Raw genomic sequence first — 121,896 nt, forward strand, 5'->3', positions numbered from 1 at the left:
AGTGCTAGCAACTGTGCCACCCTCAACATGGGAATCTTCTGGATTTTGGGCCTTTCATTCGCATTTGCACAAAATATTAAAAATAAAACATGACTCGGGTTTCACGCAATTCCTGCATGGTCACCATATGAAGAAGGACTATTTCTAACCTTCACATTTTAAACAGTACTGTATAAAGAACAAGGGAGCAGAACGGCACAACCCTGATGTGACAGCACGATGGGGGTTGATCCAGATTTTGGGACACTGGATAAGGAGTCCAGACCTGTATGCTGAGCCACTCGCCATCCAGCCAACTGAGCTAGCCAGTATCCTAACCAAGATTTCATATAAAGTTAAATCAGCTGTATGTTATTTAATTCTCTCTCTCTAGTAATGAAACCCCACCAATTTGGGTTTTTCTAATATAGCTTTAGTAATCCCTCACTATTCTGAGTGATTTATACATATGTACACAATGATTCCATTGCTCCTCAACCCCATACAGACTCTTAATAACCAAGCAGTGTTTGGCCTTCTTATTCTTCCAACTAAAAGGCACCATCGCACTGCTGCCAATATTACAACTCATTTGCCAATTAAATGCCACTGCTTCAAATGTATTCATATCTGCATGCATTTATTTTTACGTTTTTCCTTCTAACTGTTCCGCCCACACACCCCGCCCTCCAAATTTGGTGTCACCCACAAGTTTTGGTGTCATCCGGGTTTCCCGGCCACACACACCCCAAAACTGGAAAATTCCGCTCAAGGTCAAAGGGCCTTTCCATGGTCCATCCCCCACTGCCCTAGATTTCCCTTGGCGCGTGGGACGGGAAAATTCCACCCTGTGTTTTTGACTGCTGATTCTCAAATTGTTAATGTAAAGTGGTGTTAGCGGTGGGGTTAAGCTGACAGGCCTATAGTTCCCAGGACATATTCTATCTCCCTTTTTAAATTAATTACATTAGCTATCCAGCAGTTCTTTGGCACCATTTCCTTCGCTAATGAATTTATATAGTCATACGGCCTCTCCTATCTCTTCCTTAACTCCTTTTAGTAGCTGTGAATGTAATCTATCAGAAATAGCTGATCAATTATCTCCCTCCTTTCTACCTCCAATGTCTTCATATCTCTTTTTGATCTCTTCCTCTAATGTCATGCCTACCATGTTACTCTCCTTGGTAAATATCAAGACAGTTATCATACAATATTTCTGCCATTTCACTGTTCCCACCTGCTGGTTTGTCTTGTGTATTTGTATTAACCCTATCCCTGCCTGACTGTTCTTTTGTAATATCTGTGTCAATGGAATACTTTGCAATTTCTTTTTATATTCCCTCAATAACCTTGTGCTTCAAGTGTGATTCAAATTGCTTTGACCTCTTTCCAAACATTCCCCTTTATTATCTACGTGCTTACTTTCTGCCTTTTTCTATAATCTTAGCTTTGCCACGTCCCACGGTGTTTTATTATTGACCAGTTTGCGTATCTTAGCAGACTATTTTTTCCCCTGAACATTTTTAGTCACCATTTTAAATGTTTACCACTGCTATTCTATCCTTGCCAGTGTGTTTTTCCAGTTTAATATCCCTACTTCCAGTCTCATAGAATCCATACATAGCAGAAGGAGGCCATTCGGCCCATCGAGTCTGCATTAACCACAATCCCATCCAGACCCTATTCACCACAACCCCATGCATTTACCCTAGCTAGTCACCCTGACACAAAGGGGCAATTTTAGCAATATCAGTACACCTAACCTGCATATCTTTGGACTGTGGGAGGAAATTGGAGCACCCAGAGGAAACCCACGCAGACACGGGGAGAGCATGCAAACTCCACACAGACAGTGACCCAAGCCGGGAATCGAACCTGGGTCCCTGGTGCTGTGAGGCAGCAGTGCTAACCACTGCGCCATCATCTCATTCCCTCAAACTTAGTTCTTTTGTTCCAATCTATTATTTTGAACCTTATCTAACTTGTATCTTTCTCGATCAGTATTTTAAACTTTATGATTATGCCTAGATGTTACCCTATGCTCTCTGCTCTGATCTAATCACTGCCAATAATTGGATCAAATAGTGATTCCTTGCTTGTTGGGCTTTCCCATACAGGAGAGGGGAACCATTAACAATTACAAATATCATCATCCAATGAAGTATCTTGCAATTGCGATCATTACTATAACACAGGAAACACAGCAGTCCGTGTGTGTGTGTACCGCAATGTCCCACAATTGGTAAGGTGACAATGAACAATTAATCTCTTTTTTAAGACCATAAAACCATAAGCAAAATTAGGCCACTCGGCCCATTGAGTCTGCTCTGCCATTCAATGGCTGATATTTTTCTCATCCCCATTCTCCTGCCTTTTCCCCATAACCCTAATTACAATAATCATAATTAGTGATGTTCATTGAGGGATAAATATTGGCCAGTACTGTGGGATATTTTCTGTGGGTTATTTGGGTGGCACAGTGGCATACTGGTTGGCACTGCTGCCTCACAGCGCCAGGGACCTGGGTTCGATTCCCGGCTTGGGTCACTGTCTGTGTGGAGTTTGCACGTTCTCCCCGTGTCTGCGTGGGTTTCCTCCGGGTGCACCAGTTTCCTCCCACAGTCTGAAAGATGTGCTGGTTAGGTTCATTGACCTGAACAGGCGCCAGAGTGTGGCGACTAGGGGAATTTCACAGTAACTTCATTGCAGTGTTAATGTCAGCCTTACTTGTGACCAATAAATAAACTTTACTTTAACTTTTCTGTAGCCATGGAGGACAGACAAAGCTTTGCATTAAACATCTCAATTGGAAGATGGTCCTTCCAATAGCGTAGTGTTCCTTCAGTACTGCACTGCGGTGTCAACCTGGATTTTGAGCTCAAATTCCCGGAGAGGAATTTGAACCCACAGCCTTCTCACTCAGAGGCAGAAATGCTACAAACGGAGCAGTCCAATTGTGTTCCGATACTGCAGAATGACTCATTCAAACACCACAAGGCTTGAAACGGAGGGTATCAAAACTATGACATTCCGTAGCTAAAAGCAGGAGGTGCCCAAAGGCCTCTCGGACAATCCAGTTCAAAAGTTTACCGTGAAGCAGATAGGCAAAGTGGCGGTTTGTGGAGCATGAGTTCTCACTGGTTAGCAACATAGGGACAAAAAATCTGAGGTGACCCATCAAGCTCACATCTTCCAAAAATCCACATGTAGGTCAAGCAACCTGTGGGAGTGAGAGATAGTGCAACAAATATTGTTAATATCTACACTTACAATGTGCGGCTTAAGTTAATGTCTGATTAAACACTTGGAGACAGTGAAGCATCAACTTCATTGCAGATAAAAGCAAAATACTGCCGATGCTGGAACCTGAAACTAAAACAGAAAATACTGGAAAATCTCAGCAGGTCTGACAGCATCTGTGGAGAGAGAATAGAGGCAATGTTTCGAGTTTGGATGCCTCTTCATCAGAGCTGTCTGGCAAAGGGACATCCAGACTCAAAACATTGGCTCTATTCTCTCTGCACAGATGCTGTTAGACCTGCTGAGATTTTCCAACATTTTCCGTTTTAATTTCAGTGCGGATCTGGGCAATAAATCACTTATCCGGATTAATATACAGTGTAGACTGATATAAATCATCCACAATTTATTCAGTACAAGGACAAGAAAATCTTGGATTTGTACAGTTTCCTTCAGGATCCCAGAACATCCTAAAGTCAACGAAGTACTTCTTCTTGAAGTTGAAATATAGTTTGAAAGATATGGAAGTACAGCAGACAAAGATGCACAAACAGCCGAGGTAAATGACCAAATAATCCATTTGAGTTGCATTGTTGAGGGTTTCGCGCAACCATTCATTCATGAGTATCGCCAAAATAATTTCTACTCCAGTGTAAATATCTGCACACCTGAATGTGTCTGTGTGCCTGTGCGTCCACGCATTTGCTTACACATTTGTGGATTAATGTGTTTCGCTGTGTGTTTGCATCTACGTCTGAGTCTATTTTTGTGCATGTGTACCTATATATTAACCAGGGTAAAAAGGTCAGCAATTTCCCAGGCATTGTAAATTAACATTGTACTATTCTTCACATTTACCACACACCCTTGCCAATTTCTAGTGATTTGACGTTGTGAATAATTTTGATGTATAACATGCAGAAGTGTAAATGTAGGAATCCCCTTCTGACCTCCCCTTTGGTAAACACTTGTGTGTAAAACTGGCCAGTGTATTGCAACACAAAATACCAAGGAAGGTATCGAGTTAAACCACTTGAGTAGCAATCTTCAACAATATTAAACATTGTTCACCGATGTTAAACGTGTTCGAGGGCAAATTTACTGTTTTGTAACAATATACCAAAATCAGAAAGTTTAAGTTTATTCGTGTCACAAGTAGGCTCACATTAACACTGCAATGAAGTCACTGTGAAAATATCCTAGGTGTCATTTACAGAGAAAACTAAAAACATGTTGTGCGTGTGAACCCAATCCAATATTCCAGAAGGATGCACATCAATTTTCCAGATTGTGACAACAAAAGAAATTAAGTCATCATGAACTTCCAGCTTCCAATTATGCTAATCTATGAACTGATTTTTTTTTTGTGCTAATTGCATTTGTGGCATGGATTTTCAACAATTTCATGATTTTCTTAATTCATCATCTAGAAATCGGTTTTAGTTAATTCTTTTTAACATTATACAGTGGATCAAGTCTCTAATATATTCCTGAGGCACCAAAGAATCCTGTACAAGGGCTGGGTTGTTCTGATTTTGGCTTGGATTTTTTGCTTGGCAAAGTCACTCAGAGGGAGAAGGGAGTCAGAGAAAAGTGACAAGATTCGGGGGTGAGGGGGAACAAAGTGCTGTAAAATAATCGAACAAGAATTTCCACAATTATAGTCACTTGCTACATTCTCCATAATCGGAACATTACAGAGGATTACAACTCCCAAACACAGGGAATAAAGAGGAAGATGATATGGGACACTAATCACTGCTGATGACAAGGACGACTAGGAGAGAGAAGAACTGGGCCCATACCCTGCTGCCAGCAGTGTGTGTTATCGGCACGATATCCTCACCGAGTCCATCCGGTAAAGAGAATGACCTCCACTAGCATGTCAGAGTAAAGCCCACCATGATCTCATGCCTTGCGCACACAACTATTCAACCAGTTCTCTCTGGGAGAGGACAACTGCAAACATAGAACAGGTGCTCTCCCTGGAAACACACAAAATAGGCAGAAATGTATCTGTCCAATGTCGTTTTGTCTCTTCATCAATCATTACAACGTTGTAGAATTGGTGTTATCATTTTTGCATAAAATCCTTTTTCACTTCTGACCCTAATCCTTCGCTTCTATGCCATGCTACTTCATTGTGCCTGGGTCTACACTGACGCAGCTCTGAAGGACTAAGATGGCAATGGGCTCAGTAAAGTGAATGTCTTTGATTAATCCATCCCATCTCTTTTTGACTGTATATGTGGGCGGCACGGTGGCACAGTGGTTAGCACTGCTGCCTCAGAGCTCCAGGCACCCAGGTTCAATTCCCAGCCTGGGTCACTGTGTGGAGTTTGCACGTTCTCCCTGTGACTGCGTGGGTTTCCTCCCACTGTCCAAAGGTGTGTAGGCTAGGTGGATTGGCCACGATAAATTGCCCATAGTGTCTTGGGATGTGTAGGTTAGAGGGATTAGCAGGGTAAATGTGTGGGGTTGTGGGGATAGGGCCTGAGGTGGGATTGTTGTCGGTGCAGACTCGATGGGCCGAATGGCCTCCTTCTGCATTGTAGGGTTTCTATGTTTTCTATGGTGCCTCCCAGCATTTCCTATTTTTATTTCAGGATTTCATTACTTCCATTTCTTAAAAAATGCAACACCAGCTAAATGGTATGGAAGGAGGATGCTGTATGGATCGGACAGGACAGGAATGCATGGAAACTAAGGGTCGCTAGTTAACGCAAGAATATAAATACAAGCAGGGTAGGTCATGTAGCCTCTCCAGCCTCTGCACCATTCAATTAGATTGGGGTGAATCACATTAGCTCCACTTACCAGCTTTAGTCCGATATCCTTTGATTCTCTTAGAGCCCAAAAATCCATCAATCTCAACCTCAAGTTAAGCATCCGAGTCCTCGAGGGTAGATAATTCCAATGATTCACAACCCTGGGTGAAGCAATTCATCCATTGTCAGCCCTATACGGCCAGTGCCTTACCCTGAGACTGTAACCCAATTCACGGAGCACTAACACATGCACTGGGGAAAGTGGAAGCTGTACCATCGGGACTGTCTTCACCTGAACAGGACCAGTGTTCTGGTGAATCATATAACCAGAGCATCAGAAAGGGTTTTAAACTAAATAGCAGGGCAGGGGGGAATCACGCAAGGGGAGATATGGGTAAGTAAAAAGAAAGGGCAAGGCAATAGAGCAGGGTGGTGATATGAGTAATGATAGCTGGAGAGTGACTGGAAGAAACAGAGCATTTAAACTTAAGAGTACATGAGCAGAAAAGGCCACGGTTTACAGTAATGGTTAAAAAAAAGAATTAGAGGCTCTGTATCTGAAAGCGTACAGCACCCATAACAAAACAGATGAACTGATGACACAAATTGTAATCAATAGGTATGACCTGATAGCCATTTCGGAGATGTGGTTGCAAGGTGACCAAATCTGGGGCCTAAATATTCAAGGATATTTGATATTTTGGAAGGAGTGGAAAGGGAAATTATTGCAGATGATCCAATGGCTATGATTAGATAGATAAGAATGGAACCAGGTGAGAGCCCCCCAGTGCCAGTGGAGAGGCATTGGGGGAGGATAACATAGTCAATTCTGTCAAAGGCTGCAGATGAGTCAAGAAGGGTGAGGAGTTTACCTTTGTCACACCCACATAGGATGTCATTTCAGACTTGGAGGGAAACCCAACTGGAGAATTCAAACTTGGTACTCTGAGAAAGACGGCACAAATTTAGGTGGTTGCTGCACATTTATAGACTTTGGAGAGGAAAGGGAGAATGTGGATGGCTTGATAGTTCACAAAGATGGGGGTGGTCAAGGGTTGGTTATTTGAGAAGAGGTGATGATGACAGATTTAAAAGAAAGGGCTACATAACCGGAGAAGATAGAACCTTTAATGATATCAGCTATTAACACCATTCAATCAATGGTCCTGCCCGCCATTTCCTGATCTCTTCTTCCATTTCCACCGAGTCCAACTTAGACCAAAGAACAGGCCTGTATACTGGATAGTACTGAAAAAGGGTAGGAGGAAGTTAATGGGTGAAATGCATTGTCAAATGTTACTCTTTAAACAATGAGAATTGAACTGAGATGCGAGTGAGTGATTACTCGCAGATTACGTACATGGGATATAAAGCATAGAAGATACCATTCCACCCAACCAACCCGTACCAATGTTGATGCTCCAATTGAGCCCACTCTGAGCTTTTCTGATTGTTGCAATCCCCATGTGGACCTTGAAAAAGATATTTACATTTTAGTGACCAGCTGAAAAGCTCACTCAATAAGATTTCAAGTTTTAAGACCTTTGCTCTAACAAACAAAGTAACTCCAACATTGACTAAACAATATTTTGAAGGCAACTTGCAAAAATAAATTCCCTGTTTGGCCTTTAACACAATTTAGAAAATCCTACCCCTCCCATTATTCTGGACGCCGTTCCTTAAGTGCACACTTCATTCCCCAGGAACTAGTCCAAAGTTACTTTCAGGTCCCAATGGCATATTTCCTTTACCAGCCAGGTAACCTCTAACCCTTGAACTGACGTTCACTGTGAGTGTTAGACTGGAGATTCCTCCTTCTAACCCAAGCAAGTCTGCCAGCCTTGTTTAAATGCTCACAACTCTGTCTCTTCAATCTGAGTGCAAGCTTTCATCCAAGTTTTGCTTGGTGGCCAATGGATTTATTTTTCTGCTTCAGGTGTAGGATAGGTATCCTCCATCTCCTACTCTCTGTCTCTTAGACAGCTGTAGACTGACCTGTGTATGAGTGTTTCAGGGATACCTTAAAATACCACAACCCAATATTACCATGTCATTCTGTGGAGTTTTCCTTTCCCAAAACTCATCACTATGGTAACGCAAACCACATAGGGACCGCATATCCAGGTAAAAATGCTAATTACCCATCTTCCAGACCCCCCACTTCAACTCCATGCTATTTTGGAATTAAACATATGGTTTAAAATATGTTAGTTTATAAGAAAGTATGTTGTGAAGGGGACATAAGGAAGTTGCAGACGGATATAGACAGGTTGAGTGAGTGGGCAAAAATCTGACAGATGGAGTATAATGCAGGAAAGTAAGAAGCTGTTCACTTTGGCAGGAAGAATAAGAAAGCAGAGTATTACTTAAACGGAGAACAACTGCAGAATTCCGAGGTGCAGAAGGATCTCAGTGTTCTTGTGCATTAGTCAAAACTCATTAGTATCCAGGTACAGCAAGTAATAAAGAAGGCTAATGGAATGCTGTTCTTTATGACAGGAGAAAAAAGTTTATTTATTTGTCACAATTAAGGCTTACATTAACACTGCAATGAAGTTACTGTAAAATTCCCCTAGTTGCCACACTCCGGCGCCTGTTCGGGTCAATGTACCCTAACCAGCACATCTTTCAGACTGTGGGAGGAAACCAGAGCATCTGGAGGAAACCCATGCGGACACGGAGAGAACGTGCAAACTCCACACAGTGACCCAATCCGGGAATCAAATCCGGGTCCCTGGCGCTGTGAGGCAGCAGTGCTAATCACTGTGCCACCGTACTGCCCCTCGGAGGAATTGAACATAAAAGTAAGGATGTTAAGCTTCAGTTATATAGGGCATTGATGAGAACACTTCTCGAATGCTGTGTGCAGTTTTAGTCTCCTTATATAAAAAAGAATGTAAATGCTTTGGAGGTGGTTTATCGCAGGATTACTAGGTTGATACCTGGAATAAGTGGGTTGGTTGTCTTATGTGCAACGGTAAGACAGATTGTACTTGTTTCCACTGGGTTCATATAAGAGTGAGGGGTGACTGAGCTGAAGTATAAAAGATCCGGAATGGTATTGACAAGGTGAATGTGAAAAGGATGTTTCCTCTTGTGGGTGAGTCCAGGACGAGGGGGCATGGTTTTAAAATGATGTGTCACCCTTTTCAGATAGTGGTGAGGGTTGTGCAACTTTTGAACGTTCTGCCTCAGCAGACGGTGGCAGGGTCGTTGAATGCTTTTAAGATGGAGGCAGACAGTTTCTTGTTAAGTATAGGAATCAAAGGTTATCAGGGGTAAATGGGAATGGAGAACTTGAAACACAAACTGATCAGCAGACCATCTGGAGGGGCTGACTGGCCTACTTCTGCTCCTATTTTATATGGTCATATAAAGCCTTGATGTGGAGATGCCGGCGTTGGACTGGGGTAAACACAGTAAGAAGTCTCACAACACCAGGTTAAAGTCCAACAGGTTTATTTGGTAGCAAAAGCCACACAAGCTTTCAGAGCGCTGCCCCTTCATCAGGTGAATAGGAGTTCTGTTCACAAACAGGGCATATAAAGACACAAACTCAATTTACAAAATAATGGTTGGAATGCGAGTCTTTACAGGTAATCAAGGCTTAAAGGTACAGACAATGTGAGTGGAGAGCGCGTTTAGCACAGGTTAAAGAGATGTGTATTGTCTCCAGACAAGACAGTTGGTGAGATTTTGCAAGCCCAGGCAAGTCGTGGGGGTTACAGATAGTGTGACATCAACCCAAGATCCCGGTTGACACCACACAACCCTGCCACAGCAACCTCTGCAAGACGTGCCGAATCATTGACACGGATGCCATCATCTCACGTGAGAACACCATCCACCAGGTACACGGTACATACTCTTGCAACTCGGCCAACGCTGTCTACCTGATACACTGCAGGAAAGGATGTCCCGAGGCATGGTACATTGGGGAGACCATACAGACGCTATGACAACGGATGAATGAACACCGCTCGACAATCACCAGGCAGGAGTGTTCTCTTCCTGTTGGGGAACACTTCAGCGGTCACAGGCATTCGGCCCCTGATCTTCAGGTAAGCGTTCTCCAAGGCGGCCTTCACAACACGCGACAACGCAGAGTCGCTGAGCAGAGACTGATAGCCAAGTTCCGCACACATGAGGACGGCCTCAACCAGGATCTTGGGTTCATGTCACACTATCTGTAACCCCCACGACTTGCCTGGGCTTGCAAAATCTCACTAACTGTCCTGTCTGGAGACAATACACATCTCTTTAACCTGTGCTTAACGCTCTCTCCACTCACATTGTCTGCACCTTTAAGACTTGATTGCCTGTAAAGACTCGCATTCCAACCGTTATTTTGTAAATTGAGTTTGTGCCTTTATATGCCCTGTTTGTGAACAGAATTCCCACTCACCTGATGAAGGGGCAGCGCTTCGAAAGCTAGTGGCTTGTGCTACCAAATAAACCTGTTGGACTTTAACCTGGTGTTGTGAGATTTCTTACTGTGTTTACCCCAGTCCAACGCCAGCATCTCCACATCATTCTTAACACCTCCATGTAAAACTTGGAGATTAACACTCAGCCCAGGATCAGCACATCTCTTCTTACTATTGTCTACAGGTGTGAACATCTTGCACCTTCTTCTGAGCACTCCCCCCACCCTCTCCTGTCCTTGTTCCCATAGCAACCGATCCACTTAGACTTGTTGTCGAGCTGAATTCAGAACAAGGCACAGACCTCCTTCGCTGCACCATTTTACATTAAGAGATAGTCTCAAAATATAGCAATCTTATTAGTTTTGTATTTGTAACATTATCGAAATCAACCTTTGTAACGCCTAATCCCTTCGCTCTCAGACGCTTGTCCACGTTTCCTTCAAAGGCATCTAGTTCATAGAATCATCATAGAATCCCTACAGTGCAGAGAGAGGCCATTTGGGCCCATTGAGACTATACCGACAACAATCCCATCCAGACCCTATCCCCAAAACCCCACGTATTTACCCTGCTAACTTCCCTGACACGAAGGGCAATTTAGCATGGCCAATGAGCCTAACCCGCGAATCTTTGGAGTGTGGGAGGAAACCCACACAGACACAGGGAGAATGTGCAAACTCTGCACAGACAGTGACCCAAGGTTGGAATTGAACCCGGGTCCCTGGCGCTGTGAGGCAGCAGTGTTAACCACTGTGCCATTGTAGAAATCATAGAATCCCTACAGTGCAGAAGGAGGCCATTCGGCCCATCGAGTCTGCACCGACCACAATCCCACCCAGGCCCTACCCCCACATATTTACCCGCTAATCCCTCTAACCTACGCATCTCAGGACTCTAAGGGGCAATTTTTAACCTGGCCAATCAACCTAACCCGCACATCTTTGGACTGTGGGAGGAAACCGGAGCACCCGGAGGAAACCCATGCAGACACGAGGAGAATGTGCAAACTCCACACAGACAGTGACCCAAGCCGGGAATCAAACCCAGGTCCCTGGAGCTGTGAAGCAGCAGTGCTAACTACTGTGCTACCGTGCCGCCCCAGAGTTGTGCCCAGCATCCATTTCAACAACTCTCTGTGGTAGCAGAATCTACATTCTTACCCCTTTTCTTGTAAAATGCAAGTTTAATACACAACCTAAAACAATGTTTTCCAGTTGCGCTGGTCCCCACTGAATTTCTCAAGCTAAACAATGGCTAAAATACCCAATGTTGGGCCAGAGTCTGTCTTTACAATGGGCCATAAAGAGGTAATGGTTTCTCTCAGTAGCTATGTGAGGCTACATTAGAAATTGATTTGATTTATTGTCACATGTATTAACATAGTGAAAAGTATTGTTTCTTGTGCACTATACAGGCAGAGCATACCGTTCATAGAGAAGGAAAGGTTGCTGAAGAAGATTGGGTCACACGGAGTTGGGGGTAGGGTGTTAGCACGGATTGGGGATTGGCTATCCGACAGGAAGCAGAGAGTTGGAATAAATGGGTGCTTTTCTGGTTGGCAGATGGTAACTAGTGGCGTGCCGCAGGGATCGGTACTGGGGCCTCAACTATTTACCATTTATATAGACGATCTGGAGGAGGGGACTGAGTGTAGGGTAACAAAGTTTGCAGACGACACAAAGATAAGTGGAAAAGTGAATCGTGTGGAGGGCGTAGAAGGTCTGCAGAGAGATTTGGACAGGCTGAGTGAGTGGGCGAGGATCTGGCAGATGGAGTATAACGTCGACAAATGCGAGGTTATTCACTTTGGAGGAAATAATAGCAAATTGGATTATTATCTAAATGGAAAAAAATTACACCATGCTACTGTGCAAAGGGACATGGGGATCCTTGTGCATGAGACGCAAAAACCCAGTCTGCAGGTGCAACAGGTGATCAAGAAGGCAAATGGGATGTTGGCCTATATCGCAAGGGGGATAGAATATAAAAGCAGAGATGTCTTGCTGCATCTGTACAGGGCATTGGTGAGGCCGCAGCTGGAATACTGTGTGCAGTATTGGTCCTCTTATTTGCGGAAGGATATATTGGTCTTGGAGGGAGTGCAGAGAAGGTTCACCAGGTTGATACCAGAAATGAGGGGTGTTGATTATGAGGAGAGACTGAGCAGATTGGGTTTGTACTCGTTGGAATTTAGAAGGCTGAAGGGGGAACTTATAGAGACCTATAAGATAATGAAGGGGCTGGATAGGGTAGAGGTGGAGAGATTCTTTCCACTTAGAAAGGAAGCTAGAACTAGAGGGCACAGCCTCAAAATAAAGGGGGGTCAGTTTAGGACAGAGTTGAGGAGGAACTTCTTCTCTCAGAGGGTGGTGAATCTCTGGAATTCTCTGCCCACTGAAGTGGTGGAGGCTACCTCGTTGAATATGTTTAAATCACGGATAGATGGATTCCTGATCGGCAAGGGAATTAGGGGTTATGGGGATCAGGCGGGTAAGTGGAACTGATCCACTTCAGATCAGCCATGATCTTATTGAATGGCGGGGCAGGCTCGAGGGGCTAGATGGCCTACTCCTGCTCCTATTTCTTATGTTCTTATGAAAGGAGAGAGTGCAGAATGAAGTGTTACAGTCATAGCTAGGGTGTAGAGAAAGATCAACTTAATGCAAGGTAAGTCCATGACAGCAGCAGGGAAGAAGCTGTTCTTGAGTCGGTTGGTACGTGACCCCGGACTTTTGTATCTAATTCCCGAAGGAAGAAGGCGGAAGAGAGAATGTCCGGGGTGCGTGGGGTCCTTCATTATGCTGGCTGCTTTGCCGAGGCAACAGCAAGTGTAGACAGAGTCAATGGACAGGAGGCTGGTTTGCGTGGTGGATTGGGCTACATTCACAACCTTTTGTAGTTTCTTGTGGTCTTGGGCGGAGCAGGAGCCATACCAAGCTGTGATACAACCAGAAAGAATGCTTTCTATGGTGCATCTGTAAAAGTTGGTGAGAGTCGTAGCTGACATGCCAAATTTCCTTAGTCTTCTGTGAAAGTAGAGGCGTTGGTGGGGCTTTCTTAACTATAGTGTCAGCATGGGGGGGCCAGGACAGGTTGTTGGTGATCTGGACACCTAAAAACATGAAGCTCTCGACCATTTCTACTTCGTCCCCATTGATGGAGACAGGGGCATGTTCTCCTTTACGCATCCTCAAGTCGATGACAATCTCCTTCATTATGTTGACATTGAGGGAGAGATTATTGTTGCCGCACCAGTTCACCAGATTCTCTATCTCATTCCTGTACTCTGTCTCGTCATTGTTTGAGATCCGACCCACTACGGTGGTGTCGTCAGCAAACTTGAAAATCGAATTGGAGGGGAATTTGGCCACACAGTCATAGGTGTATAAGGAGTATAGTCGGGAGCTGAGAACACAGTCTTGAGAGGCACCGGTGTTGAGGATGATCGTGGAGGTGTTGTTGCCTATCCTTACTGATTGCGATCTGTGAGTTAGGAAGTTCAGGATCCAGTCGGAGATGGAGGTGCCAAGGCCAGGCCACGGAGTTTGGAGATGAGTTTCGTGGGAATAATGGTGTTGAAGGCTGAGCTGTAGTCAATAAATAGGAGTCTGACATCGGTGTCCTTGTTATCTAGGTGTTCCAGGGTTGAGTGCAGGGCCAGGGAAATGGCATCTGCTGTGGACCTGTTGCGGCGGTAGGCAAACTGTAGTGGATCCAGGTAGTCCGGGAGGCTGGAATTGATTCATGCCATGACTAACCTTTCAAAGCACTTCATAATGATAGATGTCAGAGCCACCGGCCGATAGTCATTAAGGTGTGATGCTTGGCTTTTCTTAGGTACCGGGATGATGGTCATCTTCTTGAAGCAGATAGGGGCCTCAGCTTGTTGTAAAGAGAGGTTGAGGATGTCTGTGAATACCCCCGCCAGCTGATCCGCGCAGGATCTAAGTGCTTGTTTGAGTACCCCAGCTGGGCCAGGTCGCTTTCTGTGGTTTGAGAAAGCTGCTCTGACATCTGCAGTGGTGACCTCAGATACAGGTTCATCCAGGGCTTCCAGGGTGGATGGCATGCTCTTGCTGACCTCTTGCTCAAAGCAGGCGTAGAATGCATTGAGCTCCTCAGGGAGGGGTGCGTTGGAGCCGGCGATTTTACATGCCTTCATCTTGTAGCCCATTATGTCTTGCAGACCTCGCCATAGTCGGCGGGGGGGTCGGTGTGGCCAGCCTGGGACTCTAGCTTGGTCCGGTACTATCTTTTGGCATCTTTGATGGATCTCCTTACTGTCAGTTACTGTAATGATGTACTCATTCAGGCTGGTCGCAGAGTTTTTAAATACTGACCAGTCCACTGACTCCAATCAGTCTCATAGGAGATCATCCGATTCCTCAGGCCAACATTGCACGACTTTCTTTGATGGATTCTCTTGCTTCAGTTTTTGCTTGTAAGCCGGGAGTAGGAGCACAGCCTTGTGGTCTGATTTACCAAAGTGTGGGCGGGCGATAGAGTGGTAGGCATGTTTGATATTTGTGTAGCAGTGGTCTAGGATGTTTGGGCCTCTGGTGGAACAGGAGATATGTTGGTGGTATCTTGGTAGGACATCCTTGAGCTTGGCCTGATTGGAGTCCCCAGCCACGATGAACAAGGCCTCGGGATGTTTTGTCTCAAGGCTATTCGTAGTGGTGTATATTTCGTCCAGTGCGATCTTCTCGTCCACATGGGGTGGTATGTAAACTGCCATCAGGATAACGGAGATGAACTCCCGCATGAATTGCATTCATGAAGAGGTAGTTATATTCTTGTCTTAACTTCACTAAATACAGCAAAGAGGGGAAGTCTACACAACAATATTTATATCCCTATGCAATGTGACAAGAGGAACTTTGAACGCTCAGTCACAGTATTCTATCACAGAATGATAGGGAGTGGGATAGCTTGAGCTTGGTTTCGGACAAAGCTCGGCACAACATCGAGGGCCGAAGGGCCTGTACTGTTCTATATTCTATGTTCTATTCTGGCTGTACATATTTTTGGCAACCCACCAGGTTTGCTGAGAAAAATTATTTGACTGGGTAGCAATAAAATACTGAATGTTTGCAACTGACAATAAACCACTTCCTTTATTGCATTCGAACTCAAGTCTTCAAAGGCAAACTAATTTTGACCACAGATGTTGCTCTTCCCACCATGGACTCGGCCTACTGAACTACGCACCTCCTGGAATATTCTACCCCGCCATCTGCAGGGCACTCACAAAGGTTTGGAAATGGTAATTGCAACTGTGGTAATGTGGCATATGCCAGAAATAAATCAATCCCCTTAATGGCACTGTGTCAACACCAAAAGATAGTTAAATACTATAAAAATTAACACATGACAATTTTTAGAACAGCAGCGAAGAATTACGATGCATCTAATCTTGTAACAAATTGGAGATTAACTCACAACAGCTGCACAAGACCTGTAAAACATTGGTGAGAATGCTTTAGGGTTTCTGCACAATCCAACAAGAAGAATGATAAATTAACATTAATCCTCTTCAGGGAGCAGATATATAACTATATGTTATTTTTCATCTTTACTCTGCACAACAGCACCACCACGTTTCAACAACAGATATTTGGAGTGCCTGGTTACTTGCTTAATTTTCAGTAGGCTGAATAAATTAGTAATGGGCAGCACGGTGGCAGAGGGACATAGATAGGATGCAAGACTGGGTGGAGAAGTGGCAGATGGACTTCAACCCAGATAAATGCGTAGTGGTCCATTTTGGCAGGTCAAATGGGATGAAGGAGTACAATATAAAGGGAAAGACTCTTAGTACTGTGGAGGATCAGAAGGACCTTGGGGTCCGGGTCCATAGGACTCTAAAATCGGCCCCGCAGGTGGAGGAGGTGGTTAAGAAGGTGTATGGTGTGCTGGCCTTTATCAATCGAGGGATTGAGTTTCGGAGTCCGGGGATAATGATACAGCTATATAAGACCCTCGTCAGACCCCACTTGGAGTACTGTGCTCAGTTCTGGTCGCCTCATTACAGGAAGGATGTGGAAAAGAATGAAAGGGTGCAGAGGAGATTTACAAGGATGTTGCCTGGATTGAGTGGCATGCCTTATGAGGATAGGCTGAGGGAGCTCGGTCTTTTCTCCTTGGAGAGACGAAGAATGAGAGGAGACCTAATAGAGGTATATATGAGGCATAGATCGGGTGGACTCTCAGAGGCTTTTTCCTAGGGTGGAAATGGCTGCTACGAGAGGACACAGGTTTAAGGTGCTGGGGGGTAGGTACAGGGGAAATGTTAGGGGGAAGTTTTTCCACACAGAGAGTGGTGGGCGAGTGGAATCGGTTGCTGTCAGTGGTGGTGGAGGCAAACTCAATCGGGTCTTTTAAGAAACTCCTGGATGAGTACATGGGACTTAATAGGATGGAGGGTTATAGGTAGGCCTAAAAGGTAGGGATATGTTCGGCACAACTTGTGGGGCCGAAGGGCCTGTTTTGTGCTGTAGTTTTTCTATGTTTCTATGTTCTATAATACATCTAAGATAACAGAGACCTGATACAAGAATTGTGATTACCGACCAAATAAGCCTTTAATCTTAGTTGGATTGTTAGCAAGGGATGCTTACTCCAATGGAAATTGAAATTAGTTCATCAACAAACTCTTGCCTCTTTTGTGTGTGTAATGGTTGCCACTTACAGAACTGGCAGAGATCTGGAGGAGCGTGGCCTGTTTTTTTTTTAGAATAATGTGGTCACATAGCAGAATTTAGAGCCCTGCTTTCCCCCACTTAGTGTTGCTGCATAGACTGTCATAAATACAAGTGCTATGGTAAAAAGCATAGGCAGATTGATCTTCTGGAGGGCGGAACGGTGGCACAGTGGTTAGCACCGCAGCCTCATAGCGCCAGGGACCCGGTTTGATTCCCGGCTTGGGTCACTGTCTGGGGAGTCTGCACTTCTCCCCGTGTCTGCATGCGTTTCCTCCGGGTGCTCCCACAGTCCGAAAGACGTGTTGGTTAGGGTGCATTGGCCATGCTAAATTCTCCCTCAGTGTACCCGAATAGGCGCTAGAGTGTGGCGACTAGGGAATTTTCACAGTAACTTCATTGCAGCGTTAATGTTAAGCCTACTCGTGACACTAATAAATACACTTAAACTTCCCTGTTCAATATTGTTTTCAAAAATAGTTTCAATGCCAAAATATAGCTCAAGAAAATTAATAAGTCTTAAAAATGTCATGTTAAGGTTTTGCTAAAAGTTAATTATGAAGACTTATGAACATACAGCAGTACAAAATAGGCCATTCAGCCCCTTGAGTCTGCTCAAGAAGGCTAATGGAATATAGAAGGCTAATGGAATGCTATCCTTTATTATGAGACGGCACAGTAGCACAGTGGTTAGCACTGCTGCTTCACAGCACCAGGGACCCAGGTTCGATTCCTGGCTTGGGTCACTGTCTGTGTGGAGTTTACACGTTCTCCCCGTGTCTGCGTGGGTTTCCTCCAGGTACTCCGGTTTCCTCCCACAGTCTGAAAGACGTGCTGGTTAGGTGCATTGACCCGAACAGGCGCCAGACTGTGGCGACCAAAGGAATTTCACAGTAACTTCATTGCAGTGTTAATTTAAGCCTTATTTGCGACTAATAAATAAATTTGACTTGAGAGGAACTGAACATAAAAGATATACTTCAAGCAAACAGGGCTTGGTGAGACCACATCTCAAATACTGTGTGCGGTTTTGATCTCCTTATTTAAGGAAGGGTGGAAATGCATTGGAGGCAGTTCAGAGGGAGTACTGGATTGATATCAGGAATGAAAGGATTGTCTTATGAGGAAAAGCTGGACAGACTGGGCTTGTTTCCACTGGAGTTAAAAATGAGTGGTGACTTGATTGAAGTATGTAAGGTCCTGAATGATCTTGACAAGGTGGATGTGGAAAGAATATTTCCTCTCTCTTGTGAGAGTCTAAAACTAGGGGTCACCCTTATCCAGCAGAGATTAGGAGAATTCTTTTTCTCTCAGAGGGTCATACGACTTTTGAACTCTGACTTTGAAGGCGGCAAAGGCGGGGTGATTGAATATTTTTAAGGCAGAGGTGGATAGCTTCTGTTAGCCAAGGGAATCAAAGATTATTGAGGGTGGATGGGGCTGTAGAACTCGAAATACAGCGATGATCTTATTGAATGGCGGAGCAGGCTCAAGAGGCTCAACGACCTACTTCGCTGCTTACTCGTACGTTCATACGAAGAACCAGCAGCAACATGAATGCATAAAAAATTTTCAGATTACTTAATAAGGCTTACAACTCAGGATTGAGATGGAACATAAACCTCCAGTCACTCTCCTGAACTCCAAGGATATTGCAAAGATGTTACCAAGATACAGCATTTCCAGCTGAGATTCGTGCACTGTGACTGTACAACAGAGTATCTCCACATCACAACAGAGTATGTGCCAGGGAAAAGTCAGGCAACTGCGGAAATACCATCGGTGACAGTGCTACAAAACAAGACTTGACATTCACATCTAAGGTAGAAGCATGTTCTTCATCAATAACAAGTAGCCTGCCAGCTTCTGCAAACAAATTCAGAGAGATTAGAGAAGCCTAGTTGAAGGGCACAGAATGTGGTCAGGTCAGAACGTGTTGCCAAGATGGTTGACCTGCATATGTCCCAGATAGTCAGATCATATGACAATACCACGAACAAAAAAAAATCTGATGATTGTTGATGACCTTGTAATTTTCAATGACAGGATAATAATCCTGAGAGCATTGTGAGAATACATTCTCCAAAAGCTCCAATGTTGTCATTTGGGCATTACGAAACACAGAGCACAAGTACAACAAACAGGCAGGAACTTATTTTAATGTGCTATACTTGTGCTACCAACAACCAGAAACCGACAGAACCATTACAACCACTAACATTTCCACCCAGATCTTGACAAAGATTACGAATGGATCTGTTTGACTTCAGAGGAAAAATATACTTCATAGTCATTGACTATTACTCTTGCTGGTTGGAAATCAGTCGGCTTTAAGCCACAGCCACAAAATCTGCGACAAAAACTGTGAAACACATTTACTCTACACACGGTGTTCTGGACAAGGTAGTCTCGATCAACAGTCCACTGTCTATGAATGAACAAAAATTCGCAGTAAATGTGGATTTCACCACATGCCCAGTTCCCCACCCCATCCACAGGCTAATGGAGAAGCGGAGAGAGGTGTAAAAACTCCCAAAATGTTGCTGGAAAAAGTACAATGACCTAGAGTTAGCCTTACTCAATTACGGGACAACGCCATTAAGTAATGGAATTTCACCAGCAGAACGATCGATGGGGAGAAAGTTAAAGATCCAAATTCCTTCACTGTAACAAACTCAGACACAAAATCAACTGTGACTTTGATGTTCTAGATGTCCAAGTCCAGTGCCATTATTCTTTTGATTTGATTTATTGTCACATGTATTAACATAGTGAAAAATATTGTTTCTTGTGCGCTATACAAAGCGCACCGTTCATAGAGAAGGAAAGGAGAGAATGTAGTGTTACAGTCATAACTAGGATATAGCAAATCTGTAAGAAATTGCATTAAAGCATTGTTTGAGAGTTTAAAAGAGTTAGAATGAAGTTTTAGAAGCATAGAACAAGAGTAAAAGATAGAATTCGAAGGTATGCTGGGCACAGCTTGCAAGAAGTCCCCTCGCTCCAGCGCCATCTTGGAAAAAGATTGTACTTATTCACCATCAATTATTTAGTCAAACTCCTCTTGTACCCCCACAGAGTTTGACCTCAATTTTATATTTTAAATTTCTGGTTCGTGACCAAGTAAGATGCCATAAGCAAACAAAGAGAAACTGTCCAGCTGGTATAACTGCCAAGCATTGAGACACTGTTCACATTAGTACCTGGGCAAAAGATATGGATAAGAGACCTTCAAATGGAAGGTATAGTCAGAGAGCAAACTCATGATCATATCTCATACAAATACCACTTGGGGTTCTCCATAGAAGAAAGGCTCAGATACTCCTGGAACCTGCAAGGAGACAATCCTTACCATGCTGGAGAGGACAAGATGAACTCTGCAGCAAACACGTCAAGAAGTGATACTTGAGTATGGGAATCGAGTGTCGACCAGCACCCTCAGCCAAGAATACTCAAGATGAGATCAAGGAGAGTAATAAAGACATCAACAGTTTTAACTCCCACGTTAAGACAGGGGTGGGAATGCAAGTACCTGTAGTTTCTCAAAATTTAATAGTTGTGAGATAGAGGGGGTGGGGGAAGGTGTCGAGTAAAGGGTGAATAGTTATGTTAATTAGACAATGATTTTAATGATGTAAGCATGGCATCGTGGTCAGGTGACCAAGAGAATTCAAGGGAGTCAGACACACACCGAATTTTGCTCCCATTCTGCGGGTTTCCCGACAGCGAGGCATGCATTCACCAGGAAACCCCAGTTGACAACGGCAGGCCCATAAGATTCCACTGCCACTGAACAACACGCTGCCTCCCGCCACCGCAAAGCACGCCATGGGGAGGGAGAAAAATCCAGCTCACAGAACAGTCAGTGTCCAGAGAATAACATACTTACTGTGAGATCTCAGATGTTAAGTAGCTGCAATTAAATAGCTTCCAGAAAAATCTAATATTGATGATCTCCAAGACACTCACTGAGTAACTGTAACCTCGACCAGCCAGAAGACAACACAAGTAAAAGGCAACATGGAAAAACAGAAATCTGAAATAAAAACTTGAGGTCAGACTCTCAGTGGGGGTACATAGGAGTTTGACTAAATAACTGATGGTGAATAAGCACAATAACGGCAGTGGATTTGGACATCTAGAACATCAAAGTCACAGCTAAATCTCTTCCTTCTAAAATAGGCTGGAGTTGAAATTCTCTACATGTCTGTCACACTTAAAAAGGAAAACTGTCTATTGTCATTTGCACTATTGAAGACAGCGATCCCTCAAAAGAGATCGTGAGGAGACTTGGTATGACAGCTATTAGCAGGTGTTGCATGTCAAGTACTTGAGGAATATATTTCCTGCAAGCTAGCAAAAAAGAAAACTGTGAGACCACTGAAAGATTCCAAAGATAGTCAGGATATGATACCAGGGACAGCAAATAAACTCAAGCTTCTTCTCTCTTTGTACAAAGACGGTCAGTTTCCCCAACACACAACCTGAATCTTTGGGAGTATCAAAGTTCAGCTAAGGCAGTCAAAGTGTATTTCGCCCACAAAGTTTAAGGTAACAAGGCACCAAACTGGATGGCCTTCATATAAGGCTTCTTAAAGTGGTGCCCATTGAAATTTGTCATTGGGAATCTTTGGAAATTGGAATAGTATCCAAGCTTGGGGTAAAAGCTTTCGTGACAATAAGCTTTAAAATGGAGCACGAGGTTGACCCATGAAATTATAAGTTTAATATCGGAGGTGGGTAAGTTATTAGAAGGTATCTGAAAGGACAGACAATGAAACACTGGCCATGATGTTGTAAAGAGAAGTCATTATGGATTTGCAGAAGCAATATCTTTCCTAACAAATTTACTAGAGTATTAAGGTTGTTTTATAAAAGTGAATAGTCGAGAAACTATGGAAACGTGGAATAAGAGGCAAGGTTCTAAGGCAGTAACTTGAGGTCATCCAAAATTCTGCTGCCTGTTTTATAAATCCAATTCTTCTATTACCACAGATCTCACTGCCCGACATTGGCTCTTGGTCAAACATTTTGATTTTAAAATTCTTACCTTTATTTTCAAATCTCTCCCTCCCTAACTCTGTAACCTCCTCCAAAGCCAGAAGCTTCCGAGATATCTGCACTCTCTAGATCTGGCCCCCTGTGAAGTACAGTAAGAAGTTTAACAACATCAGGTTAAAGTCCAACAGGTTTATTTGGTAGCAAAAGCCACACAAGCTTTCGGAGCTCCAAGCCCTTATCTCAGAAGGGGCTTGGAGCTCCGAAAGCTTGTGTGGCTTTTGCTACCAAATAAACCTGTTGGACTTTAACCTGGTGTTGTTAAACTTCTTACTGTGTTTACCCCAGTCCAACGCCGGCATCTGCACACCCCTGTGAAGTCCCAGTCATAATTGCTGCACCATCAGTGGATGTGCCTTCAGTTGCCTAGGCCCCAAGTTCTGGAATTTCCTTCCTACACCTTCTTTTCCTCCTTTAAGACACTTCGTCAAACCTCTGCCATTCAGTGGGCAGCAAGTCCACATTCTAGTGCATTTCTGGGAAACTTTCCCAAAAGCAGGAATGAATCAGGAAGCTATCCCAACACAGCACCCCACTATTCCACCACCCTATCTCCAAGCCCACCAACCTGGGACCAGGAAAATTCTGCCCTGTATGTCACTCGGCGAAGGATGGATATTTATGGAAACAACCTAAACAATGGGAAAGGAAATAACAAATAAATGCAATAATAATAATGGCCACTATAATAATTTGCAGTTGCCGAATCATAGCCAAGATTACAGATGTGGGTCAAATTATCAACTTTGCATCTAACCACATCAGTTGTCTTGTCAGATGATTAACATTGGATAACGAAAATAATATACTAGACTCTGGGGACTTGTAGTGTAAAGGGTTAATGTTAAATTTGTCAATAATCTACATTAGTGAGACACCATCAGGATTTTACTGCACCGCCCGCCATAGCAATCAGAGCGGCCGAGGGGCAGCCAATGGTAAAGTCCACTGACCTCGGGTGGTACTTTACAGTTTTGTAAAATTTAACACCTTACATGTCAACAGAGCATGCTGAGGGACAATTCTAGGTGAAGCCTCTTGCTAAGCCTTGTACTGTCTAATAAAAGTTAAAGTTTACCAACAGCCGTCTCTAGTGATGCTACCAAGACCCTCAACAATGATAACAGAATTAATAGGCATTATAGAATTGGAAAATACTCATTAATGAGCAGCATTGTTTGCTGTAGTGTTGCAATATGCACAAGTGTTGGCAATATATTCCCAACTTGACGTCAGTGTTAAAGTTGCAGCTGCTGGTGTAATTGAGGAAATTGCCCCGAGTCAACACCAACACCTATTGCCCATTAAAAATACATTCAATGAAGATTAGATAATGCACAAGCATTTTAGTGCTAGATTTTGTTGGCTGTCAGTAAACAGGGATCCAATGACATACAATTTGCGTTGCTGTTGCACTTTTCATATCAAAATATGTGTAGCACGATAACGTTATTGACCCATTAAATGTTTCAAAACAGAAGTTGCTTGTAACCGAGATAGAGACAGATCTATAAATGAAACAAGGTCCAAAGTTCAAACCAAAAGTGTTGACATGGGAGACTAATCAGATTTTGATATTATCAGATGTGGAAGATATGGAGAAAGTTTAACCAGAATAGTTATAATCACCGATAAGTACTGTTGCTATTTTGACCCTCCCAAGGTGACTAAACTGAAAGCATGAAGGTAGTATTGACACAGTCAACCAACGAGATAAGAGTGAAGTGCAGCTATACATTGTCCCTTAAAACTTTATTAGAGGTTCATTTAAACTGCATGATCATTTTGTGCATTCATCAAGCCTTATTCAATATTAGCTTGTGTTTTTAGTATCAGTAATGATTGTTTGAAAGATTGGTAGCATTCAGATTAACGCAGGATTTATTTATACTGAAAAGGAAGGGGTAGGGAAAATAAAAGCATTCAAAAACAGCAAGCAGGAGGCTAGAAATAGAAACTGCAACCATGAAAATAAAAAAGCAAAAATAACAATTAGAAAAAATAGGAAGCTAAAATTGTTAAGTCAGCACCAAGAAAAAAAGAATGAGATAAAGTCACACGGTGTTGACTTGAACAAAGAATCCAAGGAAAAGGGGTCATTTTTTAAAAATACAAATAATTTGGAGGCAAAAGTAATTAGGCCTCAGGAAGATATAGGTTTCATGTAACTAACAGAAAGTTTGCTCGATACTAGAAAGGAGTGGGAAAGCGATAGATATTGGGTTATGAGAAGTGTCAATATCGACCAAGGAAAAAATACATGGAATGAGAATTTCCCCAAAGTTACTTCCATTGAACAAGACTAACCAAGCCAATCCAGTCACCTGTGTTCATAATCAAAGATGAAAAATGTAATGCTCCATACCTATTCAATAACTCCTTTTTAAAATGAGGTGTAAAGAGAAATTGACAGGACTGTCATTTGATTAAGGAGGCAGCAAAGCTGCAGAGAAAACCTATACCATTGAAATAAAACTTCAAGATGCTGTTGATAAAGAGCTTAGAAACTAAAAGTTAAAAAGAGGGTGTCCATGGCGATAATAAAATCAAGCAATGTTGTTACAGGAGAGATGAGAAGTGAATCTCACAATATTAAAAAAAGAACATTAAATGTTCTACAAACGCATCAGTAAAAGAGAGAATTAAGTAGGAGGTGGGGGCCCCAAGATGGGAAATTGGGATGAATAGAGGATAAGTGGAAATTTAACAAGCTGCTTCAGTGAATATAGAAGAGGAAACTGTGGAGGAAATAAATCCTGAATTGGTTAAAATTGAGGTATTATGATAAACAGGAAATTACAAAAAGAATTAATGAATAGGTGGCCGGTTCCTCATTGCATAGATAGATCCACTGATCCGGAGGGAAAATTGGAAACAAAGTGGAGGTCCTCCAAATTATATTCCAGGATTCTATTGGGTGTGATGCGTGGCAAAGGACTTAAGAGTGGCCAATATAGAAGATTTTCAAAAGTGGAGGCTGTATTTACCCAAGCAAAAATCACAGATCAGTTACTTTGGCTGTGGTAAGGACATTTTTGGAAGCTTTAATAATGAAATTATTAAATGCTTAGATAAAGAGGACATAATTAGGAGCCATCAACACAAATTTCAGAAAGGAAGAGCACATTTAACAAACCCAATTAAGTTCATAGAATCATAGAAACCCTACAGTGCAGGAGGCCATCAAGCCTGCACCGACAATAATCCCACCCAGGCCCTATCCCGGTTAGTCCCCTTGATACCAAGGGGCAATTTAGCATGGCCAATCCACCTAATCCGCATATCTTTGAAGTGTGGGAGGAAACCAGAGCACCCTGAGGAAACCTACGCAGACACACAGAACATGCTAACTCCACACAGTGACCTGAGGCCAGAATTGAACCCGGGTCCCTGGCACTCAGAGGCACCAATGCTAATCACTGTGCAACCATGTCGCCGGTGAGTTCTTCAGAGGTATCAAATATGGTGGATGGTATAAACGCAGTGGATGTATTGTACACTTTCAGAATACCTTTAAGAAGTTACCGATTATTGCAGGAGATTAAGGGCAATAGAATTAAGGAAAAGATTATCTTAAAGATTTACTAGAATGCTCCCGGGACTTGATGGTTTCAGTTATAAGGAGAGACTGAATAGACTGGGACTTTTTCTCTGGAGCATAGAAGATTGAGGGGTGATCTTATAGAGGTCTATAAAATAATGAGGGGCACAGACAAGGTCAATATCTTTTCCCAAAGGTAGGGGAGTCTAAAACTAGAGGGCATAGGTTTAAGGCGAGGGGGGAGAGATACAAAAGGGTCCAGAGGGGCAATTTTTTCACACAGAGGGTGGTGAGTGCCTGGAACAAGCTGCCAGAGGTAGTAGTAGAGGCGGGTACAATTTTGTCTTTTAAAAAGCATTTAGACAGTTACATGGGTATAGAGGGATATGGGCCAAATGCGGGCAATTAGGACTAGCTTCAGGGTTTTAAAAAAAGGGCGGCATGGACAAGTTGGGCCAAAGGGCCTGTTTCCATGCTATAAAGCTCTATGACCTCCATTAAAACCTGTTACATTGATTGAAGAAGAGTACAGGGGTCGAGGTCAGTTTCTCAGAATGACTGAAAACAGCGTCCCACGGGCTTCTGTTCTGAAATCACTACTTTTCATTCTAGACTTCAATTACTTGGAATGTGGAGCCAGACACAGTGATGTCCAAGTTTGCATGCAATATTAATATAGAAGGCATAGCGAGTAATTCTGAAACCAAAGGAAGTTACAAGGGGATATTGATAAGAATTGATAGATGGAATTTCGTGTCAGTAAATGTAAAATAGTAGATTCTGGTAAAAATAAAAGTTATGATCACATTTTGAATGTGGGGTGACATGCAAGATTTGAGGGCTCAGTAAACAGAAGGAATTAAAAGTACCATTTCAATTGAATAAGGCCATAAAATTGGAAGATATAGAAAATTAAAGTCAAGATGTATTGTTGAATCGACTTGAAACCTTAAAAACACCACACTTGGAGTAATTTGTGCACTATTAGGCTCTACAATTAAAGGAAGGATGTTAAACTAAGACAGGAGATGCAGCCTGGCATGTAGAACACAAAGCAAAGACAGACTGGAAAAAAAAAACTGATGCTGCTTTGAATCAGAACAAAGGAGATTACGGGTGATTTGTTATAGGCATTTAAAATTAAGAAACAATAATATGGTAGAAATAAATATGAGATCTGACAGAGGTCTAGGGTGTACATAAAAGATTAAATGAAAAATATTTTGGATGGAACTTTTTTTTAAAAAGAGAATTCTGAGGCTGAGGAATGCATGAGAGTAAAGTTACAACCCTATTTGTTAATCAAATGTTAGAAGACTGAATCTCTCATGCCACAGAGAGACAGATTGCCAATGAAAAGTATCCCCGGCCAGAGGCCATACCGGGAGAGCAAACCCAAGAAAAGTTACCTCACTTGTAGTGCATTGACGTTTAAATTCTGTGGCTTTGATCTGTTTAACCCAAGTATGAATTGTGTTTGCCTTATGTTCCTTTTATCATAGACTTAAACAAATGAGGGAACAATTGCCAAATCTTACACTGGGGCCTAAAGATGGTTGTAAAGGGTTGATTCTCAAATAACAGAAAATCTTGCCACAGAAAATTTTTTAAAATATTTTTATGAGATATGGGTATCACTGCTGAGGAATGCATATGTTGTCCATCCATAATTGCTCTTGAACTGAATGACTTGCTAGGCCATTTTAGAGTTACATGTAGGCTAGAACAGAGAAGGATGGCAGATTTCCTTCCTTGAATGGTATTAGTGAGCCAGATGGGTTTTTACAATTGATGGCAGGTTGTCATGGACTAGCTTTCAATTCCAAATTTAATTAATTGTATTTAAATTCCACCAGCTGCCATTGTGAGATTTGAACCCACATTCCCAGCATGTTAACCTAGGCCCCTGGATTACTTGCCCAGTGACATTACCCCTTTGTCACTATCCCCCGCCCCCCCTCGTATACAAGTGCCTGTAATAACATATCCGGAATATATTCTATGTATGGGTTTGTTGAGCTTAGCAGACTAAGCTGATATCCGCATTTGATGATAGGGTAATGATATTCAATATGTTGGAGCAGTGTCCTGGGTCTTAGATTCGACTCAGGATGGTTCTGTATTGTTTCAGCATAGGAAGTAAATGGTACATCCGACTGCCCATGTATTTTGCATTTCTTACCACATTTACACGCCATTTACCTCATTTATTTGTCTTTCCCCCTCTTCAGTTCCGTTTGCCTGTTCTCCATCACTCCTCTCACCCACTACTTCCTTCACTCCTTCCCTTCTAATTTTTGCTGGCCCTACTCTCCTTTCTCCGCTACTCATTCCCAGAATTGATTTCCTCCTTTCCAACGCCTCGTTCCTCCTCTTCATCCCCTCTATTGTTCCTCTTATTAGAGTCCACACCATCTTAAATCTCCACATAAACTTCATATAGAACAGAAGTGATAGGCCATACATTATTTATTCCATGCTTTATCTTCTTGAAGGCTTGATGCAGCTTATTATACAGAAAAGAACAAGACAGAGTTGGCTGATGTTGTTTTAATACTAATGCAACTTCCCAAGTTGGTGTAGGATCCATGTTTGTGTCTCGTGTGTGACAACCTCAGCCAAGCTGCTGGGTTAAATGTTCAGTGCTTAAAAGATGAGCAATCTATATCACTTGGCTCACTTTCGAGTTCCTCGTCCAGAACAGCATTAGCACCTTGGGAATAGATCCCATCCATGGTTTTGCAGCTAGGTTGGATCTACATTGAGAAAACAAAGTAAATGGTCATTAAAATTCTTTAAGAAACAGAAAACCTGAAACCAAACAAGCAATCCTGGCAGATTTGCATGCCAAGAAAATAAAGGCAAGAGTGATCATAATATCGGTGTAAGAGACCTTTAAAAAGTGCATTTATCTCTTTTGAGCTACTTCACACAAGACAAGGCTATTTTCTAGGATATTTGTAAGGATCCAAAGTGAAATGAAGTTTCAGCAGTCTAAAACCAGAAGCTCACAGCAAAGAAAACACTCCAAAGTTTGTACCCCGTTAGAACCAATACATGACATTGAAGTGGCATGTGGTTACTTACAAAAGACATAATTGAGATGGATGGGATGAGGGGGAGGGGGGGTGGGCTGCATGATACTGTCACATTTCAGGATTTAACTACTTTCTCATAGAAAGAAGCTAAATAGTTATTTAAAATATATTTAAGCAGAAGCTTGCTTTAAGGGGATTAGTTTCATAGGTTAGACCTATGCCAGAATGCAATTTCAAAGCTGGAAGTTGCTTTTCTCTCCAGAAACACACAAATGGCTGATTAGTTTGCCTGAGTATTCTACTGGAAAAAAACTTTGGGTCCAGTTGGCTGGTCAGCAGGAAGATTTGATGAACATGCTTCTTACAGAGAAGCTTTTCAAAACAGAATATGGACCTGGGAAACAGTGACAGAGCTAAATGCTGCAAGATTATTATCGACAAGAAAAGAGGCTGCAGGGGAAAAGGGTTTAGGACAGAAAACTGAAGAGTCAGTCTGCAAGTCATATGATTCAGCCAAGTGCCAGATAATTTATTCTTACACGAGTCTGTGCGTTCACTGTGTGGGGAATAAAACCACTTAACGATTCATAACAAAACTGGTGTCATGCAAAATATGCAGCTCAATTTCATTGATATTTGGGAAATACACAAGCAGAAATGAAAGATTCACGACAGATCAAAAAGCAGAAACAAGATTGAAACATTCAGACTACTTACTGGAGCAGCTGACAACACCGAACACAAACAAACATCAACAGCAAAACCACATTTTTAAGGACATTATCTAGGAGCCTTTGTCATTGACTGACTAGGCAGATTCCTGGGCTGAACAGGTTGTCATATGAAGGAAAGTTTAGCAGGTTGAACCTCTACTCATTAGAGTTAAGAAGAATGAGAAGTGACATTATTTAGGAGCCTTTGACATTTGTGCTGCACCACATCATGGAATATTTGACTATCAAAATTTAATTATTTTAGTCTCCAACATTAATAGAAGATTTAACCAAGAAAAGCCCCCAAACTCGATTAAAATGTTCCAGAAACAAATAAAATTCATTTCCACCCAAAACAATTTGTATTTATCAAGTCCCTTTCGCATCCTATGGTATTACACAGTAATAGACATAAATCAATACTGAGTTGCAGAGGTTGGGAAAGCTGACAAACATTTGGAAGAGACAGGTTTTACAGTAGAGAAGGTGAACAAGTGTAGAGAGGAAATTCCAGAGCTGCCAATGATTGGGCAAAGAGACTCCAAGATGCACAAGGGGCTAGAGATAGATGAAGAGTGTTCTTTGGGATTGTAGAATGGGAATGGAAACTGTTGGATGGGGTTGGAGGCAAGGATGTGCGGTCATGGAGAGATCTCCACCTGAAGATGAGAATATCACACTTGAGGGATTGGAGGATTGGGAGCGAATAAAGTTCAACAAGCACAGAAACAATGCGTGAGTGAAATCTGAAGGATAGGATACAGCAGGTATTCTCGCTGAGCTGAAGTATGAAGTACAGAGGAGGGGGAGGGCGGGGGCATTGGAATATTTGAGTTTAAAGGTGACAAAGGCATCAATCTAGTAATAAATTGAGTATTTTAACAAGTTAGCAAAATTGGAGGTTTAATAAATTAATGTAACATTTTTGTAATTGTAGGTAACATCTAATTCAAAAACAGATGCTAGAAATGCAAGGAGCATTGAGTATAAAAGTGAAAGTCTTGCTACAAATCTACAGGGGCATCAGTTAGATCATACCTAGAATACTGCTTAGTTTTGGTCACCTCTTTTAAGGAAGCATTTACTTGTACTGGCAGCAAGGTGACTGACTAGGCAGATTCCTGGGATGAACAGGTTGTCATATGAAGAAAGGTTTATCAGGTTGGACTTCTACTCATTAGAGTTAAGAAGAATGAGAAGTAACCTGTTTGAAACATATATGATCTCGAGGAGGCTTGACAGTGTAGATGCCGAGAGGATGCTTCTCCTCATGGGGAAATCTAGAACAAAGTGGCATCATTTAAAAATAAGGTGTCTCCCATTTAACATGGAGCAGGAATTTTGACTCCCAGATGGTCTTGCAACTCTCTTAGAAAGTGGAACCTGGGTCATTGAATATATTCAACGCCGAGTCAAATTTTGATGAAAAGCATTATTGGTGGAGGTGGTGGGTGGACAGGAAAGTGAAGTTAAGACCACAATCACATCATCTTACCAAATGACGGAATAGGCCCAAGGTCCAATGGCCTACTCTTGTTCTTATGATCTTATGTATATGGACCATATAGTATACTTAAAACTTTTGGATAATATTAAAAACCTCAAAAGTTAAATCAATTTGTGGAAATTATGAAAACAAATTGGATATTGCAACTGGTAAGAGAGAGACCTTAAATTGCTAGGACCAGGATTCAAATTCAACCAACCGTGATGGGATGGAAGTCTATTTTCTCTCGCAACTATGGGGACTTTACATTCAGCAAATTTAACATGGAGCTTCAAGAATGCAAATCCACATTACTAAATCGGCAATATTACTCAAAGACCTCAATTGTGCAATTATATTGCACTTGGGATTTCACCTTTTTGATGCAGCAGAGTTGAGGAAACTTTATTCTGCACACATCCAATGCTAGAAATATTTGACACTGACACAAAGTGTTCCTGGGCCAAATATCCTTTCCCTTTTGATTTGGAAGCAGAGTTCAAACAAACAGCCCAAAAAGGCATCTTTGTCAGAGTTTCTTGTGTAGCTTTTCCATTTAATATTTACAATTCGAGGACAGGTTTTCTTTGTGCTCTCATGACAATGTTATTGGTACAAAAGATTGCATGAGAATGATCTTTAGAGCTGTTTCCATCAATGCAGTTAGACGCAAAAAAACTTTGCACTGCATCTTTATGAAAATTAAGTTCTGTCTCGGAAAATGACCATTTCAAGTAACTGATTCACTTCAGAAATTTAAAGTCATAACCCATTACCAAGAACCATTCATTAAATAATTACACAAAAACATTGTCTTTAATGCTTTTCAGACAACAAAAGAATCGAAAAATAGCATTAGATTGGTTACAGCACACTATGTCACTTGGTCATTTTGTTTATGCCGGTTTTCTACAAGTGCATCACAGCTCATCCAGTCCCTCACCCTTTCCCATAGCCCTGCAAATTTTCTCTACTGCTCATCCAAATCCCTTCTGAAAGCCGCAATTGAATCTAGCTCTACCACATTTGGACAGTGCATTCCCAATCAGCACCACTTGTTGCATTGAAGTTTTTCCTCTTGTCATATTGCTTCTTTGCCAATCATTTTGAATTTGAGTGAGTGTTCTGCTGAGAAAGTACGGACATTCTAGATCTTGATGCACATTACAATGAAGTTCAATAAACTCAACCTCATGAAAAACAAACATCTACACTACCCATGTACCACTGAAATTTACTTACTACATTGTGTGATTTCTCGAAAACTCACCAGCAGCTATGGAAATTTTTCGAATGACAACAGGTTCCTCTTAAAAAAGGGAGTAACTTGCTTCTGTTGGTTTACATAGGGTGGCCCAGCCCCAGAACAACCAAATTGTACATAAACACCCATTAAATATACATCAGATGTATTAAGTTCTCTTATTCAGGTTCCTTCTTCTTGCCAAGGGTTGTACCAGTTGCTTCCACTGTAAATAACAGTATTTGGTATTAACTAAAAATAACAATAAATGGAAAGTAGTTTCATTGGAAGCTAGTGATGTAGACTTCAGAAGCTTCACTTCGCAGTCCTGCACATCCTGGGCTGGAGACAGAAATATAAATTGCCAACCCCATCTGCAAAAATGATCCAGTCTTGCAATCACTATACGTATTTTAAATCTTGCTGCAGATTATTCACTCTTAAAATGTTTCCATTCCATATCAGGAAGTTTTTTTTTCTACCTCCATACAAAGTCAAAAATTGTGTAAACCTTCACAACATCAGAATGTCCCAAGTGCTTTGTAGTTGACATACTTTTGGAAGCATGGTCACTGTTGGGAATGTAGAAAAGACAACAACCAATTTACACACAGCAAGATTCCACAGCAGCAACGTGGTAATGACCAGGTCGTTTGTTTCTGTGATATCATGCTAGTTATAAACATTGGCCATGGCACCAAGGGAAACACCTCTGCTCTTCAAAGAAATGCTATGGAATCTTTCAAGTCGACCTGAGAAGACAGATGAGGCCTCAGCTTCAAGCCTCATCCAAGAAATGACACCTACAACAAGTGCAGCACTCCCTCAGTATTGCACTCATTTGTGTTCAAGTCTCTGAAGTGGAACCTGAAGCACACGGTTATGTGAAAATGTCAGCCTAGGGTTGTATTTACATCAATATTGTGTAATGGTATTTGGCATTACCCATTCCAATAGAACCTTCTGTCCCCAAAAGCATTCCACATCTATCAATATGGTCTTCTATTTTGCCCCAATGTCCTGAAGACAGTAGCCCATTCTGGATCATAATTCTGCAACAGTCAGCAGTCCTTTGGAAGCTCTTTTTTTTTGTACTTTTCCAATTCAATCAAATCAAATCCAATTCAGAGTCTCAACAAGTTGAGACATTTCCGATCCAGGCTGACAAGACAGGGCATGCAACCCTCTACCCTGCCTTGGGCCTGATCTACATGAGCCAAGCTGATTGGAGCAGGCAGATGTCTCCGCCCCCCCCCCCCCCCCCCCCACCACCACCCAGGCTTGATCTCATTTGCATCTTAGCCAAAAGGCCAAGATACCGCTTTTAAAAATTGCTTCATATGAAGCATATGAAGCTTAAATGCAACCCAATGGCCACTACCAAGTGCAGCATCACCAGACCACACCTGATCTCAGCCAAAAGGCCGAGAAGCTGATAAGAACAGATACTACACTTGATCTTAACCAAAAAGCCGAGAAGCGATTCCACATCACCATTCCTTACATGTGAACCGATTTGAAAGGGAACAGATGCTATCTGTTTTCCTTTCCTAGCCCTGCTGAAACAAACCCTTACTGCTGAGGCTGACATTAGCTAATCACACGTAGATCCTTACGTCGACTGTTTCACCCAGTATAAATGGATGGCGCATTTGCCCAGTGAGTTATCAAACCATACCGTTATAATATATTTAATGCTCAATCACTGCAAGTAACACCAACATCACAAATGTTAATTCTTAAAACGAAATGTCGTCATGGAACCAATGCCTTGGCTAGTGAACATCGTGACGTTCAGTACTTTGGAAAGGGGGGGGGAGGGGGGAAGAGAGAGAGAGAACTACAATAAACCTCTTCTTCCACCAGCAGAATGGATCCTCACTTCGGAGTACTTTCCTTAGTTCGGGTTTTCCATATTACAGCAAGGATATCGAAGCACTGAACAAACTGGGATTCTCTTCTCTACAAAAGAGAAGGCTAAGAGGCAGAGATGTTGTAAATTATGAAGTTCGATGGGCTAAGTATAGGGATGTATGCATTTGTGTATATATGGTTGTCAACAATGAATCTGCTAAGAAATTCAGGGGAAACATCTTTACTCAAAGTGTATCTGGAATGTGGAACTTGCCACCATCTGACATAGTCAGAGGTTCTCAACTTTGTTGCTTCTGAACCCTTGCTACAAGAGCTTCTTTTTTGAAGAGTCGTTCCTGCCTCATGGTAAAAAGCAGTGACTACTTTTCATACATCAAAATCCCACAACAGAAAATTAGATGGATTATATATAGGACATGCTCCTCGTCTGAGGGATGCCCCAGGACTTGAACCCAGCACTACAAGTTCGCAGTGGCAGTGTGCACAGGATTCCATGGACAAGCTACAGCCAGCCAAATGAAGAGCAAATGGTGAATGAAGTCAAAGATGCACCAACTGTTCTTTCTCAGCCCCATTTACCCATAAATCGGCATCAAGCTCCACTGGCCTGGTGCTATGCTTACCCAATTTAAACACAGCAGCAGGTTGGATTGCTGAGAGAAGAACCTGCGGCCAAATGTCATGGACCTGGAGGAGGAGGTGGTGAGGGTTCTCCTCTCCTTCGTCAGGAGTGACAAGTGACCCCACATCAGCACACCAAATTAAAAACTTTTTTTAAAAAAGAGGTGGATAAAGATATCAATTTTGAGACGTCATTTTCAGTAATAAACATAACACCACTGACAGTAGTGATCAGTCTTGCGCTTTTTGACGCTTCTGTTCAAATATTAGGATTTTTCAAATGATTATGTTCTTGGAAGACGCTCATTTGGGATACATGTTGCATACTACACATGGGCACACACAAAGAAAGCTTTTTGCAAAAAGAATACAGTGGCAATTAAAGCACGCCTTTGTCAAATCAGTGTTTTAAGACTGTATACCTGCTTATATCACCACTAAAATATTGAAGTTTTCCCTCCATGCCCAACACTATAAATATCCAGATTAAGGAACTGGGCAGCAAGATAAGCAAGAAAAATCTATAACCACTGGAATTTCAAACCCAATCAACTGATGGGAACGTTTCTTCATCAATGTGCTATCTTCAACACTTATAGATAACCTCAAATACCAGTTGTAACCCACTCAAAGTTAGAGGAAAGCCACTGCCCATAATCCTAAAATAATTTGCATCCAATTCCGACTGCCCAATGATCCAAATGATGTAAAAAGTGTAATGAGGGTGTGAAAGCGATTATTTGAGATTTCTCTTATTTTAGGCAGAATACAGACACTGACAAAGCTAACAGTAGGGAGAGGAATGATAACTTACCCACGTGAATGCAGTAAGAGAATTAAAACAAGTAGCTATGATTTTAAGATATCCAAGTTGATATTTTAAATGCATTTCAAAGTATTTTACTGTGGTTAACATTTCATTCAATGCAAGGCATAATGGGAAAGCTCAATAGTTTAGAGCCAAAGGTATGGGAATCCTTAGCAGACTCATATCTGGGAGATAACTATGAGGGTACATACTTTGCAATTTTATGAATAGTTGGTTCGCAGCCCAGATTAGACATCACCCTGGACACAGGAACACATGTCTACTCAACTTGGCAGTGGGCACCTCAACTTTGACCTTTACGGTAGTTTTTAAAAAGTACAGATTACGGGGAAGTAGCTTCAGCCAAAATGGGATTAACGTCCAGTTAGTCATGGAAAAATGAGAAACCATTATGCTGGAAAGTACTAAGCAATTGGTTGAAGTATCTGACAAAGATTTATATTGATGTATAGACATTAAATGAAATTAATTTTAAACTAATGTAAGGTGGAGGAGAATCAGATTACGAAAATGTATAACTGTTCTGTTTTTTACTGATGACATTAGAACCTATTCGAGTGGTCCGGGTATCCTGTATCTGAGACCATCATAATTTCTCCCATTGATCACTGTTTTTTTTAAAATAACGTTTTACCTTTATACTGTGACATTGGTTTCCTGAGTATATTTGCCACCTCGTTGGAAAACCCCGCTAACAGGGTGGTCTTTGGAGATAAAATTAAACCAGGAGCTTAATTCTAAATCTAGCCACCTAATCTGACAATATTTGGTCCTGGAACTCTGTCTGGAGAGAGAAAAGGCAGGTGACTGCACACACACTGCTAATAACTCTGAGCATGATGAAAAATAACATTTGGTCCATCTCATTTGGGGGTAGGCGTGGGGTGGGGGGGGGGGGGTAAGGCGGTGAAGGAGAAATATTAGTGACTCAAACAAAGTCACAGCAAATCATAATTACACCAGCTGCCTTTTGTGATGACGTAACAGCAGCCATCCAAGATAATGGCTGGTTGCTGCATATCTGTTAATGTGCAGCACCTGACCAAGAAATTCTATCAAGTGCTGCATTTTGAGTAACTTTCTATGATATTTAATTGGAAACACTGGGTAAAAATATTTTGTTCCTCATTTGAATTTTCTTTTCCAAACCTTCAATGCTTGCTTCAATAGAATAATTCAGTAGAAAGGCTGCCACAGAATAAGGACAAATTGATGAGAGGAATCTTAAAAAGCAGTGATATCTAATATATTTTATTTATTATCCAAGTAAATTTTAAGTATATTTTGTTGTGTGGTGCATTGCATAGCTCTGTAGCTGCACACTGAATTCAGTTTTCAGATTTACTCCAAATTTGCAAGCTGCAGTTTGTTTGCTCTGAGCCCATCACAGTACAGCTCCTTCTGATGATTTGGACTGTGGTGAGAAAGATCCTGTAACTTCACTTGAGGACCATAAAGCTTCTAAACAGTACAACTGTTTTACAGTTACTGGGTCACATATTAAATTCCTTGGCTCCAGCCGTGTAGGTTTGCCAGATTTTGACCAAACCCCTCTCTCGGTACTCTATTAAATGCCATAGATTTAAATATGATTGTTCTGTTTTGAATACTTTAAAAACATATTATAATGTCTTAATTCAAGCCAAATTCCGAAAGCATAAGCTGATTTAAGATGTTGCAAATCCAGTACAATTAACTTTGCTGCATCTCAAAGTTAGAGAATGTTATTGTACTATCAATAGAACAATGCCAATCTTAATTTTTTAAATTTTCATTCAAGTCTATTACTGTGATCTTCAAAAATTCAAGGTGAAGGTCAGACTGCTCCATAACAAAATGAGTTAAATTTCATCTGCGATCACCCTTTTTGATAAAACTAGACGTAATGAAATATTACGTTAAGTACCGTTCATTTAAATCCTAACTTGGCCACAAAATTTTTTTTTCATGACATATACATTGTCTTCAATAAGTATCTCTCTTCCGAATGCCTCTTGCCCTCCTTTGAGCAATACAAATGCAAATAAAATGCAGCAAATAAAAATTATAGTTTTTACAACATTAGAAGGAGGTAGCACCTGGCTAATGCATATTTCACTCATTTTCATACCTTAACCTTTATCCCCAATTAGGAGGACAAAATGTTTAATAGGAGACCTATGGGTGAGAAATTGCAAGACTTTAAGACGAGAAAAGAAAGACAGAAAAGCTATTTTTTTAGGACAATGCAATTGATACAGAAAATCAAAATATGCAGAAAATGTAAAAGTTGCAATGTATAGAAACTTCGACCATTTGCAAAATGTTGCATTTTTTTGGCAGTGTATTTAATAATATTTATTTTAGAAATTCAATTCTAAAGAAAAAAGGTGCACGAGAGGAAGCATTGTACATCTCATTGCAAAAAAATGTTTTGCACATAGATAAATTGTACATCTGAAACCATCTAACAAGTCACAAAGGTCAGATTTCGCCTGAAAGGGAAATGTGAGTCAGCTAATAAATCAGATCAAGTTATCATCAATCACTTTGTTGTGATGAGCTAAGCAGACAGAAAGAGATGGATAAAATGGCGGTTTAGGCAAATAAATGGCAAGTGAAATTCAACATCAGCCAATGTGAGGAAGTCTCATTTTGTAAGAAAAATAGAAGAAATTATACTTGTGGAGAAGGCTGCGTGATGCAGAAGGTAAGGAGTCTAACAACACCAGGTTAGAGTCCAACAGGTTTATTTGGTAGCAAACGCCACTAGCTTTCGGAGCGCTGCTCCTTCATCAGATGGAGTGGCAGATTTCCACTCCATCTGACGAAGGAGCAACGCTCCGAAAGCTAGTGGCATTTGCTACCAAATAAACCTGTTGGACTCTAACCTGGTGTTGTTAGACTCCTTACTGTGTTTACTTACCCCTGTCCAACGCCGGCATCTCCACATCATGATGCAGAAGGTAACAGGGATTAGGCTGTTCTGGCTCACAAGGCTTTCAGAGCAGCATCTCAAGTGCACATTGGCACAAAAGCTAACCGAATACTGTTTTTCATGGCATGAAGCACAGAATGTGGTTGAAAGTGAATATATGTACAACCGATATAAAATCTCAGTTGGAGCAGCATGTGTTCCATAAAATAGGAAGGATGTTGAAGCAAGAACAGTGCAGGTTCGTTACAATGCTGCCTCAGTTTGAGAAAACAAAATTGAAAAATTGGGGCTGTTTCAGTTAGAAAAGATGATGGGTGATTTGATTAAATTGTTTAAGATTATTTAACAATAGGTAACAATGGAAAGTGTTTTTTTATAATGGTCAAGAGGGCAAGAATGAAGAATCGTAGATGTCCAGTGAAATGCAAGAGACTTGAGACAGAGAACAGGAGAAACTCTTATTTAACTGAGTGTTGTGCAGCTGTGGACTGTATTACTGGAGTTAATGACTGAGGCAGAGACCATGTCGTTATTCAGGAATAAGTTAGACAGAAGACTGAGAGAGATGGGAATAAAGGGATTATGGCAACAGAGCATGTGGGATGATGACTGCTGCTCATGTGGAGGATAAGCAGCAACACAAATTGTTTGGGCCGATCTACAAGTTTCGGTGTTGCAATTTCTATGCAATTCTATGAAGGTTTGCTGTTTATCCTCTTTGATGAGGAACAGTGTGCAGGATAAATTTAGGTGGTGAGCAAAAAAAAATGTCTAGGGACAAAAGTAAACAGAGAGTGACTCGGGCAATTTTACGAAACCTGTAATTTTAACTGAACATTTATTTTCTTTTAGGCAACGAAATTTCTCTCAGGACACCAAAAATAATGGATATTTTATGTTAAACGCTTCTTGGAAAATAGGAAACAAAAGGCACTGAATGATTTACCTACATTTTTCCTCTGCCCAATGAGATAGTTTATGAATTCTGACATTTTAAATACTACCAATAAACTTTTATAAAGGGAAAATTACCTACCTTTGGTATGGCGCTCTTTATCCTTTATGCATAACCGTAACTTCCACACAAACATAAAATTATATCTTTAAAACACTTCAACTAGGAGAAATTAGTAGTTGCTACAAACATTTTGCACTACAAGTAACAAGCTTCCTAACCCAACACTACATGAAATAACTATCTGCAAATTTTCCAACACTTTTTAAATGGAGACAGTCCTGTTATGTAAACGATGATTATAAGACAAAAGAAAGATAACTAAAATTAACACTCTGCAAGTTAACCAAGTATCTGGAACAAATATTAAATCAACAGGTGACAAACTTCCAAGTTCTTTCTGGACCTCACAAATAAAGACAATCATGAAATTTCTTGTGAGATTTATTTGGACTTCAGAAAAATCCAATCCACATGGGAAATTTAGGATATGGTGCATGATTAAAAGATGTTAGACTAAAACGAGAAAAAAATCAAATACTGACAAATATAGTGCCAGAGTGGTCAAACTACAATAATCAAGTGCTGCAACAGGTCAGTGCTTAGTCCTACTATGTGCATCTGCCCAAGTGAACTGAAGAAAAAAATTTTAAGTTCACCAAGAGCAGTGAGGGCAGAAAATGCTGTTAATTTGAGGGGAGAGTTAAAACAACTTCAATAATTGGTTATGTAAATAAAATTCAATACTGACAAAACTTATTACATATTTGTTATAAAGTTAACATTAGCACAGGGAGACCTAGAAAGGGATTGGGACTAAGAAAGGATTCATTTTCAACATTGATACCGTGCTAAACAAACCCAAACGCATAAACATGGTATAAAAATATCAGAAAATTCAAGTCCAAGTCTAGAGAGATTATGCGGTCTTTATAACTGAGTACTCCAGTCACAAAACAGCATTGTGCACCTGAACTAAACATGGTTTTTAAAAAAGAACATCCCAATTCTTCTTGCCTTATTATTCTTCCAATCTTTCCGTATTTTCTTTCAGCCTTTTAAGGAGAATTGAGCAGCACTCACTTACCTGGTTTATTTTCTCTTCTTGCAACCACTACCTTTGGAATGTTGGACCAGCTCTTCTTAAAGAAGGTTTAAAAACTGCAAATTAGGTTTTTGTTGGCCAATAAAATTTCAGGCGCTGGCAGTAGACATAGCTGATAAAAGATGGGGGCCAATTCAAATTGACAAACCAAGGTTGAAAATTAGGTGATAGTGGCTATAAGAAACTAATAATTGCAGACAAGATTATTAGATGAGAGATAGTGATATCTATGGAGTTATGGACATTAGAATATAGGCATAATTTATAAGGACTGAGCTTTTGTTTTATCTGATAGTCAAATTCTGTCAGTTGATAACAATGGCAAGTTCTAAATGTATGCAATATATTAAACAGAAAATGCATCAAGGAGTTTCAATCACTAAAACTTGGAGCTCCAATGTTGAAATAGGCTGGTGCTTCAAAGAATTCCTCCCAGTGGAATCGGTGTTCAATCTGAGTAAGCAGTTGGAAGAAGAAATCAGGTCTTTGTACTTGGTATTTAAGAATTGGACCCAAATATTAAAAATATGGTACATAGTGCAAAGTTGACTGCCTTAATCTATGAAAAACAAAAACATTAAATGTAGAGAATACAAGCGTACAAGAAATCACAGCTTCAGAAGACACACATATGAAATTTTTTGGAGGCCAGATGAAAATTCAGCAATTGTTTTTGTAGCTCATCCTTCATGCCCTTTCCAAGACTCTTAAAGCCATAATATAATCTCCTATGGAGATCAATGAAGAACTGCAACAGCCAAATAAACTTATAATTTAAAAAATCAGGTTGAATGCCATTGTGGAACCAGCTCCAAAACAGGTACTTTTAAGTCAGTTTGTCCCCTAGTTCAATCTTTCTATTTCAAAGAAAGTCAGCAGATAAACCAGTAAATCGCCTCTGTAAAATAAAATCATGGCTTTGGCTGGATTGATATATACCACATGCAAGTACAAAATAAATAAGATCACATCTCAAGGAAGACAGATCTATCTTTTTGCAGTCTGCATAGAATGATGCCAACAGCATTACATTGTCTCTCTGGCCAACTCCAAGGACCTTTGTAGGTGAGGTTAGTTCAATAAGAAAATGTCTGATTGTTTTATGATTTATGGGGACATAGACAAATTTTTCATCAATAATTTGAGCTGTATGTTTCTATGCTTAAGATGAGTTGGAGTCAGTAACAAAATACAATAAAAGCTAGTGCTTCTAGCCTCCTTAGGCCTGCCCGGTACAGAAATGAACCAAGCTTCAACAGATGAAGGTTATTTGGTAAGGAAAAGACAGATTTGATCCAAAGGAAACAATAACTTAAAATTCTCAACAGCTTCCTTGGTTTAATCAAATCTTAATTTGGATATGAGGTGTCACAATTTCAACAAACGTGATTTGTCCCCAACAAGTGATAAGGCTAAAAATCAGAGTTCTAAACAGTCTTGAGCAACTTGGCTTCCTCCTACTACCTTCCCATTCTAAACATCTTGTATCGAATGCACAAAAGTATTCAATTTCCAAATGGAATAACATTCACATGGTTTACTTTAGAAACCAATAAAGTCACTCCTCTGTTTAAGTTTAAAAGTCCTAAAACATTCCATACACACTTAACAGGCTTTCTCAACTTCTACTTAGAGAGTTATGACAATTACAATGGCTTGTACTTGTGGGAAACATTACATGGTGCTTCACAGGAGACTCAGTGAATCAAGAGAAAAACTAGACTTGAGCCATTGGGTGTGACAGAAGTCCAGTAAGAGATAGGTTTGAGGGGAATTTTCAAAAAAAGGGAAGAGATTTGGAAAGAGAATTCCAGAGTACAACTCTATTTATCGTTAATTCCAAGAGTTTATTCTATTTGTTCCATGCATTAGTATGAAAAAATGTTAAATTTATTCTAAAACACCTTATCATTCTGTAATCCTTATATTTTGTGTTGCTTCTTCTGAGCATGGTCTTCGGGCCTCACCACAAACTCCTTTCCCTAGCCACCATCTCCATTCTCCTTCCTGCCAAATGTCTAGGGCTGAATCAGACTGTTCGCAACATTGGTGTCATATTTTATACAGATAAACTTTGACTACATCCGCACTATCTCCAAAGTTACCTCTTTCCACCTGTAACACAACTTAGTCCTGCCTCATTCCAAAGGAAGAAGTTTAACAACACCAGGTTAAAGTCCAACAGGTTTATTTGGTAGCAAAAGCCACACAAGCTTTCGGAGCTGCAAGCCCCTTCTTCAGGTGAGTGGGAATTCTGTTCACAAACAGAGCATATAAAGACACAGACTCAATTTACATGAATAATGGTTGGAATGCGAATACTTACAACTAATCAAGTCTTTAAGAAACAAAACAATGTGAGTGGAGAGAGCATCAAGACAGGCTAAAAAGATGTGTATTGTCTCCAGACAAGACAGCCAGTGAAACTCTGTGGGGGTTACAGATAGTGTGACATGAACCCAATATCCCGGTTGAGGCCAATCACCAGGCAAGACTGTTCTCTTCCTGTTGGGGAGCACTTCAGCGGTCACGGGCATTCGGCCTCTGATATTCGGGTAAGCGTTCTCCAAGGCGGCCTTCGCGACACATGACGGCGCAGAGTCGCTGAGCAGAAACTGATAGCCAAGTTCCGCACACACGAGGACGGCCTCAACCGGGATATTGGGTTCATGTCACACTATCTGTAACCCCCACAGAGTTTCACTGGCTGTCTTGTCTGGAGACAATACACATCTTTTTAGCCTGTCTTGATGCTCTCTCCACTCACATTGTTTTGTTTCTTAAAGACTTGATTAGTTGTAAGTATTCGCATTCCAACCATTATTCATGTAAATTGAGTCTGTGTCTTTATATGCTCTGTTTGTGAACAGAATTCCCACTCACCTGAAGAAGGGGCTTGCAGCTCCGAAAGCTTGTGTGGCTTTTGCTACCAAATAAACCTGTTGGACTTTAACCTGGTGTTGTTAAACTTCTTACTGTGTTTACCCCAGTCCAACGCCGGCATCTCCACATCATTCCAAAGGAACATACAGAATAAATCACCAGCTCCTTTTGAGTTTGTTCTACCATTTAATACAATCATAGCTGATCTTGTACTGTATTAAAATTCACCTTCCCACGATATCCCAATATCCTTTATCCCGTAGTATCCAAAATTCAATATATGTGTTGAACATATTTAATAACTGAGCATCCATGGCCCTCGGGAGTAAAGATTCTAAAGATCCATAACCCTCTCAAAGTAATTTCTCATCTCAATCTGAGTAATGGTCAACCCATTATTCTGAAACTGTGACCTCTTATTCCAGACTCCCAAGACAGGACCATCTGCCTGCCACCTACCTTATCAAGCTCTTTCAAGAATGTTATGATGTGCAGATGCCGGCGTTGGACTGGGGTGGGAATGTTGTGTTTCAATCAGATCACCTCTCATTCTTCTCAATTACAGACTGTCTACTCAATCTCTCCTCATAGAACAATCCCCTTCCTCTAATGAATCATCTAGGACTGAAACCTTCCTCCAGGCCCTTGTTTCAATACACTCCTCACCATCCTCCCAACTTTCACGCTCCATAAACTTGTTATCCAAAACTCTGCTGCCAGTGTGTTAATGCACACCGAGTCCCAATTCATCCATTGTGCTCACTTAAGCAACGCTTCAACTTTAAACCCGACTTCCTGAACCATAATTTTCGTCGCTCATATGGTTCGGTGTCAGATGTTGTTTGACAGCACATATGTGAAGTGCATGGAAAGGTTTTACTATATTAAAGATGCTATATAAATACAAGTTATTGCTCCTTAGTTGACCAAAAGTAATTAGAAGTACAGACAACAGTAAAGCACATCGTTTGTGGGAAGAAAAGGTTGATTGACCAAATAGACTGTTTGCATTCTGTGGTTTACATTAAATCAAACCTGAACAAGTGCTCTACAAACAAACTGATGCCAGAAACCTACAGATGTCTTGCTTGCTTTAAAATTTTCACTGTGGACCCAATTCCAAAAATCAATTACCAAAGAGTAGAGATGTGTTATGCAAAGACTTTCATGCCTTGTGTATCACATTCCAGTGCTTTAGCCATCTTCAAAATGTCATTCTAGACTTCAGTAAACATTTTCACATTTCATGGAAGCTAACACCCAAGATGACTTATTGGTCGAAACCAGAATTAAGCTTGTGACAAGGCATGGTGCTGTATTTAATACTTTGAGTTTATCGTGTTGTTCTGTGAAGCAGGCTTGTGGTGTGTGTGTGTGTGTGTGTGTGTGTCTGTGTGTAAAACTAATTTAATTAAACTGAGGACAGTTTGTCTGCAAGGTTTAAGACAAAAAAGTTGAGGTATGAAAGGCATGCATTTGAAGTAAACCTGGCCCCAAGCTGAATTTCCTGTAAACATATAGTGGGTAGAAATTTGCATTAGGAGATAAGACGCTCTTATTTTCAGTTGTAAAATTTCAAATGGAAGTAAAAATTTGTTTACAGCTTGCAACAGTTTCATAAATGAACAAGACAAGGTTATTCAATTTTATTTGACTTGTAATTGGGGGCAATAGGGAAAACATGACAGATTTTTCTATTCTGGGAAAATTCAGTTTCAAAATAAGGCAATGGAGAATGGAATCCAGATAAAGAGGAAAAAGAGTACTGGAGGAGAAATGTGGAGAACTGTATTCGGGAATAGTGACACGAGGCCTCTTGGGGTGCCGCTCTGTGCTGGGAAAGAGCTGAAGCAGCCTTCCACCCTAGGCCGAAAAGTGTTCGTTTTTCCAGAAAGCAGGGTTTTGAAGTTTCTTGAATTTCCACAGCAGAGTGGGAGTGAATGAGATCCTGAAATATATCTTTCCTAAAGCAGCAGTGTGTTTGCCTTGTGGTAATATTATTGGAACTTTTATAAACATCTCTCAGAGATTGTTGCCTAAAAGGTGTTTACTTGAGACTTGAGGCTAAGTAGAAAGCATTTTTGGAAGAACAGCCTGAAAACTAATTTTAACACTCCATATGCAATCTGGTGTTTTTAAGTTTCTTTTGTTATGTTTTGATTTACTGTTGACAATTCCAAAAGTGTTCTTGTAAATTGTGGTGTTTGAATTCAGCAAACTTATCTTCTCGTGGTCAGAATACAAAAAAGAGCTGCGCTTCATAGGCCAAGTTTCTCTTCGGGATTTGGTCTGTGTGGCAATTACCATCTGTCAGATCATAACCAAGATAGAAAGCATCTGCTGTCTCACCCAGGACCTAAGTAGGCCAGAGATAAGTTGCCTTCTTCGCTGTGTGAAATACGTATCTCAAAACAAAAATTTCCAATTATCCAACATTAGGTAGACCAAAAAAAGGATGAGTGTTGGCAACATAAAAAATTTTTAAAATTAGTTAGTGCATAAAAATCAGAACATGAGGTGAAGCCTTGTTGATTCATGAATAACAGGGCCTAGATGAAAGTAGAGATGTTGAGAGCTGTGTTTGGGAGTAGCCACGTGAAGCCTCTTGGTATGCTGCTCTGTGCTGGGAAAAGTACTGAAGCAGCCTTTCAGTTAAGGCCTAAAGTATATTTTTTTCCATAAAGCATGGTTTTGTTTTGACGTTATTTCTTTTCCATATACAAACACTTCAAAGAGATAGAACATTACCTGTGGTCGAGTGAGAGAATGCAATCTTAAACATAATTTGAGGCTTGCTGCTGACCAACAAGGAAAGTGAAACAACTATAGCCAAAATGTAAAAAGTTATAAAAGTCACGGAGGTATTTGCTCTCAACCACTTACCATTGCATATATGATGTGGAATCCCTATTATCCAGCAGAATGTCGACATTGTCTGCTTCTCCATTTCCCTGCAGCCACTGTCCCAGCCTTCCCAGTAGATAATGGAGATTGTGTGATAACCAAGGGTCACAAAATGTTGGTCTTAAACATATGGTGGAGCAATAGCCTAGTTGTGCAACTGAAATAACATTCAATTTAATCTACCCTGATTTGTGCGGCTGATTTATGTCAGACAGGTGGAATCTGGTGTTGGCAGCTGCGCAATGAATCAATAGGGTGCGTGCAAAGTTCCGTCTCTCAAGAAATCCAATAGGTAACTGGAGTGCAGATAATAAAGGCTCCCCAGTGCACAGTTACTTTTTAAGAGACGTAATTTTTTTTTTTTAAAAAAGAGATTTCACACCAGAAGAAAAGTTCAATGAACATAATTCTGAAATCCACCTTTGCTCCACCTCCCAGATTCTTGGCATCGGATAGAGCAAAGAAAAGTGATTTTAAAATGAATGTCAGTTGCTCAATGGGAAAAATGGCCAAATCAGAGTCAGCCTGCACATTTATTGTAAAAATTGTTAGCAAGGTCTGCATGCTTGGAGATGTGAAAACTGGTTACCTGTCTATTATAGCAGGGAGATATGATATGGGGTCAGAAATCTGCAGCTCCAGAGTCACAGACAATTTAACATTCATTTGTAGTTCCCAGCCTTTAATCGGCTGGTACTCATTTTCATGAAAAAATATCAGAATGATTAATTTCAGTGAATGTCCAAAGAACTAGAAGGTTTCCCTATGGGAATCAAAAGTTAGTGATCCTGATAAATTTCACAGATTGAAATGATTTTCTCAACGAAAACAGCATCATGCTTGAAATAAACTTCTTCAGTTTGTATATCTGAGTACTGGTTATAGCCAAGCCCTTGGGTTGAAGGATCAGGTTTTTTTAAGGTTGTGACATTAATGTTCCAGATATAACTGAAAATAAATTCTGAATGCTATAAACTTGGTATCAGGAGAATCCATGGGCTGGAAAGCTGTCGTTGTCCTCAACATTTTAAACATTGGCAATTATTTATTAGAGTGCTTGCACTGTTGGAGGAGCTACTCTCCCATCAATTAAGCCAAGTTCAACAGTAGCTCCTGACACTAATCACTAACAGATGAAGGTGAAACATTAAAAACTATCACACTGAAATTACATTAGCATCTCCCCATTCTGACAATACTTTAGGAAATGGATTTGATGCTTTTTTACTGGTTTAATTTTTACTGCTTCAGGGACAATACCCAGAAAAATTAGTTGGCTCAAAATATATGCAGACGAGTTAATGAAAAAGGCCATAAAGCACAGGAGTAAAAAAGGAATGATGGTATATTTATGCAGAACATTGGTTAAGTCACAACTGGAGTACTTTGTGTGGGGTCCTACGCACTCAATTAAGAAAAAAAGTAATGAATAGCTTCAGTGTGTAGAATTACCAAGAGCAGTGGACTGAGATGGTCGGACCCTTTCCATTGAGGGAAGATTTAACAGGGTGTGGTACTACCAATTAAAAAATTAAAAATCAGAGAACGAAGAGAGCGTTTACGAGAAATTTCTTCACACAGTGAATTGCTGGAGTGTGGATTGTTTTGCCGCATCTTGGCATATCTTTTTGCTCCTTTCATCATATATCTCCCATTTTTCACCCCATCACAGACGTTCTTTTGGTTTTTTTCCACCCTCCCCACGTGGCTGACTTAAAACCTATTCCATTACTTTTCCCAGTTCTGATGAAGGATTACCGAAACATTAACAGTTTCTCTCTCCAGAGACGCTGGCAGTCTTGCTGAGTATTTCTAGCAGTCTGTTTTTAACACCCCTTTTCCAAAATTAAGAATGTGTCAATTAAGCTAAGTCAATCAAATATTTCAATATACCAGCCTCCTGAAATGCCAACAGCAATTTTGTTCTGCGTGGGGAGAATCTTGCAGCCAATTCCAGGAACAATGTTAATGGTGCATCATAACACATACAAAGATAAATATTCATTCTTATTCGATTAATAATGAGCAGGGAATAAAAATAAATAACATCTCCTGGATTCACATGTGACTCAAGATCATCCACAATAGATACAACAGCTTCATCACAAAAAATAGATTTTGCATTAAAAAAGTTTCTGTACATTCTTCCTGTATAATACAATCGCAAAGATGTGGTCCATTCTGAACTTAAACTCTGACACCTTGTTAAGATTATAAAATTACTTAAACATTCATTACATTTTTATAACTGCTCAGACTTTACAACACTGAGGGAAAAAAAACTATAATATTTAGTATGAGCTAACAACCTTAAGCTGTATGTAAAATTATTCACACAAGTTAAATAAATTGACATTTCTTTAATTTAAACCATTTCCAAGTATTTACGTTTGGATCAGTTCAGTGCAGCAATTAGCCATGTACATACATACTTCCATTTTCAAACATTTTCAAAAGTCTACCAATACATACATTTTCAGTGGATTACACTTGCTTCTATTGATGGTGACTCAAGAATATCAAGCAGTTTAAAGAGTACACATATTAAAACCAATTTCAACATTTACTGGAGTTTTTATGCATTTTAATGACAACTTGGGAGTCTTTCCTCAAGTGTGTACTTTAGTGTCTGATTTTGTTCAGCTGTTGCCCACTGTTGGATAGGGAGACTAAATTTGCAACTTATTTGGCATGCATATCCTATACTGTTGCAGAACATCTGGGGGTCTGAACAGCCTTTCATATTTGATAGGCTGAACTGCAACAGTAAAAAAATTAAAAATGCTAATTTTGCAATGGCCAATGCTGCAAACAATTTACTAATCTGTGGTTTTTGCCATTTTCTGCCTAAACTTGTAGATTACTCAGGAAACCCACACACGGAAATGTTAAAACACTAAGCCATGAAAATGTCCATGACCGAGACTGCAAAAAAAAGAGAACTGCATGTAAGAGGAGCAGCATATGAAGAGAAGGGAAAAGTACAGCATTTGAAACTGATGCAAAATATTTGTTCGGACTTGCAAATGCACAATTCAAAATCTTTATTTGAAACAGTCTCTTCAAATATGCAAAGGCTCAGACCTCCATTTGTCACCACTCAACTTATACCTAGTATTTTATACATCTTTTAAAAATAAGCATTTAGTCACCACCACTTTCTTTTGATTCAGTATTTTGGGAAGTCCAAATGGCTTTTCTCCTAAGAGGGCTATAGACCAGATTAGCGTAGAAATCTTCAAGATGTATTTGCCTACAGCATTCATCTTCATTAACAGCCGCCCTCATCCTCAGGCTGCAGATGGTCACACCATGGGGAAACCAGTTTGATGCGGTGTTCCAGAAATACCACTAGTGTTCCCTTCAATCTGATGTTCCTCAGTACATCCTCAGTGCTTTTGGTCAAGACATTACAAGGTAGGGAATGAGACCCCAATCATCAGCATTAGCATTGGATAGAATCAAAACAAAAATAACCTCAGGATCAGTAATTAATGTTAAAACTGCAGAAACCATTTCACCTTTACTTTCTGTTCACATTCTTACCTCAGCCTACTTGGTTCTAGACCTATGGCCATCCCTGTTCTAACTGCCTCGTTCCACCTCCCGTGTTTTATGTTCAACACCATATTGCGCCAAGACGCATAGGAATTTAAAAGTGTTTAAAAATATTGTGAACAAACTTTGCTTAGTTCCAGAATGAAATGCATTTTGCAAGTATGAGAAATTGTGTGCTGTGCTTTCAACTTTGGGAACTACAGGATCAAATGTCTAACTTACACACACCTTAGGTGGGTTTTTCTTTAAGGACAAAAACATTGGGCTTTCTAAATACCAAGGAATACAATGTACTCTGTAATATTAGCTTGCCATGCAATCAGATTTTGGTGTTTTCCTATTATTTAATAAATTCCACCTCACTAGGTTTCTCCCAGACACCACAACATTTTTGCAAAGGCGGCTTGTTCCTAGATCTCAGCAGCTCTAGCAAGCATATAAAAACAACCTGGGCGATTAGCTTTCTTCCTTTCTTTTCCTGTGAGGGAACCCGTACTTTCACTTTGTACCATTCATGCTCTAAATTGGATTAGGAACGCACAATGTGGGGAATTCCAAGCACAAACATGCCCTACTAGTCCTTGAGGCAGAAAATGTCTGAACCAAAACCACAGTACGATCAGTGTGCTCATCTAATGTATTATGAACTGGCATCTGCAACAGATACAATATCACACAATTCTCTTTTATTACTAAGCATCAATGGAATTACTGGCAAAGTACCATTTGTAGGTGAATATCACTGCTTAGCCTGCCCAATGACACAAACTAGCTCCAAAATAGCACATTATAAGGGTGGCAGTTCTAAGACAATATTAAAAATAGTATTGCTAGTGTAAGGAAGGGAACATTTGCTACGAATACATAGAACCACTGGCAAAAAAATGCCAACTTTTAGGAAAAATATATTTGAAAACAGGAGAGACTTTCTTTTAGGTTAAACAATGTAATTGAATGGATGGTTTTGGATATCTAACAAACTCATATTGGATGTAGGAGACATCAGTTTTTTCAGCACATATAAATGAGTAGTTGACATGTGATTTTGGATGCTTTGGTGAACATGAAATCATCCATTTAACAGGTCATCCACACATAGCAAAACCCATTAGTGCACAATATGTTTACAATCAACTGGAGTCTGGAATAAAACATCCCCAACAAATTGAAAACTTGCCATTTTTGTTGGCATCAACTATAATTGAGAATGTGACTTCTAAAATTAGACACAAGCTTGATTAGAGACTTTTCAGTGTTAATTTAATAAACTTCATTTGTACAGTATGGAAAAGTCTCCAATTGATTGTGCTGTCATAGACTGCTCCCATTCTATGGTGAGTTACACTCATCTTGCACCCAATCCTACTCCACTCATGCACTCTCCATGTGGTACTCCGCAGGTTACAGAACAAACTCTCACTCGCACAGGAAAAATTCCAACAATTAAGATGCTTTGAACAAACGAATACAAAATAATTTTTTTTTACCTTTTGCTTAAACTACAGTCGCTCAGTAGGCAAAATAATTTGAACATGGCTTTGTGTTTAACTACATAATTATTCTGACAATGTCATCTAAAAAATCCATTGTTTTTTTAAACAATTACAGCACTCTTTAATTTAGCATTCACACATGCATACATTGTTTTGAAACAACCAGCCATCATTTTTCAGTGTTGGGTCAAAAGGGGGGTGGGGCCATAGCAAAATTGCAGAGTGACACCAAGACCCACAGAGGCTGCTGGACAATGGCAATACCCGTTTTAAGACTGACCAAAAGGATAAGGGCCATGGAAACCCTGAAAAGAAAAAAAAGAAGAGTGAAAATGTTTTCCTTAGCAACAGAAGCAGAATTTCACGGGAGTAGTGTGCTAATATCTATTTCCACTTAAAGTAGGGCTGTAACGAAGCTTCAAATATTGACATGACTTTACACATTTGTTTGAAAACAGAATGTCTACCAAGCTCGTATTTCGACTTCCATTTCTGCCCTTGTTGTTCTTTCATTCTCCCTCTTTCTCCCTCCATCGCTCCACCTCCATTCACAATTGAACAGAAGACAGAAGAAGCCAACTGAAAATGCTGAAATCTCAGCGAGGTGGCTTCAGTTCAAGTCTCAGGTTCAAGTGACCTGACATTTTTTTTCTAGGGCCAATTTTGGCAGGCTTAGTCACGTGACCTGAGTGGTATGGAGTATTCTTCCATTGTCTGCTGAGAATCCTAATGAACAACATCTGGGTAGAAGATAAATGACTTCATTGTCCAAAACAGTCTCAATAATCTTAATCATTAATTCAAAAGCCAATGCACAAAAATAATTTGAAAGGCTTCGTTACCGCTCTAACCTAGAACAATTACCGCTTAACCATGCAACCTTTTACAACCCATTCGAGTCGGCAAAGTATGGTTCTGAATGATATAACAAAAGTCAACCACTTTATATCCATCATCACAACAGGAAGTTAGAACAGTCTCGTAGGCTGAAAGGAAAATAAATATAAAGGGAGTTGCAGGCAAGCGGCACAGTGGTACAAGCTTGTTGGAGCTCCAAAGCACTGCAAGCCAGAGTCATGTTGCCATAAGGTGAAGCTCGATTCTTAACTGTGCCATCATGAACAGTAGGCACTGATCCCCTCACCGAGTGAGTCAAAACAAAAATCAAGAGTGTCAAATGACTTGTGCCACTTTGACATGTCATCTGGTAACTGTCCAGCATGATTGAAGGCGGCCAGAGAGGCAGTCCACAATCCATCCCCCAGGAAATGTAAAGGACTTTTAAAGGGATGGCGGCGGGGGGGCGGGGGGGGGGCGGATAGGAGAGGGGCACGTGAAAGAGGAAGAACAGTTATCAACTTCCAGGTTAAATTATAAACTGAGCTCAACCATTCTCTCTGGACCAGAAAAAAAAAGCTAATGGTGTTACACCAGCAACAAGATGTACAACTTTTCTGGCCCAAATTCACATTCCTAAACATATCTTAAAAGTATTCTTGACAACATTCACTGCTCAATGCCAAATAATAAACACGCCACTAGCAACTCAAAGACAATTTATCTCTTTAAAAGATGCTTTATATTTACTATGAAGGAAATATGGCTGGCAGAGATACAAGGCAGCAACTTATGAGTTACTCTGAAAACTTCTGAAGCTTCACTCACAGGTTCATGACAATAGAAACCCTCCGTTTGATTTCTGCCTTGTATCTTGCTGCCAGTCATCCATCACCCCATAGAACTGAGGCCATTCCAACTTCCTATTTGGATGTGGTGGCATTTGTGTAATCAACATTTCTCTGTGGCATTCTGTAAAGTCAAGCACACACAAAATTATGATTCAAAGACACAAAGAAAAAAATTAAAGATTCTATTAAAATGTCACCTTAAAAAATTCACAGAAATGAGTGCTGGACTAGGAATTTCAAAATCCAACAGCCAGATTCAAAGTATTTTATTTTATACAGCTGAGCTTCTCAGTGACCTGCTAAATTTAATTGTATTCATAGCTCCTTCAACTAAAGCCATCAGCCACACACTGCAAATTACCCAGGCATATTAATCCTTTTCCAAACTCAACTGCAAAAGAATCTGTCGTCCGAGTTATGAATGACTTGACTATTTCCATGGCACTGGTATTTTGTGTTGAGTTTGAAGACAAGGGGTGGAGAAAGTCAATAATCCATTCAGAAGTAAATAGTGACGAACATCCTTCAAAGTTAAATATTTGATACAGAATTATAATCTTTATTGCCTGACTGAAAAAAGTCCTCAAAATCGAATAATGGGAGTCCCATCTTACCCACGATCAAGTGTCTTTGGAGGCCTCCATCTCCTCAAAAACTCAAAAATGCTGTTGCCTCCCATCATCACAGAATATATGCTTCATGTCACATATTCTGAAAACAGAAGGAAAAGCAGCAATATTGAGCTGCAATGCCCCACAGTGTGCAAGAAGCACAACAATAAGCTTACCGTTCCTTCAGCTTTATCAGAATGCTTTCACAGACTACAATTATATAGAAGCACAGAGAGAAGTATTCAATAAATGGTGCTCTCAAGATAGATGGCGTTATACACTCTAATTATCTCACATCCTCTTCGCAAAGCAATTCAATAAAATAAGTGCCATGCTTCTACCCTACCAATGCATACAAACTCTCCAGAAAGCAGACAACTGAATCGGTTACACGTAGAAAAAAAAATTCAGACAATTCTAGCTTCATGACATTATTCCTGAAGATGGCACTGTTCACAAAATGCAGTTAACAAAAGAATTGCTTGCAACTGTTCACCGAACCCAGCAATTCTTAATCAACATCATCATGGATAACTTCAAGAACTACAAGTTATTATAGATCTTTGCACCTTGCAATATACATCATTGATCCATATCCCTCTTCCGCGACATCACAAATTTGGTATTATTTATGAAGATCAAACACTAACATGTCCAATTCTTTGTGAACACAGTCAGAGTTTTAACAACACCAGGTTAAAGTCCAACAGGTTTATTTGGTAGCAAATACCATTCGCTTTCGGAGTGCTGCTCCTTCGTCAGATTCGTCAATTCTTTGTGACCAACATACAATCAATCACAGCAAAGATCATAAACATTAGTGCAGAATAAATATATCCATCAATTGTTTTTACAAGTACCCCATAGCTTAGCTCGAGGTTTTTCTAATTCCGCCATGCAAGTTAGACAGAAGAGGAGAGTTCTGATTTGTCTGCGCAGAGTTAGCCAATTTTAGCCTCAGTAACAAGAGGACACATTTGCCTTAGATGAAAGGAAAAACAAAAGGTTCACCCCTACCAGTACCCAACTGCTCCTTCTCAAAAATGCATGGATGGGGAAAGGATCTGGTTTAGCTATAGCTTCGCTGTAGTTCAATAGCCAGCCAACCAAGGTTCAAGATAAATGGGGGTGGCAGGCAAACTCATCACCAAAACACCACCAGTTGTCCGCATAAAAGACTGGGACAAGAAATTCAAGGAAGGCCACCCTTGCTCTATACATCATGGCTCCACTGGTTTGGTGATTATAGGTACATGTGCAGGGAGCAAGAAAACTGCAGGCCATTTAATTGGAGGAGCAGCAAGCGTGCGAGACAGAATCTGAGAGGAACATCGCCTCCAATCACAGGTTCCATTTCTCCCAAGCTGTTGCTCCATCTCCACCAAACACAGGCTCCCTCTTTCTCAGTCTTGCTGCTTTTCCAGAGACAGAACCTATGAAGGGTGGGAGTTAGGGAACCAGTTATTGGAGAAGCTGGAGCAATCATCTTGACCCACTCAATTCAGACATTCTACATTCTCCAGGGCCACTGTGACCAGTTCAAGTTGAACTTCTGACATCCCCTGGGAGCAGGCACAGTCTAGGAAATAAAAACAAAAGAAAAGGGATGGAGGCAACCCTGAAAGCCAGAAAGGAAGCCAGGGAAAGCTCCTGGAGGGAAAGCTCCTGGTTGCACCAGGAACTTGGGCAGCAGCCAGAGGAGAGAAGGTCCATCACCTTTTAATTGTGTGGTGACGGTAGAGGGGGACTGGAACGGAAATAATAAGAGAACCATGCAGATTAATTTTATCTTCTACTAATTTACCTAAACTGCTTATGCTGATCTGTTTCTTTTCTTTGTAAATAGTTGGAATTTTAGAAGAATCTGATCCTCATTTATTAATGTAAATTGGGAATTATTTTTATGCAATAAACATATTGGGTTATCACGGTAACTTTCATTTTAATCAAAAATGCTGTTAGACTATGTGTTTTCTCTGGTCTTGTTTGAATCACTATTGTGCAAGCCATGTGGCCCCAGCTGCCAACTATACTGGTCACAGTTGACACAAGAAATGGCTGCTTTAGATGAAGTATGACAATACGACTGCATCCATACGGATTGGAACAACCAGATGAGCAATGGCAGTGCACACAAATTCACAGAATGTTTTTGGGATAATTTCTTATAACCAGCATGTTCTGAAGCCAACCAGGGAGCAGGATGTATTAGACTGGTATTGTGCAACAAGGTAGGATTAATTAATGACCTCATAATGAAGGTGCCCCTTGGTAGCAATGATCATGATGAATGAATTTTACATTCAGTTTGAGGGAGAGCAGAGTGTGGATCCAAAATTAGTATTTTAAACTTAAATAACAGCAACTACAAGGGCATGAAAGCAGAGATATCTGAAGTGAACTGACAGTTTAGGTTAAGGTCAATAGAGATGTAGTGACAGACATTTATAGGGATATTTCGCAATAAATAGAACATATACATTCCAGCGAGGAAGAAAAATTCCTAGGGGAGGATCCATCGTTTGGGGTTACTTAAAAAGTTAAATATAGCATCAAACTTTTAAAAAAACATATAATTGCACAAAGATGGATGGCAAGACAGAAGAAGATTGGAGGGAATATAAAAAGTCAGCAACAGATAACTAAAATATTAATAAGGAGGGAAAATTAGAATGTGAGGACAAAGTTAGCTCGAAATATAAAGACAGATATGAGTTTCTACAGATCTTTTAAAAACAGAGAAAAGCAAGCTCTGGCCCTATAGAAAGTGCATCTGAGGATTTGGAATGGATAGTCGGGCTATGGCAAATGAATTAAACTGGTATTTTGCATCTTCACTATAACGGAAATCAGTAACATGCCAGAATAGCTGTAAATCTTTCTAAAACTTCATTACATTCGGCACTCTCTCGTTTCCTTCTCTATGAATGGTATGTTTTGTCTGTATAGCACACAAGAAACAATACTTTTCACTGTATGTTAATACATGCGACAATAATAAATCAAATCAGGAAATGGATGAGAAGAAGGAACGCAGGAAAATTACAAACAACAGGAAAGTGGTATTGAGTAAATTGCTGGATCTGCGGACTGATAGGTCCCCTAGTCCAGATGGACTTCACCCTAAGATCTTAAAAGAAGTGGCTAATGAGGTAGTCAATGCATTGGTTTTAATTTTCCAAAATTCTCTACATTCGGGGACTGGAAAATAGTAAATGTAACTCTTTTATTCAAAAATGGAGGGAGACAGAAAACAGGAATCTTGTCAGTTAGCCGAACATTTGTTATAGGAAAGATGCTGGAAGCAATTATTAAAGTTGTTATTATAGCAGAGCACCTGGAAATTCAAGGCAAGCAGGCAGAGTCAAAGGTTTTGTGAAAGGGAAGTCGTGTATAACCAATTTATTGGAGTTCTTTGAAGGAGAAAGTGCATCAGGGGAGATAATAGTGGAAAGTAAAGAGATGGTAGATGAAGTGAATAGGTATTTTGCATTGGTCTTCACAAATAACATCCCAGAAATAGCTGTAAATCAGGAACTAGAAGGAAGGCAGGAACTGAAGAAGATTACAATCACAGGGAAGTGGTTCTTAAATTGTTGGGACGGTGGGTCCGAATGGATTTTATCCAAGGGTCGTAAAAGAAATGACGAATGAGGTAATGGTTTTAATTTTCCAAAATTCATTAGACTAAGGGAAAAATAGCTAATGCAACTCTTTTATTCTAAAAAGGTGGGAGACAGAAAGCAGGAAACTATAGGCCAGATAGCTTAACATCTGTCATTGGGAAAATGTTAGAAGCTATTATTAAAGACCTTATAATAGGGTACTTAAATAAATGCAGGGTAATCAGGCCGTGTCAACATGGTTTTGTGAAAGAGAAATAGTGTTTAACCAAATTATTGGAGTTCTCTGAAGAAATAACTGGTGCTGCGTTTAAAGGGGAACTGGTAGATGTAGTGTACTTAGATTTTCAGAAGGGATTTGATATGGTATCTTATCAAAGGTTATTGCGGAAAATAAAAACTAATGGTGTGGGGGGGTAACATATTGACATGGATAGAATATTGGTTAGCCAACAGGAAACAGTAGGTGTAAATGGGTAATTTTCTGGTTGGCAGCATGTGTTGAGTGGTGTGCCACAATGGATCAGTGCTGGGTTTACAATTTATATAAATGGTTTGAATAAAGCAACTGCTAAGTTTGCTGATGGCACAAGTTGTTAACAGGATACAAGGCTACAAAAGGTTGAGTGAGTGACAAAGATACAGCAAATGGAATATAATGTGGAATCTTGGCAGGATGGATAATAAAAATTAGGCATATTAGGCAGAGGTACCTGGATATCCTTGTGCATGAATCTCAACAGGTCAGCGTGCAGGTACAGCAAGTAATTAGCAAAGCTATTAGAATGTTCTTGTTTATTGCAAAGGGAATTGAATATAAAAGTAAGGAGATTATGTTTCAGTTATATAAGACATTGATGAGACCACATCTGGAGTACTGTTTACAGTTTTGGTCTCCTTATTTAAGGAAAGAAGCAAGTACATTAGATGCAATTCAGAAAAGGGTTACTAGATTAATACCTCAAATGGGCGGCTTGTCTTAGGAGAAAAGACTAGACAGGCTAGGTTTGTATCCATTGGTGTTTAGAAGAGTAAGAGGCAACTTGTTTGAAGCATTTTAAGATCCTGAGGGAACTTGACAGGGTGGATGCCAAAAGAATATTTCCTCTTGTGGGAAAATCTAGAACTTGAGGTCACTGTTTCAAGATAAGAGGGTACCCATTTGGAACAGAGATGAGGGTCGAGAGACTTTGGAATTCTCTTCCTCAAAAAGGTGGTTGAGGCAGAGTCCTTGAATGTCTTTGAGGCAGAACAAGATAGATTCTTGATGAGCAAGGGGGTGAAAGGTTATCAGAGGGAGGCAGCAATGTGAAGTCCAAGTGAAAATCAGATCAGCCATGATCTTATTTAGACTTGAGGGACCAAGCGGCCTGCTCCGAATTCATATGTTCATGAAATTGCGGTTCAGTGGCAACCAACTCCTTTAGAAGAGGGGGGAAGGATTTGGCAAACGCCCTGGGCAAAAATGAAAGTATCAACAAAGTTACAAAAATTCCATTGCAAAACATATGCCCGTCAGAACTGGTCAAACTAAGAGCTAGAAGCACTGAGAAACCCTTCCCCTTCTACAGCAACAGAAAGGAAAAGGGAGGAAGAAGAAAAGACAAGAATTTAAAATGGAGTGAATTTACAGAGCTCACTTAAAATTACAGGCCAAGATTGCAATTAGTCTTATTCAAGTCATGTTTGCTGACAGAAGTATAGGGCACCTGTACAATACAGTCAAAATATGTTAGAAGCCAATCCTATGATGTCTTGTACTTTTCAAAAATCTGACGAGAAGATAAATTTGCTTAATATGATCCAGAACAATTTAAAACAAAATTTAAAAATGGTTAATTATAAAATGAGAAAAGGAGTAAATATTTTCCCAGCATCCTGGTACTGGATCAGGTTTAAGTATGCAATAAAAGATACTTAATTCAACAACAAAAAAACAGGCCAGATTTTTAAACTTGACGGAATCCTGGCCTCCATTTGTCATTATAAAATAGACCACATTACTGGATTAGGCTCTTTTTCTTCAAAAGTTCAGAAAATAATTGAATAGCAAATGTATTTTCTGCATTAAGAGGAAAAAGGCATTTACCTTTCATGTACTCAATACATGTATACGTATTTCACAACGCATGTCACAAACAATGGATTTTTGAAGTATAATCACTATTATGTAGGCCATCACAGCAGCTAATTTACTCACAACAATGTTCCACAGACACCGTGAATAAATAATCAGATAACCTATTCTGGGTGGCACTGGTTGACAAAGAAACATTGGACAGGACACTGGAACATTGAACAAGGGTTCTTAGTTCTACGGTGGCAAAAAATGCATTTGAAATAATGAGTGGTGGCTCACGGGCACCTCCAAGGCTCCCTGGACCTTTATCAATATATCAACAGGTACGCCTGAGACTAATCAGCAGCCAAAAAATATTTGCTTTAACCTGGTTTCCTCAGATGACTTGGCAGGAATTGAGTGTTCTATTTCTTCCCAATTTCCTATCAGAAGGGTGTAAGTGAGATGTGTAAGTTGCTTATCCCAGCAGAAAGTTAGGTACGCCTTTAACAAACCAGATATAAAAAAGCAATGCTTTCTGTTTGTAAGCCCCATCATTGTATTACAGCAAGAAGACACCAGCAGCGTTAATTTACATTCTAGGAATTCCAATATATTTCAGTGACATTGTCCACTGTGCATTCTTGGAGTTGTGAACGATTAAAGTGATATATAATGATGTATGCTGGGAGTTTGCTACTTGCATGAATTACTTCACTGAGGGACGTGGGAGATAATGCAGAACTGAAGACCAAACCTTTTGAGGGGAAGGACAAATATATACTCAACTCAAAACAGGATTGCGTTTACACTACAAATCTTATTTTCAGTACAATGCCTTCTGACAACATTAGATAGCGGACAATCGGGACTCAAAATGTAATAAGTTGAAGCCCCCCATTCGAGGGTTTGAACAGCCAAACTAGGCTGATTCTTCAGTACAAAATTGAAGACAGTATTGCATTATCAGAAGTGCCTAACGAGATGTCAGATTGAGGTCCTATCTGTTCAGGTACATATAAAAGGTCCTAAGGTACAATTCAAAGAAAGCTGGGATTTCCTCGTGACCTGGCCAACTCAACCAATTTAGACTAATTGGTTCCCTCTCTTGTCTACGATATTTGGCACCTTGCTGCAAGCCAAATGGATGCTTCAAACAGCAAACATAAAATGAAGAAAGTTTTTTCATTAATGACAAACTGATACATAGTTCTGCGTGTCGCAAAAAACCTGAAGAGCTGTTTATTATAGAATAATCCCGTTAGAAGCTTTAGAAATTTGATACATCTTATGAAAAGGTATGAAACTTTGTGGGGGCCTCAATTTGTTGAAACTCAGAAGCTACAAGTTGGGGCACAGGAATCTTATATTTAAACTTTGAACCCAAGAGCAATGGCTCACCCTGTAAACAAGTCATTTACCACCAAGCCATAGGTCAGGAACCTTCTGGCTTCAATTCCTATTCTGTAGTTTGGCTCTCCAGAAATCAGCTGATCTAAGGCAACAGGCAGGACTTAGCATTCCTGGACGTATTTTTGGGTGGGTGGTGGGAAGCATGGGGAGAGAACAAAGGGAAGAAGACTATTGATCACCCTGTATTCTCATTCTTGGTTGCTATCCAATTACCTCATTGGCAAATATAGCCATATAGATATAGTACAGATTCATATTAAGTTATGGTGCACTCCTCCCATCATTGACACCAGGCTATACAGCCTTAATAATCTCGGTTTACACACAAAAATTGGCTCGCATAACTGCAATCACTGAATTATATTCCCACACATTACCCATTTGCCAGACAAGAGGAGAAAAGTTGCATCTTTCTTTTGAAGTGAATTAGTAACAGGTACTTTGCCATTTTATCTCCTCAGAAGGAAAACATTTCCAGCTTTGAAACTAATGTGATTACTTTAGTTTCACAGCACACCTGGTGTACCAAAGCAATGTTAGAAATCACTGCTCAAGGCTTTTCATTCACTGAAAGCTCTAATTTACCGATGGTTAAAATTCCCAAGAAAAATGAATGAATAAACTTATTTACTTCCCTTTTACAAGCTCATAGAAGTTTTAGTTCATTATCCCAAAAGATTAGGACTAGATTTTTCTGTCAAAATATCAGTGAGGCTACCAGTGCTCATGGTTATTTATGTGTTGTTATAGCAACTTCAAAAGGTGAAGCAGAAGCATTATTATATGCTAATATCTAAAATTGTTCAAGTTGTGTCGCTGTGCCATTAGTTTTAAAAATGAATTGCTGTCGGCCCTACCACTGGCATGCACTAAATATCATGAAGTTGCTGCAGTTGTGTGCTAGATACACACTAAACTCACCTCAAACTCTCAATTTCAAAAGCAAGCACTCTGAACAATGTAATACTCATTAAACTACTGTCAATCAACTGATCTGACATAGAAAATTAAGTATTACAAGGGCAGTCTCATTCCTTAATTATTACTCAAGATTTCCTGTGTGTCATTTTCTGTCCAACCTTACTTCCCTTCTTACTTTTTCTCTCTGTACAAGTCAACAAATAATTCTTCAGTCATTTTAGTTTATCTTTTAATTTAACTGGTTAAGGAGATGCCCTGTTCATTCTGATACCAGATGCTGTTAACAACTTAGCAATTTAATCATTTCTTTACAAGCTGAAAGGTGCAGAGGTGTCTAACACCGTACACGTTAAGCATCCAGCTCTGGTCAAATATGGCAAATTAATTTATAGAGAAACAGTGCTGGAGATTTGAACATATCTATGCTCCCACTACCTAGGTCAAACACTCCAGAGCAGGTGTAGCACAAATCAGATGCAACGAATGGTAGTGACCAATAATGCACCTTAATTCAAACCTTAGAAAAACTCTCCGACTGTACTTCTCCTTTGCTGTCAGCTTCAGGGTTTTAGACGCCTATAGCCAGTGATAATATTTGAAATATAGAGAATTTTTGTGTAATGGATAAGTTCCCATTAAGAACGGAATTAAAACTCTCCAGCATATTTAGTTTCTTTTACATCGAGGATTAAAAACAAAACTGTGTTCAACATTACGAAGAAGATTTGGAATTTTTCTTACCCTAAATTCTGACAATTTGCAATGATATAACAACTTCAACAGAGAAAAGTCCCAAGACACTGCACAGGAGCATAGTCAGCAAAAAACTGATATTAAGGGTGAGATACTCAGAGGGAAACTACAAACTTGGTCAAAGAAATGGGTCTCAAGAAACCACAAGGAGATACTGAATTGGGGCGGCACGGTAGTACAGTGGTTAGCACTGCTGCTTCACAGCTCCAGGGTCCCAGGTTCGATTCCCGGCTCGGGTCACTGTCTGTGTGGAGTTTGCACATTCTCCTCGTGTCTGCGTGGGTTTCCTCCGGGTGCTCTGGTTTCCTCCCACAGTCCAAAGATGTGCGGGTTAGGTTGATTGGCCAGGTTAAAAATTGCCCCTTAGAGTCCTGAGATGCGTAGGTTAGAGGGATTAGCAAGTAAATATGTGGGGTAGGGCCTGGGTGGGATTGTGGTCGGTGCAGACTCGATGGGCCGAATGGCCTCCTTCCGCACTGTAGGGTTTCTATGATTTCTATGATTTCTAATTGGCAGAGAGATTTATGGACAGAATTTCAGAGCTTAGGCCCTGGATGGCTTATAGTAAGCCCGTCAATAATGGGGTGAAGGAGTGGAAGTTCTGAGCCCAAAGCTGCAAATAGTTTAGCTGAGCTCTGTTAGTGGCATACGAGAGGTTAGTAACGTACAAATTGGGTTTATGCCGAGTTGTGGGCAAGGTGACATTTGAAAACCTTGGTTTAGACTTTCCAATCTTTAACTAAAGGAAATTGTGATTCATCTATTTCAAGCTGTGTGCAGTGTATTTTTGGATATATTCCATCTACTGACACTGCCACACTATGGAGTAGTTCCCATACTGTCTAACAAAGAAACTGCAATGGAAGTAGCCAATATATGATTAAAAATATAACTTGGCACAGTTGTCATTCAGAATCTTGTTTGAGTGGAAATCTAGGCTTTTATCTCCTTCCCAAATTCACTGAGTGTGCCTTCCCCACAGAGTGTACAAGAGCCTAAAATCAGCCTTTGTAACATTCAACTGGCCTGCTAATCATATTTTGCATATCCAACAAATAACAAATATTTGCGAGCTTTGGAGCATAACTTTGGTTCACTACATCCCCCTAACCTCCAAATTTGGCTCAAGTTCAAAAGAATAAATTTGCATTCGTCTTCCATTCTAAACTACTTTAGTAACTTCTGCTATAGCATTTGTTGTGACAAAAATATTGGGGCAAACATTTGCATGAAGAATTTTCTCTTAGCTTTTAACTTCTGGCACCATTTTGATGGCTTCACCATCTTCTTTGCACATGCACAAGCAGATAAGACTTTTAAATCCATCTCAGGAGTCTGCTTCTGATCATGTCACCAAGGGGAAGCATATAAATGAGAAACATGAGGGCGCCAAACGATGCAGAGATGGGGAAGAAAAGTCACTGCAGGAGATACTCTGGCTATGACTGGATAGGTGAAATGCAATTGGGTGATGGCAATCTAATTCAAGTGAACAGAGGGGTGGCAAGTTCAGCCATGTCAAGGCTGTACAGTGATCAAAATGACATGAGGTGTGCCACAATTAATTACAGATGATATGATTTTTGACTTTGATTATGGCCGTTTCAATGCAGTGATAGGGTACAAAGCTGAGCTGAGAGATTCAAACAGTGAGTTGGGGGCATGTTCGAAAAACAATGAACATGTTCAGGAAGAGAAAATTGAAGATGCAACAATAGTTTGTAACAAGGAGAGAGGTGATGATGGCAGTCTTGAAAGGGAGGGAGACAGAACCCGAGAAAGGGGGACAGACATTGGCAATGGCAACTAACATAGGGCCTGGAAAAGATGATTGATTGGTCAACAATTTAGTTACAGTATAGTTGAGAGAGCAGGAGGCTGCCAATACGAGCTCAGGGAGATAGGAAAGATAACAGTTCAGAGCTCAACATGGTGTAACTGAATATGGGTAGGCGAATTTATACAGAGGAAAATACTAAGGAGGAAAAGGCAGTATACATAGGAGGAGGCTAAGTTGAGATGGAGGTTGAAATCACCGAGGGTAAGGAGGCACTCAGTGTAGAGCCTATGACAGAAAAGGAATGAAGCTACCTTGATGAGAAACTTAGGTGAGTGAGGAGAACAAGAATTCGTTTTAAAAGGAGAGGTTAGTATGTTGGAAAAAGGCAAGCACTCAAAAGGAAAAGGTGTTGCCAGGAGAAAAATTAATGATATGGATTTCATTACAGTGAGGTTGTGGAGATAAGGGCATTGATTCCAATGAGTGTACATTCTGGAGGAAGAGGCAGTGTGAGGTGGTGATTGTTAACCTGCTGGCAGAGTTCAAGAGGTTGGTGTTTGGTCGTTGGTGGGTGGGGCGAGTAAGATAGGAAAGTTGACGAGATTAGGTGTCAAAAGAATGCAGGAGTTGCAACTGTTAGTTTTAAGGAGGCAGCAACAAGTGCCTCCCTTTGAAGATTACTGACAAAGGGAAGCTGAGAGTTACTCAGAAGGAATTCAAGCCTGGGCTGGATGCAGGATAGTGAGAAGCCAACCCAATACAAATTTAGAGCTAGTACTGACTGGACAGAGTAATTAAAAATGATCAAAATAACAGCAAGAATTTCCTCCGACCCAGGACATGAATAAATTCCTCCAATCCTGATAATGGGTTCCTAGCCTCAAGTCAATTCCTCAGGGACTGGGCACAACACATACTAAGAAGCTTACCTTGAAGAACTTTAAGCAGTTTTAAAATAACCAATTGCTCTCTAATTTACCACTGCTCATTCCCAAGACCCAGATATTGCGCCACCAACCACCTTCTCCTCTTTCCATGCACATCCATTTCCAACTGGGAACTGAGCAAGTGAAAAATACAGGCACAACTTTATATACTGTTACACCGTGGTACAGCACACAAAACAATATACCGTGTCAGTTCTTGGAGCATGATGTAGTATTGAGGGTTAGCTATTATCAGCTCAGAGTTACTCGAGTCAGATCAAGACTGTGGCTGATCTCAGAATTAAAAATGCAATGATTGCCATAAGTCAACTGACACAATTTTTTAATGTACAAATTTTTTTTGCATTTCAGTGAGCTCTTTATTAATTGATCTACAAGTAAGCCATTCTAAGCACCAAGAGCTTTTAACTGTTGGCTTTGTAATTTATGAAAGTGACCCAAGACTCAAAGTTACTCTCCTGATCTTTAAGGGTTCGACTCTAGCTGCTGTCAAAATCAGTGCTGAAACTCAAGTTATTACACTGTTATTCTTCTTCTCTTCTCCCCTGCCCTGCAAAGATTTGGGGGATTCCCTTGCATCAACAAGATTTTTCTGGAGAATTTCTTGTTTTGGCTGTTTATCACCAATAGGATTGTTTTCAATTAAACATGCATTCTTACATACTTGTCATTTCAGGTGTGTTGAACCCAGCCTGATAGGGTTTGGTCCTGCAATTATAGAAGTTTATCACATTCACACCAATGCAAGCTCCCTTATTAAATGGAATACAGAAAATTGCTCATCAAAACACTCAATGGTATTTATTCCACTACAGCTGTCAAGCGAATTTCATTACAGTATCCAATTCAAGTTATAACTGCAACATATGACAATGAGGAAAATACTTGCTAGTGATTTAAATACATAATATCAAAAATATTCTTGACCTGGAAAACTAATCTGAAGTAAAAGCAAGACCAATAACAAGGAAAAGAAAGAACTGATAAACACCACAGCTGAGATAAGAGGGTTCAGTAATCAGACATTCTCTGACACACATTTTGCAAAATTTAAAATATTTCTGTTATTTTGCCAATTAACTTCCACACATCACAACACAGCAAACAAAAAGTTAAGGAATATATTGTTATGGAACAACAGAATTTGATGAGAAGTCAATCTCACTGTTCAGATTTGGTTGAGTTTGGTTGGTCAAGAAACTTATTCAAAACTGATATTCTCAAAACCATTTAGCCGAAAGGCAAAGGGAACCATTTAGTTGTTTAATGTTACAGCCTCATATTAGCAATTTTTACAGTCAAAATAGACATTTAATACTAATTACTGGAAATGTAAGCATTTCATGGGCCCACACCAGTATGCCATCTACAGCAAAGAATCAAAAACTACAGCACTCTATCCAATACAGTAGCACTTGGGAAGCATAACTCATCTTTTAGCAGCCCAGTATTTGAGGTGATTTCAGTTCCCGAAGCACAGGTATATCACCATTCAAAACAAGGCATAATCCTGACAATTTTTTACAATTAAATGAAAGGATATTTCAAGCTGCAGTATATACTAAACGTGTAGCATTTTTTTAAACCATTCCCAACATATTCCTACACCATGCTACCTTTAACATATTACTCACCTTTCAAATACAGGATCATAAGATCATCTTTCCAAGAAGGGCCTCATTGGAAGATGCTTTTTGTTTTAGATCAGACAGATCTGCAGAGGGTTTCCTGCCCTCCCCAAGTATAGGGCCAGTCAGCACGTATCATTTTATTGCTGCTGGTACAACTAACAAATATTTCATCAATGTAGAATACTTCTTTGGATGAAAAATGTACTCAAAGCTATACCAAATTATCTGTGTGCATCACTTGAGCAAATGAATGCCAGCAGGTACTCAAGAATTGTCTCTGTAAAATGTCAAGTGCACTGTCAGTTCAGACTTTCATTTTTAATTATTTTGATGAACATGGCAGAACTGAAAGTGGATTGTCTGTTTCTTTTTAGAATTTAAATTAGAAAGAACAACCTTGTGAAGAGCTTTTTTCTCAAACAACTCTCCTTAAGACTCTTGTCCTGACTAGCTATGAATTACAGCGAGATACAACTCCCTGGGCACCAGCTGACCCCAGTATCTCACACAAAAACGTGTATAAACCTGTTCATCGAAGGGCACCAGGAGCAGAAGGGGACCAAATCCTTCCCCAGCCTCCAACTTAAACATACAGCATGGATTATTAATTCATGCTCAAGGACCAACACTCCCAAAAATATCTGCCTTCCTTATGCTGAAAACAGTTAATATACTACCCCCATCTGACTCACTATTGCCCCTGCTAAAACTAGCTAGATGCACAGACCAGGAATTCAATCTGGGACCTTGCAACCATTTTAAAACTGTTTCCTGAATCCTCACTTCTATCCAAAGTAACTACGATACATTAACGGTCTTGAAGAGAAGGGAAAAAATACCTCTAATTAAAGCTACTGCATGTAAAATTCCCAACTATTTTCCATTCCCAATAATGAGTGTGCTAAGTACGTGTGTTTACCCAGTTTATAAAACTGACATTGCACTGATTGAGTTTCACAGAAGGAAGCAGACTTTAGAATTTCAAAGAAAAGAAATCTCAGTACGTCGTAATGTAACTAGCAAGGAAAGTTGGATCCTCACACAAGTAACAGGCAGAGCAACATACTTGCACCAATTCAGGACCATCACACTATGCTCAAGGCAGGAAAAAGACAAGGATAATCTGATACTGGACTAATATGAATGTGATATGCAGAGGATTCAGGTACAGACAGTGCATCACACTCGTCACTGAGGGAAAGCAGTTTGAACTGGGCAGATGAAGGAATAAAACAGATAAAATGCTATACTAGAAAAAGACAGTTAAGAATCAAAACAGCGAAACTTAAAATGAATTAAAACAACATTCGGATTTTTCATTTTATTTACAGAACACGTATAACATACATTTGTGTTCTTCAGCCTCTAAGCATTCAAATACCCTTATGAAGCTAAGGATGCAAAATGTGGTACACCTCCCAGTGTCAATAAAATTGCACTCCAAAGGATTTTATGTCAAATAGCAGGTTGCAGATAATTCAGCCATCTATATTTGTTGTTATCCAGGGGGTAAATAAAAGAGATGAGAAAGCTTACCAGTACACTGTATCATTACAATCCAAGATAAAACAAATTTCACCCTCACAAATCGCAAGAGTACTTCAAATTGGAAGTTGAACTCAAATTTTACAATATAGGATGTGAAAGGCTACCGTCAAATTTTAGTCAGGCTCCTATGACATCTGGCCTGCAGAATGACCTGAGCTAGGGATCTTCAATGGTGCTTCAAGGCATAAAATGGGAAACGGTTCTCTCCCAACACTATCATCCCTCAACTTCATAAGCTCATTCACACATGCATAGAAAAAATATAAAAAGGAACAAACAAATCATTCTGTATTTACCTGACTGTAAGTCACCACTGATAAGTTGCTAGAGTGACTGTTAGGGGAGATATTTACAGAGTTCTGCGACAGTCCATTTTGATCTTGTTCATTTTGGTCTTCAGTTGGGCCCCATGAATTTTTACTAATGGGATTTGTACTTTGGCCCCCAGGGTCCTTCACATTGTTGTCTTCAGATTGCCTGTTTTTCTGTGGTGAAGCGAAAGGGTTAAAATTGCCTTCAATCTTGCGACAGGGTTGTGAAGAAAATTCTGTTTCAAATGAAGAAAGCTGCTGCGTAACTCCTAAAAGGCCTCCGATTTCAACACTCAGAATCACCCAAATCACATCTGAGAGCGACACAAAAGCATGGAATTATGATAAGCACGGCAATTATGACTTTTAAAGCTAAAATTGCTTTCTGTAAAAAAAATTCTAATTACCCACAGAACTCAGTACAACTTGCATTTAAACATTTTCCACCCCATATAAACATGTATTTTTAAAAATCAATATACAAAGGTGAGTTTCCAGTTAGGATTATAAATATTCTATGTATATGAATTACAAAATGTACTTCCTTCTCCAACTTTTAGTTTTGCCCTGGGAAAAAGACGGTTTGAAAAGAAACAGGAAGAAATAAAGACAGCCAACAATGCAAACAGTTTTCCTATTAGATGTCCAAATATTATTTGTTCTCAATTTTCTGCTAGTTTCCTTAAGTGATAGGCTTTGACTGACAACACATGGCCTTTCCAAGGAGGTTACCTTTAACGATGGCAAGGCTATTTGATTATGAAAGATCACAGCCAAGCTTATTCCTACTTCAATAGTAATACATCTACTTTCAGCAAAGGGAGGGAGTCATTAAACTGCAATCAGGGCGTTAGCCACAGCCCCTCTCATCATCATTTTGTCGGGGAGTATGCACATCAACTATGGCATCTTACCACCACAGATCTGAGATAAACCAGGCTCATTCCTGCTTAATGCCTCCGGGAATAAAGACTTCCCCATGAGATGGATTTTTGCATCATTTCATGCCTCGCAGAAGCCCAAACTAAAAATGCACAAGGGAACCTTTTCCCAAGTATCAAATCACAATCCGTAGTCAATGAGGAGACATACAAGCACAACAAAGAGGTGACTCTCAGAGTCCCTACAGTGCATTTGATCTATCGAGTCTGCACCCACTCTCCAAAAGAGCATCCTACCCAGGCCCCATCCCCGGAACCTCATGTATTTACCCTATTAATCCACCTAACCCACATATCATGGGACACGAAGAGACAATTCAGCATGGCCAATCAACCTGCACATATTTGGCCTGTGGGAGGAAACCAGAGCACTTGGAGGAAATCTATGCAGACACAAGTAGAACAGCAAACTCCACAGGTTACTCAATGCCGGAATTGAACCTGGGTCTTAACACTGTGCTATCTACTGTGCCGCCATGCTTCAGCTTGGATATATCCCATTGTCCTACCAATATCCTTTCTGTTGTGAAGTTTTTTTTAGCCATTTGCAAAGTTGTCCACCTTGGCTAATGAGAACCAAGGGGCAAAAACAGCCATATTAACACAGCTGTTGCATCACAGTTGCTTCATAATACAAATCAACAATGACGTTTGCCAGATTTATTCTTATAAATCTTGCATTAATTTCAAGTCCAGAGTAGCTCCTTCAGAAAACTGAAGCAAATTTTGACATGAATTGAGGCAGAGCTCTCTTTCTATGCTGATTCACTAAAGGCTACAAATTTTCTATGATTCGACAAAATCCAAATAAAGATTGGTGACAGTTCTCTCAACATAATGTAAAAGAAAATATGTAATTCCCGGTATTCAAAAACCTGTCAAACCTACTACATATTGAGTATTTCATACGTTGCTAAGCATTTCTGAGGAGTGGGGAGGGAGCAAGAGCAGAGAAGGGGATAAGTAAGAGTAATGCAAGGACTCAAGACTGTGCCTAACTGAAATGAACAGATCACAAACTGTTCGTTACACACAAGCATTGGTACAAGATACAAGCTTACTTACCAGACCATCATGTCATCCAATGGCGATCTTCATCAAAAAAGTGTTTAAAATTTGACTTTATTTAAAAAGATTAAGCAGGTAAAGAGAGGATTAAGTAGGAGAGGGGGGCAAACCAGAAAAATATCATCCAAGTTTAAAATAGTGTATAAACATTTTAAAGCAGAAATATTTGTTCCATTAAAATGGAAGGGAGGTGAAATTGTAGAGTGATGAAAGATTAGCATCTTTCTAGGAGCATATCAAAGCCTTTTCTTTTTGTGGTAGCATCGGTGCATGTTATAAAACAAAACATAAATGTTTCAGATATGTTGTATCTGCAACATCTTAAGCCTTGCTATCCGGATTGAGGATTTACCCTCCAGTTAGTCAACATTGTCAACCATACAACCATAGAAGCCCTGCAGTGCAGAAAGAGGCTATTTGGCCCATCAAGTCTGCACCAACTCGCCAAAAGAGCATCCCAGCCAGACCCTCCAATCCACCCTGTGACCCCACACATTTACCATGGCTAATCCACCTGACCTACACATCTTTTGAAACTAAGGGGCAATTTAGTATGACCAATCCACCTAACCCGCACATCTTTAGACCGTGGGAGGTAGCTGGAGCACCCGAAGGAAACCCACGCAGACGTGGGGAGAACGTGCAAGCTTAACACGGTCACCCAAGGCTGGGTCCCTGGCACTGCAAGGCAACAGTGCTAACCACCATGCCACAATGCCACCCATCAAGAACGACATTTGGCAACATTTCCAGGCAAACAAATAGAATTGTAAAGGAGAGTTACCTTTGCTTCATGGGCCAGATTATCAGGATTCGTGGGCCAAGTATGACTGACAGATTATAGTTTGGAAACCTTTGTTCCAGAGATGTAAAAGTCGACAAAAATGCAAGCCCACATTCCGGCAACATAATTTATGTACTAAGGCATTGCAATTACTTGTTGATTTTATCACAGTTTCATTGGCTTTGTACAATACTTATAATAGTCATTTTCTGAAAGCCCAGATTCCCAGACAGCTGATTCTACACCCTCAGACTGCTAGAATTTTCACACACACAGACAAGAAGTCATCAAATTATTGTTTATTGCTTGGAAATTAAAATACTGGAGTAGGTGATTCATTTGATCTCATTACCTCCAAAGTAAAGCCCAGTAGCTGTGCACATGCGCCACTGTCCCTGGTACATTGCTGGAGTCGTTGGACTTCGCATCTGAACGCTGACATCGGTAACTTCCTGAGGCTCCAGTGACCGGACCATCACCATGTTAACATGCCCAAATTGGTCACCTCCCACGTATTTTAAAGACACACCAGGAGGCCATTGCTCTGTGCCTAAGGAGGAGAGGGGAAAACAAGGAGTACAGTATTGTCTGTTCAGACATTAACTCGTGGTCAAAAACTTTAAGTACAGCAAGTGCTGAAAAAACTCAGCATTCTGGCAACATCTATGGAGAAACAGTTGACATTTGAGTCCAATGTGACTCCAGAGTTCCGAAGGGTCTTAACTCAAAACATTAGTACTGTTCCTGCCTGCTGAGGTTTCCAGCACATACTGTTTGTATTTCAGAGCTCCAGCATCCACAGTATTTTGCTTTTACTGTCAAAAGCTACCACTTCAAATTGGAAAAATTACTAACTCAATCCAACGAATATAACCTTCCAAATTAGAAAATAATGATTCATTCCACAAACTATCAAATGCAACAGTAAAATGGACAATACTAAAGCACCAAGTAAAGAATAAGCTTCAATTGGCACAAACTAAAATGATTTGATCCACAGAGTGAAACATGTATTTCAACTGCAACATGAACTGAAGATTTCCTCTTCATACTTTTCCTTCACTGAATGCCCCATCCCTCCTCCCCATAAACAAGAAGCATCACAAACATAAGTCAGATAGTTACAGTCAGAAAATACTCTCATTCAGCCATACCACTGGGCTTATTGTTACATTATGGATGAAACCTGCACTTAAATGAATAAACTTCCATGCACAAACTTATTTAATTGTCTCATTCCAAACCATGACAGCAAACATCTATTACTGCATTTAATTCACCCTGATGTCGGAGACCTGACTCCAGTTTATTCTATTATAGATTTATATATTCGGATATTTTTTTTTAATGGATCACGTTTCATTCATGACCCAGGAAAACAACAAATGCCAGCAAGGTTTTCAGCAATAGTTTCAGTCCAAATGTTGATAATTTGCCTTGCAGTGGATTACTGCTCAAATTAGATATCATTGCGTGTTGCAGGTATTGTTACTAAATTTACACTGTCTTCAACACTTTACACTTTAGGCAAATTAAAAGTTATTATACTCCAGCCATTCCTCCCCAATCCCTACAGTGCAGAAGCAGGCTATTCGGCCCATCGAGGCAGCACCAACTCTATGGAAGAGTATCCTACCCAGCCCCGCAACGCCACATATTTGCCCCACTGATCTCCTTAACCTAAGGGGCAATTCAGCAAGGCCAACGCCCCAGACCCGAGGGGCTATTCAGCAAGGCCAATCTCCCGAACCTAAGGGGCAATTCAACGAGGCCAATCAACCTAATCGCACATCTTTGGACTGTGGGAGGAAACCCGGAAGAAACGCCACCCGCACCCACCTGTCCCCTCGCTCCAAACTCTGCCCACCTCATCCACACCTCCATCCCTCCCTGCCCACACAACACCCCCCCCACCATTCTTCACCCCCCTCCACCTGCTCCCTCCCCATGCTTAAGCCGCACCCCTGTCATTCGTCCACTCCTTGCACCCCCATCCATTGCCTCCCTCCCCTCCCGGCCGTCACCACACCATCCCCGCCCATTCCCTGCTCCCCCCCCCCCCCGTTCCCCCTCCCCCTACCATTCCCACCCCACTCCCCCGTCCCCCTCCCGCCTGCTCCCCCTCCCACCCGCTCCCCCCCCGTTACCCCTCCCCCACTTGTTCTCTCCCTCATTCCCCCCTCCCATTCCAACCCCAACCCCACCGGTTCCCTCCCCCCACTCCAGCCCCACACTGCCCATTCCCTCCCCACCTCGCAACCCCGCCTGTCCCCTTCCCACGCTGCTCCTCACCAATTCTCTCCCTCTCTTTCCCAAACCACCACCCCGACCATTCCCCTCCCTCCCGACATCGACCGACCCCCTTGACCATTCCCTCCCCCCCCCATGCCACCCTCAACCTCGCCCATTCCCTCCCTCGCCACCCCCACCTCCTCCCACACCATCCCTTGCCACCCCGTTCCCTCCCACACCCATTCCCTCCCTCCCCACCTGGTCCTGTTTCCCCCCCCCTCACACCACCCGCACACCCTCGCCTGTCCCCTCCCCAATTCCCTCCCTCCCCAAATCCACCAAAGCAATTGTATTGTAGCCAAACTTGCAGACAACACAAAAATAGGTGGAAAGATAAGCTGCAAGAGGGATACAAACAGTTTACAAAGAGATATAGATAGGCTAAGTATGTGGGAAAATAATTGCAAATGGACTATAATGTGGGAAAATGTGAAGTTGTTCATTTTGGAAAGGGAGAACAAAAGAACCAAGCATTATTTAAATGGAGAAACACTGCAAAAAGCTGCAACATAAAAGGAACTCGGGGATCCTTGTGCACGAAACACAAAGCTAGCACACAAATGCAGCAGGAATCAGGAAGGCGAATGAAATCTTGGGCCTTATTTCAAGGAGGTTAGAGTACAAGAATAGGGAAGGCCTGCTGCAACTGTACAAGACACAGGTGAGACCACATCTGGAGTACTGAGAGCAGTTTTGGTCCCCGTATTTAAGGAAAGATATTATTTCATTGGAGACAGTTCAGAGAAGTCTCACTAGGATGATCCTGGTATGGAGAAATTGTCATCTGAGGAAAGGTTAAACAGGTTGGGGCTCTACTCATTGGAATTTAGAAGAATGAGAGGTAATGTTATTCAAACATACAAGATTCTTATGGGGCTTGACAGGGTAAATGCTGAGAGGATGTTTCTCCTCATAGGAGAGTCTACAACCAGAAGGCATAGTCTCAGAATAAAAGGGGCGCCAATTTAAGAATGAGATGAGGAAGAAGTTCTTCTCTCAGATTGTTGAGAGTCTTTAGAACTCCTTGCCGCAGAGAGCTGTGGGGGCAATGCCCCTGTATATATTTAAGTCTGAGATCGTTTTTTTTCAGTAAGGGAATCAAGGGTTACAGGGAAAGGGCAAGAAAGTGGATATGAAGAATGCTGGATCAGCCATGATTCTATTGAATGGTGGAGCAGGCTCAAGGGGATAAATGGCCTACTCCTCTTCCTATTTCTTATAGTCTTATGTTTGTCTTAGAACATAGAACATAGAACATAGAAAGAACATAGAAACCCTACAGTGCAGAAGGAGGCCATTCGGCCCATCGAGTCTGCACCGACCACAATCCCACCCAGGCCCTACCCCCACACATTTTACCCGCTAATCCCTCTAACCTACGCATCCCAGGACTCTAAGGGACAATTTTTAACCTGGCCAATCAACCTAACCGGCACATCTTTGGACTGTGGGAGGAAACCGGAGCAACCGGAGGAAACCCACGCAGACACGAGGAGAATGTGCAAACTCCACACAGACAGTGACCCGAGCCGGGAATCGAACCCGGGACCCTGGAGCTGTGAAGCAGCAGTGCTAACCACTGTGCTACCGTCTTCTCTTGTACTAACCAAGAAATTCACAAATAAATTAGTTTCTGTAGTCTAGCTGTATAATTTTCATCATTTCAAAAGTATAATGTTATGACACTGTATTTAATTCAGTATTCAGAAAACAGCACATTCAACAACTCATATGACCGTGTAGGAGCGAATTATTGAATCATTATAGATGTCAGATCTCAGGAGACAAGCTCAATTACTGGTCAAAATCGAGTATTCCAATTTCTAGGAGAACTAGCAAGTTACACTAACTGAAGCCACTTCTACTCCAATAAAAACATTCCCCTATCAAAAAATCCATCGAAACATGAACATGCAAGCAGAAACAGCTCACAAATGAACCTCTATACAACAGCCCCACAGAATGACTTTAATTGGTACTACAGAGCTGAAAAGATGATACTGCTATAAATTTCACACCAGGGTGTGGCAGCATTTTCTTTGAAGTTTTTGAACATCAAGTTACTGACTTCATCTATCGCCACCTATTTCCAAACTCAGGCTGCCCAATGTTCAGACTTTTATCAACTATTGCTTTTCCGGTTGCAGACACATCAGGCTTGGCTGTGTCACATGACGGAACCATCTAACCACTAAGCTCAGATGTCTGATCCATAATATGAACACTGAGATCCTACAAAGAAATCATCAATGAAGGCTTGAGATGATGTCAGAGTATTAAAAGAAGCAAGTTATTGAGTTCCATGGTGGGATTCCAGAAGTAGGGATTTTTGGCATGTATAGCACAAGCCTTCCAGAGGTCACAATTTTCCACACATACTTAGCCTTTATTCTCTATCCAAATAAGCCTACCTATCTATCCATCTATTTTATTGATGAATTCCCAATTCACCAAATTCTCTGTAATCTTTGCCTATTTTTCAATGGTAATTTGCGCTTGACTGCAGCCTCCTGCAGCCAAAACTTAAAAGCCTGCCTCAGTACAGTTGACCACCCATGCATGAAACTCTCAATGGACTCTTCAGAGCAGCAGTTCTCAATCCGTGTCAAAAGGGCAATTGGGATCGTGCCAAGATGAGCAGACTGTTAAAGTGTTAATTTCAATTTGATTCACATTTCCTTTAAGTTTGTTTTTAAATTTCTATTTCTCTCATCCTGCCTCAGTTGAAAAATCCAACACTTGCCACAAATGTCGACTGTAACTGGGGACATGTCCATGACCCCTGCTGACCCGTTCCTGTGTAAACTGGATCTAGAGTGTGAACTCCCAGAGCTGCGGGACTGGATACACTGGAATATCATCAAATTGCTGTCCCTCGCGCACTCTCTCTTGTGTAGAATCAGTCCGTTCAGATGAGTATGTCCCTGTTTCTCCCTCTTATGTCTTTTCTTTCTAGCCTGTCCTGATTTTTCAATTTGATAAACATTTTTCCCTGTAAATCAATTTTCTGGGAGTACCATTGATTATTAATGTTGAAACATCAATGTTATTCCTGTGTTCATGAATTAGCCCTTTTAAAGGATGTAAGTAATATCTTGACATATAAATACAGCAGTTGTTACATCTTTGGTAGCTACCTTCTCAATATGTTGTGTTTAGAGAACACAGCAGAATTGACCTATTCATATTTTACAACAAGCTGCAAAAGTGCCTCTGCCCTGCTCTTACAACTCTTGCCTTGCCACAGCTCTCACTAGGGGGACATGCCAAATTTGATCAGTCAAAATAAGGTCACAGTGGTTAAAGGTTTGGGAACCATTCCTCAAGAGAGACAGTAATTCATAGATTGCTCTTGTGCAAAGCGATTGCAATTGCTCATATAAATAGAAGCTGAAGGAATAAGAATCTATCGTCCACACCAATTGAAACAAGCCCATCATCCATTCAGAACAATCATTGGAACTTGTTTCTTTCAGGTTTTAATCAAATCTCGTCCTTCCCCGACAAGCTGAACAGAATTAGTATCCACAGACTAACTTGCAGTTTCAGAAAAGGAGGTAGCCAACTCCACAGTTTAAAAATTTATCTGACAATAAATACCTAAAATATTCCAGGTCAGAGCTAGTCCCAAGTGAGGTTAAGGAGCATGACTAATTACAAGGAGGAAAATACATCCGGGGGAATAAAAAGTACAACTGCTTTAACTTCAGTATGCATTATTATTTTTCCTCCAAAATCTGAGGACTAGTTCATTGATCTATAAAGATTGCATCATGCTGATTTGATGCCACAAGTTCTCTTCAAGTCCGTATAAGGATTGATAAATATTTGTGTTCTAATGCTAGTTTCCCGCACTTGATGTCACTGACCATTATCATTTGTGAATCTCTCATCCCATGACCCAGAGTGTGCTTTAAGCCAACTCAACATTTATATGAACAATCATGTGATGAAATCTGGATCTCAAGAGGAACCCTTTCTCTGTGCACTGGTTGGTGAAGTTTATCACATCTGTCACGTCATTCTTCTCTCTTCAGAATGCAGACTAAGCCAGAATAAGACTCCAAACGAACAGCTGGTTTATTTTGGCAAGTGAACAGTACGGGATGAAAAACTGAAATACACTTTATTCTCTGGTATATAGGAAATAATAGATATGACTCACTGTCTTAATGGTTTTAAAAACAGATGTTTATTTGCTACAACTTTAATGTGTCCCACTTTGAAAACTAAACTCTCCTGCTGCTGGCTGGAATGCTCAAGTTGTCTCTCCTCAGTGAAACAAGATCTCCCGATGAGAATACTTCAACCCTTAGTTTTGTGGTTCAAAAAGGAATAGACAACTGTTTCTAATAACTATATCAGCCAAATATAAACGGTTGATTTCACTTATCAGCCCTGAATGAGTTAGAATTTGATACGATCAACAATATATAATTAAACATGCTGCCTTGGCTTTTTAAACAATTAAGTTCTTAGTCATTCTGCTGTGCTTTTCTGACATTGTGAAGGCAAGTGCAGACAATTTTCTCTGCACTTCAGCCATAAACATTTACAGCATAAAAAGGCTACCTGTCCTGCAATTTAAGACCTCCTCAAGCACTTACTTTGTACTGTTTTAAATATTTAAAAGATGCAATTGTTTCTGCATCAACCATTTCCGGTAGTAAAGCATTCCTCCTTCTCTCTCTGCAGAGCAAATCTTCTTCCCATTCTCTTAATTTTGAATTAACGGCCATTCCTAGTTGGCATATTTAAGTCTTTCCTTATACAGTTGAACCAAATTACTCAATTTGAATAAAAATCATTGTAGCCTTCTCTGCTTTCATGGCCAATAGCCTTGACATCTCAAGTCCTTCGGTAATTCAATGTTGACCAAACCAAAACTTGATTGATTCCTGGATATGGGAGCGGTGTCGGAGAAGTAGGACATTGCAAATGTTTCTCCCCTTTTTGGAACAGGTATGAAAGATAGACAAAGCAATTATAGGCCAGTCAGCGTTGGGGAAATTTGGAAAAGCTATTATTGGGAGCAAAATTATCACCTTGAAGTGCATGGGCAAATAAATGACAGCTAACATGGATTTGTTAAAGGTAAATCATATCTGACTAACTTGATTATGTGCTATGAAATTACAAAGATTGATAAAGTGAATGCAGTTGACACTACAATGCAACACAACAATTTAAAAACTGAAGCCCATGAGATGGAGGTGACAGTACCAAATTGGAAACAAAATTGGCTGAGATACAGAAAGCAGCGAGTAGTGATCAGTGGCAGTTCTTTTGTACCGGAAGAAAGTATTCAGCAGTTTTTCTTGGGGTCAGAGTTAGGACTACTGCACTTTTGAAGAGTATGAAATGGCGTAGCCCAGAGCCATTGCTGGTCATTTGTATTTTCATGTGTCTGTCAATCAACCTCCTATGCATGCTGCTTTTACACTTCTGATAAACCGCGAGAAAAGCTTATGAAATATATTCTAAAACTCCTTGCATACCACATAGAACAAAGAACAAAGAACATTACAGCACAGGCCCTTCGGCCCTCCAAGCCTCACTGACCATGCTGCCGATTGAACTAAAAGCCCTACTCTTCCGGGGACCATATCCCTCTATTCCCAACCTATTCATCCATTTGTCCAGACGCCTCTTAAAACTCACTATTGTATCTGCTTCCACTACCTCCCCCGGCAGCGAGTTCCAAGAACCCACCCCCTCTGTGTAAAAAAACTTGCCTCGTACATCTCCTTTAAACCTTGCCCCTCGCACCTTAAACCTGTGCCCCCTAGTAATTGACTCTTCCACCTCAGAAAAAAGCTTCTGACTATCCACTCTGTCCACGCTTCTCATCTCCACATCTCCTTTAAAAATCCAGTCACCTCTCCAAAAAGAAAAATTAAATGTCACACGATTGGCCTTTAATAAATCTGTGCTGGCTGCCCTTGATTAACCCATATATTATCTCAAAGCACTTAATATTCCCTTTTATATTATCTGCTGTGGTCTTTATTCATATTTTTTCTTTAGCCCTTTTCACCTTTCCATTAAAGGTAGCATAATAATTTTCTTATCACTAGTCCTAATATCAGTTTTGTTATTATCTCTAATGCAGGTAATGACTCTTTGAAATTACCTGTCCCAGTGGGTTATGGACATGTCATCATTGACTATATTAAAAGATGGGATAGATAAATTTTTGATCTTTCAAGGAATGATGGAATATGGGAAGCAGGTGGGAAAGTGGAGTTGAGGCAGATCAGCCTGGAGGGCCCATTAAGGTCTACTCGTGCTTTTACTTTTGCTCATAGCTCTCTTTTGCCCTATTATGTAAATATTAATACTGTGTCAATCTTTATCCCTTTTAAATTTTCATGCCCACATTTGAATTGAATTTAAACTCATCATATTATAATTGCACGCCCTTGCTACTGGAGAGGCCAGTGATAAGGTATAACTTAAGTAAGACAAGTTTGCAGGTGTAGTTTTCATTACACATATGGAAGTGCAAACTTATGATGGTAATATGTATATAAAAGGACAAAATTCATACTTTAAAATAAGAGGCTTCAATATCATTTGTGGCCCTGGTCCAATTCAGTGTCCATTTTTGTTCAACAGTGCTTCTGAGGCACCTTGGGATATTTTCTTGCATTTAAGATGGTAAACTAAAACACAAGAGATAGGAGCAGGAGCAAACCTGTTGAGCCTCTCCACCATTCAATATGATCATGGTTAATCTGGGATTTCTCCCATCCATTCCCCTTGGTTCCTGGAGAACCCGAAAATCTGTCTATCCCAGCCTTAAATGTATTCAAATGGAGCATCCACGACTCTCTGGAGTAGAGAATTCCAAAGATGCACAACCCTTCAAGGGATTAAATTTCAGCCTCTTGCCTGAAGCTGCACCATGTTTTAGATTCCCAAACAGTGGATGCAATCTATCAAGCTCCTTCAGACTCTTGCATTTTTTTCAAACTGATACAAATACAAAAAAAGCTTTTTTTTAAAAAAAATGGATTTTACGTTGCTTTCCTAACTGCCAAACCTTTAGAATCCGCAGAAAACTTAGGATATGCCCCTTACATAAAATAATTTTGAAGATGTGGAAATATAAGGCAAGTTGCTTGTGCTACCAAATAAACCTGTTGGAGTTTAACCTGGTATTGCGAGACTTCTTACTGTGCTCACTCCAGTCCAACGCCGGCATCTCCACAATATAAGGCAAGACAGACCTGCATTCGTAGCCTTCAGGATCAAACCTGATGGTATCAGCAAACCTATCAAAGCATTGTATGTTTATGCATGCAATTGGAGTCTGTGTGGCATATGGTTTACTGTGTACAATCCTGAGATGCCCTGTAGTATCCTATTCCCATATTTCTAACCTACCTCTAACTATTTGTCAGCATAGGTACTGTGGTTTTGCCTATGTACACAGGTACACAGGCAAAGGTTTTCACCAACATTAGTGTAAGAGTTGGTTCAACAACTTCAAAACAATAAATTTTGTTGGCTAAGATAGACAACTTTTCATTTGTTTGTGATTCTGTATGATGAACTTCAATAAGCTGGTGTATTTGATGTCTTTACATCAATATTTAACCTTTCAAAATGTCATTGTCGAGGCAGATAATTACCTGTGTTCTGTATCCTCCATGTTTTGGTGAACTGGGTGTCAGGTGGAACAGACTCCCCCTCTCCTATTGTAACATCTTCTACAAATGACATAGAAGGTGCATTTATATTTGGGCTTTCAAAGTCATAGTAAGCACCAATGGCAGCCTGCAAATTCCTGAAAAACAAAATAAAAAGTTTCTCAATCAATTATCTGAAATCAACAAACATTTGAATTTTTTGAGATAACATACTGGAAGACCTGCATATAAATCCCCAGAAAACTGAATTCAAAAAGTATCACTGGGGGAATAAAAAAGTTTGCCCATGCAACAAGGGCACAAACTTTATTTTACTTGGAACACAGAGCAAATAGCAAACACACAACAAACAAAGCACAACACCCAAAAACAATAAACATTCATATATATATATTGCATTTAACATAGAAAATGCCCCATGATGTTTCAATGAGGTGTGAGCCTTTATGAGTGGGTTAGGATAGGTGACTGAAATTTGGGCAAAGAGATGCATTTTAATTAGGCTTTTACTGAGGATGGATATTGGGACACCAACAAGGAGAAAGTTACAGAAGTTGAGTCCAGAGATGATAAAGGGGTGCAAAAGGGTTTTGGCAACAGTGAAGGTCAGACAGGAGTAGGGGTGGAAAGACAGGGGCAGAGGTGTAAGCAAACAGTCTTTGTAGTGGATATGAGGTTTAAAGCTCAACTATGGGTTTACCTGGATGCCATGGATGCGAGTAGTCTGGTTCAACATGAACAACCAACCAGGGAAGGAGATGGATTCAATGGCTTCGAACATCCTGATTTTCAATTGTAGGAAATCCTGGCTCATCCACAACATAAGAAGATAGGATCAGGAGTTGCCCATTCAGCCCCTCAAGCCTGTTTTACTATTCAATTCAATCACTGATGATCTATACCTCAATTACATTTACCTTCGATCCATATTCCCTGATACCCTTACCCAACCTTCTAAATTCAAGGGAATATGAGCCAAACCGGTCTTCTTAGTTTAAGCCTTTATGTTCAGATGCATTCTGCTGAATCTGCATCATACCCTCTACCAGGCTAATACAACCTTCCAGAAGTGTGGCATGCAAAAACTAAACACAGGACTCCAGTCGGCATTTAACCAGGCTCTGTCCTCTGTCAAAAGCATAATTTCTTCCCCTTTGTTTCCAACTCCCAAAACCACACTACCCCCCCCCCCCACCCATCCCAACAACCCCCATGGTCCACACCTCCCATCCAACATAAAAGCCAAAATTCCATCACCCATGTTAATTACTTTTTGCACCTTGTACATACGTAGTATTTTAGCGTGCATATGTGGACACCCAAAACCCTTTATTCTTCCACAGTTATTATTCGTCATTCTTGGATTCCAAGTGGATAATTCTCATTTTCCCCCACATTAAATTCCGTCTGCTACAGCTTTGAGCATTTGTTTAAGTTTTTTCTTTGACCTTTTGAATTTCCTGCACCCCATCTACACAACTTACTCTAGCTCCTGATCTTGGTTTACCTGGAAACAGAGAAATGCAACTCTATTCCTTTATCCGAGACAGTCACACAGGTAGTGAAACCCTGAGGCCTAAGTGAAGATCCCTGGGGAATGCCGCATGTTATAGCCTGCCAAATTTCTCATCACTGTCTCCTTACCGATTTGCAAGAAGATTGTATGCCAGCTTAGGCATACGTGGTTATGGGGTCAAACGAAGGGATGGACTATTACAATAAAGTGCCTTTAGTAAATGGATGGGAGCTTACCCTGTGAAAACAGGTGTAAGGAGGACAGTATAGATGTTAGAGAGCGATAGAATACAGAGGAGGAAGGGAAGGAAGCTTGGGATGGATCCTGGGAGAGCTTGGAATGGGACCATGCAGAAATGGGAAGGTGGTAACTATATTGGGATTAGGAGTAGAAGAATGATGCAAGAACAGTCTCCCGGAGGTGTATCAAAGAACAGAAGCAGCAAAAGTGAAGTGTTCAACATGTCTTATCAACCATATTGAAGGAAGGTGTCAAAAGTGTCAGCTGGATTCCCAAATATAACCATGCTTTCAGAAAGCCACCAGGTGGAATTTTGCCATGAGGAGAAGGATTCCTCATGATGCTCTTGCAAACAAATTTCAAAAGTAGCAAGTACTTTAGATGCAGTTGCCTTATCTTTCTTCTTTATGTAATTATGGAAGCCCGCTTGTGACACTAATGAATAAACTGAAAATATCCAAGTGAGTCATGTTCATTATTCTGTAAATTATTTTAGATCATATGGAAGTATGGAGAAAGACTGAACAGGACAGAAAAAGCCATATACTGGATGTTATTCTTTCAGCTTTTCTCTTCAAGCCAATATTCCTCCCAGTGTTCATCCACAAGTTTATTCCTTCCAGATGGCAACACAGACACAAATTACTGTTCAATGTTGTATCCAAAAGGCCATTAACATCAGGTAGTTATACCATCATAACCACAACTGATCCTGTCCTCGCCAGTTTAGCACATATTACTGAATAATAACCTGAAGCAAAAATCTTCCATCTGTCTCCCACCTTAAATCAGGATGCGGAAGCTAATTTGATACGTCTCTACCCTGAACCCATTCCCCACCGCTGGGATCAGGAAACACAGCTCAGACCAGATATCAAATCACATACCATTTGGATTTATTAAGGTTCAACTAATGAATAGACATGGTACATCAACAGGGAGCTGTGCATCATTATTTTGGCAAAAACAAATCACAATCAAACTAAACATTTACACTGTTAATTCTGTGTTTTTAATTACACCAGTAAAGATAACTGCAAAATAGCAGCAAAATCACCACTGTCAATGGACAACTAAGTAGTTCCACAATTGCCCAATTTAAGAGGTCACTACTAAAAATTTTTTAACTGGTATTAATCAAATTAATTGCGACCCATCATAAAAATCAATTATACAATGAACATCCTACAGTACCCACCCGTCAAAGGTCTTGCCCATACCACTGAACATCACAGAAGACTGGAAAAGAAAGTCAGTCAGCCAGAGCAACTCTCCTTGTGGGGTTGCATTCAGACTGGACCAGAATCAGGAGCAGATCCATGAGCAAGTCCTCGACCTGCCTGCCTCCTCTGCAACAGGTGACCCATGATGTGAAATGTGAGACTGAAGTTAAAACAAATTGAGTAACAGCAACTTAAATAAAAGTAATAGGGACAGAAAACTCTTGACTCAAGAAACATGGTTTCCTCCAAGCTACAGAAATTACATGTGGCCTGGGTGTCTGCGAGTGGCTCATGTTGAACCATGTTGAACACCACTGCTCCATGCAATAGTCTCCACCCAAGAGCATTAATGGCAGAAGCATCCCTGCATAGGCAGCCTTTCATTAGGGGCCCCACCTCTGCCAGACAGCAAGATGGAAGGAACATGTCTGGGAAGATTCAAGTATGGAAATGGAAAAGTGCAATAGTACAGGAAACCATTCCATGCGAGATGAACTGCTACTTTGCATGTTACATATATTCAAGTTTGAAGTGAGCAAATATTTTCTGAAAGCCAAGACCTTCCTAATTCTTTCTAGAATTTGTGCCAACTATTGAAAAATCCCATTTTTAAAGGCGCTCAAGGTCCAAACAAGTGTGGCAATAAAACTTAATTGTCAAACAATGAGCATGAAAGCAGAGTGAAAGGAAAAGTACTGTCCATAACCTCAGATTCCTTAACAGCAACATAACCTATTAGTTAATCCTTGAAAAATTAGACAGTGACATTTTCCTTCTCTTCTATTGTATTTCGACTGACTTTTGGAACAAAAGATATAAGGATTGTCAATCAACAATAGAACCATAGAAACGTTATGGCACAGAAAGAGGCCATTCAGCCCATTGTGTCTGCACCAGGCAAATGGAGAGAGAAAAGAAACTAGCCGCTCGCATTGCAGAACCTGGTCTGCAGCCTTGCAGCTCACAGCACTCCAGGTACAGGTCAGGTATCTTTTAAATGAGTTGAACGTTTCAGCCTCAACCACAATTCGGGCATTGAATTCCAGATACCACAACCCTCAGGGTGGAAAGGTCTTCCCGCATGTCCCCTCTAATCCTCTACCAATCACCTTAAATCAATGTCTCTGGTAACTGACCCCTCGAGGGAAACAGATCTCTCCTGTTAACCTTCAATTTTGTATATCTCAATAAGGTTACCTCAGCCTCCTCTATTCAAAGGAAAACAACCCTAGCCTATCCAATCTTTGCTCATAGCTGCAATTTTCAAGCCCTGATAACATTCTTGTAAATCTCCTCTGCACTCTCTCCAGAACAATTTCATCCTCCTAGTGATTTAAACTGTACACACAATTCCAACTAATCAAATCAGCATTTTTTATACTTTTCCAATTCAATCAAATCAAATCCAATTCAGAGTCTCAACAAGTTGAGACATTTCCGATCCAGGCTGACAAGACAGGGCGAGCGACCAAACCACCCTGTCCTGGGCCTGATCTACATGAGCCAAGCTGATTGGAGAAGGGGGAGGTTCCTCCTCCAAGACTTGAGCTCATTTGCATCTTAGCCAAAAGGCCGAGATGCCGCTTTAAAAAATTGCTTCATATGAAACATATGAAGCTTCAGTGTAACCTAATGACCTTAACCAAGTGCGGCCGACCATGGGCTGCCGACCATACTACACTTGATCTTAGCTCCATCATTAAATCCCTGCTTCAGTCTTCAATACCTTGCCCAATAGAGGAAAGCTTTCCATGTGTTTTCTTAACCACCTTGTCCAGCTGTCTTGACATGCACTTCAAAGTGTCTCACTTCCTCTCACCCTCTCACTAACCTCCCATTCACTCAGTATTCCCTTGCTTTGTTTGCCATCCCCAACTGCATTACCTCACTTCTCTGGATTGAATTCCATTTGCCACTTTTCCACCCACTCAACCAAACCACTGATATCATTCTGGAGACATCCTCTTCACTAACTACACAGCCAATTTTTGTGCCATCTGCAAATTTCACAAATCATGCCTCCCCCCACAATACCAAGGACCCCAACACAGAGCCATGTGGAATGCCATTAGAAATCACTTTCCATTCACGAAAACATCCATCCAACATTATTCTTCATTTTCTGTCGCTGAACCAATTTTGGATCCAACTTGCCACCTTCCGCTATGAAATTTCACTTTTCTGACTGGTCTGTCATGTGGAACCTTGTCACATGCCTTACTAAAATCCATGTGGACAACCATGCTGCACTACCCCCATCAACCTTCATTTGCTTTCTCAAAACATTTGATTAGGTTAGCAAGACACAATCCTTCCCGAAGAAAACCATGGTTACTAGCCCTGATCACTCTGTGTCTAAGTGACGGTTTACCCCGTCTCTCCAAATTGATTCCAATAATTTTCCCACCAGCAAAGTCAGACTGACCAGCCTACAATTTTTCTGGCCTATCCTTTACACCTTTTTAAAATAATGGTACAATATTTGGAGACCTCCAATCCTCTGATATTTTGCCTGTATGATGTGGAGATGCCGGCGTTGGACTGGGGTAAACACAGTAAGAAGTCTAACAACACCAGGTTAAAGTCTCCCACCCACCTGACGAAGGAACAGCCTGTTCCGAAAGCTAGTGGTTTTTGCTACCAAATAAACCTGTTGGACTTTAACCTGGTGCTGTTAGACTTCTTACTGATTTTGCCTGTATCCAGTGAGGATTGGAAAATGATCCTCTGAGCACCCACTTGTGTTTCCTGCCTGACTTCCTTTAACAGCCTGGGATTCAATCAATTTGGCTATGATTTATCCATCTTCAAGGACATCAGTCCCTCCAGTACTACTACTCTCGTTATGCCTATTGTGCCTAATATTTCACCCTCCTCTTTAACTAGACTGTCTGCATCATCCCTCTCCTTCATGAAGACAGAGACAAAGTACTCACTCAGAACCCTGCCCACATCTTCTGCTTCAAAGCCCAAGTTACCACCTGCATCTCTGATAGGCCCTATTCTCAAGCTCTTAATGAACGGGTGAAATTTGGTTTTCTTTGATTTTACCTGCCAATATTTTCTTATATCCTCTCTTTGCTTTCCTAATTTTACTTCATTACTGTACCTTCTATACGTCAAAGCTTTCTACAATATTAAGCTTTTGATTGTCAACCTTTTTTTTCTGCCAAATCTATCCCTGTACGCTTCTGGATAAACACAGTAAGAAGTTTAACAACACCAGGTTAAAGTCCAACAGGTTTATTTGGTAGCAAAAGCCACTAGCTTTCAGAGCCTTAAGCCCCTTCTTCAGGCGAGTGGGAATTCTGTTCACAAACAGGGCATATAAAGACACAAACTCAATTTACAGAATAATGGTTGGAATGCGAATACTTACAGCTAATCAAGTCTTTCAGATACAAACAATGCGAGTGGAGAGAGCATTAAGATAGATTAAAGAGATGTCTCCAGACAGAACAGCCAGTGAGACTCTGCAGGTCCCGAGGCATAGTACATTGGGGAAACCATGCAGACGCTGCAACAACGGATGAATGAACACCGCTCGACAATCACCAGGCAAGACTCTTCCTGTTGGGGAGCACTTCAGCGGTCACGGGCATTCGGCCTCTGATATTCGGGTAAGCATTCTCCAAGGCTGCCTTCACGACACACGACGGCGCAGAGTCGCTGAGCAGAAACTGATAGCCAAGTTCCGCACACATGAGGACGGCCTCAACCGGGATATTGGGTTCATGTCACACTATCTGTAATCCCCACCTGTCTTAATGCTCTCCCCACTCACATTGTTTGTATCTTAGACGTGATTAGCTGTAAGTATTCGCATTCCAACCATTATTCTGTAAATTAAGTTTGTGTCTTTATATGCCCTGTTTGTGAACAGAATTCCCACTCACCTGAAGGGGCTTAAGGCTCCGAAAGCTTGTGGCTTTTGCTACCAAATAAACCTGTTGGACTTTAACCTGGTGTTGTTAAACTTCTTACTGCATTTACCCCAGTCCAACGCCAGCATCTCCACATATTGACTACCATCAACACCGCTTCTGGATAACCAGGGGCCCTAGATTTGGCAGTACCACTGTTTTTCTTTGTGGGGACTTGACTAAACTGTGCCCACAGAATCTCACTTTTAAATGCCTGCCACTGATTTGACACCGTTTTCTGTTCTAATAACTGTATCCAGTCCACTTTCACGAGTTCAGCTTGGTAAAATTTGTCTTCCTCCAAATTAGAGCCTTTACTCCTGTTCTATTTTTGTCCTTTTCCCATACTGATGCTAAATCTAACCATATCATGGTCACTGCCTCCAAAGTGGTTGCATATCCATTTCTACTTCTACAAATGCCCAGCTTAATTTTTTAAGACTAAATCTAGAATTGCGCCCCTTCTCATTGGACTTGTTAAAAGGTAGCTAAAAAAGTTCTCCAATGCGGTTCAAGAATTTTGTGCCCTTTGTGCTCTTCACACTGTTCATATCTCAGTTGATATTACAGTAGTTGAAGTCTCCAACTATTTCTGCCCTAATATTGGAGACTACAGACAACAAATTTTCCCCCTTCAGGGTCAGCTCAAAAGGAAATATTTATCTTTCTTGTAGCATCTTAAAAATATTTTGACATCAAAACTGATCTCTAGATTTAACAAAATAAAGCTCCCAAATAAAAGTGAGAATTTTTTATTGCTGGTCTAAAAGCCAATTAAGAAAACAAGTCACCATCTCTCAAATCAGTTGGAAGGTGATACGACAGTGAGCCTGCCAGTCAGTCAGTGCACTAGATCCGACCTGAGAAACCGGGTTTGAGCTGCTGATAGCCTAAAAGCTTCCATCTGCTCAATGCACCTGTATTTAAACTGACAGGGCTGTTGTTATAGCAGCACCAGTGCGCCACATTGTGATTAAACATTTTTAATTAGAAAAGCAAAAACAAATGATATATTTTTAGTATACTTGAGAAGTAAATTTCAAATAACTCAAGCTTGAGATGGAGTTCAATACATGACACTCGAAAAGTTAGTTAATTTTGTTAAGGGTCTGCAAATTCCCTAACATTAGCCGTAATGTCATAATTTTAATAACATTGTTCCTCTCTGTATCAACTACCCTGATATGGATGCAGGATTCTGATTATTTTGGGTTTGAGTTATTATTCGGTTTGGTTTCTTAAAATATATACATCACCATTAGCAAATCTTCTACTAGTGATCTTTTGTATTTATTGAAATCATGCAGCTTGTCGTTTTGATGACTCTCCTTTTATCTCTACCCAGAACACCCCACAACTAATCCCATTCTGTTTAGATGGACGAGTTCCAAGGGACTGTCGAAGCATGCAGTGGAACTTAACCTGTTAAAACTGCACAGCTTATCAGCAGCAAATATTGCAAACACTTCTTGTTGATATGCAGTGTATACATGGGAGGATTCGAGCTCAGTGGGTAATTCATACCACAGCCAAAGTTTCCATGAATTCACTTCACCAGCAAGGTGCTCATGAGGTCCTACTATAATTAGGGTCCATTTTCTTCAAGACTTTAAAATAGCATTTTCCATTACCAGAGGCAAAGTTCTAACATCCGTAAATAAAGATGAGAATTCTCCAGTTTAAAAACTTCTGCAGCTCAAACCTTTTAAATGATCTTACAAGTTAAACTGCATCAAGACATATTTTCAGGAGCTGGAATGGATCAACCTGAGCTGATGCATCTTATTTTGTGCCTGCTCATATTTCTTTCAGTGCCATACAGAGCTCACTGGCCATCAGCAATATTCCACCAGCCATCCTCCTTTCATGATTATTGCACAAATTAAATGTCTACCCCTTAAATGTACAGGACTTGGTATAAATGTGTATGTTCAATACTGCTGCCATAGCGGAGGACACGCCCCGTCTACGTCAAGGAATGAAGTGGAAATGGTCGAGAGCTTTAGGTTTCTCGGTGTCCAGATCACCAACAACCTGTCCTAATCCCTCCAGGTCGAAGCTATAGTTAAGAAACCCCACCAACACCTCCACTTTCTCAGGAGGTTAAGGACATTTGGCATGTCCACTGCAATTCTCACCAACTTTTACAGATGCACCATAGAAAGCATTCTTTCTGGTTGTATCACAGTTTGGTATGGCTCCTGCCCTGTCCAAGACTTCAGGAAACTTGAACGGGTCCCAGTCCATTACGCAAACCAGCCTCCTATCCACTGACTCGGCAAAGCAGCCAACATAATTAAGGACCCATGCAACCCGAACATTCTCTCTTCCACTTTCTTCCTTCGGGAAAAAGATACAAAAGTCTGAGGTCACGTACCAACCGACTCAAGAACAGCTTCTTCCCTGCTGCTGTCAGACTTTTGAATGGACTTAGCTTGCACTAAGTTGATCTTTCTCTACACCCTAGCTATGACTGTAACACTACATTCTGCACTCTCTCCTTTCCTCCTCCATGTACGGTATGTTTTCTGTATAGCATGCAAGAAATAATACTTCACTGTATACTAATATATGTGACAATAATAAATCGAATAAAGCTAAAGAGGAACATTTTATGATTTCCATGCTAACTTTGAATATACGGGAAGAAGCAAACTCTTTAGAAAAATAACAAACGACACAAACATTAAATTATCCTTGTACAGTTAACCTCACTCCTGAAGTTTGGAGTGATTACTTAACAGATTTGTGCTCATCCAAGCTGGCATGCCAAGCATCCACATGATATTGAGGCAGTCACAACTGAGTTGGAGGTATTTGAAATAAAGGCAAATCTTTCAATAAAAGTAGGTAGAGCACTTTTAAATGATACTGTGTCAAACTACAAACACTGAGTAAGATGAAAAGACTTCCAAATTGTTACTTTTTGAAGTGTGCCAAATATTCACTGGCATTTGGACCATAAATCCAAGTGAAATGCCATAAATGTTGTTCTGTAATGCAGAAAGTTCATTGCAGACTTGTGCTAAAGAATAAGGTATAATTGGAACTTTTAACAAATATATTCTAAAATGATTCTATTCAAAAGGTCTGACTGCACCAGCGCTTAGATGGCCAAATGGATTGGCTGAATGCCTGCTCTTTTCGGCATGCCAGAGATCTTGGCCTACGCTGGATCGCAAAGCAGGGTGCTGAGCAAAGGATGAGATATATTCAGTACATTAAGGCTAACGAGCACCACAATATTCTACTATATTGTACACTGGAAGTGGAGTCAGAAATAACATTCAAAAAGATTTCACAATAAAATCAACTGCTGCTTCCTGGGTTGAGGACATGGGATGTAAAGCAGATTTCAAATTCACGTGTTGTTGGAATATCAACAGTCTCAGATACTGAATCTTGGCAAGTGTGGTCATTCTTTCACAAACAATCATAACTCTACAATGCACTGCTAGAACTAGTGGCTAGCTTTAACTACAAGAGTTGGAGATTGGACTTGATAATAAATGGATTCAAAGAGTTCGACGTGCAGTCGATTATTTTCATTAAAAGAAACAAGTTCATCCCATTTGTTGAAACTTATCTTTCTAATCAAAAGTTTTATTTTCTCCAGCTTCGGATTTGAGGGTTTAGATTTGGATTTAAGGCAGCAATATAATATATAGCGATGGAATCTAAGTTAGTGGATTCTTGTGTGCTTTTGGGGTGGAGGACGACAATTAAAGCTCTTGGCATGCCAGGGATGCTGGCACAGGTGTAGCAGGGGAATAGACTATGCATGATCAATTCCAGGTTCCCTTTGACAGCTGAGATGGCACCAAAAACGTTGCCCATGTGACCAGGTGTGCACCACCAAAACCCAACTACAGGACTGCGGGAACCACATGATGAGGTTAGCCCATGGGTGGCAGCTGTTGTTAGCTCCATACAGCTTGAGCTCAGAGAAGCCAATGGGGAGCTGGGCTCAGAAAACCATTAGAAATGATAGCTCCATGCTCCTGGGAAGTCGGGGCCCGGAGAAATTCTGGAACAGTTGTCAGCTCATTGGAGCTGGCAGCTGGGGAAAAGTGTAGCCCATGGCGAACAGTGGTTGTTTGCTCAGCACAGCTGAGTTTGCTCACCAATGCTAAAGTGCAACCTGGTCAACCCAACAGGAAGCAGTTTTGGACAAGGTGATTGAGTAGCTGGGAGATAAGCAGTCAGGGAAGTCTGAGCTGCAGTCATTATTACCTGGCAAGTCGAAGCAGCGAGAGGGCTTCCAGGCTGAGTTGCGGCTGCTGCTTGGGAACTTGGAGGCTATATCCTCTGAGGAGATGAGCTGAAATCTCTCATGTGGAAGACAGAGTATGAAAGGATTTTGTGACGCAGTAATCACTGATGCCTGGGTGGGTTGTTTGATAAGTTTATAGGATCGGTCTTGATTTTGCCTACGAAATTAGAGAGATTTATGGTGTTTGACCACTGTTGCGCTGTTAACTCAGGTTTACTTCATCTCAATTCTGCATATTACTAGAGTGCAAGATAAAGAGTGTTGTTCACATGTTTTTTGGCTGTTCTGTAGTTTAAAAAAATACTTAGTTTGTTTAAATCTTGTTGCGTTATTCTATTAATGAACACGTGGGATCCAGGGGAGGCAGTGGCGCAGTGGCATAGTCACTGAACTAGCAATCCAGAGACCCAGGATAATACTCTGGGGACCCAGTTCAAATCCTACCGCGGCGGACGGTGGGATTCAAATTAAATAAAAATCTGGAATTAAAAGTCCACTGATGACCATTAAACCATTGTTGATTGTATTAAACACCCATCTGGTTCACTAATGTCCTTTAGGGAAGGAAATCTGCCGCCCTTGCCTGATCTGGCCTACACATGTGACTCCAGAGCCACAGCAATGTGGTTGACTCTCACTGCCCTCTGAAATGGAGGGCAGTTAGGGATGGGCAATAAATGCTGGCCCAGACAGTGATGCCCACATCCCGTAAAAATGAACAAGAAAGAAATTCAAATTTTATCTACAATCAGTTCCTGGTCTGCAACTGAATCTAACAACATGCAAAATTAGACCTCGAGTCCCTATAACTTCCTTCAGTCCTATTACCACTGCCACCGCATCCCCTCCACACCTAACATCTCTCGTTCTCCAATATCGGTCTCTTGGATAGTCCCAATTACATTGTCACATCATTGGCAACTGTGCCTTCACCTAACCCGAGGCTCAAAGCTCTAAATTTCCCTTTTTAAACCTCTCCTAAGATGCTTGGTCAAAATGCCCTTTTGACCAAGCTTTCGGTCTGCCATTTACATGGCTTGGTGATCAATTCTGTCAGATCATGTGGTTTCATCCTTCTGCCCTTCAAGTAGCTCTGTACACCTCCTGGATCTTTATTCCTACAAAAATACTCCAACAGCAGGTCCCCTGATACTCTCACTTCAAACAGCTTCCGATTTTCACTGTCTCCAAATACGGATAACAGCTCATTGATACTATATGCCCACCCCAGCACATATCCATCATAGTCATGTCCTCATCACCAGATATCCCCTGGACATTGCTCTTTACTCCCCTGACACTTTCATCTGCTTTGAACAACTCACCTTGTTCCATCCCTCTCACCTCTCTCTCAAGATCACCCTTGGTGGATTCAAACATGGGAGTTCTTTGAAATCAAAGGTCGGATTTGGAAAATGACAATAACCTCAAGTATTTTAGAGAAGAAAGGAAGGGACATTGGAGATCGGGTAGTCATTTACAAGATACAGGGATCAATAGTTGAGTGCACAACAGGAGTGATGACAGCAGATTAAAAGGAAAGCCAAAAACACCCAGGGAGAAAATCATTTACAATATTAACATTGAGGGGGGCCAGGAGGGCAAGTTCAATTTAAATTTTCCTTTCGTGTTAATAATTTTTTTCATTTTTAAAATCCCAAAAGTGTTATTTGAACTCTATGCTTCTGAGATCAGTCGGTTCCTCCTCATTTTCAGAATGCAAAGAGAAAAGGTTATTTTATGAGCAGGAAGACAATTTTCCTTCTGGGATTTAGCTTGCTTAGCAAATAATATCTGCTGTAGTCATAATATTATTCTTATCTATCCAATTGTCATCAGAGAATAACTTGCAATGGTCAAAAGTAAAATAGCGTGGATGCTGGAATCTGAAAAAAAAAACAGAAAATGCTGAAAAATCTCAGCAGGTCTGACAGCATCTGTGGAGAGAGAATAGAGCCAACATTGAGTCAGGATGACCCTTCTTCAGAGCTGGATGAAGCTCTGATCAAGAGTCATCCTGACTTGAAACGTTGACTTCTCTCTCTCTCCATGGATGCTGTCAGACCTGCTAAGATTTTCCAGCATTTTCTGAACTTGCAAATGCTTCTTCTCTCCCTGCTCCCTTACTCCCTGTATCCCCCAAGGATTGATGCATGGCCTCTTCCTGTTTCTCAACTACAAGCTGCCCCTTGGCAACACCATCTGAAGGCACAGCATTCGTCTTCACATGTACGTTGACAACACCTAGCTCTATCTCACCGCCACCTTTCTCAACTCCATCACTGTTGCTAAACTATCAAACTCTGCTGATCTGACATTCAATACTGAATTAGTTGTTTTACAATCAAACATTGGGGAAGAAAGACACCATTGCTTTCGGTCCTGCTCCAAACTCTGTTCTCGAATCCCATCCTTCTACCCAGCAACAGAGCAGCACTGCTGCCTCACATCGCCATGGACCCGGGTTCAATTCCCAGCTTGGGTCACTGTCTGCGTGGAATCTGCATGTTCTCCTTCTGTCTGTGTGGGTTTCCTCCCGCAGTCCGAAAGACGTGCTGGTTAGGTGCATTGGCCATGCTAAATTCTCCCTCGGTGTACCCGAACAGGTGCCAGAGTGTGGTGACTGGGGGATTTTCACAGTAACTTCATTGCAGTGTTAATGTAAGTCTACTTCTGACAAATAAACTTTAAACATTCAGTTCATTCAGAATCTTGGCATCACATGACCCCAAGATGCGTATCAAACCTCATTTTTGCGCCATCAGTAAGACTGCTTATTTCCTCATTTTTGGAGGCCTCTAGACTCCATTATCATGAAATCTGAACATGAGATACCTACTCCTCAAATTCTGGTGTCTTGTGCACCGCCAGTTTTAATTGCTCCACCATTGATAGCTATACCCGCCGTTCCCTGAACCCCAAGCTTTGGAATACCATCCCGACAGCTCGCTAATTCACTTCCCTCCATTAAAACACTCCTCAAATCCAAGCTTTCGGTCATCGGATGTAATATCTTCTTATGGGGCTCGGTGTCATAATTTGTTTTACAATGTTCTTGTGAAGCACTTTGGGACATTTTATTACCTCTGTTCCCTGGAAGTAGCCCAGAAGATGCACTGGGGAACCCCTCAGAAGCCCCCAGGCAAGGACTGCAGAGGAATTGCCCAAAAAGTTTATATTTCTGCTGGACAATTACCCTGCATCTGGAACCCTCTGAAACTGATTTAAAGTCAGAGAGATTTCAGATGGTTCGAACTCTCCTAGCAGAACCAGGAAAGGTTAGAAGGAATAAAGCAGTTCTAACTCCTGAGCAACTATACTAATTCCCTGACGAACCACACACCCCAGACATACTCTTTTCCACCTTCTTCCGTCGGGAAAAAGATACAAAAGTCTGAGATCACATACCAACCAACTCAAGAACAGTAACTGCACAGCAACCTTTGCACAGTAACTTCATTGCAGTGTTAATGTAAGCCTACTTGTGACACTAATAAATTAACTTTAACAACTTGAAAAAGAACACTTCTTCCCTGCTGCCATCAGACTTTTGAATGGATCTACCATGTATTAAGCTGATCTTTCTCTACACCCTAGCTGTGACTGTAACACTACATTCTGCACTCTCTCCTTTCCTTCTCTATGAACAGTATGTTTTGTCTGTATAGCACGCAAGAAACAATACTTTTCACTGCATGTTAATACATGTGACAATAATAAATCAAATCTGAATGCTCCCCACCTACCATACATGCTTACTTTCTCTCCTGTGGGAGTAGCTGGGACATTTAAACCTACTGGAACATTGCAGGTAGTGCTGGACAAAGGGGGTGGGTCTTCACTTCATCCAACAATCTTAAGGACTTGAAGAGCAGCTGCGCTACATATATCTCAGCAGGTCCAGATTGGAAGTCCAGGCAAGAAACAGGAAGCTAAGGCAAGTAAAAAAGGAGCAGAGTAGCAATCCAACAGTGATTGCCACTCCACGGAAAATTTAACCTACAGTGTCAGAAAAATATCGGGCAATACTATTAACTGGCATTTCCTATTGCATTGTTCTCAAAATGGAAAACTTAGGAATTTGGGACCTCAGCTATGACTGAAATACTATTAAATGTACAGTTCTGGTGATATTATGCATTGCCTTCGATTTATTGGATGGCAGAGTCAGGCAGGAAAAGCAAATCACTCAAAGACGTTGAAGGTTGGAAAATTGTATTCTAAATTTATTCCCATGGCACCACTGATTGAATTATCCCAGCCATCTTAAACACAACATAACATCCGGGACAAGAAATCAGAAGTACATCTAAGACCAAATCCGAAACAGTATTAAGCAAGCATCACACAGCATAACAAAAAGAAGAAAATTCCTCCTCAGTTAACATGTGAAAACATTTATATTAGGCTCTAGTATCTTAGCCTTAACACACTACCCAATGTGGACCTCTACAATACATATTAGAAGGTCCCAGGTTTGATCACATAACCTGCGCCAAGTTATCTATTCTCAGTCAAGATGGCAGTTGGGTTTTACGATTGGCCTCAGCATTCAGAACTAAGAAAAAAAACAAGAAACCAAACAAAACAAAGCTTCCATTTGATTTAAGAACATTTTTGCAATGGCACATCAGCATCAGACTGCATTTAAGAGCAAATTGTCTATTTGGTTGGATTTACAAATTAGATGGGGGGTGGGGCGCGCAAATGGAAGAGGAAAAGCTTGGCACATATGTTATAGCAGTTCTCCAATATCCCTGCCCTTCGGTACCAGTCCATAACAACTTGCATAGCGTCATTCATGTAATGAAACGTCCCAAAGTGCTTTCCATAGTCACCCATGTGGGGCACTTGGTTTGCCCTGCCCCTTGATGTTGAATCTTCTGGCAGGTGGTCTCCATGCTGTTGAGCTTAGCACAATGAAATACCTTGTTTGTGATTTTGTACTGCCATCAAAATCGCATGATGGGCCTTAGGTATCTTTGGCTGTTTTAGAGCTTTAATGTTGCACCTGTAGCAGCCACAAATCCTGCGCCATACAGCAGTGTAGTAAGTGCAATGGTCTGGCACAGTTGCTTCTTAAACAGTACATGAAACTTAGAGCGATTGGGGCTGCAAAGTAGTACAAGTCCATGGAAGAAAAAAAACTTAGAGTCTTTCATGACTGTAGTACATCCCCAAGCACTTTACAACAAACTTTCTCAGAGCAGTCATCATTGTTGCATCTAATATCCTTGCACTGTGCATGGCCTATTTGTTGCACTGCAATATTCCTTTAAGACTGTCATGGTACATCTTAAAAGGACCGCTTCTTGTGCATGGTCAGTTTTGCAGCTGCACAGGTTCTGGGCTGCGGTGCAGCTGGGAAGTTGAGAGGGAAGGTTGTTAGTTACACATTCATCAGCAGCATTCTGTCTGGTAAGACAATGGTTTACTCTGTGGTGGTCAACTCTTGGCCCCGCAGCACCATTCTGGCACAAGCGTTTGCCACAAGACAGTGGGCCAAGAAGGGACTGGCTACCGTTTCCTCCAGGCGTCCTCTCAGTCAGTTGAGTTTTTCATTTCTGCTCACCTCTCCCAATGTCCCTCCAAACAGAACCACCAGAGGTCATAGTCATCTCCCAGTTGTAAAGTTCAATGTCCATCACCCTTCACATCGCACTTGCAAGTGTTCTTGTAGCTGAAGTACGAACATTCAGGACAGCTTCTAGATTATGCGGCCACCATAGAACCCCTACAATGTTGAAGAAGCCATTTGGCCCATCGAGCCTGCACCAACAATAATCCTACCCAGACCCTATCCCTGTAACCCCATGTATTTACCTAGCTAGTCCCCCTGACACCAAGGGGCAATTTAGCATGGTCAATCAACCTTACCCGCACATCTCTGGAGTGTGGAAGGAAACCTGAGCACCCAGAGGAAACCCTCGTAGACAGGGGAAGAACGAGCAAAGTCCACATAGACAATGACCCAAGGCTGGAACTAAATCCAGGTCCCTGGCGCTGAGAGGCGCCATGTCACCCATAATCATCTATCTGACGAACATGGCTGAGCCAGTGTAGATATCATTGGTTCAGCAATGATTCTATGCCGACAAACTAACTCACCGCAGGACCTCTTGAATTAATCAAGAAAATATCGATAGTTAACACAACAGAGCACAAGAGCCCATAAAGAGCAATTTGGTAACGACCAGATTTCTGTACTGAACTGTAGTCGAGGAATAAATACTGGCCAGATTATTAGCTCCTCTTCAAAACAGGTTCCCACATTACAAGTGGCTGGACTTTAAAATAACTTACTGGACTGTTAAGCACTTTGGACATCTGGTGTTGACAAAAAACACTTATGAATACAAGTCTTCCTTTAAAGGGAATCTTTCATGTTCACCCGAGGGGGCCTTAGCTAATTTCTTATCCAAAAGACAACACCTTCATCAGTGCAGCTCACATTCAGTACTGTAATGAAGTGTCAGCCTGGATTTTGTTTTCAAGACTCAAACACGAACCACAATTGCTTATTTTTTCATATACAAACATTCTGTCAATCCATTCTCAATAGGAAATATTTTGGCTTGTTTTGTCCATTACTTCTGATTTAATAGCAGGAACAAGTGAGTTTTGTTCTCCTCCCACCAACAATTTCAATCACGAATTGGCAGAGAACAGCTATCAAGAACAGATAGTGCCATCTTGGGGTGAGATACTTCAATAAAGCAAAACATATTGATCATTGGCATTCTGGCAATGAGAGCTGGCATAGCAGTGGAGTTAAAGTTGATACATCATGTTCCCAGTCTCCACAAGTCAATGTTGTTATTGGTGCAGGAATAGGACAATGGTCTGTAATTTATGGAGTTTTTGACAACGAAATGTCCTCTGAATCTGACGCATGAGCAGGAGTTCCACAAGCACAGATTTATGCAGAAATTCTTAAATTGCAATCTGTCATTCAATGTTCTGCCACAGGCTGTACGACAAACAGCTCCACAACCCTGGAGCCAGCAATCAGCAAAATCAATTATCTGGTAGGAACCTCCCTGTTAGGCTTGCATATCTCCATAAAAAGTCAAGATTATTCACCGAGATGCATTTTTAAAAAGGATCCGAGTAATAACTAACAAACACAAATGTGGGTCTAAAAAGTACTTGGGAGTGTTGTTAAAAGGTCTCCATCATAACGGTTTATAAATTTTTAACCCCTTGTTAAAATAATTTTTTTTCAGAGTTTATTCATATTTCACCCGAGGTGTATTGTCAGGTGCATGCCCCAACCTTTGTTTCACTCTCTAAAATTTTTTGAAGTGATTTTATTATTAGTGCTTTTCATTTCCTACTTGTATGTGGGAATTCTTTAATGTATTTGACTGCTTGGACAGCTCGATGACACCAATGCAGCTCAACTCTGGAAATCCCCATGAAAGAATGTTACAACTAAATACGCAAAGAATTAAAAGTTGTCACCAGAGACTGATGGATCTCTCCTTATACCACGTCAACAGTGAGCACCGTGTGAAGTTTGCACTTTCTCCCGGTGTCTGCATGGATTTCCTCCGGGTGCTCCGGTTTCCTCCCACAGTCCAAAGATGTGTGTTAGGTTGATAGGCCATGCTAAATTGACTCTAGTGTGTCAGGGGGACTAGCAGCGTAAATGTGTGGGGTTAAGGGAATAGGGCCTGGGTGGGACTCGATGGACCAAATGGCCTCCTTCTGTACTGTAGTGACTCTATGATCTTTGTTTCACCACTGACTGCAAAATCCAGATTATTATAAACACAACAACTCTCCTCACTTTTAGAAGCTATACAATGCTGGTCATGCTATATGTAACACAAAGGAAGTAATCACCGCAAAGCCTATTACCAAAACAAAGACAGAATTATAGTACAATCCTGGAGAAGGAATTTGCAGACATTTTTATCCAAATGGGAGAGGTCCAAGAAAGCAATGCTCAACCCTCAGCTCACCAGTCTCTCCAATTCAGTTCAGTCTCCTCATAACTCCCTCCTTTTCAAATCTGCTGTCACCAGCCCTCAACTCAGGAAAACTCACCCTTGATTCCTGGCCTTGCAAACTACTGTCACATCTTCAACTCTCTCTTTTCCTAAGTTCTGAACATGTTGCCACCATCAAAATCCACGCGTGCCTTTCCGAAAACTCCCATGTTTGAATCCCTCCAATCAGGTTTTCACCCTTGCAACTGCAATATAGCAAAGTCACAAATAGCACTCAGACCGTGGTGAGATATTCCTCCTCATCCTTCGCTGTTTTACTGCATCTTTGATGCAGTTGACCATGTCCCTTGAATACCTCTCCATCATTCAGCAGGTGAGAGACTGCACTAGTCTTTCTCAATTCTTCATCGATCCAGAAAATCACATACAATGGCTTATTTTTCCACTTCTATACCACTATGTCCGGTGCCCCCCATGGTCCGATCTTGAGCCATACCAATTTCTCAGTTACCTTCTCTTGACATAATCCAAAAACTTGTCAGGCTCCATGGGTACATCAATGATAGCCAGCTCTACCTCACTACCACCACCACCTCTCTCAAAGCCGACTCCTTTTTTTGTCATGTTGCTTGTTCAATATCCAACACTGGTAAGTACTGGGAAGACTGAAACGAAGTCTTCAGTCCCTGCCACAAATTCCATTCCTCCTGAACCAGACCACTCCCAACTTGGGTATCCTGTCTGACCTCAAATGGACTTCAGACCACATATCCGCTCCAAAACTAAGGCCTCCTACCTTCATCTCAAATCACTAATATATAGTGGTTTCCAGTCCAGCGTGGACTCGAATTTAAAATTCTCATCCTTCTTTTCAAATCACTCAGTGCTGCCCAACTCCTTCAGCTCTACAAACCACAGATCTCTGCAGTCCTCCAATTCAGTCTCTTGCACATGCCTAATTTTAAATCACTCTACTATTAATACCACTGATCAGAAATTGAACTGGATTAGCCATATAAATACTGTGGTGGATACTAAAAACAGATCAGAGGCTAGGAATCCTGCCATGAGTATCCCACGTCCTGACTTCCGAAAGTCGGTCCACCATCTACAAAGCACAAGTTAGGAGTGTGGATGAGTGCAGCTCCAACCACACTGAAGAAGCTTGACACCATCCAAGACGAAGCAGCTCACTATTAGGACTCTTTCCAGAAACATTCACTCCCCCCCCCCCCCCCCCCCCCCCCCATCACCGATGAACAGTAGCAGCAGTGTATACCATCTACAAGATGCACTGCAGGAACTCACCAAGGTTCCTTAGGCAGCACCTTCCAAACCCACGACCACTACCATCTAGAAGGGAAAGGACATCAGATACCTGGAGGTTCCCCTTTAAGTTTCTCACCATCCTGACTTGGAAGTAGATCTTTGTCTCTTCACAGTCACTGGGTCAAACTCCTGGAACTCTCTCCCTCACAGCAGGGTGTGTATACCTAAATCTCAGGGCCTGCAGCTGTTCAAGAACACAGCTCACCGCGACCTTCGAGAGCAATTAGGAATGGGCAATAAATGCTATGCTCACCAGCAAAGCCCATATCCCATGAATGAATTTTAAAAAGCTATTGGCTACTGTGCATTTGGCTACATTAGATTCAAGTTTGGAAATGCCATTCTTTGACCTTATTTGCTCTCTGCCGGTCTCTTGCTCTCTTCCTTTAAGATGCTCCTTAATAGCTGCTGTTGATCTCAGCATACAAGATAACCTGGCGTATAAGATGACTTTTCGGCCCCAAAAATTATGGTTCTGCATTTACATATCATAAACACTGATCACACTTTCCAGCCACAACATGCCATACTCACATTAACACTCAGCCCCAATTCTCCATCCCACAAATGGATATTTCATTTCCCAGCACCTTATAACCGTGATATGGGCTGAGTCGGAAAGATATGTTGGATTTTAAGACACATCCTCACAGCGTCAAACAAAGATGGCAATCACTCACACTAGCAGTTGGCTTATATGAAAGTGACTTGACATGGACATCAAGGCAGCATTTGACCAAGTGTGACATCAAGGAGCCCTAGCAAAACCGGAGTCAAAGAACAAAGAAAATTACAGCACAGGAACAGGCCCTTCGGCCCTCCAAGCCTGCACCAACCATGCTGCCCATCTGAACTAAAACCCCCTACCCTTCCAGGGACCATATCCCTCTATTCCCATCCTATTCATGTATTTGTCAAGACGCCCCTTAAAAGCCACTACTGTATCTGCTTCCACTACCTCCCCCAGCAGCGAGTTCCAGGCACCCACCACCCTCTGTGTAAAAAATCTGCCTCGTACATCTAATGAGTCGATGAGAATCAGGAAAAAAATCTCTCCACTTGGAGTTATACCTGGCACAAAGGAAGATGGCTGTGGTTGCTGGAGGCCAATCACCTCAGTTCAAGGACATCACTGCTGAAGTTCCTCAGGGCTGCGTCCTAGGCCCAACCATCTTCAGATGTTTTAATGACCTTCCTTCCATCAAAAGGTCAGAAGTGAGAACGTGACTGCATAATGTTTAGTAGCATTCTTGACTCCTCAGATACTGAAGCAGTCCATGTCCAAATGCAGGAACACCTAGACAACATCCAGACGTTGTCTGACAAGTGGCAAATCAGAGGTCAGAAGCAAGGAATCCTGCCCCAAGCCTGTCCACCATCCACAAGACAAGTCAAGAATGCAATAGAATACTCTCCACTTGCCAGATTGAGTGCAGCTCCAATAACACTCAACAGGCTCGACACTATCCATGACAAAGAAGCCTATTTAATTGGCGTCCTATCCACAAACATTCACTCCCTCTACCACCGACGCAGTGGCAGCAGTTTGTACCATCTACAAGATGCACTGCAAAAACTCAACCAGGCTCCCTCCAAACTAGCAACTTCTACCACCTAGAAGAATAAGAGCAGCAGGTGCATGGGAACACAACCACCTGCAAGTTCCCTCCAAGCTACACCATGCTGACTTGGACGTTCGATGTTCCTCCACTGTCGCTGAGTGAAAATCTTGGAACTCTGTTCAGAACAGCACCATGGGTGTCCTTACACCACATGGACTGTAGCAATTTGAGAAAGCAGCTCATCACCACCTCCTCAAAGGCAATTAGGGATGGGCAATAAATGCTAAATATTAAAGAAAATTAAACCCTATTTTGAGGCTTCAAAGGTCAACTTCTGCCTTACGTCTTTGACCAACTTTTTGGTTGGCTGTTCTAATATCTCAAGTAGCCAGTGTCACATTTTGTTTGGTCATGCTCTATGAAGCTCTTTGGGTCTTTCACTACATTAAAGGCACTATATGAAGAAAGTTGGGGGTCAGTTAACTAGACAGTTGGTTTGTGATGCAGGACAACGCTAACAGCGCAGGTTCAATTCCCACACCAACTAAGGTGATTCATGAAGTCCTGCCTTTTCAACCTTGCCTCTCACCCGAGATGGGGTGACCTCAGTTAAATCACTTCCAGTCAAGTCTCCCCCTCAAAAGGAGAGAGCAGCCTATGGTCATTAGGGACTATGGCAACTTTATTTTTCTAAAGGAAGTTAGTTATTGGTGTAGTTGCATATCACGCAAGACCTGCCACAACCATACCTGTTAGAGATCAGTGTGCAAGGTGGAAAAACTGCAACAATACCGCCATAGTATACGGTATAGATTAATTAGAAAAAAATGTATTCAGTCTGTTAAAATCCGGCGCATCTATCTGGCTGAAGAATACAGGTGTTCCTTCTGGTGTAGTATCTAGCTTACCCTAGGCAATTAGAATAGGACTCAGGTCAGGATATTGCCAAACGCACAAGGTATTGAATGACCTATGATTATAATTCCTGGCCCAGCATAGTATAATTCTTCAACAATTGGAAACTTGTCATACTTTGAGTAAATTCCTGAATTTTTCAAATATCTTCCACTTTTAGTTTGAGAGCAAAGCGAGATTGGACTCTCCCACTTCTAGCCAAAATTTATCACTCAACCAACATCACATATACAACAAAATAACTGTCGATTTAACTCAATGATGTTTGTGGAACCCTGTTTTGCACAAGTTGGCTTGTGCAAAGCAGGGTTCCACAAAAAAAACAGTCTAAAGTAATGAATTTAAAGTGAAACATTTTGGGATATTTTAAAAGACTGAAAGGCATTGTCAACTGCAAGTTCTGTCTCAAACTAGTGAAACCACAACTCGCATTTATGTAGTAGACTTACTGTCATAAAACTGTCCAAAAGCACTTCACAACAGCATCAAACAGAAGAGAATGTCATTATTCTAATTTGCATAAAATGCAATTTGTGAATACAAACAGAATTGTTTACATCATACTGAACACGAAAAGATAAATGCATTTCAGGCTAGTTTTATGGAGCTCATCAGAAAATGCCAAACACAAACAAGAGAGCTAACTGTGCTAGATCTCACCCTTGAGAAAATCCAAAACCTGAACTCCAAAGTCAATGTTTCCAAGTTATTAACTGCCTTTAGTGTGCTTGGACAGTCAGCATGTCTATGTCAAGTGAAAAAAAACTTGCACAAAATATAAAAGCTATTCAGAAATGTGACAAGTAAATCAAACCCCCTTTATTATCTGTTTTTTAAAAAACTCAGGAGACAAAGGGAAGAAAATGTGCTTAGTCTGGCCAGCTTTTGAACTTAATTTTACATCAGCAGATTTCTCGAATCCTACCAGATTGAAAACGTGTTGGAATTAGTAGGAATTTTCTGAGGACAGGAGCTCAGCGTTCAAGCATAACTGGAGAAATACTGCAAGTTATGTGGAACTTTCTGGAAGACTGCTGCCAAATGAGGATGCTTATAACTTTTAAATATTAACGTATTGACGACAATAAAAAAAAAGGTAGCCAATTCTCATCAACTTCTACTGGCCACAAAGTGTGCAAGCAGACACCCGATAGTCTGCCCGAACACAGCCAAGGAAGAGTCAATAAATAGATGGTTGGCGGCACCATCAAATCGCACAACTTTTCAGCTCGGCTGCAAAATGACTCGACAGAAAAAAAAGGAGCGGGGCGGCCGGAGCGGCGGGGGCTGTGGCAGAGGGCAGAGGGCCGGGGCAGAGGCCCCTCCCCAAAATCTCCAGCAATCATCACCCCTTCGGTAACGGAGGAGGGAGGCGGCTGGCAGCGTCCCCCTCCCCCTCAAGCCGCTTATGTAATCCGCGGCCAGACGCACAACAAGGCCCCGGAGTGAGCACCCTCGGCCTATCAGACCGGAGCGGGAGGACGGCGCAGGGCCTCGCGGGGGGGGGGGGGGGGAAGGCCTGGGACTCACCAATTGGTCATGTCCAGGAAGAAGGCGCAGCCGGCCGGGTTGAGCTGGAAGCCCAGCAGCCTCTGAAACTCGGAGATGAGCACATCCTTGTCGGTGGTTCCCATGCAGCTAAATTTCTGCATCAGGTCCTGATCTAAGTCCATATCCACGTCCATGGCTTTCCTCTTTCTGGGGGTCTCCTCCTCCTCTCTCTCCTCTCTCTTTTCCCTCTCTGTGAAGTGCCGCCGGGCCCGGCTGTCGGTGAGGGGGGCCCCCGCTCAGCTTGCTGTGTTACGGGCGCGCTGTGACGTGTGTAACTCCAGGCCGAGGCCTACCCCTTCAACATTGTCGCTACCTCGTTCCGATGGCGTCCGCTTCAACCGCCCGGTGCCCCCCCCTCCTCCCCTCTCTCTCTCTCTCTCTCGCAGGCCATGCGCATGCGCGCCCCGCCAGCCAGGCCTGTCCTCCCCGCGAGTCACACACACACACTGGCCCCGGCGTCACCGCCGCGCTGACGTCACACTCGCCCCGGCGTCACCGCCGCGCTGACCTCACACTCGCCCGTGACGTCACTGTCCCTCTGAAGATGGCCTCCCTCCCTCAGGTCAAAAGGACAATCAGCAGGGGCCAGGGATTGAGAGGGGTGCAGGAGGAACCATTGAATCCTACAGTGCAGAAAGAGGCCATTCGGCCCATCGGGTCTGCACCAACCACAATCCCTCCTAGGCCCTATCCCCACATATTTATCCACTAATCCCTCTAACCTATGCATCTCGAGACACTTAAGGGGTAATTTAGAATGGCCAATCAACCTAGCTCGCACATCTTTGGACTGTGGGAGGAAACCGGAGCACCCGGAGGAAACCCACGGAATGCACAGGGTTGTCAATGCTCTAGGATTGGCCTGGATGGACCTTCCAGCAAATGAAGACGGACATCCAGGAATTTTTGTTTTGTTTAAAAAGCCCATGGAATCCAGGGGAATATGCCAAACTGAATACAAAAATTGGCTCCGTGGCAGCAAATGAAGGATAATTGTTCAGAGAATCCCTACAGTGCAGAAGGGGGCCAGTCGGCCCATCGAGCCTGCACCAACTACAATCCCACCCCCTCCCCCCCTATCTCTGTAATCCCACATATTTATCCTACTAATCCCCCCAACACTAAAGGTTAACTTAGCATAGCCAATCAACTTAACCCACACATCTTTGGACTGTGGGAGGAACACCGTAAGCCGTCTCAATACCAGGTTAAAGTCCAACAGGTTTATTTGGTAGCAAAAACCACTAGCTTTCAGAGCACTGCCCCTTCGTCAGGTGACATCTGTGGGAGGAAACCAGGAGGAAACCAGGGCACCCAGAGAAAACCCACACAGACACGGGGAGAACGTGCAAACTCCACACAGACAGTCACCCAAGGCTGGAATCGAACCTGGGTCCCTGGTGCTGAGGCAGATATAGCATACCGTTCACAGAGAGGCCGAGGAATTGCCCTGGACCGTCAAGGAAATGAAGATGGATCTCCAGGAAATGTTTTAAAAGCCCATAGGATCCAGGAGAATGTGGCAAACTGGATACAAAAATTGTCTTAGTAGCAAGAAATATAGGGTAATTGTTGATGGATGTTTTTGCAATCTATGTGATATGATTTATTATTATCACATGTATTAGTATACAGTGAAAAGTATTGTTCCTTGTGCATTATACAGACGAAGCATACTGTACCTAGAGAAGGAAAGGAGAAGGTGCCGAATGTAGTGTCATAGCAATTCTAAAGTCCATTCAAAAGTCTGATGGAGGCAGGAAGAAGCTGTTCTTGAGTCAGTTAGTACGTGACCTCAGACTTTTGGATCTTTTTCCCGATGGAAGAAGGTGGAAGAGAGTATGTCCGGGGTGCTTGGGGTCCTGTTTCCATTGGGGTTGGGTTTCATATTGGGTTCCTTGCTTTTTTTTCCGTATAAATGATTTGGACAGAAATGTAGGGGGCATGATCAGGAAGTTTACAGCCAATTGCAAATAATGACGACAAGGTTGATAATGAGGAGGATTGCTGTAGACTGCAGGAAGATATGAATGGACAGCTCAAGTGGGAAGAAAAGTGGCAAATGAAATTCAACCTGGAAAAGTGTGCAGTGATACATTCGGGGAGGTCAAACAAGGCAAAGGAACAGACAATAATTGGGAGAATACTAAGTAGCGTGAAGAAGTGAGAGACCTTGGAGTGAATGTCCACAAATGTCTGAAGGTGGCAGGGACAGGTCAATAAGATGGTAGAAAAGGCATTGAGATTCTTTACTTTTTTGGTCAAGACAAAGAGCAGGAAGGTTATGCCGGAACTCTACAGATCATTGGTTAGGCCACAGATTGAATATTGTGTACAGATCTGGTCACCTAATTGCAGAAAGGATGTAATTGCACTAGAGAGGATACGGAGGAGATTTACCAGTATGTTGTCAGGGTTGGAAAAATGCAGCTATGAGGAAAGATTGGACATGCTGGGGTTGTTCTCCTTGGAACAGAGGAGGCTGAGGGGAGATCTGATAGACGAGATAAAAAGGGCCTATTTAATTGAGCAGAGTGACTTAGCAGTGACTCGGGGGCACAGATTTAAAGTGATTGCTAGAAAGATTAGAGGGGAGATGAGGAAACTTTTTTTTCCATCCAGAGGGTGGTCGGGGTCTGGAATTGATGGATGGGAAACTGCCTGAAGTTGAGGCAGAAACACCCAACTCACTTAAAAGCTGGCTGGATATGTACCTCAATTGTTGTAACCCGCAGGGTTCCAGACCAAATGATGGAAAGTGGGAATAGGCTGGTTGGCTCATTTTCCAGCTGGTGCAGACACAATGGGCCAAGTGGCTGCTTTCTGTGCTGTAAACCTATGATTCTACAGGGATGTGTGTAACCCTGGAGAAAAATCATAGAAACATCAAAAACATCGTTATTTTCGACTTTCTTTGAAAATTCTCCAACAGTTATGAAAATATTGAAAATGAGAAAAAAAGGCAGTTTGGCTGATGTCATCTCATCAGGTAGTCTGTTTGCTTTCCAATTGGCATAGGAAGGCAGTGTGTCACAGGATAGCTGTGTTGGCTAACAAATAGCTGGAACGTGGGGACAAGTCATGTGAGGAAATCTCCAGGAGTACATTTAATCACAGTTGGCAACCCTGGAAATGCATTGTTAATTGTGCCAGGCCTGCCGTCCCCGCGAGTCCTGTCTATGTGGAGTTTGCACATTCTCCTCGTGTCTGCGTGGGTTTCCTCCGGGTGCTCCGGTTTCCTCCCACAGTCCAAAGACGTGCGGGTTAGGTTGATTGGCCATGCTAAAAATTGCCCTTAGTGTCCTGAGATGTGTAGGTTCGAGGGATTAGTGGGTAAATATGTAGGGATATGGGGGTAGGGCCTGGGTGGGATTGTGGTCGGTGCAGACTCGATGGGCCGAATGGCCTCTTTCTGTACTGTAGGGTTTCTGTGATTCTGTGAATTGGTGATGTGTTACGCTGGTGCTAAAGTTCCCAACATGCTATCTTCTTACGTAGCAACAGCTGATACCACAAACAAAGCTGCAGATGTTTCAGGTGTGGCTTTTTGAAAACTGAGATATGTTACGGAACACATGTATAAAAGGAACTAGGAGGGGGAGGGAAAAATACATCTTCAATTTGGAAAAACATCTTGTTCTTTACAGAGAGGCCTTCAAAGTAATGAAGCCAAAGAAGGACATCGTTAGAAAGGTGACCAGGGGCTTGATTCAAGAACCCAGTTTTAATGGGTTACTTAGAGATGGAGAGCGAGAGACAGACAGCCAAATCCCAGAGCACAAGGCACACACGACAGAGGCACTACCACTGGTGTACAAGAAATAGAGTGCCCTGTGAAGTGCATGAGTGGAAAATGCAATGGTTAAATGGAAGAAGTAATACTAACATTGTGATATGAGCCTTGTGGTTCGATTTCTTTGTGCTAATGTAAAGGTTTTAAACAAACCTAACGGGTGTGGAAGCCAGGAGGAAATATCAGAGGTGTACAAGGTGCACAGAAATACTGGGAGAGATGTACAGCACTAGAGGAAGGAATAGTAAATTAATAGGTGGGGTCAGAGAAAAAGCAGCCAGGTCCGGCAAAGCAGCCAGCATAATTAAGGACCCCACGCGCACCCCGGATATTCTCTTCTCCACCTTCTTCCTTCGGGAAAAAGATACAAAAGTCTGAGGTCACGCACCAACCGACTCAAGAACAGCTTCTTCCCTGCTGCTGTCAGACTTTTGAATGGACTTACCTTGCATTAAGTTGATCTTTCTCTACACCCAAGCTATGACCATAACACTACATTCTGCAGTCTCTCGTTGCCTTCTCTATGAACGGTATGTTTTGTCTGTATAGCGTGCAATAAACAATACTTTTCACTGTATGTTAATACATGTGACAATAATAAATCAAATCAAAGAAAGGGAGAAAGAAATAAAAGGTGGGATTTTATGGCCACGCTCGCCCCAAGACCAGAAACTCCTGTCCAACGTCAGCGGACCTTTGCATGGTCCTATCCCATCTGCTACGATTCCTGAGGCAGGCAGGACTGGAAAATTCCACCCAAAGTCTGTGATGCACTGAATGTGGTAAATACGATTGCTGAGTTAAACATGCAGATTGACATGTGAAAATATGATGTTGTGGTTATAACAGAGACCTGACTCAAAGAGGGGCAGGACTTAATGGTAAATATTCCTGGATACAAGGTGTCCAGGAAAGGAAGAAGATGAGAAGAATGGCAGTACTCCTTAAAGAGAGCATTCCTGTGCTGGAGGGAGAGGATATGATGTGGAGATGCCGGCGTTGGACTGGGGTAAACACAGTAAGAAGTTTTACAACACCAGGTTAAAGTCCAACAGGTTTATTTGGTAGCAAAAGCCACACAAGCTTTCGGAGCTCCGAAAGCTTGTGTGGCTTTTGCTACCAAATAAACCTGTTGGACTTTAACCTGGTGTTGTTAAACTTCTTACTGGGAGAGGATATCCCAGAGCAGTTAATGACAGAATCCTTTTGGCTCGAGCTAAGGAACAACAGAGGTGCAATTACATTGCCGAACGTGGTCTAAAGGCAACCAACTAGTGGGCAGGATGTAGAGAAACACATTTTCAAAGAAATTACAGAGGGGTGCAAGAATTAGAGCGGCTGTAATGGGATCCAGATATAGACTGGGATAGTTGTAACATAAAAAGCAGAGACTCAAGATCCTAGAGTGTGTTAAAGAAATTTTTCTACACCATTATGTTTCCAGCCCAATGAGAAAGGGGAGAATGAGGTGGGTCAAGTGGGTCCAATGTCTGTAGGAGAACATTTAGGAGATAGTTATCATTGTATCATAATGTTTGGATTAGCTATGGAAAAGGACAAAGAACAATCTAGAGTTAAAAATAATTAACTGGGGGAAAGCCAACTTCAGTGGGGTAAAAAGGATCTGGGTTGAATAAATCAGAGTGAAAGATTGTCAGGAGAAATGGTGGCTGAACAATGGGCTATCTTCACAGAAGAGAGAGAGAGAGTCTAGGCAGACTCGATGGAAAGGTAGGGCAAACCAATCCAGAGCTCCCTGGATGACAAAAGACCTAGAGGTTAAGGTGAAGAAGATTGTGTGCTCTTGACAGATGTCAGCAGACCAAACATGAATATGAAAGGTTCAGAGGGGAAGTAAAAAAGCAAATGGGAGAAGCAAAGTGAGAGTATGAAAAGAGACTGGCAGCTAACATAAAGGGAATCCCAAAATCTACAATGGGCACATAAAAAGTGGCAAAAGGAGGAATTGGGACCAAAAGGGGGATTTATGCAAGGGGACATAGCTAGATGTCAAATGAATAAAAACAGAAAGTGCTGAAAAACTAAGGTCTGCAGCATCTGTCGAGAGAGAAACATTGAGCATTTCCGATTTGAATATGTACATCTTCTTGCCTTTAACTTTTACGACACTTCAAAAAACCCTTTGGCTGTGGGAAGAGCCATAAAAATGCAAGACGTTTTTTTCTTTTCAATAAGAGAATCAAAGAAATTAAAGATATTTTTGAGGAGTAAATGTATCAATAGTTGAAGGAAGTAGGAACTGAGTAAGTAGAAATTGAAGAATGAAGGATCGTGTGCAGAGCAAACTCCAGATTGAGAGAACAAATAAGCAGATCAATACCATGGGTATAGGACAGCTTGGTGTTTCAATCCTTACCCAAGGAATCAAACCATTCCCATGAAAAAGCTGCAAACCCCATCCTTCAAAGAAATTGGGAAATTTAGTTCAGTTTTTTAAGTTATTGAAGTGAAAATGAAGGCGAAAGGGTTGCCAAGTGCTTAATAAAAAGATACGGTGCTGTTCCTTGAGCTTGCATGGAGTTGTAGGACAAGATGGGGTAAAGATTTTACCACAAGTGTTGGTGCAAGGCATGTAGTGTCTGATCATTTGTCTGATAGACACAGCACCTGTCATTCAGTTCTATTGCAATTCTATGCAATTAAATATCCTATGCTGCTTATTGGTGGTTCCAATATTACCATTTTGCAGCACCACCCAAGATGAATTTCAACCTTAATGTGTTTGAATACTGATCCAGAGAACTTTGGGATGAAAAATACTTGAATTAGATATTTTAATGGTTAGACACTGTTGAATAAAGAACTGCCTACACGAGATGTGCTGTTGTTAAACTTCTTATTTCATTACCACTGCTGCAGTTTATTTATTTTATTTATTAGTGTCACAAGTAGGCTTACATTAACACTGCAATGAAGTTACTGTGAAGATTCCCTAGTTGCCACACTCTGGTGCCTATACAGGTACACTGAGGGAGAATTTAGCATGGCCAGTGCACCTAACCAGCATGTCTTTCGGACTGTGGGAGGAAACTGAGCACCCGGAGGACACAGACACAGAGAGAACATGCAGACTCTGCACAGATAGTGACCCAAGCCGGGAATCAAACCCTGGCACTGTGAGGCAGCAATGCTAACCACCTTGTCACAGTGCCACCCACATTGGCCCAGGTTCAATTCCGACCTTAGGTGGGTGACTGTGGAGTTTGCATGTTTTCCCCACGTCTGCATGGGTTTCTTCCAGGTGCTCTGGTTTCCTCCCATAATCCAAAAACATGCAGGTTAGGTGGATTGGCCATGGTATGTTGCCCCTTAGTATCTATGTATAGGTTAGGGGAATTAGCGGGGTGAATATGTGGAGATAGGGCCTGGGTAAGATGCTTGGTTGGAGACTCAGTGCAGACTTGATGGGCTGAATGGCCTCCTTTTTCATTGTAGGGATTCTATGATATGATTCTATGATTTTTTTATTCATTGAATTCCAGCTGGTTTTGTTAAAGGAACTAGCCAGAGGAGACAAAAATAGGAAATCTAGATACAGTTAAATGTACAGCTTTGTTCAGTCTACTACAGGGGGTATTTGGATGCCATTGGGAACATCACCAGGTAAGTCAGGTCATAAGCCTTGGAGGACACCTGCTGAGGAGTCAGAAACATTTCAAAACACAAGTTTGAAAGGTCATGCCAACGCCCTCTCATTTTATCCTATTCCCCTCATATCCCCTATACACCATCATATCCCCTCTGTAACCCCATGCTCCTTCCAATGCCCGAGCCCCTTCCATTCCTATGTTTTTACTTCTATGCCCCCATGAATCTTCCATGCCCACTTCTCCAGTATTCATAATGTACAGAAACGGTGAGCCAGACATTAACGTTGGCAAGTCTTTGAAATGCTCCTGAAACTGACAAAAACGGTCTCTGAAAATCTCTTTTACAAAAAACATTGCTACCCTTACAGCCTCATAAAAATGTCAATCAGCTACTCACAGACCTGAATCCATTTGTTAGTCTTGGAGCTCAGCCCTGCATTCTTAACAAGGCCATCTGAAAACTGTATTGCCAGAAGCAATTTGAACAGATGGCTAAATATTGTTGTAGTAGATGGCCTCATTATGAATGCTTGACTGAGCTCCAAGAGAGGCAAATGAACTCAGCTTATGCAGGTCTGTTTACATAGTTTGAAGGGGAGTATTAGCTTTTTTTAGTGCGAGGGGGCATGGAGGGGACAAACGGGATATGAGGAGGCATCAGAGATTTAAAGAGTTTAGTTGAGGGGGGTGGCGATGTTGAGAGCTAGAATGCCTGACAACCATGTACCAAACTCACATGATGTACTGGGGTGGGCCTTCTAACCAGCCCACCTCACCACCCGCATCCCCCTGTTATCTATCAGGCCAACTTAAGGAGCTGGTGTTCCCAACTGCAGCATGATCCCAATTTTAAGTCGGAATGAAAGGATTTTGGGGGTTGTGTGGGGCACTGGAATTGAGGTGGAACAATCAGCCATGACCATATTGAATGGCAGAGCAGGCTTGAAGAGCAAAATGGCTGACTCCTACTCCTGCTTCTTATGCTCTTAGTTTAAAAAAATGCAAAGAGTTATGTTAAATGGTGGTTGTTTTCGAGATCTCTGTGCTTCTCCAATTCTGGCCTCTTGCACATCCCAATTTTAGTCTCTCGAAGCTTGACAGCTGTGCCTTCAGCTGCCTAAGCCCCGAGCTCTGGGATTCTTTGCCTAAAGCTCTCGGTGTCTCTCTCCTTTAAAATGCCCTTTAAAACCTACCTCTTCCACCTGTCCTAAATTCTCCTTTTGTAGCTTTGTCCAAAAATGTTGTTTGATAAAACAACTGTGAAATGACTTTGAACTATTTTACTGCCTTAAAAAGCAAAGTAAAATAAAGTTTATTAATTAGTCACAAGTAAGGCTTACATTAACACTGCAATGAAGTTACTGTGAATTTCCCCTAGTCGCAACAGTCCAGCGCCTGTTCGGGTCAATGCACCTAACCAACACATCTTTCAGATTGTGGGAGGAAACCAGAGCACCCGGAGGAAACCCACGCAGACATGGGGAGAACATGCAGACTCCATACAGACAGTGACCCAAGCCAGGAATCAAACCTAGGTCCTTGGCACTGTGAGGCAGCAGTGCTAACCATTATGCCACTGTGCTAAACCTATGCGTGTTGCTGTTGTTCATTTGCTTTTGTTCTTTTGTTTGAACCTTTCTGCTATCACCAAGTGTACAAATTACTGAGGCTCAAAATGTTGATGAAAGATAAAGTATTCGACCTCAATGGAAATTATTATTCATTGTTTATTTCTCACTGATGTCAAAGTTGCAGTGACATAGCCACCAAATTCTGCTTCACTTGGGCTGCACAATCTGCTTCCCAAGGAAATGATCCTCTGAGGTGACACAATTTCAAGAGTGCCATTCACTTTACAAGGTTGTTACATCCAATAGACACCTGTGGGATTCGAACATAGAATCTTCTGTTTAAAGGTCAGCTAAGTTATAGCACCAATACCCTGCAGACTGCAGGATAACAGCTGGAGCAGACACAAAGCATACATAATGACATATGTTGAAACAGGTGTTAAAAGTTTTCTCCTGTTGTAAATTCAATTGATATTGAAGGCCACATTTTGGTTATCCAGATGGGTAGCTCGAGCTTGCCGGACCTGCCTTGGTAAAAAGGATCCTGAAATGGGCAATTTTATGTTCCAAGGAAGAGGGCAAATACAGGATAGAGTCAGGTGCAATAAACCCAGAAGCAGAGCATAGGCAGCCATAGAGGTGAGCAGGTGCTGAGGCAGACCGATTCGGAGGCATGCCTCCATCTTTTGGGACTTTGTTACAGTTTTATGTGCTGTTAGACACTCTCGCCTCACCCCTCACAACCCCTCTTCCCCACCCGTCCCCCATGACCCCTCAAACCCTCCATACCATCTCTATAGCCATGCACCCAGTGTTCATCGTGGGCAGACCTCAGGAACCATGTGGAGATGAAAAAAATAAACTCACAATCTAAAACAGTTCTTCAATGACTCGATAATTGAAAAAAAACTCCCATTCAAAGCTTTTAACTCTCTCCAAGTAGTTAATCTCTAATGAAAACAACAAATTTCTATTCAGACCCCACATCTAAAACAGCTGATCATTTAATTGCCTCTTTGAGCTATCAATTAAATTATGAACTTGGAACCTCCTGCAGAGATAATTGTTTGAAACTCAGCCATGCATGCATAATGATGTTATGATAGCCTTTGGGGAACAATAGTGCTTCATTGAACCTGTATGACCAGGCATGAATTCGGTTTCCAACCTACACCTGTCGATCAAAGCAGCCCAGCAGAGTTTTTAACTCTTGAGAGCGACAGCCATTTTTTTTAAATTTAGAGAATGAGTTATTTAAAAACTTAAGATCATGACAACTTTACAGACTTTATTTGCCCTCCAAGAGCATTTATATCTACTTCATTAATCTGTGACTCACACACTGTGGCTCCATTCTTGGGACTCAGTCAAGCATTCATAATGAGGCCATCTGCTACAACAATATTTAGCCATCTGTTCAAACTGCATTTGTCAATACAGTTTTCAGATGGTCTTGTTAAGAAGGCTCCAAGACTGACAAATGGATTCAGGTCCGTGAGTAGCTGATTGACATTTTTATGAGGTTGTAAGAGTAGCAGTTTTTTGCTATAAGAGATTTTCAGAGCCCGTTTTCCCATTTTGTCAGTTTCAGGAGCATTTCAAAGACTTACCAACGTTAATGTATGGCTCACTATTTCTGTACGTTATGAATACTGGAGAAGTGGGCATGGAAGATTCATGAGGGCATAGAAGTAAAAACATAGGAATGGAAGGGGCTCGGGCATTGGAAGGAGCATGGGGTTACAGAGGGGATATGGGGGGGGATGATGGGGTATAGGGGATATGAGGGGAGTGGGGTAAAATGAGAGGGCGTTGGCAAAACCTTTCAAACTTACCTTTTAAAATGTTCCTGACTCCTCAGCAGGTGTCCTCCAAGGCTCACAACCTGGCTTACCTGGTGATGTTCGCACAGGCATCCAAATACCCCCTGTAGTAGACTGAACAAAGCTGTACATTTAAGTGTATCGAGTTTTCATTTTTTTTCCTCCTCTGGCTAGTTCCTTTAACAAAACCAGCTGGAATTCAAAGAATAAAAAATCATAGAATCATATCATAGAATGCAGGGTAGGGCCCATGCAAAAGCCAAATGGCGTCTGTTTCGTTGGCGTCTGACTCGTTGGAATTTAGAAGGCTGAGGGGGGATCTTACAGAGGCATATAAGATAATGAAGGGCCTGGATAGGGTGGAGGTGGAGAGATTCTTTCCACTTAGAAAGGAAGCTAGAACTAGAGGGCACAGCCTCAAAATAAAGGGGGGTCAGTTTAGGACAGAGTTAAGGAGGAACTTATTCTCTCAGAGGGTGGTGAATCTCTGGAATTCTCTGCCCACTGAAGTGGTGGAGGCTACCTCGTTGAATATGTTTAAATCACGGATAGATGGATTCCTGATCGGTGAGGGAATAAGGGGTTATAGGGATCAGGCGGGTAAGTGGAACTGATCCACTTCATGATCTTATTGAATGGCGGGGCAGGCTCGAGGGGCTAGATGGCCTACTCCTGCTCCTATTTCTTATGTTTTTATGTTTGAACTCGGTACTGCTGAATTCAGGTTTTGCAGTGTGAGTCACAATCCACCCCCTTTCGCCTACTGGGGAAAAATAGATCTTACTTAAGTAGGGTAGGGCTTCCCTATCCTGATCCTGCCCACCATTTCTGAAGGCCTGCAGAATTTTCCTGATTCAGTGGAAGTCCAGCCCTGAGTCTTTTGATTTGCTGTTTGGTTCTGAGCCTGGCTGGCATAAGTGCAGTGCAATAAATAATGCTGTCAATGTTGTATTAGGCTGGTGATAATAAATGTAAAATTATTGCACTCTGGCCTCTTGAAAACTCAGAGTGGCACAGTGCAAGCAACGACACTGAATACCAGTATTGTATAAAAAGCCTAATCCTGGAGGGACACATTGATCACATGTCTCTGAAGCTCAAGAGGTTTTCCTGCACTTATCATTGAAATTTAATTGATTTACATGAATATTTTATTAAAAATCAGTTTAGACAGACTCTTTCCTAACAGTTGCGTTGATCTTGTAACTGGAGACACTTGATTAGTGTGTCCCTGTGGTATTAGGCTTTTACCCAATTCAAGTATTCCTTGGATAACGAAGATCACATTATCTTTGCAAAAGGCCTGAAGATTTATGTGGATTATCACTGGTATAAGAGAGACATTATTTAATGTATTGTACCTATGCTGGTCAGGGTGGTAGAATTAAAAGTATGAAGAAGCATTTAATATAAGTGTTTTAACAATGACACAGTCGTGCTAATTAATCAATATTGTCAGGTTGCAAAACTAAATAAAGCCAGGATGTCTCAATAAATCAATAGCATGACCACAGGCTCCACACTGTAAACAGTCACTGAGCCCTGTCACACCAAACCCAGTTGTCAAAGCTTTAAGAGATGAAATCTCTAAAAGGGCTGGAGCCTCAAGAGTCTCGTTCCAGACTTATAAAGCAGTCTGTGCAACTTCCACGAGATACAGATTGCCATATAGTGCAGAGCTTTTACAACTTCAAAAAGTTGGCTAAGTGGAGGTACTATTCTCTTTGCACATCACCTTGTAACAATGATAAGGCTGTAGCTTCCCCCACCACCATTTCGTATCATGTTCTCTTTGTGTCATTTACAACATGAAAGAAAATCTACAAAGCTCACGAAAGCCTCTGGATTCCAGGTGCAACTTGTTAACTTCGCACAAGAATCTAAACTTATTATCTGCTATTTGGGTGGTGTGCTACACCTGAGAGCCTGTACCTGCAAACATTATACTCATGGGATAGATGCAGACACCTGGGTGGAAATACCATCATCATTGTGCTTTGTAACATACACCAGCAACAAAGAAATGCAATTATGGGAAGAATATTCAGGGCCCGATATTAATTCAGAGGCTCGTTCACATTGGGGGCAGGGGATAGTCTGATATAGCATGTGAAACCAGAAGTAAGTTCAGTATCTCTGTTCGTGGTATTTTAAGTAAGGAGTCTAACAACACCAGGTTAAAGTCCAACAGGGTTATTTGGTAGCAAAAGCCACTAGCTTTCGGAGCGCTGTTCCTTCATCAGATCTCCATCTGACGAAGGAGCAGCGCTCCGAAAGCTAGTGGCGTTTGCTACCAAATAAACCTGTTGGACTTTTACCTGGTGTTGTTAATCTCCTTACTGTGTTTACCCCAGTCCAACGCCGGCATTTCCACATCGTGGTATTTTAACACAGACAGCAGACTATAATTTTCAAAGAATCCCTGCATTGCAGAAGGAGGCCATTCAGCCCATCGAGTCTGTAACGACTCTCTGATAGAGCATCTTACCAACGCCCACATCCTTTCCCCGTAACCCCACATATTTATCCTGATAATCCTCTAACCTACATATCTTTGGACACATTAGCATAGCCAATCCACCAAACTTGCACATCTTTGGAGTGTGACAGTAAACTGGAGCACCCAGAGGAAACCCACGCAGACATGGGGAGAACGTGTAAACTCCACACAGTCATCCAAGGCCAGAATTGAACCCGGGTCCCTGGAGCTGTGAGACAGTAGTGCTAATCACTGTGCCACTTTTGGATTTGGCATCAATTGCATGGCAGGAGGGCATGACAAATTTTCAATTTCAATATTTAAAATGCCAATCCAAGAATGGGAGTTGGAGTTGGAAGAAACAAAAGACAACTTAGGTTTCTCAAAGGCTTCGTTTCACATCAACAATGTACTGCTGGAGACAGTAGGCTGACGTGTCAGATCTGTTAAAGGCAAGATTTCTAATTAAACGGGCACCTGCAAGGGTCAAAGGCTCAACTGAACATGGATCTCTGAGACTTCAGCAACCACAGGAATGGAGAGAAGACACAAGAAGGCTATACCTCCAAACTTTACACTCTTACCTGCTGTAGGTTCTAAGGGGACTGCAGTGTGGTGATGTCTCCCAAGGATAGTAGGAAGAGGCCAACCCCTCAAAACAACAGGTGTGCATGGTAAAGTTCAAGGGAGTAAGAAACAGGAGTGTGGTATCTCCAACCTGGAGACAGTACACCAAACATTGGTGTACTGAGAGTGAAAAAGGTAACTGACATAACGGTTCCAAGACCCAAACTCAGACTTTCCGAGCATTCTCTTGTGCAACACTCCTCAGCACGCACACACATTGCAACCGCACTCATTCCCCTCTCTCTGCCTATCATTCACAAGTGGACAAGCAACATTTCCACTTATCCTCACCCTATTGCCCTCTCACACCCATTCCTCAAAATCATTCTCCACAAATGTTGTTCTCCTCTCCTCTCCAGACAAGCTATTTCTAACTCTCATAACAAGAAAAGTACATACGACTTGGGAGAGAAACAATTCTGGTGGTCCTGTGTGCTTGCTGGATAATTGCTGTATAATTCCTCTCACTGATAAGAGGTGAGTTACATATTCCTCCGTCAGCAGAGCTGAGAAACATCAAGTGAAACATTGCTGAATCAGCCAGGCCCTTGTGGCTATGTCAGTCCGCTAATTGCTATGAGGCCTCAGGCTGTTTCAGTAGTTTTCTTTCAATGCCTGGGTGCCAGACACATCTGCAGCACACCCATCATCTCCTCCTTCTTTTATTTGATTTGATTTGATTTATTATTGTCACATGTATTAGTACACAGTGAAAAGTATTGTTTCTTGCTCGCTATACGGACAGAACTTACCATTCATAGAGAAGGAAATGAGAGTGCAGAATGTAGTGTTACAGTCATAGCTAGGGTGCAGAGAAAGATCAACTTAATGCAAGGTAGGTCCATTCAAAAGTCTGACAGCAGCAGAAAAGAAGCTGTTCTTGAGTCGGTTGGTACGTGACCTCAGACTTTTGTATCTTTTCCCAAAGGAAGAAGGTGGAAGAGAGAATGTCCGGGGTGCGTGGGGTCTTTAATTATGCTGGCTGCTTTGCCAAGGCAGCAGGAAGTGTAGACAGAGTCAATGGATGGGAGGTTGATTTGCATGATGGATTGGGCTACATTCATGACTTTTCGTAGTTCCTTTCTGTTCTCCAAGGAAGAGTTGTGCAACAAACGACCACCCTGGCTGGCTTATACTGAAGGGCATACCCATCTGGAGCAAAGAACAGAAGCACACCTTCAAGCTGCCAATGGTTGGTTCAATGTGAGGAGATTACTCTGGTTCTGCAATGTCTGTCTATCCATGTCTGGGTGCTGGCATCAGGAGCTACCATCCTACTAATCCTCCAGCAGCCGTCCACAACATCTGGATGTTGCCCTAAGGTGCGGCTCTTGGGAATTCTTGAAGGAGAAAGGAATCATGACAGCTGCCTGGGAAGCAAGGGCACACCTGCATTTTGCATGGTCCCAAACCAGCTGCGCATTCAATGCGTGGAAGCCTTTATTGTTCAGGAACCTGGCTGGTCATGATGACTGCCTGAGTGCAATTAATGAACCCTTAAACATGAGGAAATCCAGTGCAGGCATCAGACACTATTGCTGTCTGTGTCTGCAGTGAGCAATAAGCCTCAGAATGGATGTCGTCTCCTACCTTCCAGAACACAGAATGTCTTACTTGCCTGATGATGTAATGAGTGCCAGCTGCGAGATACCACCAGGGTCTGCGCTGATTCTAGGAATCACCCAGAAGCAAGTGTGATGTTAGTGTACCTTTAAGAAATTTTTTAAAATCATGTTCTCTGCAGCTCTCACTGCTTCAGCTCTCATTGTTGCCGGGCTATCTATATAAGTCCTTGATTCTTCAATGGCTTAAATGGGCTTGTTTATTTTTACTCTGGGATTTTTTATGACTCTGCATTATTAGCAGAAGACTGGTTGGCAGGTCATGTGTTCTGGACAGTTTTTTTTCCCTCCAAGTGAATTTAAGGTCTCATTTTTTGTTTGGTTGGCTGCAGTTTTAGTTTTAGAAGCGACATCAAGCTGAAAAGAAGTGTTTTTTTCTCTCTCTCTCTCTGGTTTTGGAAATTCTGCTGATTAGCTGAAAGCAAGGCCTTCCTGGGGTAGAAAATCTGCTGTTGGTGGCTTAACCAGAGTCTCTCCCTGGGAGTCTGGGAAGCTGCTCTGATTTCAAACTGTTCTGGATATAT

At 41.4% G+C, this 121,896-nt stretch overlaps 1 protein-coding gene and 1 non-coding gene across 4 annotated transcripts; both read right to left on the bottom strand.

Moving 5' to 3' along the window:
* Positions 1 to 28,166: 28,166 nt before the first annotated feature.
* ilrun (inflammation and lipid regulator with UBA-like and NBR1-like domains) lies at positions 28,167 to 106,314 on the bottom strand. Of its 3 annotated transcripts, XR_013495481.1 has the most exons (6): positions 105,826 to 106,314; positions 81,342 to 81,496; positions 71,765 to 71,962; positions 68,605 to 68,933; positions 53,000 to 53,143; positions 48,629 to 51,639 (listed from the first exon to the last, which is right to left on the bottom strand). XR_013495481.1 is itself a non-coding variant. In XM_078197796.1 (5 exons), exons 1-5 carry the CDS (start codon positions 105,978 to 105,980, stop codon positions 28,354 to 28,356), a joined length of 954 nt encoding a protein of 317 aa, XP_078053922.1. In that variant the 5' UTR covers positions 105,981 to 106,314; the 3' UTR covers positions 28,167 to 28,353. The 3 variants fall into 3 exon arrangements, 2 of the variants coding, with proteins under 2 accessions (XP_078053922.1, XP_078053923.1); XM_078197796.1 differs by lacking the exons at positions 48,629 to 51,639; positions 53,000 to 53,143 and adding an exon at positions 28,167 to 28,470; XM_078197797.1 differs by lacking the exon at positions 53,000 to 53,143.
* Positions 33,479 to 33,678, bottom strand: LOC144479308 (U2 spliceosomal RNA). The gene has a single exon (XR_013495502.1). It is a non-coding gene; the product is annotated as a U2 spliceosomal RNA (small nuclear RNA).
* Positions 106,315 to 121,896: the final 15,582 nt, after the last annotated feature.

This window comes from Mustelus asterias, chromosome 25 (genome assembly GCF_964213995.1).
Source record: "Mustelus asterias chromosome 25, sMusAst1.hap1.1, whole genome shotgun sequence".
NCBI lineage: Eukaryota > Metazoa > Chordata > Chondrichthyes > Carcharhiniformes > Triakidae > Mustelus > Mustelus asterias.

What these genes read in the sequence shown, in the direction of transcription:
- ilrun (XM_078197796.1), bottom strand. Translation starts at nt 105,980, where the DNA reads ATGGACGTGGATATGGACTTAGATCAGGACCTGATGCAGAAATTTAGC. An exon ending in TTCCTGGACATGACCAATTG is followed by an intron (nt 81,497 to 105,825) that starts GTGAGTCCCAGG and finishes TTTGTTTTTCAG; the next exon opens with GAATTTGCAGGCTGCCATTG. An exon ending in TACTGGGCTTTACTTTGGAG is followed by an intron (nt 68,934 to 71,764) that starts GTAATGAGATCA and finishes TGTCGCTCTCAG; the next exon opens with ATGTGATTTGGGTGATTCTG.